Below are 144,179 nucleotides of genomic sequence, written 5' to 3'. Positions count from 1 at the left end.
TCATATATACCTATATATATAGTAATTACATACATACACTTAAATATCCATTATGTATTGTGTTTCATATAAGTATAAATATAGTAATTACACACGTAAAAATTGAAGCAGAAGCACTTCTTTATGTTGTTGTTTTTGATATTTTAATTATAGTTTTCATATTTTTACAAGTTATGAATTATTTCTCAGTACTCAGTATTGTGCTTATTGACGAAACATATTCATATAGATTAGTAATTCCTAACATGATTTTTGTACTGTAGTTACTAAAGTGGTTATTATATCATAATGACAATGTTATACAAATATTGTAGTGTATTTATTAAATTGGTATTATTATCATTACGAACAATGTTATATAAATACACTACTATAGTTATTAAAGTGATATTATTATCATTAGGAACAATGTTATATAAATACACTACTATAGTTATTAAAGTGATATTATTATCATTAGGAACAATGTTATATAAATACACTACTATAGTTATTAAAGTGATATTATTATCATTAGGAACAATGTTATATGAATACAGTACTATAGTTATTAAAGTGATATTATTATCATTAGGAACAATGTTATATGAATACAGTACTATAGTTATTAAAGTGATATTATTATCATTAGGAACAATGTTATATGAATACACTACTATAGTTATTAAAGTGATATTATTATCATTAGGAACAATGTTATATGAATACAGTACTATAGTTATTAAAGTGATATTATTATCATTAGGAACAATGTTATATGAATACAGTACTATAGTTATTAAAGTGATATTATTATCATTAGGAACAATGTTATATGAATACACTACTATAGTTATTAAAGTGATATTATTATCATTAGGAACAATGTTATATGAATACAGTACTATAGTTATTAAAGTGATATTATTATCATTAGGAACAATGTTATATGAATACAGTACTATAGTTATTAAAGTGGTATAGTTTCATGTTGTAGAAATATTGAACAAAGCGATTTAAATACGTAAAATGAATATTAGTTACATACGTATTCGTAAATCAATCAATACTTTTACTAAAAATTATATTAATTGCACATAGACGATAAAAAAATCTAAAATTTTTCTAGAATGAATATAAAAGAAAACCGAAATTTTGACATTTGGATTTAAGTTACTGAAAATAATTTACTGTTAGGTTTTGAGTGTTTAAACCCACAATATACATGTGTTATTTCTTGTTACCGTTTATATTCAGGAATTTCCACAACCCAAGAAAACTTTCACATTCAAGAGTAAAAAGATAGATAATCATTGTTAAAAGTGTTACATCGGATTTGTTTCTTTTCTGAAGTACGAACCTTTTTGTCAGAATGTTGAGAAAAAAAAACAGATAATTTAATTTCGTGTTATTCAATGAAAATGTCTGCACCAGTGTAGACAACGTTTGATGTAAGAGTCAGACTAACATTGTCTTGTTCTTGTTGAATCACGTGAGCTTCACCTCACGTGTTGTATACACATAACTACGTTCGAAATAACTTCACATACAGTTTGTATTGATCAAGTATATGTGTAATACTGGTTGTGGTATTTAAAACTCCTTCAATAATTAAACCAAAACTAAAGAACTTCATGTCTAAGTTTTTGAAAAGCATTGATTTCGTCGTCAATAAGGGTTAACATTTTTAGTAAGCCTAGAAGAGTTAGACATTACGTTTATCTGGTGTTGCAAGATTAGCACTGATGCATTCAGAACTCAGCTTTTTGTTCAACATATAACTTAACGTTGAGACCCTGGTCATCCTGACCTTTTCTGTACAAGTTTTAACTTTATTTCTATTTATCCTCTGGACATATTAGAATATTTAAAATAAAACTGGTAAATTTTGTAAATGTTGAATATCTGGTGTCTTCATTAAATAACGTCTATAATTACTGTCATACAGATTCCAAATATTTCTTTATTTAAATGTCTGAATTTGAGAGTAACCATCTTTCCTCTACAAAGAATTTCAGTCGAGAGAAAATAATTATCCATTACTTCTTAGAGGGACAATGTGATGGTCTGGTTTTCTTATAGGTAAAACTTAGGATTCGACAAATAAAATATACAAATTTACGTTAAAAATATTAGTATAAAAATTACACAGTATATTCAACGGTGTACTCACAGTAATAACTACTTCACGCTTAGAACCGACATATCTACCACAGTCTCCTTCCTATATATCTGACACAACCTCCATGGAAAACCTCATTGACGTCATAACAACAGGCTATGTCATGGCCTGTGAGAAAATATGCTAGAGCCATATTGTGCCTCTTTATAGCGTTCTATCTTTCCCGCTCTCCGAGGTTTAGTTACTTATGGCACACTGAGCACTCCAGACATATTTAGCTATTATAAAAATGAATCTATAAATCTAACAGGTAACTAATATGTTGATCATCTGACTACATAGTACATTTGCTGCTTTCAGCTCTGGGCTAGAAAATATTGCTCATTTTAACATTTATCAGTATCTCTATATACTCAAAAGAGACTGAGAAAATATGGCTCATTGTAACATTTATCAGTATCTCTGTGTATTCAAAAGAGACTGAGAAACTATGGCTCATTGTAACATTTATTAGTATCTCTGTGTACTCAAAAGAGACTGAGAAAATATGGCTCATTGTAACATTTATCAGTACCTCTGTGTACTCAAAAGAGACTGAAAAAATATGGCTCATTTTAACATTTATCAGTATCTCTGTGTACTCAAAAGAGACTGAGAAAATATGGCTCATTGTAACATCTATCAGTACCTCTGTGTACTCAAAAGAGACTGAAAAAATATGGCTCATTTTAACATTTATCAGTATCTCTGTGTACTCAAAAGAGACTGAGAAAATATGGCTCATTGTAACATTTATCAGTATCTCTGTGTACTCAAAAGTGACTGAGAAAATATGGCTCATTTTAACATTTATCAGTATCTCTGTGTACTCAAAAGAGACTGAGAAAATATGGCTCATTTTAACATTTATCAGTATCTCTGTGTACTCAAAAGAGACTGAGAAAATATGGCTCATTTTAACATTTATCAGTACCTCTGTGTACTCAAAAGAGACTGAAAAAATATGGCTCATTTTAACATTTATCAGTATCTCTGTGTACTCAAAAGAGACTGAGAAAATATGGCTCATTGTAACATTTATTAGTATCTCTGTGTACTCAAAAGAGACTAAGAAAATATTGCTCATTTTAACATTTATCAGTATCTCTATATACTCAAAAGAGACTGAGAAAATATGGCTCATGGTAACATTTATCAGTATCTCTGTGTATTCAAAAGAGACTGAGAAACTATGGCTCATTGTAACATTTATTAGTATCTCTGTGTACTCAAAAGAGACTGAGAAAATATGGCTCATTGTAACATTTATCAGTACCTCTGTGTACTCAAAAGAGACTGAAAAAATATGGCTCATTTTAACATTTATCAGTATCTCTGTGTACTCAAAAGAGACTGAGAAAATATGGCTCATTGTAACATCTATCAGTACCTCTGTGTACTCAAAAGAGACTGAAAAAATATGGCTCATTTTAACATTTATCAGTATCTCTGTGTACTCAAAAGAGACTGAGAAAATATGGCTCATTGTAACATTTATCAGTATCTCTGTGTACTCAAAAGTGACTGAGAAAATATGGCTCATTTTAACATTTATCAGTATCTCTGTGTACTCAAAAGAGACTGAGAAAATATGGCTCATTTTAACGTTTATCAGTATCTCTGTGTACTCAAAAGAGACTGAGAAAATATGGCTCATTTTAACATTTATCAGTACCTCTGTGTACTCAAAAAGAGACTGAAAAAATATGGCTCATTTTAACATTTATCAGTATCTCTGTGTACTCAAAAGAGACTGAGAAAATATGGCTCATTGTAACATTTATTAGTATCTCTGTGTACTCAAAAGAGACTAAGAAAATATTGCTCATTTTAACATTTATCAGTACCTCTGTGTACTCAAAAGAGACTGAGAAAATATGGCTCATTTTAACATTTATCAGTACCTCTGTGTACTCAAAAGAGACTGAGAAAATATGGCTCATTTTATCATTTATCAGTATCTCTGTGTACTCAAAAGAGATTGAGAAAATATGGCTCATTTTAACATTTATCAGTACCTCTGTGTACTCAAAAGAGACTGAGAAAATATGGCTCATTTTAACATTTATCAGTATCTCTGTATACTCAAAAGAGACTGAGAAAATATGGCTCATTGTAACATTTATCAGTATCTCTGTGTACTCAAAAGAGACTGAGAAAATATTGCTCATTTTAACATTTATTAGTATCTCTGTGTACTCAAAAGAGACTAAGAAAATATTGCTCATTTTAACATTTATCAGTATCTCTATATACTCAAAAGAGACTGAGAAAATATGGCTCATGGTAACATTTATCAGTATCTCTGTGTATTCAAAAGAGACTGAGAAACTATGGCTCATTGTAACATTTATTAGTATCTCTGTGTACTCAAAAGAGACTGAGAAAATATGGCTCATTGTAACATTTATCAGTACCTCTGTGTACTCAAAAGAGACTGAAAAAATATGGCTCATTTTAACATTTATCAGTATCTCTGTGTACTCAAAAGAGACTGAGAAAATATGGCTCATTGTAACATCTATCAGTACCTCTGTGTACTCAAAAGAGACTGAAAAAATATGGCTCATTTTAACATTTATCAGTATCTCTGTGTACTCAAAAGAGACTGAGAAAATATGGCTCATTGTAACATTTATCAGTATCTCTGTGTACTCAAAAGTGACTGAGAAAATATGGCTCATTTTAACATTTATCAGTATCTCTGTGTACTCAAAAGAGACTGAGAAAATATGGCTCATTTTAACGTTTATCAGTATCTCTGTGTACTCAAAAGAGACTGAGAAAATATGGCTCATTTTAACATTTATCAGTACCTCTGTGTACTCAAAAGAGACTGAAAAAATATGGCTCATTTTAACATTTATCAGTATCTCTGTGTACTCAAAAGAGACTGAGAAAATATGGCTCATTGTAACATTTATTAGTATCTCTGTGTACTCAAAAGAGACTAAGAAAATATTGCTCATTTTAACATTTATCAGTACCTCTGTGTACTCAAAAGAGACTGAGAAAATATGGCTCATTTTAACATTTATCAGTACCTCTGTGTACTCAAAAGAGACTGAGAAAATATGGCTCATTTTATCATTTATCAGTATCTCTGTGTACTCAAAAGAGATTGAGAAAATATGGCTCATTTTAACATTTATCAGTACCTCTGTGTACTCAAAAGAGACTGAGAAAATATGGCTCATTTTAACATTTATCAGTATCTCTGTATACTCAAAAGAGACTGAGAAAATATGGCTCATTGTAACATTTATCAGTATCTCTGTGTACTCAAAAGAGACTGAGAAAATATTGCTCATTTTAACATTTATCAGTACCTCTGTGTACTCAAAAGAGACTGAGAAAATATGGCTCATTTTAACATTTATCAGTACCTCTGTGTACTCAAAAGAGACTGACTCATGACAGATACAAGAAAAACAATTATCATATAACGTTACACTAAAAGGCTACAGTATTTATTCTGATATGATAATAATGTTTAACATATATATATGTATTTATAAATTTTCTAATGAAGATTAATGTGTTCTTATGTTGTAACTAAAACAATATTAGAAGTAGATTTTGAGTTCTTGTGTTAACAGCAACACAGTAGTGTAAGTACATTTTGAGTTCTTGTGTTAACAGCAACACAGTAGTGTAAGTACATTTTGTATTATTGTGTTGTCATTGAAAACAGTAGTGTGAGTACATTTTGTGTTCTTATGTTGTCACTAAAACAATATCGTAAGTGCATTTTTTGTTCTTATGTTGTCACTAAAACAATATCGTAAGTGCATTTTGTGTTCTTGTGTTATTAGTAACACAGTTGTTTAAGCACATTCTTTTTTTTGTGTTGTTATTAACACAGTAGTGTAAGTACATTTTGTGTTCCTGTGTTCTAACTAAGGACAATATTGTAAGTACATTTTGTGTTCTAATGTTCTAACTAAAACAACATTGTAAGTATATTTTGTGTTATTATGTTGTTACTAAAAATAGTTATGTAAAAATAGTTAGTGTTCTTGTGTCGCCAATAAAAACAGTTGTGTGAGAGAATTTGTGTTCTTATGTACAAGATTTATCTACTGTCATTTCAAAAAAATGTTTACATAGTAGAAGGCTAGTGTTTATCATGTCCCATAGAATGTTATTAAAAAACATAAACATTGCAATCTATGCTATTTACCTTTTGCTTAGTTTCTGTAAACGAACATTTCTAACGTCTGTTTCAGGGCTTAGGTTTTGTCATTTATTTAGAAAATCAACATGAATCCATAACAGTAATGCCACTCTCTTCAGTTGGAGCAAATGTCCATGCAGTTTGGTTTGTTTCGAATTTCGCGCAATGCTACCAGAGGGCTATCTGCGCTAGCCGTCCCTAATTTAGCAGTGTAAGATTAAAGGGGAGGCAGCTAATCATCACCACTCACCGCCAATTCCTGGGCTGCTCTTTTACCAACGAATAATGGGATTGATCGTTACATTATAACGCCCTCACGGCTGAAAGGGCAAACGTGTTCAGTAGGACGGGGATTCGAACCCGCGACTTTCGGATTACGAGTCGAGTGCCTTAACCACCTGGCCATGCCGGCCAGTCCATAAAGAATTTGGTAATTTGTGGATAAAAGCAAACCTACGTACGCAATTATAAATTGAAGTGTTTATTTATTTGTTCATTTGGAAATGAAATTATCTCGATTTTGAATACTGTAACCTACAGTTAAACCATAAAGTTAAATTGTACTGCAATTAGTTAATGTGATTTATATAGTATTTATATAGAGCTAAAACTTATAAAGTGACAAGAAATAATTTCTTTACGGACGACGTAACTTAAATTAATTTTTATGGATATGAATATGATGAGATATATAACTGAAAGTTAAATGTTTCATGTGAAAAAGGAGAAATCTAAATCAGTACTAGATTATCAGTTCAACAATATATGTGTAACCCTTTGAAGTGTAATGTACCATTAATCATTATATTTGTTTGTTTGTTTTTGAATTTCGCACAAAGCTACTCGAGAGCTATCTGTGCTAGCCTTCCCTAATTTAGCAGTGTAAGACTAGAGGGAAGGCAGCTAGTCATCACCACCCACCGCCAACTCTTGGGATACTCTTTTACCAACGAATAGTGGGATTGACCGTCACATTATAACGCCCCCACGGCTGAAAGGGCGAGCATATTTAGCGCGACGGGGATTCGAAACTCGCGACCCTCAGATTACGAATCGCACGCCTTAACACGCTTGGCCATGCCGGGCCTAATCATTGTGAAACACCATCATTTTACAACTTTAAACACTCTTTGTTATTACAAATTGATTTCACAATCGCTCGGTATTTTCAGTGGGAATTACAACTTTAGTTAACACTTTTGCGTTACACTTATTTAGAGTTTAATTGTGTCAGGTTAAAATGAAAAACGTGCCGATGAGATATTTCAGATAATACCAAATCTCGTCAGACCGGTTGGGATACGATACTATATATATATATATAATCAGTTTTCATGGCCAGTTGTTGAGGGCACTCTAATCGCAATCTGCAGGTGGCGGGTTGAAATCCCTGTCAACCAAATATGTTCGCCCCTTTTAATTGAAACTGTTTATAGAAACTCATGATTTTTATAGTTTTCCATCAGCAAATGGCCCGGCATGGTCAGGTGGTTAAGGCACTCGACTCGTAATCCGAAGGTCGAGGATTCGAATCCGCGTCACATCAAACATGCTCGCCCTTTCAGCCATGGGAGCGTTATAATGTGACGGTCAATCCCACTATTCGTTGGTAAAAAGAGTAGACCAAGACTTGGCGATAGGTGATGATGACTAGCTGTCTTCCCTCTAGACTCACACTACTAAGTTAGGGACGACTAGCGCAGACAGCCTTCGCACGATGTTATTACACACTATCCGTACAGTAAGTACGTTTTCATCAGTAAGATGTTATTACACACTATCCGTACAGTAAGTACGTTTTCATCAGTACGATGTTATTACACACTATCCGTACAGTAAGTACGTTTTCATCAGTACTATGTTATTACACACTATCCGTACAGTAAGTACATTTTCATCAGTACGATGTTATTACGCACTATCCGTACAGTAAGTACATTTTCATCAGTACGATGCTATTACACACTATCCGTACAGTAAGTACGTTTTCATCAGTACGATGTTATTACACACTATCCGTACAGTAAGTACGTTTTCATCAGTACGATGTTATTACACACTATCCGTACAGTAAGTACGTTTTCATCAGTACGATGTTATTACACATGTTGTTTTCATTTACTATCTTTCTATCCTTGCATTAATTTTGTTTTACTGAATATATGTATGAAAGTTGTATATTTATCGATTTTAATGAATTAATTAATCAAATGATTAATCAGTGAATTGTAAAACACATATTTTAAAGTGTTGTCATGTAGCAACAAACTGACCCACAATAATAAAAGTCCGAGGCTTTGGGTTTGTGTGTGACCCACCATAACTACAAGAGAAAAGAACCTAGAAACTTAAAACTTTGCACACATACTACATGAGGGTATTATTACTTATCCACGTGTGTGCACATCTTTTTAATGAGAAATATAGTGAGAAACTACAAAGTAAAGAAGAGTAACCTCCATAACACCAAGAAAAGAGAACCTAAACACCGAGAAGTCGCACCCACACTGAAGGTGTGCACCGAAGTATTACTTATCCACGTAGGTGTGCAAATGTGTGAGAAAATATAATTATTATGCAAATTAGCGAAAAACCACATAGAAAAGAAATGTCAGCGTCATAGTTAATCAACAGTATTATAAAACTGTTTATAGTAAATGGCATTATTTAGTATTGAACTTAGGCTTAACGTTGATCTAAAATTACAAGAACTTTTTTCCAAGACTAAAATATGTTTTTATTAATAAAATGTCATATATAGAATCATTTTAATCAAGAGATGGCACTAAGGTAGCAGTTCGGATAAAAATACACAGAGAAGCAGTATTGTAATTTATCGAGATTTAAATAAGTAAGAGATTATGTAAATTTAAAATGTGATGTAATCAAACAAAATAAACCTACGAAAGAAATTCACATTTAGGAAAGTTTGTTTGGTGCGACGGGTTTCGAACCCGCTAACGTCAGATTACGAATCGCACACTTCACTTGTTTTGGTGTTACATGCTTGTAATTGCTGTCTTTACAATGTATGTTCATGTAATACTTTTTAATGGTCAAGTTGATTTGTATTTTGCGATTAAAATTTCGTAAAGTACATAGTTTGTCGAAATGTTTATCTTACCATAATGTCTCCAACATTTATAATTTAGGTTAAAGTTTTTTCTTTGTTATATTCTAAAAGTGTTGTGTTCATTCAGCCTGCCAGAGTGGGTCATCTAATTTTCGTTTCATGAATCGTGAGAAATATACAGTGTCAATAGTAGAGTATTAGCGATTAAATTACATTAGAAAGAGAATATAAACTATGTTACTAATATCCAGTAAACGTATTTCTGTTTTCTTTCGTTTTGATGTGGGAAATGTGCCTTCAAGTTGCCAGTCTGCTTTTAAAACTTAATAAGATAATAATTATTTAATGTGAATGTGTAAGTATTGGAGCTCTCTGTTTTCAAATTTCGAACAGTTTCTATCATGATAAGTATACGTTTGGGTTTTACAAAATAAAATTACTGCTTAAACGTACAGTAAAGTAGATAATTATTAAACGTTTGTACGAATGTATAGTTTGTGAAATCTAAAAAACAAAACGTAATATGAAATTTAGTGCCTGAATGTTTTCATTATAATTTATTCTATTAGTTTTCTGAGATGCAGTGTTATTTCATTTACGCTATTTTTAATTAGAAGGTAGAAGCTATGCTGTAGAGGTTAAGAACGTCATATTCGGAATTCATATATTTAAATATATCGTCTAATCAAATGCGAAAGGTGTTGTCGACTATTACACTTTCATTGCGCCTGTCACATATAATCTAAACAGCTGTGAGTAAAGATTTTTCAGTGATAAGTAATATACTAACTGTTCCAAATTAGCAAACAAAAGAACACATAAAGACAAAACTTTGTCCTAATTATCAAATAAAAGAAGAATTCATAAATACAGAACTTATACAGAAATAGGTACATGGTTTTTCTACCTATTAAACCACGAGGAATTTTTTTTTACTAACTCAGGAAATATGGAACATTTTTTTCCAATGTCCTAATTAACGAAAAAAAGAAGAACTCATAAAACAGGATTTTTACCTTAACGAAAAAATGAAGAAATCCTAAAGACAAAACTTTTGTCCTAATTAACAAACAAAAGAAGAACTCATAAATACAGAACCTTTGTCCTAATTAACAAACAAAAGAAGAACTCATAAATACAGAACTTTTGTCCTAATAAACAAACAAAAGAAGAACTCATAAATACAGAACTTTGTCCTAATAAACAAACAAAAGAAGAACTCATAAATACAAAACTTTTGTCCTAATAAACAAACAAAAGAAGAACTCATAAATACAGAACTTTTGTCCTCATTAACAACCAAAAGAAGAACTCATAAATACAGAACTTTTGTCCTAATTAACAAACAAAAGAAGAACTCATAAATACAGAACTTTGTCCTAATAAACAAACAAAAGAAGAACTCATAAATACAAAACTTTGTCCTAATAAACAAACAAAAGAAGAACTCATAAATACAGAACTTTTGTCCTCATTAACAACCTAAAGAAGAACTCATAAATACAGAACTTTTGTCCTAATAAACAAACAAAAGAAGAACTCATAAATAGAGAACTTTTGTCCTAATTAACAAACAAAAGAAGAACTCATAAATACAGAACCTTTGTCCTAATAAACAAACAAAAGAAGAACTCATAAATACAGAACTTTTGTCCTAATAAACAAACAAAAGAAGAACTCATAAATACAAAACTTTTGTCCTAATAAACAAACAAAAGAAGAACTCATAAATACAGAACTTTTGTCCTCATTAACAACCAAAAGAAGAACTCATAAATACAGAACTTTTGTCCTAATTAACAAACAAAAGAAGAACTCATAAATACAGAACTTTTGTCCTAATAAACAAACAAAAGAAGAACTCATAAATACAGAACTTTTGTTCTAATAAACAAACAAAAGAAAAACTCATAAATACAAAACTTTTGTCCTAATAAACAAACAAAAGAAGAACTCATAAATACAGAACTTTTGTCCTCATTAACAACCTAAAGAAGAACTCATAAATACAGAACTTTTGTCCTAATAAACAAACAAAAGTAGAACTCATAAATAGAGAACTTTTGTCCTAATTAACAAACAAAAGAAGAACTAATAAATACAGAACCTTTGTCCTAATAAACAAACAAAAGAAGAACTCATAAATACAGAACTTTTGTCCTCATTAACAAACAAAAGAAGAACTCATAAATACAGAACTTTTGTCCTCATTAACAAACAAAAGAAGAACTCATAAATACAGAACTTTTGTCCTAATAAACAAACAAAAGAAGAACTCATAAATACAGAACTTTTGTCCTAATTAACAACCTAAAGAAGAACTCATAAATACAGAACTTTTGTCCTAATAAACAAACAAAAGAAGAACTCATAAATAGAGAACTTTTGTCCTAATTAACAAACAAAAGAAGAACTAATAAATACAGAACCTTTGTCCTAATAAACAAACAAAAGAAGAACTCATAAATACAGAACTTTTGTCCTCATTAACAAACAAAAGAAGAACTCATAAATACAGAACTTTTGTCCTCATTAACAAACAAAAGAAGAACTCATAAATACAGAACTTTTGTCCTAATAAACAAACAAAAGAAGAACTCATAAATACAGAACTTTTGTCCTAATAAACAAACAAAAGAAGAACTCATAAATACAAAACTTTTGTCCTAATAAACAAACAAAAGAAGAACTAATAAATACAGAACTTTTGTCCTCATTAACAAACAAAAGAAGAACTCACAAATACAGAACTTTTGTCCTCATTAACAAACAAAAGAAGAACTCATAAATACAGAACTTTTGTCCTCATTAACAAACAAAAGAAGAACTCATAAATACAGAACTTTTGTCCTAATAAACAAACAAAAGAAGAACTCATAAATACAGAACTTTTGTCCTAATTAACAAACAAAAGAAGAACTCATAAATACAGAACTTTTGTCCTAATAAACAAACAAAAGAAGAACTCATAAATACAGAACTTTTGTCCTAATTAACAAACAAAAGAAAAACTCATAAATACAGAACGTTTGTCCTAATTAACGAGCAAGAGAAGAACTCATAAATACAGAACTTTTGTCCTAATTAACAAACAAAAGAAGAACTCATAAATACAGAACTTTTGTCCTAATAAACAAACAAAAGAAGAACTCATAAATACAGAACTTTTGTCCTCATTAACAAACAAAAGAAAAACTCATAAATACAGAACGTTTGTCCTAATTAACGAGCAAAAGAAGAACTCATAAATACAGAACTTTTGTCCTAATTAACAAACAAAAGAAGAACTCATAAATACTGAACTTTTGTCCTAATAAACAAACAAAAGTAGAACTCATAAATACAGAACTTTTGTCCTAATTAACAAAGAAAAGAAGAACTCATAAATACAGAACTTTTGTCCTAATAAACAAACAAAAGAAGAACTCATAAATACAGAACTTTTGTCCTCATTAACAAACAAAAGAAAAACTCATAAATACAGAACGTTTGTCCTAATTAACGAGCAAAAGAAGAACTCATAAATACAGAACTTTTGTCCTAATTAACAAACAAAAGAAAAACTCATAAATACAGAACTTTTGTCCTCATTAACAAACAAAAGAAGAACTCATAAATACAGAACTTTTGTCCTAATAAACAAACAAAAGAAGAACTCATAAATACAGAACTTTTGTCCTAATAAACAAACAAAAAAAAGAACTCATAAATACAAAACTTTTGTCCTAATAAACAAACAAAAGAAGAACTCATAAATACAGAACTTTTGTCCTCATTAACAAACAAAAGAAGAACTCATAAATACAGAACTTTTGTTCTCATTAACAAACAAAAGAAGAACTCATAAATACAGAACTTTTGTCCTAATAAACAAACAAAAGAAGAACTCATAAATACAGAACTTTTGTCCTAATTAACAAACAAAAGAAGAACTCATAAATACAGAACCTTTGTCCTAATTAACAAACAAAAGAAGAACTCATAAATACAGAACTTTGTCCTAATAAACAAACAAAAAGAAGAACTCATAAATACAGAACTTTGTCCTAATAAACAAACAAAAGAAGAACTCATAAATACAAACTTTGTCCTAATAAAAACAAACAAAAGAAGAACTCATAAATACAGAACTTTTGTCCTCATTAACAACCAAAAGAAGAACTCATAAATACAGAACTTTTGTCCTAATTAACAAACAAAAGAAGAACTCATAAATACAGAACTTTTGTCCTAATAAACAAACAAAAGAAGAACTCATAAATACAGAACTTTTGTCCTAATAAACAAACAAAAGAAGAACTCATAAATACAAAACTTTTGTCCTAATAAACAAACAAAAGAAGAACTCATAAATACAGAACTTTGTCCTCATTAACAACCTAAAGAAGAACTCATAAATACAGAACTTTTGTCCTAATAAACAAACAAAAGAAGAACTCATAAATAGAGAACTTTTGTCCTAATTAACAAACAAAAGAAGAACTCATAAATACAGAACCTTTGTCCTAATAAACAAACAAAAGAAGAACTCATAAATACAGAACTTTTGTCCTAATAAACAAACAAAAGAAGAACTCATAAATACAAAACTTTGTCCTAATAAACAAACAAAAGAAGAACTCATAAATACAGAACTTTTCTCCTCATTAACAACCAAAAGAAGAACTCATAAATACAGAACTTTTGTCCTAATTAACAAACAAAAGAAGAACTCATAAATACAGAACTTTTGTCCTAATAAACAAACAAAAGAAGAACTCATAAATACAGAACTTTGTTCTAATAAACAAACAAAAGAAGAACTCATAAATACAAAACTTTTGTCCTAATAAACAAACAAAAGAAAAACTCATAAATACAGAACTTTTGTCCTCATTAACAACCTAAAGAAGAACTCATAAATACAGAACTTTTGTCCTAATAAACAAACAAAAGAAGAACTCATAAATAGAGAACTTTTGTCCTAATTAACAAACAAAAGAAGAACTAATAAATACAGAACCTTTGTCCTAATAAACAAACAAAAGAAGAACTCACAAATACAGAACTTTGTCCTCATTAACAAACAAAAGAAGAACTCATAAATACAGAACTTTTGTCCTCATTAACAAACAAAAGAAGAACTCATAAATACAGAACTTTTGTCCTAATAAACAAACAAAAGAAGAACTCATAAATACAGAACTTTTGTCCTAATAAACAAACAAAAGAAGAACTCATAAATACAAAACTTTGTCCTAATAAACAAACAAAAGAAGAACTCATAAATACAGAACTTTTGTCCTCATTAACAAACAAAAGAAGAACTCATAAATACAGAACTTTTGTCCTCATTAACAAACAAAAGAAGAACTCATAAATACAGAACTTTTGTCCTCATTAACAAACAAAAGAAGAACTCATAAATACAGAACTTTTGTCCTAATAAACAAACAAAAGAAGAACTCATAAATACAGAACTTTTGTCCTAATTAACAAACAAAAGAAGAACTCATAAATACAGAACTTTTGTCCTAATAAACAAACAAAAGAAGAACTCATAAATACAGAACTTTTGTCCTAATTAACAAACAAAAGAAAAACTCATAAATACAGAACGTTTGTCCTAATTAACGAGCAAAAGAAGAACTCATAAATACAGAACTTTTGTCCTAATTAACAAACAAAAGAAGAACTCATAAATACAGAACTTTTGTCCTAATAAACAAACAAAAGAAGAACTCATAAATACAGAACTTTTGTCCTCATTAACAAACAAAAGAAAAACTCATAAATACAGAACGTTTGTCCTAATTAACGAGCAAAAGAAGAACTCATAAATACAGAACTTTTGTCCTAATTAACAAACAAAAAGAAGAACTCATAAATACTGAACTTTTGTCCTAATAAACAAACAAAAGAAGAACTCATAAATACAGAACTTTTGTCCTAATTAACAAACAAAAGAAGAACTCATAAATACAGAACTTTTGTCCTAATAAACAAACAAAAGAAGAACTCATAAATACAGAACTTTTGTCCTCATTAACAAACAAAAGAAAAACTCATAAATACAGAACGTTTGTCCTAATTAACGAGCAAAAGAAGAACTCATAAATACAGAACTTTGTCCTAATTAACAAACAAAAGAAAAACTCATAAATACAGAACTTTTGTCCTCATTAACAAACAAAAGAAGAACTCATAAATACAGAACTTTGTCCTAATAAACAAACAAAAGAAGAACTCATAAATACAGAACTTTTGTCCTAATAAACAAACAAAAAAAAGAACTCATAAATACAAAACTTTTGTCCTAATAAACAAACAAAAGAAGAACTCATAAATACAGAACTTTTGTCCTCATTAACAAACAAAAGAAGAACTCATAAATACAGAACTTTTGTTCTCATTAACAAACAAAAGAAGAACTCATAAATACAGAACTTTTGTCCTAATAAACAAACAAAAGAAGAACTCATAAATACAGAACTTTTGTCCTAATTAACAAACAAAAGAAGAACTCATAAATACAGAACTTTTGTCCTAATAAACAAACAAAAGAAGAACTCATAAATACAGAACTTTTGTCCTAATTAACAAACAAAAGAAGAACTCATAAATACAGAACTTTTGTCCTAATAAACAAACAAAAGAAAAACTCATAAATACAGAACGTTTGTCCTAATTAACGAGCAAAAGAAGAACTCATAAATACAGAACTTTTGTCCTAATTAACAAACAAAAGAAGAACTCATAAATACAGAACTTTTGTCCTAATAAACAAACAAAAGAAGAACTCATAAATACAGAACTTTTGTCCTCATTAACAAACAAAAGAAAAACTCATAAATACAGAACGTTTGTCCTAATTAACGAGCAAAAGAAGAACTCATAAATACAAAACTTTTGTCCTAATTAACAAACAAAAGAAGAACTCATAAATACAGAACTTTTGTCCTCATTAACAACCAAAAGAAGAACTCATAAATACAGAACTTTTGTCCTAATTAACAAACAAAAGAAGAACTCATAAATACAGAACTTTTGTCCTAATAAACAAACAAAAGAAGAACTCATAAATACAGAACTTTTGTCCTAATAAACAAACAAAAGAAGAACTCATAAATACAAAACTTTTGTCCTAATAAACAAACAAAAGAAGAACTCATAAATACAGAACTTTTGTCCTCATTAACAACCTAAAGAAGAACTCATAAATACAGAACTTTTGTCCTAATAAACAAACAAAAGAAGAACTCATAAATACAGAACTTTTGTCCTCATTAACAAACAAAAGAAGAACTCATAAATACAGAACTTTTGTTCTCATTAACAAACAAAAGAAGAACTCATAAATACAGAACTTTTGTCCTCATTAACCAACAAAAGAAGAACTCATAAATACAGAACTTTTGTCCTCATTAACAAACAAAAGAAGAACTCATAAATACAGAACTTTTGTCCTAATAAACAAACAAAAGAAGAACTCATAAATACAGAACTTTTGTCCTAATTAACAAACAAAAGAAGAACTCATAAATACAGAACTTTTGTCCTAATAAACAAACAAAAGAAGAACTCATAAATACAGAACTTTTGTCCTAATTAACAAACAAAAGAAAAACTCATAAATACAGAACGTTTGTCCTAATTAACGAGCAAAAGAAGAACTCATAAATACAGAACTTTTGTCCTAATTAACAAACAAAAGAAGAACTCATAAATACAGAACTTTTGTCCTAATAAACAAACAAAAGAAGAACTCATAAATACAGAACTTTTGTCCTCATTAACAAACAAAAGAAAAACTCATAAATACAGAACGTTTGTCCTAATTAACGAGCAAAAGAAGAACTCATAAATACAGAACTTTTGTCCTAATTAACAAACAAAAGAAGAACTCATAAATACTGAACTTTTGTCATAATAAACAAACAAAAGAAGAACTCATAAATACAGAACTTTTGTCCTAATTAACAAACAAAAGAAGAACTCATAAATACAGAACTTTTGTCCTAATAAACAAACAAAAGAAGAACTCATAAATACAGAACTTTTGTCCTCATTAACAAACAAAAGAAAAACTCATAAATACAGAACTTTTGTCCTAATAAACAAACAAAAGAAGAACTCATAAATACAGAACTTTTGTCCTCATTAACAACCTAAAGAAGAACTCATAAATACAGAACTTTTGTCCTAATTAACAAACAAAAGAAGAACTCATAAATACAGAACCTTTGTCCTAATTAACAAACAAAAGAAGAACTCATAAATACAGAACTTTTGTCCTAATAAACAAACAAAAGAAGAACTCATAAATACAGAACTTTTGTCCTAATAAACAAACAAAAGAAGAACTCATAAATACAAAACTTTTGTCCTAATAAACAAACAAAAGAAGAACTCATAAATACAGAACTTTTGTCCTCATTAACAACCAAAAGAAGAACTCATAAATACAGAACTTTTGTCCTAATTAACAAACAAAAGAAGAACTCATAAATACAGAACTTTTGTCCTAATAAACAAACAAAAGAAGAACTCATAAATACAGAACTTTTGTCCTAATAAACAAACAAAAGAAGAACTCATAAATACAAAACTTTTGTCCTAATAAACAAACAAAAGAAGAACTCATAAATACAGAACTTTTGTCCTCATTAACAACCTAAAGAAGAACTCATAAATACAGAACTTTTGTCCTAATAAACAAACAAAAGAAGAACTCATAAATAGAGAACTTTGTCCTAATTAACAAACAAAAGAAGAACTCATAAATACAGAACCTTTGTCCTAATAAACAAACAAAAGAAGAACTCATAAATACAGAACTTTTGTCCTAATAAACAAACAAAAGAAGAACTCATAAATACAAAACTTTTGTCCTAATAAACAAACAAAAGAAGAACTCATAAATACAGAACTTTTCTCCTCATTAACAACCAAAAGAAGAACTCATAAATACAGAACTTTTGTCCTAATTAACAAACAAAAGAAGAACTCATAAATACAGAACTTTTGTCCTAATAAACAAACAAAAGAAGAACTCATAAATACAGAACTTTTGTTCTAATAAACAAACAAAAGAAGAACTCATAAATACAAAACTTTTGTCCTAATAAACAAACAAAAGAAGAACTCATAAATACAGAACTTTTGTCCTCATTAACAACCTAAAGAAGAACTCATAAATACAGAACTTTTGTCCTAATAAACAAACAAAAGAAGAACTCATAAATAGAGAACTTTTGTCCTAATTAACAAACAAAAGAAGAACTAATAAATACAGAACCTTTGTCCTAATAAACAAACAAAAGAAGAACTCACAAATACAGAACTTTTGTCCTCATTAACAAACAAAAGAAGAACTCATAAATACAGAACTTTTGTCCTCATTAACAAACAAAAGAAGAACTCATAAATACAGAACTTTTGTCCTAATAAACAAACAAAAGAAGAACTCATAAATACAGAACTTTTGTCCTAATAAACAAACAAAAGAAGAACTCATAAATACAAAACTTTTGTCCTAATAAACAAACAAAAGAAGAACTCATAAATACAGAACTTTTGTCCTCATTAACAAACAAAAGAAGAACTCATAAATACAGAACTTTTGTCCTCATTAACAAACAAAAGAAGAACTCATAAATACAGAACTTTTGTCCTCATTAACAAACAAAAGAAGAACTCATAAATACAGAACTTTTGTCCTAATAAACAAACAAAAGAAGAACTCATAAATACAGAACTTTTGTCCTAACTAACAAACAAAAGAAGAACTCATAAATACAGAACTTTTGTCCTAATAAACAAACAAAAGAAGAACTCATAAATACAGAACTTTTGTCCTAACTAACAAACAAAAGAAAAACTCATAAATACAGAACGTTTGTCCTAATTAACGAGCAAAAGAAGAACTCATAAATACAGAACTTTTGTCCTAATTAACAAACAAAAGAAGAACTCATAAATACAGAACTTTTGTCCTAATAAACAAACAAAAGAAGAACTCATAAATACAGAACTTTTGTCCTCATTAACAAACAAAAGAAAAACTCATAAATACAGAACGTTTGTCCTAATTAACGAGCAAAAGAAGAACTCATAAATACAGAACTTTTGTCCTAATTAACAAACAAAAGAAGAACTCATAAATACTGAACTTTTGTCCTAATAAACAAACAAAAGAAGAACTCATAAATACAGAACTTTTGTCCTAATTAACAAACAAAAGAAGAACTCATAAATACAGAACTTTTGTCCTAATAAACAAACAAAAGAAGAACTCATAAATACAGAACTTTTGTCCTCATTAACAAACAAAAGAAAAACTCATAAATACAGAACGTTTGTCCTAATTAACGAGCAAAAAGAAGAACTCATAAATACAGAACTTTTGTCCTAATTAACAAACAAAAGAAAAACTCATAAATACAGAACTTTTGTCCTCATTAACAAACAAAAGAAGAACTCATAAATACAGAACTTTTGTCCTAATAAACAAACAAAAGAAGAACTCATAAATACAGAACTTTTGTCCTAATAAACAAACAAAAAAAAGAACTCATAAATACAAAACTTTTGTCCTAATAAACAAACAAAAGAAGAACTCATAAATACAGAACTTTTGTCCTCATTAACAAACAAAAGAAGAACTCATAAATACAGAACTTTTGTTCTCATTAACAAACAAAAGAAGAACTCATAAATACAGAACTTTTGTCCTAATAAACAAACAAAAGAAGAACTCATAAATACAGAACTTTTGTCCTAATTAACAAACAAAAGAAGAACTCATAAATACAGAACTTTTGTCCTAATAAACAAACAAAAGAAGAACTCATAAATACAGAACGTTTGTCCTAATTAACGAGCAAAAGAAGAACTCATAAATACAGAACTTTTGTCCTAATTAACAAACAAAAGAAGAACTCATAAATACAGAACTTTTGTCCTAATAAACAAACAAAAGAAGAACTCATAAATACAGAACTTTTGTCCTCATTAACAAACAAAAGAAAAACTCATAAATACAGAACGTTTGTCCTAATTAACGAGCAAAAGAAGAACTCATAAATACAAAACTTTTGTCCTAATTAACAAACAAAAGAAGAACTCATAAATACAGAACTTTTGTCCTCATTAACAACCAAAAGAAGAACTCATAAATACAGAACTTTTGTCCTAATTAACAAACAAAAGAAGAACTCATAAATACAGAACTTTTGTCCTAATAAACAAACAAAAGAAGAACTCATAAATACAGAACTTTTGTCCTAATAAACAAACAAAAGAAGAACTCATAAATACAAAACTTTTGTCCTAATAAACAAACAAAAGAAGAACTCATAAATACAGAACTTTTGTCCTCATTAACAACCTAAAGAAGAACTCATAAATACAGAACTTTTGTCCTAATAAACAAACAAAAGAAGAACTCATAAATACAGAACTTTTGTCCTAATTAACAAACAAAAGAAGAACTCATAAATACAGAACCTTTGTCCTAATAAACAAACAAAAGAAGAACTCATAAATACAGAACTTTTGTCCTAATAAACAAACAAAAGAAGAACTCATAAATACAAAACTTTTGTCCTAATAAACAAACAAAAGAAGAACTCATAAATACAGAACTTTTGTCCTCATTAACAACCAAAAGAAGAACTCATAAATACAGAACTTTTGTCCTCATTAACAAACAAAAGAAGAACTCATAAATACAGAACTTTTGTCCTAATAAACAAACAAAAGAAGAACTCATAAATACAGAACTTTTGTCCTAATAAACAAACAAAAGAAGAACTCATAAATACAAAACTTTTGTCCTAATAAACAAACAAAAGAAGAACTCATAAATACAGAACTTTGTCCTCATTAACAACCTAAAGAAGAACTCATAAATACAGAACTTTTGTCCTAATAAACAAACAAAAGAAGAACTCATAAATAGAGAACTTTTGTCCTAATTAACAAACAAAAGAAGAACTCATAAATACAGAACCTTTGTTCTAATAAACAAACAAAAGAAGAACTCACAAATACAGAACTTTTGTCCTCATTAACAAACAAAAGAAGAACTCATCAATACAGAACTTTTGTCCTCATTAACAAACAAAAGAAGAACTCATAAATACAGAACTTTTGTCCTAATAAACAAACAAAAGAAGAACTCATAAATACAGAACTTTTGTCCTAATAAACAAACAAAAGAAGAACTCATAAATACAAAACTTTTGTCCTAATAAACAAACAAAAGAAGAACTCATAAATACAGAACTTTTGTCCTCATTAACAAACAAAAGAAGAACTCATAAATACAGAACTTTTGTTCTCATTAACAAACAAAAGAAGAACTCATAAATACAGAACTTTTGTCCTCATTAACCAACAAAAGAAGAACTCATAAATACAGAACTTTTGTCCTCATTAACAAACAAAAGAAGAACTCATAAATACAGAACTTTTGTCCTAATAAACAAACAAAAGAAGAACTCATAAATACAGAACTTTTGTCCTAATTAACAAACAAAAGAAGAACTCATAAATACAGAACTTTTGTCCTAATAAACAAACAAAAGAAGAACTCATAAATACAGAACTTTTGTCCTAATTAACAAACAAAAGAAAAACTCATAAATACAGAACGTTTGTCCTAATTAACGAGCAAAAGAAGAACTCATAAATACAGAACTTTTGTCCTAATTAACAAACAAAAGAAGAACTCATAAATACAGAACTTTTGTCCTAATAAACAAACAAAAGAAGAACTCATAAATACAGAACTTTTGTCCTCATTAACAAACAAAAGAAAAACTCATAAATACAGAACGTTTGTCCTAATTAACGAGCAAAAGAAGAACTCATAAATACAGAACTTTTGTCCTAATTAACAAACAAAAGAAGAACTCATAAATACTGAACTTTTGTCATAATAAACAAACAAAAGAAGAACTCATAAATACAGAACTTTTGTCCTAATTAACAAACAAAAGAAGAACTCATAAATACAGAACTTTTGTCCTAATAAACAAACAAAAGAAGAACTCATAAATACAGAACTTTTGTCCTCATTAACAAACAAAAGAAAAACTCATAAATACAGAACGTTTGTCCTAATTAACGAGCAAAAGAAGAACTCATAAATACAGAACTTTTGTCCTAATTAACAAACAAAAGAAAAACTCATAAATACAGAACTTTTGTCCTCATTAACAAACAAAAGAAGAACTCATAAATACAGAACTTTTGTCCTAATAAACAAACAAAAGAAGAACTCATAAATACAGAACTTTTGTCCTAATAAACAAACAAAAGAAGAACTCATAAATACAAAACTTTTGTCCTAATAAACAAACAAAAGAAGAACTCATAAATACAGAACTTTTGTCCTCATTAACAAACAAAAGAAGAACTCATAAATACAGAACTTTTGTTCTCATTAACAAACAAAAGAAGAACTCATAAATACAGAACTTTTGTCCTAATAAACAAACAAAAGAAGAACTCATAAATACAGAACTTTTGTCCTAATTAACAAACAAAAGAAGAACTCATAAATACAGAACTTTTGTCCTAATAAACAAACAAAAGAAGAACTCATAAATACAGAACTTTTGTCCTAATTAACAAACAAAAGAAGAACTCATAAATACAGAACTTTTGTCCTAATAAACAAACAAAAGAAAAACTCATAAATACAGAACGTTTGTCCTAATTAACGAGCAAAAGAAGAACTTATAAATACAGAACTTTTGTCCTAATTAACAAACAAAAGAAGAACTCATAAATACAGAACTTTGTCCTAATAAACAAACAAAAGAAGAACTCATAAATACAGAACTTTTGTCCTCATTAACAAACAAAAGAAAAACTCATAAATACAGAACGTTTGTCCTAATTAACGAGCAAAAGAAGAACTCATAAATACAGAACTTTTGTCCTAATTAACAAACAAAAGAAGAACTCATAAATACTGAACTTTTGTCCTAATAAACAAACAAAAGAAGAACTCATAAATACAGAACTTTTGTCCTAATTAACAAACAAAAGAAGAACTCATAAATACAGAACTTTTGTCCTAATAAACAAACAAAAGAAGAACTCATAAATACAGAACTTTTGTCCTCATTAACAAACAAAAGAAAAACTCATAAATACAGAACGTTTGTCCTAATTAACGAGCAAAAGAAGAACTCATAAATACAGAACTTTTGTCCTAATTAACAAACAAAAGAAAAACTCAAAATATACAGAACTTTTGTCCTAATAAACAAACAAAAGAAGAACTCATAAATACAGAACTTTTGTCCTCATTAACAAACAAAAGAAAAACTCATAAATACAGAACGTTTGTCCTAATTAACGAGCAAAAGAAGAACTCATAAATACAGAACTTTTGTCCTAATTAACAAACAAAAGAAAAACTCATAAATACTGAACTTTTGTCCTAATAAACAAACAAAAGAAGAACTCATAAATACAGAACTTTTGTCCTCATTAACAAACAAAAGAAGAACTCATAAATACAGAACTTTTGTCCTCATTAACAAACAAAAGAAGAACTCATAAATACAGAACTTTTGTCCTAATAAACAAACAAAAGAATAACTCATAAATACAGAACTTTTGTCCTAATTAACAAACAAAAGAAGAACTCATAAATACAGAACTTTTGTCCTCATTAACAAACAAAAGAAGAACTCCTAATACAGAACGTTTGTCCTAATTAACAAACAAAAGAAGAACTCATAAATACAGAACTTTTGTCCTCATTAACAAACAAAAGAAAAACTCATAAATAAAGAACTTTTGTCCTAATTAACAAAAAAAGAAAAACTTATAAATACAGAATTTTTGCCCTAGTTAACAAACAAAAGAAGAGCTCTTAAATACAGAACTTTTGTCCAAAACAACAAAGAAAAGAAGAACTCCTAATACAGAACTTTTGTCCTAATTAACAAACAAAAGAAGAACTCGTAAAGACATAACTTTTGTCTTCACCGTTCCTCTTTTAAATATATCCCAAGTGAGTAGTCTTCTTTTTTTTCCAATGGGTTGGTACCGCATCTACTGTCGTAAAATTTTTGTACCAATTAAACTATGAGGAATTTTTTTTTACTAATCCGGAAATATAGAACATTTTTAGCCAACGAAGTACCGTTTTAAACTGAAATATATTTAAGAAAAAACAAAATCATTCCTTTTATCGTCATAGTTTGTAAACAAGTTCACATAACAAGAAATCTCACTTTTTTGTATCATTATGAACGTATACGGTAAAAGTTGGTTAGATATATATAGTTGTGTTGTCTTTTCTATTATATTTTTGCTTAGTTAGCTACAGTTACGTTTATTTAATTACAATGTAAAAATTACTATAATCTCATCACACAGCAGTGAACTAAATATAAAAATGTTCGTAATTAGCATTTCCATCCGGACTTTGTATATGATTTAAAAACGACCAAATCAAAACATTCATGTAATTAACTTTTACAACTCATAGTTTTTAAAGCTTGTGATTCTTTTTCTTCCAATATCACAGCCCCCCGCTAGTACAGCGGTATGTCTCCGGATTTACAACGCTAAAATCAGGGGTTCGATTCCCCTCGGTGGGCTGAGCAGATAGCCCTATATGGCTTTGCTATTAGAAAAACACACAAACACACACTTGTTTGGAAAATAATTATGGCCTGGCATGGCCAAGCATATTAAGGCGTCCGACTCGTAATCTGAGGGTCACGGGTTTGCATCCCGGTCGCGCCAAATATGCTCGCCCTTTCTGCCGTGGGGGCGTTATAATGTGACGGTCAATCCCACTATTCGCTGGTAAAAAAGTAGCCCAAGAGTTAGCGGTGGGTGGTGATGACTAGCTGCTTTCCCTCTAGTCTTACACTGCTAAACTAGGGACGGCTAGCACAGATAGCCCTCGAGTAGCTTTGTGCAAAATTCAAAAACAAACAAACAAAGTGAACCAATATCACACGGAAGGAGAATGCGTGTATCTTAAAATGTCGCTTGCTGTATTTGAGATTCATCAGCATAACAGATGGGGAAACCACCACCTGTGGATAAATATTAATGTTCTTAATGTTCTGAGTGACTGTCTCTACCTCAAACACTGGGGTTGTCGTTGATATGCGACTTCGTCAGACAGTTAGTGCTATATTTTTTTAATCAAACGCTATTAAGAGAAATCGTAGGGTGAACAAAGGCGAGCAAGTTGAAAAAAAAATAGATTTCAAATGGACAGTATTTGATTAATATCCTACCATAGACTAGTTCTGACACCAGAAACAAAGCTTACTGTACCGGTTTAAACGAAGAAACCAAGCATATATTTTACGTGATGGAAATCGAGATTGGTTATGTAACTTTCTTATTTTAAAATTAATCAATTCAATCTTCTGATATCCTACAATTACATTGCATCTGCCCCGATACGGAAATCTCTGGTTTATCTGAGCTACTTTTAAATCTTTCGGCTTAATTTCAGTCAGAATCAGAAGACACGTGACGGTTCGAAGCCATTGTGATATTTACTGGTGTACTTGGACTGTGAATCCGAAAATTTATGGTTCGAGGAACATTGTGGAAAAAGCATTATTTATGTTTTGGGTATGTGAACTCACTATAAGAGTGATGGTGTGACAGTCATATCCCACTGCTCAATCAGATAAGAGTTTACACTTCGATCTGTTATATGAACAATTTAATTCAATATTTAAATTTTTCTAACTGTTTTCTTTACACGTGATTCATTTACAGTTGATCGTGTTCTAATTCTCCTGTAAGGCTGCAAAAGGGCTATCCACGATGTTAGAAAAACACATAGGTTCAAGAAGTCTTGATAGAAATGAATTAAAAACCCTATAACCCGAACGCTTTCCAAAGGTGCACCTTCCTTCTCCAAGGGCATTTCTCAGTTTGCCCCTGAAGAATAAGAAACGTCTATCTTCCAAAGCGCTCAGGTTGAAGGACTATCCATGTCAGTCGTCTCTAATTTGTAACTAGAGGAAATGCACCTATTCAAAAGAACCCATTTTTAACTTTTGTACCATTCTTCTCTAAATAAATATTCGAATATCACTGCTACTTCCACACGACGATGTGGAATGTGTGTACGACGATTTCTTTTTCTTTGGTCGAAATATACGGATTTGTAAATACACAGCCCGTATGTTGACTACTATACACTTTGGTCTAAACAATAACAAGACATTAATTTTTTAAGGTCGTATGACACTCACTAAAGTTAATTTGTATCAAAGGAAGAGACATTTAGTGTTAGAAGAAGGCGAGATAGGTAAATATTTTTTTGTATAAACTAAAATATGTATATATATATATATATAAGACTGTGTTTCCTTTACTTTCAACTCAAAAGCTACAAATACCGTTAAACACGTTTTATATCAATATGTAGGACAACACAGAAATATTATTGTCGTCTGTAGCCGGTACCACTAGAGTTAAGCCTTTAGAAAGTCAAATTTATAACGCATGTTTAATTCATTAAAAAGTAAAACATGAAAAATAATTTACTCCGTATGTTTTATTTAATATTACTTTGATACATAAAAATGTGCAAAGTAAACACAGTTAGATGCATGCAGTTATCGATTAAACCTCTTGTACGTGTTTCGAAAACTTTTCTACCCAGACTTTTATAAATATCTCAAAATTAAAGAGATCCATATGAAGAATGAAAGAAAACTATAGGAAAATTGTTTACAGTAACGCTGAATTATGAGATAATACAAAGTGACGACTCGTCTTCTCTGACTATGTTCTTATAATTCTAAGTTTTTAACAAAATATATATTTCTCATGCACTCGCTCTTGTGCATGAAGGAAATAAAACGATTTTAAAGCAACATGTTTTTCAACATTAATAAGAATTTGTTATGTTTCATGTTTTACTTCTAATGTTTCACCAATTAAATCAGCTGCTACCATATGTTTACATATAACAACCAATAAAAATGGGTAAAACCATTTAAAACTCTTGATTATGGTGTGTATATGAAACATTGTTTAATGTTATGTACTCAGCTGTTTGAATCTCAGAGTAAGTGACAAGAAACCTCGTTCAACTTGTTCAAGAATGAGCGTAATTATTGAAGGTTTATATCAGTTCATGTATGTGGCTCTGTTTGTAATGGTATTTTATGTTGTGTTCGGATATCATGTTATGTTGGTATGTTATGTTCCGTTGGTATGTTTGTGGGTTTATTTACTCTGAATATTCTTTAGTAGAAATAATAGAAAGGAAGAAATGGTGTGACTAAATACATTGGATTTCCATGAGAACATTTTGACTTGAAAAATAGAATATAGGTGCTTTTTACACTCACATCACGATAACGTTACAAACAACAAACCTGTGCTAACAGTGTTTCAGCTACCATAAGTGAAATGTAAAAGCTTCGTTTTTAAGAACGTTGCATGGATTGTAGACAGAAGCTTTAAAACGAACACTCTCAATAACCAAAATAGAAAATGTCATAAACAGTTACCATTAATTCAGATATTCATTATTCGGAAAATATAGCGTAACTTTATTTGCAGAGCAATTCAGAATTTTCGTAAAATTTATGGTTGCACGTTATATCGATTATCAGTAAACAAAACCTAAATGATTTCATTCGTCTTACTGGAACCAGGTGGAAGTCATTAAACCAACTTCCGTTTTGGGAAATCACCAAAAAACAGTGAAAGACCCTATACAATAATATATGGCATATACAGCACATTTATATATTTTTTTTGTTCCATATATCTGGACATAATAGCTTGTAAAACCTTAAACGGATAAAACGAATGAATATTTGTCTAGTATTTATCGTCACGACTATTTCTCACCTAAAATGAATTTAAACGTCAGTAAGTTAAATCACATAATTACTCAACGAAAGTGAACGTAAAACTTACTTTTTTTTACCATACTTTCACTTTCAAACGTAATCTAAAAACTTTACTTATAAACAATGTACAGGAATTCGTCTGTGGTTCTTTCATGTTTGATACCATTATTAATTATTTCGCATTCAATTTCCAAAGGAACGATTTGCACTGACTGTCTATTCATAACAAATCGTTACTCACAGCGAATGTTTCTAGAAATAGAAGTGAGAAAACGTACATAAAAATAATGTACATTGTGTAATGTCTGTGTCACTAATAACTTAACGAATTGTTCGACTTGGCCCGAAAATAAAAGAGAACCTAACAATAAAATATTGACATGAATTACTCTAGAAAGACGTAAACTGTGGGTGATATATTCTGTAATAACCGTAGAAGAATATTAAATATTTCGTGTGTGTAAACTTGGTGAAGTCATGATAAAGAAATCATGATCATTCCACGAAATCCATTTGGCAAGAGAATAGTACACGATCCCATTGTCACACAATTCATATTACTTTTTATCAACGTAGTCTTTTTGAAGACTTAGCTGATCTCAGATATTTTGTTTAATCAAAACTTCTACGTAAGTAATTACTCAATGAGACTTTTCGACAATTTTTCAAAAGCAAATAATGAATGTAACAAAGTGTGAACATAAACGGTCTCGAATCCCCGTCGCACCAAACATGCTCGCTCTTTCAGCCGTGGGAGCGTTATAAAGTTCGGTCAATCCCCCTATTCGTTGGTAAAAGAGTAGCCCAAGAGTTGGAGGTGGGCGGTGATGACTAGCTGCCTTCCCTCTATCATTACACTACTCAATTAGGGACGGCTAGCGCAGATAGTCCTCGTGTAGCTCTGCGCAAAATTCAAAACAAACCAGAAACGGTCGAAGTGGGTGTTTTTTAAGCTATCTGCTAAGTCCACTAAAGACAATCGAACCCTGATTTTAGCTTTGTAAATCCGAGGTTGTACCTCTGTCACACCGGGGACAACGGTTGAAGAAAGTCTATCATAAGCACGTTGTCCATATAAAGCATTGTAATATTTTGACTGTTACCTTTCTGTTAGTTATGTATTATTTTTAATGAAATAAGTACAAAGCAAAGTAATAATCCACTATTTGGTTGTTTGTACAATTGCACTTTTGGTGTCTTTTAATACGAAAGATTGCTTTATCAGATAAACTAAAGTAGTTTTCTTTCCAACACACATTCTAATAAGGCATGTTCTTCTTTTTAAAAAGAAGACTGGTCCTTAGCCTAATCATAAGGCTGCGTGACAGCTTTTGTGTGTGTGTGATATTTTTAGTTTTTGCTTTACTTACGTATAAGATTTAAATCCCAAATCTACCCTACTACAAATGAGTCTACCAACTGCACGAGGGAAGTACAATTTTAAAGTCACAGCCGCAAAGACGAGAAAGATATTTTATATTTTAGACATTAAAGATATTCCGTTGGAATGATTTATTATAGTTTTATTTGTTTTCCTGTCCGTTATGTGTCAAATACTTTATTTACTTTAACAACTCAGATTACCTCACTTGCCATGAACCTTACGAAACCTGTAAAACTGTCAGTGTGCTTCTCTGTTTCTTTGCACTTGAATTAGCAGCGCCATCTATCTACTTAGCAGATTGAGAATCAGTTTGGAGTCACTGCTGGCACTGCGTATCTCATTATGTTTCGTTACATCTTAATCCCTCAAGACATACAGTGAAAAATAATTCGTTTCTTTCTGGAATCGTCTGATAACTCATCTTCTTTTGGATCCGCTCATGAGAATTAATTAGTGAGAGTATTGTTGCTTCTATCAGGAACTTCTCAGTTTTTCAAAATAGAAACATGAAACTTCTTCCTCAGAAACAAATTTATTTTCTATATCTGAAACTAATACATCGCGTAATATTAAGGGCAACAGAAACGTTGGTGTTAACAATTTTGTAGCTAATAATTAAGTTTATTTTTATACTTTCCAGGCATACCTTGTATACCATATCTATTGTCTATTATATGTTTATTATAAATTTAAATAAACAAGCTTATTGTTTTTATTTAAATCGTGCTGTAGTTGAATTTTATGTTATAGATAGTAAGGGGTAGGCTCTTGAATACAAACGCAATATATTTTTAAAACGTGAATCACTGCAAATTGTTTTTGCGAACATATCTTTCTGAGACTCATTGGCTCTTAATAAATGTTCCACGAATCGTAAAAATATTCATCCAAAGTTTAGATACGACATTTATACTAACTGTACTTATTAAAATGCTTAGTTGTAAATGCAATCATAATAATAAAAGCATTTATGATTATAAAACAAAAATCACAAGCCCTTATTACATTTTCTTTTATATCCCAATAGATGGCAGCAGATAACAGAACCATATAAATTGTTCTCGCGATTGAAATCAACCGTGTGTGTGTCTTTTCGTACAGCAAAGCCACATTGGGCTATCTGCTGAGTCCACCGAGGGGAATCGAGCCCCTGATTTTAGTATTGTAAATCAGTGGACTTAATGCTGTACCAGCGGGGAACCGAAATCAACTGACTAGTAAGACCGACTATATCACCACAGCTTATTAAAGTGCATGTTGACCAGTATATGAAAGACAAAGTTGATTAGTATTTTAACACGGCTCATAACTCTACACGTTACCCTAATTAAATTAACAATATATGTGACTTTTCCCATTAAATATGTATATATATATATATATAACATATATATCACAATTGCTCAAAGGATTATTGCTCACTAAAATAATTTTGGTTTTAACATTACAAAAATGGCCCTACTGTGCAGTGTAAATGTGTAAATAGAGATAGTTTCATCATATGGTCGGATCTCTTTTATAAGCTCGGAAGTATGTTTGACCCGAGCATAACTTACTACTTAGAGGCTGGAGAACCAAGAGTATCAGGATATGTCTCGCATTTTAACTTATGTAAACGTTATAACAGTTAGAGCCAATTTCGCCATTCATATAAGAGTGGTCGCTTAAGACAGTAAGTGTATTCAGCTTGTTATCCTATCATTTGATTTCCAATTTAAAATTAAAATTAAACCCATTACAGGAATTTAACCTTTTTCTTTAGCCTAGTGTAGGTTTAAGGTGTAATTCAGGTGAAATGTAAAACCTTCTCTTGATTGTAATCTGGTATCGAATTAGTAACTATAATAATGGTTGTATTGACTTACAGATCTATGTTTGTAAGAAGCGTTGCGATGAAGTCGTGAACAAACATCTGGTTTTGGCTCTTATACACGATATAACTTTATTATTAGCCACTACTTTGTGGTAATCTTTAAACTGTTGATTTATATACCGTTCACTCGCTGTCAGAAGCAACCACGAATAACGTCAAAATGTGCGACCTTACATTGTTCCTCTTACGTATTGCGTCACAATGTGCGATCTTACATTGTTCCTTTTACGACATTCACCGCAGGAAACCTGAAAAAAATCAAGCAAAACAGGTGTGTGAAATTATTTATTTTCTTTGTAAGATAATTTCCAACAAAGGAATTGAGGGTCACACTGACAATAATTTTATTTAATTTGTTTCTGTTGCTCGATCATTATTAGAGGCTCTGTAATCAACAAATTCGTGTCCTCACAACTAATTTAACATATAAAAGAAATAGTCTGATAAGATTTGTTCTGTGTTTTTAACAAAACAGTAGCAGTGATTATAAACATGCTATTACTGTGCTGTTCCTTGTGATACATTTCTTCATATGGCCTATAAATAATGTACTGAAAATACAACAAGAGAACTCTTCATTTTTGCGTTTGTTTTGTTTTAAGTATTGATGTATTCGTTATTAAATACAATTCATGCTTAGCTTACATCTCTGGTACATACAGATAAAACTAAAACAACTTTAGAATAAAGTTTGTAGATCAGTAGAAGATTTAGTAGGATGTTATAAAATAATTCTAAGAAAGAATGATTTTTATTGATTCAGAAACAAATGTTTAGCCTGTTGACTGCAAAGTATTTCAGCTGCTACGGTAACTCCGAACCAAGTTCAAAATACGACTCTAATGCTTCTTCATTTTGTAGCTTTTTCCGTGACGCCATTTTGGATCGAAAGTGAAACAGTCTGTAAGTAGGTAAAATGCATGTATGGTGCTGACATCTAGCTTGAAGTTAGGTATTATTGAGAACGAATTAACTCGTTCACAGCACTGCGTTACCGATCGGCTTGAACGAATTATCTCGTCTATGGCACTGAACAGGTTAAAGTGTTTACTGTTCGAGAATGTTTAACAGACTATTTAAATCTTACGTTCTGTACTTTGCTGAAAACATTGTACTTATGAAGAGTGATTAGTGCAACCTACGTGTTCACCATTCTTGTTAACTGTTTTACTATTGACGGACACTGCTGTTGTAGCTCCAATTCCAAGGAGAAAGGAGGTCAAACATTACCTCCTGGCTGTTATATAAACAGCAGGAAAACAATGATATCGAGACTTCATAAACAGTTCCTGCCCATATGAGCTGGTTGAAGTTAAGAGAAACCAACCCTTACTTTTTCACCATTAGAATGAGTCAACTGTTAAAATATTTTCTAGTTAAATGTTTAAGCTAGCTTTCGCATAATTTAAAAAAAGTTTGACAGTGCACATATTCCTTTCTACCTGCACATAATAAACCAAAAGCCCGCATTTTCATGTATTTTTTACTGCAGCTTGTTGAAAGAGCGTTAATGATATGTTTTTAAAAGATCTGTGCTTTACTAAATATTTCAATCTCATTCTATCATAACCACAAACTATTTTATCTCAGACGTTGTGTGCGCGTCCCCTTTCATGAAAATTCACTTCCTGCTAAAGTTTTCACTGTTAAAATTCCAACATTCTCTCACCAGTATTAATGAAAACAAGGTACTATATCTTCAAAATATACCACATAGGCCACTAATCATAGTCAATGTTATACAGTACATATCAGATCATTTATTTTTGTTCATATGTAACTTATCCGTATGTGTTGTTTAGTATTGACGAGTAGTTTTCTACTATAGTTATTTATATAGAAATACCAATTATTTTCCTTCCATGTTGTCACACACACTAGCAGGTTACTAGTAATGTCATCTGACCTGTCAGTATTCAAAGTCAACACGTACTTTTCATGCAATAATTACCATAATAATTCTGCTGTACTAAGATTTTCAGTTACAGTTCTCCTAAATGAGGATTAATATTCATATTGTTATTATGGTATATACAATACATGCTACTAAACACAATTTTATCACTACCTATGAAGAGCCCCCCCCAGTGGCTCAGCGGTATGTCTGCGGACTTACAAAGCTAAAATCCGGGTTTCGATACCCGTGGTGGGCAGAGCACAGATAGCCCTTTGTGTAGCTTTGTGCTTAATTCACAACAACAATGCCTCTGAAGATATAATTTAACACGCCTAACTACTACTGTGCAAAAACTGCTGATGAGTTCTCACCACTGAGATAAACAAGTGATTCTTGTGAAAAGTCTCTAACGCTTACCCTTGATAAAACTCTTCAACATACTGTTAATAGTTTAGTTATTACAACTACTAGCACCAGCAATCCTAAGTTGCATTAATTGGGCAGTTATCATACGATACCTTCTGATATCTCTTTAAGGAAAATTTTGCTCGTTACCTCAAAAAATAAGGGATGCGGAACCCTTTCAGTCACATTCATCTTCCAATCAAGGAGCTGCTTTGGTAACCATGCAACGCACAGCACACACTGTTTATCTTACACAACCACAAAGAAAGCAGTAGTCCTAAAGTCCTATCACCTGATTTGTTGGTATCTGTGCTGAAGCGCTATTTATTATGTTTACTGGCGCCACCTACCATCATTAAACCTAAAATCATTAAACTATTTTCTGATAAATACAATAGTGTATTACGTAAATATTAAAAGCAAGACGGTTAACTCCCACATGTTGTCGTGAGATACGAAGGCTGAAAATCAACCGTGTAAGCTACTCAAACACCAAGTAATTTTGAATCAATGTTAAATGTACTGAAAGATATATCATTACTATTTACGAAACACCAATTTGTGTGAACATTTTGGAAATCGTGTATAGATGACAGGTGTACTTTAATCGTGCTGTTTGTCACTTCAGAAACGTTATATTCATATCTATATTATTTAGAAAATTTTGTTCTTTATTAGAGTGATTCTGTTAAAATATTCTTTCATATACTTTAAGTTGTAGGCATGCATTTCTTGTTTATCAAATGCACATCAGAGAGTCAGCTTAATTATTTTCCTTGGAAGAACTGTTCAAATTTTGAGATGATGTTGAGGCTTGTAAGATGTAAACAAGGTCTTGGGTGTTGCTGGAGCATATACCAAGGTCTCAAGTAGGTTTATTGTGCCTTTTCAGTTTTACATAGCAGCATAGTAAACATCCTAATCATCGGTAGAGCATAATGTACGATAGAGTGGATAAGAATTTGATCGGACATATATCTAAATCTGTATGCTATCTTCTTCTGTTTTATTTATACTATTTTACTACTGTTTAGCAACAATTTTAATTCAACTTTCTGTATATTTACTTTCAAGACATCTCACTAGATGGCAGGAAGAAAGCAATCATCTTCGTGGTTTTGGGGGGGGGGATTTCGCGTAAATCTACACGAGGGCTATCTGCGCTAGTCGTCCCTAATTTTGCAGTGTAATATTAGAGAGAAGGCGCCAAGTCATCACCACCCACCACCAACTACTTCACCAACGAATATTGTGATTGACCATCACATTATAACGTCTCCACAGCTGAAAGAACGAGCATGTTTGGTGCAACAAAGATATCAGATGTATATAAATCTTATTCCAATATTTTATTTTTAATTGCTTCTTTCTCTGCATTTTTAAGTAACATTAAGCAAAGCTAGAAAAAATTTTTAGTTTCAGTTCACCAAATTATCCAAGCGAATACCACTCTCAACGAGGCATAATTATCTTGAACAGATAGAACCAACTGGACCAAACATAATTGTATCAGAGGGATAAAACCAACTTCACCAGGCATAATTATCTCAGAGGGATAACACCAACTAGATCAGCCATAACTATCTTGAAGAGATAAAACCAACCGGACCAGACATACTTATCTCGAAGGGATAGAACCAACTGGATCAGGCATAATTATCTCAGAGGGATAAAACCAACTTGACCAGTTATAATTATATCAGAGGGATAAAACCAACTGGACCAAGCTTTAATTATCTCAGGGGGATGAAACCAACTGGACCAAGCATAATTATCTCAGGGGGATGAAACCAACTGGACCAAGCATAATTATCTCAGAGGGATGAAACCAACTGGACCAAGCATAATTATCTCAGGGGGATGAAACCAACTGGACCAAGCATAATTATCTCAGAGGGATAAAACCAACTGGACCAAGCATAATTATCTCAGAAGGATGAAACCAACTGGACCAAGCATAATTATCTCAGGGGGATGAAACCAACTGGACCAAGCATAATTATCTCAGAGGGATAAAACCAACTGGACCAAGCATAATTATCTCAGGGGGAATAAACCAACTGGACCAGTCATAATTGCCTAGGAATGATGACAACTAATCGCCATCGCCCCCGTCCAAAAAAGAAGCTGCTTTTACTTAAAATAGAGAATCTGACTGCGATTTTTATAACGCTCTCCAATACGCTAACTAATGGACCACATCCAAATCCAAAGAAAGAACTGTTTTTAAAGTAAAGTATATAAAGTTTGGTACATATAGTGAAGTACAATAAAGTGAGATACCATAAAGTATGGCACATGTCGTAAAGTACGATACGATAAACATTTGTTTATGATCTGGTAAATCATAATTTAAGAAATATATCATAACTATATTTTCTAAATTAAGATCAATATTATTTCTTATGGAGAGTGGAAAAAAATTTAATGCAAGCTTACTAAATGTTTGTTTTCATCACAAGGCTTCACAAAAATTTAGACTTTGAACTAAATATTCGACTTATGTGTTATTTGAAAATATTAAATATTTATCTTAATTATGACAAGAAGGAAAAATAATATGACCAAAATATTTTTATTTAAATTAAGACTTTGCAACATAAATATTTATTACAAAACGACACAGATAACTGATGAGTTACATAGTACAGAAGAGAACCATTTCAAAACAACTTAGTGACTAATTATACGAAACCGCATTTCGTTAATGTTAACCAGAAAAAATGAAATAGATATTTGTCATAATTAATATAGCACGTAATAAGAAGTTTTCAGTAACCGAATGTTTGAAATCAGTTGTAAGTTTTCTTTCTTACTGAAATGTTATGACTTACAATTTGTGAACGTTCAAATAATGTTTTAGTTTGTTAATTTTTCTGTAATATGCAGAGCGTATTTCTACAAAGATCATTCAATTTGATTTTGATGTCTAAAAATGGATAAACTACTGAAATGACCAAAACAGAAAAACATTCATTTTCACTTCATCGTTTTGAGTTTCGTTTTAGATACCACAGTATAATTCTCCTTACAATAACAGTTTCTTTTAGATACCACAGTACAGCTAACCAAACAATAAGAGTTTATTTTAGGTACCATAGTATAACTCACCTTATAATAACACTTCGTATTAAATACCACAGTATAACTCATCTAATAATACGAAATGTTATTATAAGATGTCCAGTTTAGTTCGCCATACAATCCTTAGGTTAAGGGTAAACCTGACCATTGTTGAACCTCCATAATAAAGCTACATCTAACAATTGTTGTGTTTCTATAATACAGCTAGATTTGACCATTGTTGAGTTGTATAATACAGTTATATCTGACCGTTGTTGAGTTGTATAATACAGATATATCTGACTATTGTTGAACTGTATAATGCAGTTTTGTCTGAATAATACTGAGTTATACAATATACCTAGATCTAACTATTATTGGCTTGTATAATATATTTATATCTGACCATTATTGAGTTGATTAACACATTTATATCTCACCATTGTTGAGCTGTAAAATAGAGCTAAAACTAATTATTGTTGAGCTGTATAATACAGATAGGTATGACCATTGTTGAGTTGTACAATACAGCAAGATCTCACCAATATTAAGTTGTGTCATACAGCTAGATCTAACCACAACTGAGTTGTATAATACAGCTAAATCTGACCATAGTTGAGCTGTATAATCGGGCTAAATCTGACGTTTATTAAGTTGTGTAACACAGCTAGATCTCACCAATGATGAGTTGTGTAACATAGCTGGATCTAATCAATGTTGAGTTGTATAATACAGTTAGATCAGCGTTTTCGAGTTGTAAAGCTACATCTAACTGTTATTGAGTCTCTATAATACAGATGGATCTGACCATTAATAAGTAAGTCTTCATAATAAAGCTACATCTGACCATTGTTAACTTGTATACTACAGATAGATCTTCTGACCATTATTGAATTGTACAATAAGCTAAATCTGACCATTATTTAGTTGAAGCATACAGTTATATCTTACCATTCTTGAGTTGTATCAGCTTCATTGTTAATAATACAACTAGATCTAACCATTGTTGAGTCTATGATACAGCTGCAACATGACCATTGTTGAATTTTATAATACAACTAGATCTGACCATTGTTGAGTTACAATTACATTTGACTTTTATTGAGTTGTAAAATACAGCTAGGTCTAACCACTACTGAGTTATACAATACAGCTAGATCTGCTCATTACTAAGTTATATAATACAGTAATATCTGACTGTTGTTGATTTGTACAATACAGCAAGATCTGATTACTATTGCATGGTATAATACAGCTAGATCTGACCATTGTTGAGTATCAGTATCACTAATATAGCTATATGTAACCATTGTTGAGTCTCAATCTCAATAGCAAAACTACTCATAAAATTTGTTGAGTATCTACAATAAAGCTGGATCTGATCAATACTGAGTTGTACAATACAACTAGATCTTACCATTGTTGAGTTGTATAATACAGTTAGATCAGCATTGTTTTGTTATATAATAGAGCTACATCTAACATTTGTTGAGTTGTATAATACAGTTATATCCGACCATTGTTGAATTGTATGATACAGTATTCTCAAGACGGCTGTTACGGGTATTAAAACTGTAATTAAAATAAAGTACAGAACTCTCTTTGTTAATCTAAAGATAGCCTAAAAAGGTCAAAACGTTTTCTGTACTTTATTTTATTTAAAGTTTGAACACCCATACCAGCCACCTTGATAATACATTTTTACTTCAAGTAGATTTCTCGTCATCTTGTATAATACAGTTATATTTGATCATTGTTAACTCTCAATAAGAAATCAACATCTAACCATTGTTGAGTCTCTATAATGAAGCTAGGTCTGAACACTCTTGAGTTATACAATACAGCTAGACCTGAAAATTGTTTAGTTGTATCTATGTTGAGTCTCTATAATAAAGCTTGGTCTGACCATTGTTGAGTTTTATAATACAGTTAGACCTGACCATTGTTGAATATATTTAATACACCTACATCTGACCGTTGTATAATGCATTTATATTTGACCATTGTTGTGTTGTACAATACAGCTAGATTTGACTTTTATTGAGATGTATATTATAGCTATATCTGACCACTACTGAGTTGTATAATACAGTTATATCTGACCATTGTTTAGTCTCTATAATAAAGCTATATCTTACTATTGTTGAGTTGTATAATACAGCTATATCTAACGATTTTTGAGTTGTATAATGTGATATCTAATCTTTTTTGGGTCTCTATAATATATCTAGATCCATAACAGACGAACTCATCTAACCTAACTAAGTTTTTCTTTTTGTCGATAATTCATTATTTCAAAGTACTATTTACTATTATGTAAATATGCATTAAAATATACTTATATTAACTATACAGCTCTCTATATTTTATCTAATTACCTCTTAAGTTATCAAAAGAATCTTTGTCATTTAGGTTTTTAACACATTTTTCTGAACCATTCATGGACCAAACTTTTTGATATCCACTAACATATACATTACCTTGTAACTAATGGAATATACTGCCTATATTACATCCAATGCCATCAGTAATTAAGGAGATATATTTCAAAAGCAACTTTATAATCAAAGGGAAATTGTCAGTACTAACAATACATTTTAACACGAAATAACGATACCTTCTTTATATATTCAAATATCAGAGTAAATATCGCTTAATTTTGTTCATGACATTTAAGATAATTTCGACTTTTCAGAATATTTGTATACTACTCTGAGCCCTCTATCTCTGACGTCAACGTTTCAATATGTTTTCGATCTTTAAAACTGACTAATCTTTTTACATCTATGTAGAACAGTTACTTCAACTTCCAAGGTTTCTGAACTCACTTCTTATGGAAGTTGTTAATCAGGTTATGTCATATAATTTGTACATGTGAAATAGGTTATTTACAACTAGGTGAATGCAAAGTAAAAACAAAAGCTTATATATTACAAGAAGATTGGATCCATTTGACTTGTGTTGTTTTGTAACATATGTATATATTATTATCACTTTTGTTACTTTTCAACATATATGTATATAGTATTATCAATTCTGTGTTCTTTTATAACATATACATATATATATATTATTATCCATTTTCTGTTATTTTGTAATATTTATATATCTATATATTATTATCCATTTTGTGTTCTTTTGTAATATTTATATATCTATATATTGTTACCAGTTTTGTGCTATTTTGTAACATATACACATGTATATATTGTTACCAGTTTTGTGTTATTTTGTAACATATACATATGTATATATTGTAACCACTTTATTTTGTAACATATATATATATGGATAGATCAGTTTTGTTATTTTCTAACATACATATATGTATATATTGTTATCAGTTTTATATTTTTGTAACATATATATACATATATATTTGTGTATTGTTATCAGTTTTCATATTTTGTGACATATATATATGTGTATATTTTCATCACTTTTGTGTTTCTTTGTAATATATATACATGTACATATTATTATCACATTTCTTATTTTCTAACATATATACTCTTCAAAACAAGAAACGCAAAAGGGATATTTTTGTTATTTTAAAGAGAAATATATGTAATAACGTTACAAGCTCAGAGTATGTGATGTTACACGTGTTAAGGCACTGATTGTCAGACCAAAATGACAATAAAAGTAGTGCACTTTGAAAACGGAGGAAAACATCGGATTTTTCGCCAAAACGCATGCGTGTCCAATAAATTTGTTTGAGATATCTGCATGTTCTGCAAGTGCAACATATGCAAAATCCCTATAAAAGTGACGAGTTCTCGGTTTCCATAGCTCAGTGTTAAGCCACCGACACGCAATACAGTTACGCCAAGACTGACTGAAGCACAACGCAACAACACCATTGGTCGCTTAGAAGCAGGCAAATCTCAATCAGATGTTGCCAGAGCTGTGAATGTCCACCCAAGCACCATCACAAGGCTATGGAATCGTCACCAACAACATTGATCAATGTTGTTGGTGACAAGATCGCTACATCCGGTTATGTCACCTTCATAATAGGACCACCACTACGACGTTTACTGCCTCAACCATACCAGGACTGCGTAGGATTTCCGATCAGACCGTACGCAACCGTCGAAGAGATTCTTAGGCCCCATGTGCAACCCATCATGGTGAACGTCAATGACGTTTTTCAACATGACAACGCTCGTCCTCACACAGCCCGACTCACCACTGTCTTCTTGAGACACCACCTCATCAACGTTCTTCCCTAGTCCTCCAGATCACCATATTTAAACCCCATCAAACATCTTTGGGACGAGTTGGACCGACGTCTGCGACGGCGTCAACCTCAACCGCAGACTCTACCTCAGCTTGCAGCAGCTTTGCAGGCTGAATGGACAGCCATTCCACAGGATGTGATTCGTCATCTCATCGCTTCCATGGGCAGGAGATGCCAAGCAGTTATTAATGCTCACGGGGGGCATACTCGTTATTGACGTTGAGTGACGTTAAACTTCATCTAGTAAGCGTGGACTTCGTCTTTGCAGAATTTGATGTTCAGCAGTGAATGTGCAAAGTTTCACACATGTCATACAGAACTACCCGGAATAAACTTGTTAACAATTTGTCTCATATTTTGCCTTTTGCGTTTTTTTTTTTTGAAGAGTATATATATATATATATATCGAAATTATTTTTGTTTTTCTAGCATGAAAATGTATACATTGTTATCAGTTTTGTGTTATTTTCTAACATATATATGTGTATATTTTTATAAGTTTTGTTATTTTCAACCTATATATACATGTATATGTTGTTATCAGTTTTCATATTTTGTATGATATACACGTGTATATTTTTATCAGTTTTGTGTTCTTTTATAACATATATGTGTATGTATTGTTATCATTTTGTAATTTTGTTTTATATGTATATCTGTATATTGTTATAAGTTTTGTGTTGTTTTATAATATATAAGCACACATAGTCGTCAATTTTGTTATTTTATAAATATATATATGTAATTATTGTTATCAGTTTTGTGTTGCTCCATAATATATATATATACATATATATATTTTTATCAGTTTTGTTACTTTCTAACATATATATGTGTACATATTATTTTCAGTTTTGTTGTTTTGTAACCCATGCATATATCATTATCACTTATGTTATTTTGCAACATACATATATGTATATATTGTTATCAATTTTGTGTTGTTTTATAATATATATAATGTACATATTGTTATCATTTTTGTTATTTTATAAGATATATATCTTTATACTGTTATCAGTTTTGTGTTATTTTGTAATGTACATAATGTATATATATTGTTGTTGGTTTTGTATTGTTTTGTAAAATATATACATGTATGCATTGTTATTTTGTAACATATATATACCATATATTATTATCAGTTTTTTTGTAATATATACAACTATACAATGTTATCAGTTTTGTGTTTCTTTGTATTATATATATGTGTGTGTGTAAATATTTATGAGTTTTATGTTGCTTTCTAATATATATATATACATGTATAAATTTTATCAGTTTTGTTCTTTTGTAACATGTTTATATATATTGTTGTCAGTTTTGTTTTGTATCATGTCTATTTGTATATGTTGATATCAGTTTTGTGTTTTTGTAACATATACATATGTATATATTGAAACAAATTTTGTTATTTTGTAATATATATATATGTCTGTGTGTATATTATTATCATTTTGTTATTTTGTAACATACGTTCATCTCTATATTGTTATCACTTTTCTTATTTTGTAACATATTTATGTGTACACTGCTGGCCAAAATCTTTAGGCCAATGAACATATAGAAAAAATATGCATTTTGCGTTGTTAGACTCAACCATTTATTTGAGTAGAGCTTTGAAAGATGAAAATAAGAAAAGGGAAAATAAAAACATTTTAGCATTTTATAGGAACATGTGAACACTATGAAATTAGTCTAAATACTAGCTGGTCAAAAGTTTAAGACCATACTGAAACGAAGCGTTAATCGGTAAACACGTAACGAAATTTGGTCATTTGTGTTCAAGCATTAGCGTTGTCAACATCTCCCACTGACATCTCTTGTGTTACATTGGGTAAAAACATGGCAAAGGCTAAAGTTAACAGAGTTTGAACGTGGCAGAATTGTTAAGCTGCAAAAGCAAGGTATCTCTCAATGTGTCATCACTGGTGAGATTTGGCGAAGTAAAACTGATGTTGTAAATTTTTTAAAAGAACCTGAGGGATATGAAACGAGAATTTCAAGTGGTTGGTCCAAGAAAATTTCGCCGATTTTAAGCAAGAGGATTCGACGGGTTGTGTGGCAAGACATCAACCGATCTTCGAACCAATTTAAAACCCTCACGGACGCAGAATGCAGCTCAAGAACAATAAGACGTCATCTACGAGAGAAAGGCTTTAAAAACCGTAAAAGTCTTCAAAGGCCACGCATCCTTCCACTCCACAAAACAGCTCGGTTAAACTTTGCTGAGAAGCACTAAACATGAGACGTAGAAAAGTGGGCGAAGGTTTTATTCTTTGATGAAAAAATATTTAACCTGGATGGTCCAGATGGCTCCCAACGCTACTGGCACGATAAGGATATCCCACTGGAGACATTTTTTACACGACACAGTGGAGGAGATTCCATCATGATCTGGGGTGCTTTCTCCTTCCATGGTATAATGGAGCTCCAGGTTATACAGGGGCGTCAAACAGTAGTTGGCTACATTGGCATTTTGGAGAAAGCTTCCTTATTGACTGAAGACCCTCGCTTGTGTAGAAATAACTGGATCTTTCAGCAGGACAACGCTACAATCCACAATGCCCGCAAGACAAAGGACTTTTTCATGGCAAATAACGTGACTTTTTGGACCATCCAGCATGTTCGCTCGAACTGAGCCCCATTGAAAATGTTTGGGGGTAGATGGCAAGGGTAGTCTATAGAAATGAACGTCAATTCCAAACAGTGCATGATCTTTGTGAAGCCAAGGGGATGCAGTAACAATATAACACAACAAAGAAAGAAGTGATTGTTTGACCCACTCTGGTAACAAAGACATTTCCTTGTTCATTCGTCATTCCCTTAATTAATTCAAAATATGTAACTAAATATTCGGGGTTAAGAATTTTAAATGTCATAAATTATATTTTGTTATTAATTCTTATCCTAAAAATAAGATATTTAAATTAATCTGATGATGATTACAATTCACTTATTTCATCTTAACAGTCGTTATTCACTAAAACGCATCATGTTTGTTTGTTTTTTTTTTTATTTCACTCAAAGTTACAAGAGGGCTATCTGCGCTAGCCATCCATAACTGAGCAGTGTAAGACTAGGAAGAAGGCAGCTAGTTATCGCCACCCACCGTCAACTCTTGGACTGTTTTGTTTCTAAGAAATAGTGGGATTGACTGAAACTTTATAACGCCCCCAGGGCTGAAAAAGCGAACACGATTATATGATGGGGATTCGAACCCACAACCCTCAGATTACAAACAGAACGCTCTAAATACCTGACCATGCAAAGCCTCGGACTGTAAGAAGAAACACAACAAAGCTTTAGTGTCAGCAAGAAACTATTCGATGTTCATTAGGAAGGTTTATTCCTTTTAACAAACAAAGGTACAGCATCATCTTCCACTTTACATTCGCATATACATAATCACTTCACTTTACTTTGGGCTGTTCTGCAAATCTTAAACAGATATAATTCCTGTTTACATTTTCTATAACAAAAACTGGTTCTTATTTGTTTGTTTGTTTTTAAAGTTCAAAGCTACTTAATGGGCTATCTTTACTGTGTCCAAAATTGGCGTCGAAATCCCCTTTTAGATTTATAAGCATTCAGACTGAGGCACTGGAGAAGACGACCTCGTCCTTTTAAATTTTTGTTTAAATAACACAGGACAATAAAACATTTACTACTTCGAAATACCGAAGTAATTCGGGATAATTTAATGGTACTGATTCGAAAAAATATAGTCATAATTTATGTGTTACCTCTAGGTTTTTAGTTACTGCAATGTCTCAATATTTTAATAGCACTGTAAGAAATATCATCGAATCAACTCCGTACGAAAGATTTATGCTCTGAAATTAAGCTTACTTGGACAGTTTAATAGATAAAAGGCGTGCAATTTCGATAACTTCAAACAATGACTATTTTGTATTGGTGTTAGATTCCAAATATGTTGCTCATATAATTGTAACAAATTACGCCATTTTTGTTTCATTCCAACACTCACCTGCTCCGCCCGGAAATAACGGACCCTCAAATGCTCAGTTTGCTAGACTATTCGACAAAGTCCTCTAATGAGCATAAAATAGGTGGAGTCAAACGCCTTTTTTTTAGTTGCCTCTCACTCACTCAGTTGATCACTTCGCTTCGCGCATACTCGTAATATACCAGCGATATAATAAATCTTGACAAAACTTTGGTTTTTAAAATCTTTTAATCTTTACTTTTTTAACATAAATTATTTTATACTTTTTTAGAAAATCATTTCAAAAGTTGGCTGCTTTCAGTTCAAGTAATGTACAAAAGATCATGGGTGTTTTGGGTGTTTTTCTTATAGCAAAGCCACAAAGGGATATCTGCTCAGCCCACCGAGGGGAATCGAAACCCTGATTTTAGCGTTGTAAATCCGGAGACATACCGCTGTACTAGCGGGGGGCACAAAAGATCAAAAATCACCCAAATAGTTTCTGCTACTTTGTGGAAAATAAGTTAAAAGTTCATGAATTAAAATAGCATCCACAATTATTGGTAACTTACTACCACTGTATTGATTGTAAAATTAGTAACCAAGAAAAACTTTAAGCTCCACATGGAAGACTTCAATATAACAAAAGTTTGGAAACAAATACGCATCTCGGAAAGATATAAAGTCTGTATTTACTGCTAACTTATTTGGTGACATCAGACAGACAATTCATCAAGATAGAAAACACCTGGAAGTCCTATTTTCACTTGACTTCGTGGAGTGTTTTCTGTTGTTAATATTCTAGGTTAAAATTACAACAAACCAGATTTCAGAACAACTTTACTTACGTCACTAAATCGTTTTATCGATTTTTCCCAAATATTGTTTCACTTACTTCAGCTTTGTATGTTTGTTTGTCATCTTTGTATTTAAGGGCTACAAAGGTGCACGAATACATATTAAATAAAGATATTTTTTTGGTCGTGCGCGAGTACTTTTGGAGATGACACCAGACTCAGTTAATGTTGAGTGTTCTGATTTTTAGAAACCCTTGAGAGCTCCCGATAAACGTATTTAGTGCATAGTGTCTCAGCTTGCGTTTTGCCTTCAGTAACTGAAACAAATATTGGGTATGGTCACGACTTATAAAGTTCTTGAAGACAGTAAATTTGGCAATAAATTCCAAACATCTCGAGTATTCGGATCTAGAAATATTTTTTTTCTTCAAATGTATATCGTACGACTTTAAATCACATATAATGGTTAATCAATACCTTAGTTTGATGAATTTTTAAGCATAAAACTACACTATGCTTGCTATAAGACCACAACATAGACTAAGTACTATTATCCCATACTCTAGGCTGATGTAAGAAAACGATTTAAAAATACAAATAGAATTAAGTCTTTAAAAAAAACAACCTAATATGTTATACGGGTTGCATAAAAGTTTCTCTCCGTTTCAACAGAAATACGTCCGTAAATAAATAATTGAACTGAAAACAAACCACATGTAAACATATTCTGCTTCTTTCTCTTTTTTTCGTTAGAAATCATAAGAAAACCAGTAAATCAGAGAAGAGCGAACTTATTGACAGATAACAGCAGCTAATTATAGGTTTAGTAAAGAGACAAAGACTTATTAAAATAGATAATAATATACTTAGTAAAGAGACAAGGACTTATTAAAATAGATAATAAGATACTTAGTAAAGAGACAAGGACTTATTAAAATAGATAATAATATACTTAGTAAAGAGACAAGGACTTATTAAAATAGATAATAAGATACTTAGAAAAGAGACAAGGACTTATTAAAATAGATAATAAGATACTTAGTAAAGAGACAAGGACTTATTAAAATAGATAATAAGATACTTAGAAAAGAGACAAGGACTTATTAAAATAGATAATAAGATACTTAGTAAAGAGACAAGGACTTATTAAAATAGATAATAAGATACTTAGAAAAGAGACAAGGACTTATTAAAATAGATAATAAGATACTTAGAAAAGAGACAAGGACTTATTAAAATAGATAATAAGATACTTAGAAAAGAGACAAGGACTTATTAAAATAGATAATAAGATACTTAGTAAAGAGACAAGGACTTATTAAAATAGATAATAAGATACTTAGTAAAGAGACAAAGACTTATTAAAATAGATAATAATATACTTAGTAAAGAGACAAGGACTTATTAAAATAGATAATAAGATACTTAGTAAAGAGACAAAGACTTATTAAAATAGATAATAAGATACTTAGAAAAGAGACAAGGACTTATTAAAATAGATAATAAGATACTTAGAAAAGAGACAAGGACTTATTAAAATAGATAATAAGATACTTAGTAAAGAGACAAGGACTTATTAAAATAGATAATAAGATACTTAGTAAAGAGACAAGGACTTATTAAAATAGATAATAAGATACTTAGTAAAGAGACAAGGACTTATTAAAATAGATAATAAGATACTTAGTAAAGAGACAAGGACTGATAAAATAGATAATAAGATACTTAGTAAAGAGACAAGGACTTATTAAAATAGATAATAAGATACTTAGTAAAGAGACAAGGACTTATTAAAATAGATAATAAGATACTTAGTAAAGAGACAAAGACTTATTAAAATAGATAATAAGATACTTAGTAAAGAGACAAGGACTTATTAAAATAGATAATAAGATACTTAGTAAAGAGACAAGGACTTATTAAAATAGATAATAAGATACTTAGTAAAGAGACAAGGACTTATTAAAATAGATAATAAGATACTTAGTAAAGAGACAAAGACTTATTAAAATAGATAATAAGATACTTAGTAAAAAGAGACAAGGACTTATTAAAATAGATAATAAGATACTTAGTAAAGAGACAAGGACTTATTAAAATAGATAATAAGATACTTAGTAAAGAGACAAAGACTTATTAAAATAGATAATAAGATACTTAGTAAAGAGACAAGGACTTATTAAAATAGATAATAAGATACTTAGTAAAGAGACAAAGACTTATTAAAATAGATAATAAGATACTTAGTAAAAAGAGACAAGGACTTATTAAAATAGATAATAAGATACTTAGTAAAGAGACAAGGACTTATTAAAATAGATAATAAGATACTTAGTAAAGAGACAAGGACTTATTAAAATAGATAATAAGATACTTAGTAAAGAGACAAGGACTTATTAAAATAGATAATAAGATACTTAGTAAAGAGACAAGGACTTATTAAAATAGATAATAAGATACTTAGTAAAGAGACAAGGACTTATTAAAATAGATAATAAGATACTTAGTAAAGAGACAAAGACTTATTAAAATAGATAATAAGATACTTAGTAAAGAGACAAGGACTTATTAAAATAGATAATAAGATACTTAGTAAAGAGACAAGGACTTATTAAAATAGATAATAAGATACTTAGTAAAGAGACAAGGACTTATTAAAATAGATAATAAGATACTTAGTAAAGAGACAAGGACTTATTAAAATAGATAATAAGATACTTAGTAAAGAGACAAAGACTTATTAAAATAGATAATAAGATACTTAGTAAAAAGAGACAAGGACTTATTAAAATAGATAATAAGATACTTAGTAAAGAGACAAGGACTTATTAAAATAGATAATAAGATACTTAAGATACTTAGTAAAGAGACAAGGACTTATTAAAATAGACTTATAATAAGATACTTAGTAAAGAGACAAGATACTTAGTAAAGAGACAAGACTTATTAAAATAGATAATAAGATACTTAGTAAAGAGACAAGATACTTAGTAAAAGAGACAAGGACTTATTAAAATAGATAATAAGATACTTAGTAAAGAGACAAGGACTTATTAAAATAGATAATAAGATACTTTATTAAAATTATTAAAATAGATAATAAGATACTTAGATACTTAAAAGAGACAAGGACTTATTAAAATAGATAATAAGATACTTAGTAAAGAGACAAGGACTTATTAAAATAGATAATAAGATACTTAGTAAAGAGACAAGGACTTATTAAAATAGATAATAAGATACTTAGTAAAGAGACAAAGACTTATTAAAATAGATAATAAGATACTTAGAAAAGAGACAAGGACTGATAAAATAGCTATCTATGTGCTTAGATGGGAGACCAGGATTCTTAAAATTAGCTAATAAGATACTTAGGAATGACAGAAATAGCTAATGACTTACTTATATAGGAGATTTTGACTTCTAAAAATAGTTAATTATATGCTTAGATTGGAGACTAATACCATAAAAGTATATAAATACATACTTAGATAGGAGGCTAAGACCGTGATTTCTCGAGGCTATACGAAGCACGGGCGCAGTATAAATGAATGAGTGTCTGGAAAAGTCAAGATTTAAAACAAACTAGTTAATCGACTAATGAAGGATAACTCAGTTGGTTCATCAGTTAAATTCATACATAATTCGAATAACTGATGAAGTATTTGGACTTATCCTTGAAGAAGTTGATTCATGGATTAAACAGGGAATGCGTGGAATGAATTAAACAAGTATTCAAACGGATAGACGAGTACGATTGTCAGTGGAAAACGTTTGTATTTGTATAAGGTTGTATATGCTTATTAAAGGGAAAGCTGTTTGCGTAGGTGAGCTAATGAACCAGTAAATGAATTGAAGGTAGAATAATTACTAATTTACGAATACAGTTACATCAAAACAAAGTTGGAATAAGGTTTGTTTTGTTTTGAATTTCGAACAAAGCTACTCAAGGTATATCTGCGCTAGTCGTCCCTAATTTAACAGTGTAAGACTAGAAGGAAGGCAGCTAGTCATCACACCCCCCGCCAACTCTTGGGCTACTGTTTTACCAATGAATAGTGGGACTGACCTTCACATTATAACGCCCCCACCTTAACCCACCTGCCGGTTTAAGGAAGTCTTTTGTGGATTTAAAATATTGTCAATGTTTTTATATAAAACATGGTTAAATATGTTAATTAAGTAATCTTTAAATGGACTAATTGTCGAATAGTTTGTATGCGAATGATTAATATGCGTGATTTAAAAAAATTGTATATTTTTTGAATGAAAAGAAAAGTGGGTGAACCGAGTTAAGCAACCAATGAATGTATTAAATGTATATTTGTTAAATATGTAACACAGGGTAATGAGTGAATAACAGGTGAACTATTCAAGCAGTAAATGCAGTAAAATAAAAATGTTTAGGTTTTTAAATATACAGGTGAATGAAGAAGACAGACGTCTGAAATTTTAATGCTTTGTAATGGTTGTTGAACAACAAGCAAGTTAAGTTGAAATATGAATAATTATAGATAATAATTTGGAAATAAACAGTTAAAAGAGCTTATGTTGAAATATGCTAATTTAGATATGATTTTCAGAACACTAAATGTGAAAACATTTATAATACAAAGTTAATTATGTTTTATATGACGTAAGAGGGCCCGGCATGGCCAAGCGTGTTAAGGCGTGCCACTCGTAATCTGAGGGTCGCGGGTTCGCATCCCGGTCGCGCCAAACATGCTCGCCCTTTCAGCTGTGGGGGCGATATAATGTGACGGTCAATCCCACTATTCGTTGGTAAAAGAGTAGCCCAAGAGTTGGCGGTGGGTGGTGATGACTAGCTGCCTTCCCTCTAGTCTTACACTGCTAAATTAGGGACGGCTAGCACAGATAGCCCTCGAGTAGCTTTGTGCAAAATTCAAAAAAAAAAAAAAAATGACGTAAGAGTAATTAAATAAGCACGTGACATTACTGACGTTTTGGTGCGTCAGAATTTGTCGCAACCTATCAGCGCTGTACGTGCGTTCATAATTATAAAACCTGACGCTCTCACGTTCTCGGATACGTGTGCTTGCTTTATTTATATTTGTATACTGACTCGTATTTCCAGTACTTTTACGGGGCTAATACACATTGCATTATGGTAGATGTAAATCTAAACAAATTTCTAAATATTTTTTTTTCGAGCACTATAGATCAGAATAACGAACTTGTTTCTTGTTAACATGTTTATACAGAAAGATTTATTTGTTTGTTTGTCTTGACGAGAAGCTATGCAATGGAGAGCATACATATGATGATGACCGAAGAAGGATGAAACGTTGTTCGCTCCTCTACGTAGTGCTTTCTCTACCCATACCAGCCGTTTTTACATATATATTTTTCCCTACAAGTGAGTTTTCTCGTCATCACTTGGGAACATAGTTGTGTCCTCCGGAGTTTACTGAGTAGCATACAGAAAAGTGTGAAGCTATGATTTGTTTGTTTGTTTTTAATTTCGTGCAAAGCTAGACGAGGGCTATCTGCACTAGCCGTCCTTAATTTAGCAATGTAAGACAAAAGGGAATGCAGCTAGTCATCACCACCCGCCACCAACTCTTCAACCACTCTTTTACCAATGAATAGTGTGATTGACCGTAACATTATAATGACTCCACGGATGAAAGGGCGAGTATATTTGGTCAGACGGGGATTCGATCCCGTGACCCTCATATTGCGAGTCGAGCACCTTCAACACCTGGCCGTGTCGGTCCGTGAATATTCGAATGTATAGGTGTAATATTTTGTTGCAATATTATAGTATATTTATATATTTTTCTATTTCCTATTTAGTTATTACTGTATTATGCTAAGTGCATAACGACACTATTATTCTTCAGACTATTTTCACTTTGAGTCTGACTGGTACTCTCAATTTACCACTCAACAACACTGAACAGAACTTTCGTTTTTTATTTCAATCAATGTGTGTAAACTTTGAACTAAGTCTAGTAATTCGTTTAGCCTTTACACAGAAAAACTTTAATAAAAATAAGAACAACAATATAATACAATCGGTGTCTCATTATTTCTAAAAACTAAAATTAAAAATTCTATTTTTGCATGTGTTAAAAACACATGCAAGGGTCAATCGACAATGACCTTTCTTATAATAATTTTTTCGTTAACCGCAGAGGCGAAAATATATCGATTTTGTTTGTTTGGAAATTTCGCACAAAGATACTCGAGGGCTATCTGCGCTAGCCGTCCCTAATTTAGCAGTGTAAGACTAGAGGGAAGGCAGCTAGTCATCACCACCCACCGCCAACTCTTGGGCTACTCTTTACCAACGAATAGTGGGATTGACCGTCACATTATATCGCCCCCACGGCTGAAAGGGCGAGCATGTTTGGCGCGACCGGGATGCAAACCCGCGACCCTCGGATTACGAGTCGCACGCCTTACGCGCTAGGACATGCTGGGCCGAAAATATATCGAAATAAAAGAATATCTTAATGAATCGTGATGATTTGTATGATACGAAAACTCTTAACTGTTGTAAATATACAAATGCACTTAATACAAACAAAGAGTTCTTATTTAACACGAAACTCAACCACTTTACATTACACTCGTATGAAACGTTTGTTTTTCGAATTTCTCGCAAAGCTACACAAGGAAAGATAGAAGTATCTGACCGATAGCTGACCACACGTTTCAAGATGGTTGTGTTATTGAGTGTAGGAATGTAGAGGGCGTGCTTAAATGCTGAATATATATATTAATATAGGTATAAAGGTGTTCCTTTGTATTAGCTTATTTTGGGCTCGAGTTGTTGTATAAGTAAGGCTTCTTTAATTTTGCTTTTGTTTATGTTTGTTTCTGTATTTAAAACCAAAATTAAACCAATATAAAGGAGCACCTTTAAACCTATACTAATTAATAACCTAACATCTAATTGCAACGCCCCCTACAATCTTGTACTCGTTTATACTCTCGTCCGTAAGACACGTGTCCGGCAACGGTCAACTGCAAGCTTTCTCTTTGTTAACCTGAAGATGACCTAGGAAGGTAGAAACATTGTTTTCTGCTGTGTTAGTAAAAGTGTTAATACCCGCACCAGCCGTTCTGAGATCCTTTTTTGTTTTGAATTTCGCGCAAAGCTACACGAGGGCTATCTGCGCTAGCCGTCCCTAATTTAGCAGTGTAAGACTAAAGGGAAGGCAACTAACTAGTCATCACCATCCACCGCCAACTCTTGGGCAACTCTTTTACCAACGAAGAGTGGGATTGACCGTCACATTATAACGCCCACACGGCTGAAAGGGCGAGCGTGTTTGGTGCGACCGGGATTCGAACCCGCGACCCTTGGATTACGAGTCGAACGCCTTAACACGCTTGGCCATGCCGGGCCCTTCAAGGAAGGAGGAAGAAGTTAACGAAACCTGGCCATCCTGGGTAAAAAAAACATCAATACCCAAATATCCATACAGAGAGAGTCTTGGCGGGCCCGTTTTGAGATACAGAGTTGACCAAGGTTCTGCAATATAAAAGGCTATTTTAAATTATCATTCTTCGAATAAATTTAGGTGTACGAATATTGTTTTGCTAGTAGTGGCTTTTGCAAATAGTATGGAAACTGCCAAACCAATTAACTGAAGCTAAATTTCGTAGAGCCATCACGCTGCTATAGAAGCGCTTCACACCGACTGAGGTATCACAGGTCATGAGGGCGTCTGTGGTCAGTTAGTTGTGGCGCAGGTGCCAGACTACTGCAGAATACAGCAAGAGCTACAAATGCACCAGACGGCCGATATCTGTCACTAAAAGCCGCTAAGGTCGCAGGATGAGTTATTGAAAGCAGCTCCATGAAAATGGGTTCGAATCCAGGATACCAGGTAGAACTCCTAATACCCCAAATATGTCACTTGGACGCTTTAGCAGTGAGCTCCTGTGATGTTCACAGTTTGGTCCGAAATGTACAGAAGTCTTATATGGTGGATTCCTGACAGAGAGATCCTCTTTACCTATGACCCGCCCTTTTACTGGTTCTGTCGGAAATAAGTTCAAGTGTCAGAAGAACAATGTTTATCCTCACCTCACCAGCAATGTTTTTCAGAAGGAATGACTGAACTAACCTGCTAAGTTACCGAGCCTGAGTTTGATTGAGCAATCGTGGATTTTGATGGCGAGAACAGGTGGAAACAGACAAACTGACTCTATACTGACCAGGTGTTGAGAGGTGCTCAAGCAAGTCATTCGAAATGTCGTCATCACTATGCGAGAAGGGGAAGAGAGCTGTCAAATAATAGAGAAAAACCTAACCCTTGTTTTCAATATGTTCATCGTAATAAATTATTTTTACTTTGATGTTTGTGCAGCCATATGTTAGCACTTCACATTACTTGTCACGTTACATCCCATGTGGTCTGGTGGCTAGGATACCTGGCATAGGAAGTTCTCATTGGGCCCGGCATGGCCAAGCGTGTTAAGACGTTCGATTCGTAAGCCGAGGGTCGCGGGTTCGAATCCCGATCGCACCAAACATGCTCGCAATTTCAGCCCTGGGAACGTTATAATGTTACAGTCAATCCCACTATTCGTTGGTAATAAGAGTAGCCCAAGAGTTGGCGGTGGGTAATGATGACTATCTGCCTTCCTTCTAGTCTTACACTGCTAAATTATGGACGGCTAGCGCAGATAGCCCCCCGAGTAGATTTGCGCAAAATTCAAAACAAACAAACTTATTACGACGAGAAACCCGCTTAAAGTTCTGTACTTTGTTTTAAAACCCATATCAGTCCTCTTTAGAATACGTGACGTTATTATTGCTTCTTTATTATTTGTAAATAAAATTTTCGATTTGTTTGATTACCTGTGATATTTGTAATAAATAAGTTTCGTCGATATTAAATAATTCTGTTGTTGCTTTTTCACGTTTTGAAACAATATATCAAAGCCTAATAACCGTTTCATTTTTACTTACCTAAACATGCAATCCATCTATTATTTAAACTGTATTACTAATTTTACAATTTATATCAACAAATTATTTGCTCTTTGATTTCTTTTATTAGTAGTAATTTAATAAACTCTAGCGAATGTTCATTTAGTTTTGTATATTTACTGAGCTACAGTCGTTCAAGGCTGTTTTTTTTTTAAAATTAAACCTTTTAAGTCTATGAAAATGTAAGCAACAGAATATATCAATTATTTTACGATAGCGATACATCGCATATACATACTATTGATAAAATACTAAAATAAAACTGAAAACTCTTCTTGCCTTTAGCGAGTACTATTTCCAAAAGGTAGCTATTGATCTACCTTGATGACGCAAGTGAGTAAAATAAAAACATATTCTAAATCCAATAAATATATTTAAATATCATTCAATGTATTGATTACGGATAATTTAAAGCAGCAACAAATATTCAAATGACTGAAAAAGTACAATAAACGATTAACTGGATAATGTTTTGTTCGAAACTGTCTAAATAACCCGCAAATGTAATATTTTATATATTTAACCCTTTCTATAGTCCGCGCTATTAATTATTCTGTTCTTAAAAAATATTTTCTTCTTCACCATTCTAATGACGTTAAACAAAATTGCTTTGTGTGTTTGTTTGTTTGTTTTAATTTCGCGCAAAGCTACACGAATACTATCTGCGCTAGCTGTACCTAATTTTGCAGTGTAAGACGAGAGGGAAGGGCAGCTGGTCACCAACCACCAACGAATAATTGGATTGACAGTCACAGTATAACGTACCCACAGCTGAAAGGGCGAGGATGTTTGGTGTGACGGGGATTCGAACCTGTGACCCCTCAGATTACGAGTCGAGCTCCCTAACCAACTTGCCATGAAAACTGGAATATTAAAAAATAATTGTATTTGAATATCGTTCTGAGAGAGAAAACAAAAATTAACCGTTTTCCCAGAAAATGACTATTAATAAAAATCACATGCAGCGCTCAACCAATCCATTTTAAAGTATTTTTCACTTGGAAAGCAAGTGAATCGTCTTTTGCTAAATATTATGACATTTAGTATCTTGCAAAATTAATACATTCAACTTCAACCATGTAAATATTTTGTATTTTATTTGTAGTTGATTTCCATCAGACATCTCAAAATAAAGTAACTGATTTGACTATTTTTCTTGATAAACAGATTCAATGTCTTAAACTGGAAGCTATTAAGTCTAGTTTAGTTCAGTAAAAATGTTATATTGAGGTGTGGCACACCACAGCAAATTTATTTCATCTGAACCAATCCATGTAAATTGAAATGATAACTTTTTAGCAAAACCTGTTTTATTCAGTTTTATAAAATTATGTTCCATACAATGAACACACTTATTGCCTCAAACATAAACCACTGTATTCCATATGATTTTGTACAATACTTACTAGAAGCCTATTTACATATACCAGTTTCCATCTGATGGTATCTTCCAAATTTTGCTTCCACATTCAGAATTATTAACATTTAGTTTACTTATAGTTAAATAAACATGCTAGTTTTTATTTATTTACAACTTGAGAGATGGGGAATTATATTTTTACGATGACAAATATTCTCAAACACTAAACTGTATGTCTTAAAATATATCAAAGGCCTTATGTGGCAGCTTTATCAAAGGTTTGGTGAGAGCATTACGTAGCCATTTGTTTCACCATTGTTTAGGTTTCATCGTTTTCAAGTCGTGTGATTAACCCAGAATTTTATTTGTGTAATTCAATCTACTCTATAATATCCACTAGTAATTCTACTCTTATGCATATTTTAAGTACGTGACTGTTTATTTTTACCTATTGACCTAAGTTGTATTTGTTTTAGAAACCAAATCTAATTAGTTTACTACCAAGAGTTGTATAACTTTGTGTCCTGCTTGTATTTCCTCTTCATGAAACTTAAAGGACTGATCATCAAAATGTCGAAGAGCGTATGAGTACAAAATAGTTACAAGGCTCAAATGACCTTATAATTAAAGAAGGTTACTGGTCATTTTACATGTTAACTTACTGGTCAATTTATTAAGACACCTGGCCCGGCATGGCCAGGTGGTTAAGGAAGTCGACTCGTAATCGGAGGGTCGAGGGTTCGAATCCCCGTCACACCAAACACGCTCATCCTTTCAGCCGTGGGGACGTTATAATCTGACGGTCAATCCCACTATTCGTGTTGGTAGAAGAGTGGCCCAAGAGTTGGCGGTGGGTGGTAATGACTAGCTGCCTTCTCTCTAGTCTTGCACTGCTAAATTAGGGACGGCTAGCGCAGATAGCCCTCGTGTAGCTTTGCGCGAAATTCAAAACCAAACCAAACGATATTAAGGCACACCCTATACTACATTGGTGATGAAACACACTATTAAGTTATACATTCGAAACATTTCTCACAATTCTACAACAATAGCATCCAAAACAAATAAACACCGTAACATTGACTAGCCAAAAGCTACTTACAATAAACATGAAAACAACAACAATAAACTGGCGAAAACACTATATATTAATTCAAGTTCCGGTAGAGACAAAATAAAATTATATTTACTCGAAATTTGTTGATCTGACTGTTAAACCTCTTTCAAATTGTTGCACCTAAACATTGTTGCAGATAATTTCACAATTATATTCCAATAGAAAAGACCTCTTCTAAGACAACAATGCAGCAGTTCCTCTAACCAGCATTGCTGTACAGTATTTCGAAAAATTCGTGACAATGGTTTTAGTTATCATTCACGGTCAGGAAAATTTTCATTATTATTGGAATGAACATGTTTCTGCCACCATAACTCACTGTCAATACCTGTTGATAAATGGCAAATATTAACCCTCCTGAATCTGTACCACACTGAAGCAAGGCTGTTATCGAGGCTAAAGATGGTCCAACACACCCGATGGTGATAGTTGTTAGAAATATAACTAAGAATCTTTATAAACATGTTCAACTTACTTTAGTTATTACCGTATTTTCGTGAGGTTTCATTTATATTGTTGCACCAGTAATTTTGTTTATAGGATATTCATAAACTCTATACTTCGTACTCACAAAAACTGAAGATATTCTTGCTTATTCTATGCCAAAAATGTTAAATTAGATAACTAGTTAAAAATGTCACAATTATGTTACTTCTGTAGAAAAATGTATTTCCAATTTGCAATATTGCAAATAGTATTTGTTTCATTAAATCATCTTCATCTGGACTTGAGTTGGGTAAATTAATATATATATATATATATTATAATGATCGAAGTACTGTTGTTAATGACAGACATAATATAAACTTTGGCTGTTTTGGAGGGCCAGGCATGGCCAAGCGTATTAAGGCGTGCGACTCGTAATCTGAGGGTCGCGGGTTCGCGTCCCCGTCGCGCCAAACATGCTCGCTCTTTCAGCCGTGGGGGCGTTATAATGTGACGGTCAATCCCACTAGTCGTTGGTAAAAGAGTGGCCCAAGAGTTGACGGTTGGTGGCGATGACTAGCTACCTTCCCTCTCGTCTTACACTGCTAAATTAGGGACGGCTAGCATAGATAGCCCTCGAGCAGCTTTGTGCTAAATTCAAAAACAAACCAGCTGTTTTGAAATATTGAATACGAGCATTTAGACTAAAATTTGCCCGAAAACAACAAACAAAAAAAAACATTTACTTTCATCAATATCCAAAGAGCTCATATAATGAGTTTATATGTTCTTCATAGACTAAGGAAAAGAAGAAAGGATATTCGCACCCAATAAATGGAATAATTTTATTTCCTTGGTGTTAAAAAACAAAGACAAGTGTATTATATTGGGAGATGGTTGGAATGAAATATATGTATGACAAACGATGTACATTTGAAATAAACTGTCTCCAAATTATATTTGTTTAAAGTGGGCTTCTCTTTATCAAACAATTACATCATGTTGATTAAGGAAGCAAAATTTAGGTTTACTTAATTTGTAATAAGCATTATAAAAGTCCAGTGACACAAAAGCAACTTTTGTACCATACAGGAACCTAATTTGGAGAGGAGTGGTAATGTTAGCACAATAAAAATCCAGTAAACAAAAGCAATGTTTGTACCATACAGGAATCTAATTTGGAGAGGAGTGGTGATGTTAGCACAATAAAAATCCAGTAAACAAAAGCAATGTTTGTACCATACAGGAATCTAATTTGGAGAGGAGTGGTGATGTTAGCACAATAAAAATCCAGTAAACAAAAGCAATGTTTGTACCACATGGGAACGTAAGTTGGAGAGGACGAAATTACACCATCAAGGTCCGATAGGGCCTCGAGAGATAGTTCTGCGAAACAATTATAGTCAGCCGCCTGACACATGTATGAAAATCATGCCATACCATAGTACCCGCTAGAGGTCAGCCTTCTTTTCTCCCAGCCTTGTGTAAAATGACTCTTTGTATCATTCTTGTAAGTTAAGTAATTATATCAGAGTTTGAAGATTGAATAAGAATTAAACATTTAAAACTTGTCCTTACAATTAACTCAATTAACTTAAACCCAAAATAAACCAATATAAAGGAACGCCTTTATACCTATATTAAATATAATAAAATAATATTATTATTATTTATTTTAATATTTTTAATATAGGTATAAAGGTGTTCCTTTGTATTGGTTTATAATAATAAAATAAATAATATAACATTATATATTCAAACATCTAACACCGCCCTCTACATTTCGACACGTAGTTACACAACCCCTTCCAAACATGTGGTCAGCTTCCGGTCAGTTACCTCTTTCTTTGTGAACCTGACGATGACCGAAGAAGGTCGAAACGTTGTTCGCTCTTCTATGTAAAATATTTTCTCAACCCAAACGAGCAGTTTTTGCATATATATTTCTCTTACAATTAACTGTTATTGGTTGGGAAAGGTTTGTTTGTTGGTGGGTTTGAAGATTCATGGCTTATGCCTTTTTGCTGCAAAAATAAAATAAAAATATCTTTCATCGCTGAAGAACTGTAGATTCTTGTAATGGTTAAAAACAAATCTTACTCTAAGATTACAGTAACAATGAGTGCTGTTGAACAAACATCAGCTCAAAATTAGGGACGCAAAGTAAAGATACCTTTGTAGGAATATTCGAAATAAATTTTCTTGTGCATTTTGTTTGACCAGGAAGTTCAATAATACTGCTACTTATGTAGTAGAATACACTTGAAAGTTGTTGCTGAATTGGACAAAGTGACCAGTGAAATGGGTTTCAGTAACTTGAAGTCAAACATGTTAACGAGGTAGTAGCGAAGATGCGAAACAGCATAAAACTCTGATTATCATGGCCTGGCATGGCCAAGCGCGTAAGGCGTGCGACTCGTAATCCAAGGGTCGCGGGTTCGCGCCCGCGTCGCGCTAAACATGCTCGCCCTCCCAGCCGTTGGGGCGTTATAAAGTAACGGTCAATCCCACTATTCGTTGGTAAAAGAGTAGCCCAAGAGTTGGCGGTGGGTGGTGATGACTAGCTGCCTTCCCTCTAGTCTTACACTGCTAAATTAGGGACGGCTAGCGCAGATAGCCCTCGAGTAGCTTTGCGCGAAATTCCAAAAACAACAACAACAACTGATTATCATCTAGTATATTAACTGTATAAGATGTTATAATATACATGGTGACGTTTCGTTCAGACAACAATCAGTTGACAGGAAAAAAAATCACTGGCTTTGAAACTAAATTGGCCACTAAGGGCAGGATATACCTAATTCGTCTACTTACAGAACATTTTCTCATTATATATGTAAAAACTGCTCGTTTGGGTTGAGAAAATTTTTTACGTAGAGGAGTGAACAACGTTTCGGCCGTCTTCGGTCATCGTCAGGTTCTCCCATTGTTGGAATTATTTTGCGCAGGCTTTCAAATAGAAACTTATTTTTCTTTAAAACTGTAGCTAAAATACAATTTTAACGTTTACCTTGGCAACATGGTACCTTGCCCAGTCGATGACCAGTTACACAAAAATGCATATATATGGGTCTGAAACTCAGATATTCCGAAACTCAGAGCAGGTAGTAGTTTAACTGACAACGAAGGCAGGAATTAAAGCCGTGAATCACATACACTGGGAGTTAACCGTTTCAGTACGGTTAAACAATACGTAAGAGCTCAATTACTTAAACGTTATGCGTAATATATAAAACTATGGTCACTTTTCCGTTTCGTTATCTATGTTGTTGTTGTTTTCTGATTTGCGGCAGTCAAGAAATTTCATATTAAGATTAATCAAAACTATGTTTACAGAACATTAAAAAAGTTTTATTCACAAGTAGGGTTACAATAAATCATAAGTTTCTGATCACCTCTGGCCCTAACTCTAGGTGTCTACAGCGACCATGGAATTTTGTCGTATAAACACTTTTACACCCAATAGTTCTTAAGTAGTCTCTGCTATCATCTTTATGTTTCTATTCACATGTCATATTTGAAATTGTTAAATTCACTTATCCCCTGAGTTAAGGCATTCGAATCGTAATCTGAGGGTCGCGAGTTCGAATCGCCATCGCACCAAATATGCTCGCTCTTTCAGCCATGGATGAGTTATAATGTGACGTTTCGTTGGTAAGAGTAGCCAAAGAGTCGGCGGTGGGTGGTGATGACTAGGTGCCTTCTTTCTAATATTACACTGCAAAATTAGGGACGGCTAGCGCAGATAGCCCTCGTGTAGCTTTGCGCGAAATTCAAAAACAAACACTTATCCCCCTGGTGAACGATGATCCTGCACAGAAAGTTGCTCAGTCATGTTTTCTTTCACCGGTTCACATGAACACTGGTGTAAAACTGTTGAAACAGTTTAACTTTCTCATTCACAGCGGTGAAAGGTCCGTAAGAACTTGGTAGTGTAGGTAGCAAATTATGTCGGTTACTTTAATACCAGGCCTATCGTTGTTGATTCCTAAGGGTAAAGTTAAACAATATACTTTTTTTTTCTCTCTCTCTCTCTATGTCCACCACGAAGAATCGAACCTGGGTTTTAACGTATAAGTCTATAAACTTACCTCTGACCCACAGGAAAGGGGTCGACACCCAGTAGTTGAAAACAAAAGTGTTACGTCATTCTTCTTGGTCATACGTGCAATAAGACACATCGAATAGACATGAACAACGTTTTGTAATACTTTACAATAAATATAACACAGACGTGAATAGTTTTTGTTTTAGTTTATAAAAAACACATTAAATAGACTTTAAAACTCTCTGTTATAGTTTGTAATAAAGACGTCAGACAGACGTAAGGAAACGTTTCATTATAATTAAAAACTAATTTGTATACCTTAAAATAAGGACATGATAAATGTTTTATTATAGCTTATAATAAACATGTACAAACTTTTTGTATAGTTTACTGTAAACACCTGAAATATACATGAAAAATATTTTGTTATAGTTTGCAACAAGCGCATGAAAAACCTTTTGTTATAGTTCAATTTACTTTGGCTTAGAATTGAATATATTTTTGTTCTACTTTGTTTTTAAGAATTACTGTTGCTGAATTATTAGTATATGGTACTACCTTACAATATAAAATTGTCATTTGAAATACATCCACCCACTTCAAACTATATGTTCTATCAACTCATTTTGAGAGTGCAAGTGATCACGTAACCAGGTTATGTATTTACTTTAACACTGGCAACTGTAATAAAATGAACTTATTTTAAGAAATACCCCGAACATTCCAATATTAAATTTAGCACTTGAACAAGGTGTACGTGTCGGTTAATATGCCTACTTGTTTTGTTTAATTCAGAATACAATGTTGTTTTAACGCCAAGTTATTGAAACAGAACGTGTGCGAGCACTTCTTGCCAAACGCAGACCCCACTCCTTAGGCTATCCTGCCTGTTCCCCTCACAACACAAACAGCATAAGTGCTGACGTCATCTTTGAGCAAGACTGTAGGAATATAAGTCGATAATGCACGGACTGATGACGTTAGTGCATTACGTCATACCTCGTTCGAGAGAGCACGTGGAAATGAGCTGAGGGGGAGAGAAACCTTCATCCCGACCCTGTAGGAAACACTGCCGTGAATTCAGCATTGCTGCACGTGGCAAGACCAAGGATACGTTATCGGTGGTTTGAGGGTGGAGCTATGGGGATGGCGGAGAAACCCAAAGCCCCGATCCGAGTGGGATTTTATGACATCGAGCGTACAATAGGGAAAGGGAACTTTGCTGTAGTAAAACTTGCACGCCATCGAATTACTAAAACAGAGGTAAGAAGTGTGAGGAAGGAACGTAAAGCAGAAAATTCCTTTTTAACACATTTTCAATTACAATATTCTTTCTCTAAAGCTGTTTTGTGAACGTTTCATGTTATTATGAGCATCTTTTTTTTTAGTTGAATAATTTAATCGACCTACTGTGTCTTTTTAAAGTTGTAAGACAATTTCAAACTTTTTGTGCTTTTCAGAACTATTACAAATTAGTTCACAAACGACTTGGATCTTCTGTTGATTGTTGTTTGACAGATCTATTGTCTGCCAGTTCTACTAACTTTAGCTTGAATACTGTATGATTAATTCCTCTGTTCTCTCTGTATTATCTGAGATACTTAGATTATTGTGACCTAAAGTATTAAATGACAGATTCGATCAGCTCTTTTTATTGGTAGTTCTTAACGTTTTCCCGCCACATTTCAACTCGTTATCAATTTTAAAAGTGTTGTTGGATATCTTGAGAATTGTACCCGTACATACGTTAACTTACTTTCTGTAACATTCAGTTTAGATGAACAATAAACTATTGAGTTCTATTTGAAACTGAACACTACACTTTGTTTTTAAGTGTTTATTTTTCAATTCTGCTGTGGTTGCTAAAACAAATATTTGCCTCTGATTATTTAAAGCAAATTCGAGGTTATTTTCTACAACATGTGTTTTATGCCTTAGCAACTGTTAAAAGTATTATAAATAAAGACATTAGTAAATAATAATAATAATTATTATACCTTTTGTTACATAGACATCTGAAGTCCTGTAATTTACAATTATGTATCAAGCTCATTTGCAAGTTTATTATCGCTTACCAAACTTTACAAAAATTGAATGTTTTAAACGCAATATAATCGTTTTAGGTAAAAAGAAAATAGAGCTTAACACATGCCAGTTGGGTTTAAGCCTTGTTGTTTTCTTTTTTTAAACTGATAGCAAATACCGTGCTAAACAAACAGCTGCACTTTAAAATCACGCAAAAAATGACGTCTATTTGGTTCTTCAACTATGCAACAGGCCTATTTTTCTCGGTAACTTAATCAGCTGTATGGACGGAAGTTGGGGTCACGTGATTTCCTTCTCAAAGTGAATGAATCGCGGTGTCCCTCTTAGTCCTGCTGGTATTCCCGTGCTGTTCGTGAAGTTGGCGGGGTTTTGAGCTAATTGTAGCAAACTTCTCATGTATCGCAAGGCTACACAAGCTATAAAATTAGAAGTCAATCCATAAACTGAATAACGTGTCGTGTTTAGAACAGTATAGCATGGTGTTGAATGGAGTTATATATATTATAGCACATAACAATAAGACATTATTTTTGATGATGAGAAACCCACTTGAGGTAAAAATGTATTTCAGAACCGTATGGGTGTTAACACTTTTGCTAATAAAGCAGAGAACTACGTTTCGACTTTTATTAGTTAAAGAGTTAATACCCGTACCAGCCGTTCTGACATTCAACAAGACATTACACTTTTTATCACTTGATCCCAGCATTACTGGATTAATTAAGCTTTTTAAGCCCAACACTTAGGATGCAGAGTGGAGATGTAATTGGCGCTTTCCTAAACCTAACCAGAGTCAATGCTATTTGATTCAAAACACAAAATGAACAAATTCTTTTTACCCTATGAACATAGACTCCTTTTAGTTAAATGTTTGAAAAATAACTTATATTAACAAGCTGTTGAAATAAAATAATGTTTTGAAGATATTTTTCCAATCTTAACAATGTTAGTGTTAATACAAAACGATATGCAAGATACTGGACCCTTTTAAGGCCCAGTTAAAACAAGTTCTGCTACAAAAGTCAGTTCGTAATTCAATACACGGTATTATAAAAACGATTTTTTGTTATAATTTACCGAACTAATTACTACCAAAATATCGCATCGTATAGATGTGTGATCCATGTATAATATTAATAAAATACTATAAGCAACTCCTGATATATCAAGATGTCACATCATATAGATGTGTGATGAACTATCTGCATATAATTTTAATAATGTACAATAAGCAATGCCTGATTCACCTGATATATCAAGATGTCACATCATATAGATGTGTGATGAACTATCTGCATATAATTTTAATAATGTACAATAAGCAATGCCTGATTCACCTGTTATATCAAGATGTCACATCATATAGGTGTGTGATGAACTATCTACATATAATGTTAATAATATACTATAAGCAACTCCTGATTCACCTAACTGATGTACCAAGATGCCACATCATCTTGAAATGTGATGAACTATTTGTATATCATGCAGATTTTTATTTGTGACCTAATCTTTAGTAATTCATTTTATAACCTAATTTATCGGAAGTCTGTGGACACTGTCTGACAAGAGCTGTGCGTGTTATGTCAAATTTATATCTCAAGAACTTTGTGATTAGCTTAATACATGATTCAAAAACTAATAAACTGCTATAGAAAGGGAGAACGGAATTTATGTAATCCATACGCCATAGTTTAGCGCGCGATTTATGTTAATATAAATTACTAATTTCATACCAACTGAAAAATGTACCAAATTCTAAACAGTTGATGTCAAACAGAAGTAAAAGTAACATTTGATAATACACGTGTACACGTATTCAGGATACTTGTAGAAACTCCCCTAGAATTTAGGCCAGAACCCTTGTAACGCACGAGGTTTGTCTGTCCCTATCTGTTACAGATATGCAACGCGATAAGGGTATTAATGACACTAGTCAGATCCGACTTGTAACTCGCTGAGAAGAGGTTAAATTAATTTATAAATTATATCGAATCTGTTTTATTAGTGAAGAAACGTTTTTGTTTGATATGTTTTATTCATACTTCGAAACAGCTGGCTAGAAAATGTTTAACCACATTTTAGTTCCTAAGGTTTCTACGACCAATTGTTAAATAGTTTAGTTTCTGTAGATCCACATCTTAAAATGTAACCTCCCTTGAAAATTACTGTAGGAGTTCGTAATTTATTCCACTATGAAAGTTGGGTATTTTGTTTCAAACTTTCCAGGGTGTACCAGTTTCAAGTGTAATAGTCGGATATTAAAACGTTTTTATTTTTGTTATTCATTCAGTATCTGAAAATAGATCTGGCATAGGTTGTTTAAATATAAACATAGTAGTAAGAACGTTAGTGGTATGTGTTCTTTAATTAATAATGTGTATACAACTTTAATAGCCTGTAAGTTTTCCGAGCGAAATAAACTACAGATTTACTGAAGTGAGAAAACACGACTTTTTGTTGCTTTTCAACGTTATTCAATGTTTAAATACATAGGTTTTATTACAATATGTAAATATGCTTACTGGCATAGTTAATCAGATATCAGTTAACTATTAAGGAATATTATAAGTAAGAACAGCTCGAGTTTTCAACTTGATTAGTTAAGACTGTTGTGGAGTCAAACATAGAATCGAATCTGTTTGTTTATAACTGTGTCAATTGCCTTCAAAATTATGAACGTTATGTGTCTAAGGTTCAGCCTTCGCACTAAAGTAAACTTTAACGCGGTTTCCATACATTAATTTTACAAATAGCATATTTTGTTTTTCTTACCCTGTCTTAATAGTGAAATACGGAAACAAATAACTTCACAATGCAATACGTAATGTATCATTTCCTTCAACACGTGTCTTTTGTAAGCAAACGTCTTATAAATGGGTCTGAAGAGGTAAAACAAACAAACGTGTTAGCCGAGTACCTTTTGGAAATTTTCTTTCTGATATATGTTCTAAGTATGAGCGAGCTTAGCATTGAAATCGTACACAAGTTATCCAGTCATCGCCACCACCTTCATTAAACACAGTCCTATGGAGAAACCAGTCAATCCAATAATCGCCGCCACCATAATAATAGTGGCTTAAACATTAAAATAAATATATCTAAGTTGTTCTAATGCTTCTAATTTTCCTATTGTTTTGTTTCATAATTATTCAGTTGAACTAAACTGTTTTCTAAACAGTAAGAATTCTGTCAATTCGATATACTTTGAACCATATACTGTTGAACTAGTTTCTGATATAGGTCACTAGTTTTAGAGGTAAATATGGGTTAAATAAGATTATGTTTAGCATCTGGTTGAGGTTGACCTAAATATGCCAATACGAAGCTTGTATGACATATCACGAGGAGCAATATATGTGATGTCCATCAGATCTTCTTAACAGGTCCCATGATACAACGAAATATAGTTCTTTAATCGTGTTCACGTAAAAAGCTATGGTAGTTTTTTTTTATATAGAGCTATGTGCCTTCAACAGTATTTAAATTGTGTTTACAAACTATCAACAAAGTAATTATATTTCAGACGTCATCTGTTTATCTTTTCAGTTGACTTAAAAACGGATGTTTTGTGCTTTAAGAGATGTGACTTCAAAATAACTCTGGAAACTAGACGAAATGTATGTGTTATTAAACTGGAAGTTTATCTCTAGCCACAAACAAGCTTGCAGAGGACTCAGCCGTTTCTCAGTGTTGAGATGTTTTTATGGTACAAGGATTCATCAAATAAAATGCTTCAATAAACAGGATAAAATAAGCTTGAAATGGATAAATCTCAAGACAAGAACCCGATAGCCCAAGTGCTGTTGAATATATTACTGTGCCTGATGACCCAAAAATAAACATTTCGAATGCAGTCGGAGTTCATTTATACAATTTTTGCCTGGAGTTAAAGAAACAGAACCAATAATCACTATCTAAATTCAAAAACGTGAATATGAATAATAGTTTTACCGTAATGGTTTAATTGTAGCACCTAATATGTTTGACATAGTTGAAAAGCCAATGATTTCTTAAGAGAGACTTCCTTCTACCACAATCAGAACAGATTTTTTTTTCAAAATTGCAAGACTCGAATTTTTATTTATTGTGAGAATAAATAACGGATCGGTTAAAACCGTTAAAAACACGAGATCGGTTTCGTGTACTTTATTCTATTTTGTTTGTTACTCCCATAGTTTATTTAATGGTGAGGTGAAGAAGACATTGGTTAATAAATAGGATTCAGGTGGAAATATAAATGATACATTCTTATCACAACCAGGGAGTTTTTGGTTTTCGTTGTATCTCTTCCGATTATGGGGATTATATCTTCGAAAGAAACCCACATAATGGAATTTTCTGGTTGAATGGAAGCTCATACGTTTATGGTTTACGTTTTTTTATATATATGTTATGATGTTTTTAGGGAGAGGTTTTCTGTTTCTGTTACGTATAGCATTCTATAAAGAATACCAAAGTAACGTGTAGCAGTTACTTTTATTTGGATAGATTGGGTTTTGAACCCGAATAATGTGCGATTTGCCAAAATAAAGTTTTATTTTTTTCAGTTTAAAAATAAAACAATTATTTTATAAAATTAATTGCATGTATATATGTGTGTGTGTGTTGTTTTATAGCACCACATTTGGTTATCTGATGATTCCATCGAGGGGGATCGAATCCCCTGATTTTAGCGTTGTAAATGCATAGACTTACCTCTGTACCAGCGGCGGACACGCATAAAAAGCATAGAAAGTGAAATAAGAAGGAAACAGACTGTGTACAGAATTTACAGCCAGCTTTGTTCTTCGCTTATGTTAATGTCAACAATGGCAGTAAATGTAACCAAAATTCGCATAAAATTTGGTTACTGTTTCAGTACAAACTTAGCGGCTGGTCCACGCTCAGTCCACAAAACCAGGAGTTGCAACGGCAGCTTATTCAGTAGGGAACATATACAAGTTACTCTGATCTTTCAGCTATGGATATTTTCAAGTTGAATAGTATTTTACATACACACGGGCTAAACGATTTAAGATTCTAGTAATAGTCGCTAATTTTGACCTACTGACCTGAAAGACAACCAATCAGCACACGTGCCACCACAAGAGCATTTTAAAGTTTGTTTTGAACGAGATTGGCTTTATGTTAGTAATGCAACTACAGCTGGAAATTCGAAACGTATGCAGTGGCTTCGAGGTTCGAACTTTGAACAGTCCAGTCGCCTGTCCGAAACGCTAATTTCTAATGAATTCACAACCCCGTCAAACGTTCTGAAAAAAATAGTTCGTACTAAACAATAAGGATTTCATACTCGCGGAGAGGTGTTTCAAACGCCCCCTGGGGAGTTTAAGTGATTCTGAATTCTCTAACATTAAACATGTATTGTAAGTAAAGTCTGTTTTAGACTTGCATAATTAGATACTTTAGGAAATTATTTATAAATATGTATCTACGCAATATACCAATTATACTTTATATCGTAAGCCTACAAGTAACCTTGAATCATATATAGTGAAAGAAAATTAATTTCATTATTTTAATACCCAAGAAACCATTTTAAAAGTACAGGTGACAATAGTATGGTAACACTGACAGTGGAAGGAAATTCGTGCATGAAAACTAGGCGGTCACGTCCACGAGCTGGTGATTGTCACGTGGTCCAATGATATCCTGATAGAAAGCGTTTCCTTATGAATATTATCCACACTTCTTTGTAGTTTCAAAATGGTTGACGCTACAATAGTAGTTTTGAGTCCACAATTTGGGGTGTGAAGTCTGTTTTTCATACGATACTAAAATAACATTAGATACTCGTGTGTGAATTTTACCATAATGGACAAACGTTTTTATATAATTGTCTTTAGGTTCGTGCTGTGGTAATGATTACTTATGTTTTTCCTGATATAAATCTGTAATTACTCTGAAACCCACCCCAATGGGTTTTAAACAAATTTTTCGAAACTATTTTTGCACTGAATTGTTTGTAAGTAGATGAGTTAGTCACGGAGACAAACACACAAATAAATAATTAACCCTTTTAGTAATTGTTGTCTATTATTTAAAGGAGCCTGGCATGGCCCAGCGCGTCAAGGCGTGCGCTTCGTAATCTGAGGGTCGCGGGTTCGCATCCCCGTCGCGCCAAACATGCTCGCCCTCCCAGCCGTGGGGGCGTTATAATTTACGATCAATCCCACTATTCGTTGGTAAAAGAGTAGCCCAAGAGTTGGCGGTGGGTGGTGATGACTAGCTGCCTTCCCTCTAGTCTTACACTGCTAAATTAGGGACGGCTAGCACAGATAGCCCTCGAGTTGCTTTGTGCGAAATTCCAAAACAAACAAACAAATTATTATTTAAAAATGAAATATTACATCTTTATTGGCAGAAAATAAAATTGTTCAGTTGGTTGACAATGTGGACTACATCAATAAGTCGGTAATTTGTAGGTTAATAAGATATTGATATATAATTAAAGATATAATTATAAAACTTTAAAGACAACAAATAATAAATTGTTTAAATAATATCACCTGTGTCCAAATATTGCAGCTTTCTACATGAAAAATTTGTTTTTACTTGTTTCGATTATCGTTGTAAAATCCAAGCAATGACTCCATATAAATACAGTTTGTTAAGAATAAATAGTTCATTCAGTTTATTAAACGTTAGTGTTTACATATAAGGAAGCATTTACAACTGCAAACACTTGATTGTGAGATTTACTTAAAACTGAGAGGAATAAGTTAACACAACTAGTACAACGTTCAATACAGTTGTAGTTTCGTATTTATCTATAATAGTATGATCTTTCATTAAACGCTTATTGTTTTTTTACCTTAATTTATTTTAAAATTACCTTCTTACGAATGTGGTGATCGAATATGAGGGATATTGTTGAAGGTCCAATACTTTTATTCCTGTAACGTAAGTTGCGTCAGACATTACATTAGTAAACACTTTCACAACTTTATGTCAAAACTGTTTAATGGAAACATGTCAGCAGACAATGTAGCACTATTCATAAATGTAATACAACAAACTTTTAGTGTTAGTAAAAGCTAATGTCATAAGAAACTTCAAAGCATTGGTTCTTTAAGAAATCATCTATCTCACATTGAAACTAGTTTACGTTTCTGGATGATTCTATATTTGGCTTAGTGGATCATTGGTTTGCTCAAAATAATTAGTATAAATATAACAAGACAGCAAGGGACATTTCTGGATTTCTAAATATTTTTCTTCAAGTAACCTAGGTCAAACAAATGTTTAGTATGACTTAGAGATATTCATTAGATTCTTTAAAACTTATAATCAGTGTCTTCCTTTCTAAATCTAATGCATATTTACTAGCGTTGTAAGATTCCGATGCTAAATGGAGTGACTCTTGAATGTTATGTAAAAAGAAGTGAATTAATACGGCTGAATACGTAATATGCAAGACGTATTCTGATACAGAACTCATTACGGAAATGTCTTTCCATACCAGTAATATAGCATAAGGAATATATAAATAGTACTTTTTGTTTTTAATCCAAGTGTTTGTTTAGTCTGTGTGCAATTTTACTATCAACATCCGCTGTTTTTACTTAAAGCTCACGATAAATTGGTTTGGACAGTTCTGTGCAACTACTAGTGGTTAACATTAGTTAATTTGATTCTAACTGACACACGTTTACACAGTTTTCAGCTATTTGGTTATAAACGTCTGCTGTTTAATTTAAATTGTTAAAACTAAACTTGTCACTCGACAGAAATGTTATGAATGAGATACAATAGAGTGCACGTGCCAGTATCGTGAATGTACATCATGCAGCTCCACGTGAAAGATTGAACAAACTGTATTAAACAAGTTACACCTTTCAGAACTAAGTATTAATGTATTCGTACCCTTGTTTCTCGGTTGTTAGATGTCCAGTAAAACAAAACCTCTCTGTCTTGCTTGGAATACTAAACAAATAAGTTCCTGAACTGTTCTCTGGAGGTAAGACTTCAATAGAATCAGGGGTTATATTCCCTTCAGTGGACACAGTAGATAGCCTAGTATAACCTTCCTATACATTCTTCCCGATTTTTTTATAAACACCTACTTTAGGGTATTTTCCCCTCTCTATATGTTGTAATTTATATGTTTCAAGTTATTCGAACCTTTTAACTATTTTAGAAGGCTGGAAGAAAATAAATGTCTTAGTTTCTTCATCAAGATGACGTTTCTTGTGATTTCTAGGAACAAGAATTATTCATCCTATTTTGGAGTTCATCTAGAGCTGCCAACCAGAGGCTCAGCGGCATGTCTACGGACTTACAACGCTAAAAACCGGGTTTCGATACCCGTGGTAGGCAGAGCACCGATAGTCCGTTGTGTAGCTTTGAGCTGAATTCAAAACAACGTCTAGAGTTACAAGTTAAACAAGATTTGTCTCATAAAGCTTTACCAGAACATAAAATGTTCTTATATTATTCACCTTATTATTGGTAATGTCATGCTACTGAAAAGTTATTGCTTTAAGAAGATTGTAATAGCCAAGAAAAAACTAAAATCAAATTTATTTCTGTAACACCTCTACACGGAATAATCTCTATTGTTTCTACTTTTTTAATTAGCCTGGTATGGTCAGGTGGTTAAGGCACTCGACTCGAAATCCGAGGGTTGCAGGTTCGAATCCCCGTCAAACCAAACATGCACGCCCTTTTAGCCGTGGGGGCGTTATAATGTGACGGTCAATCCCACTATTCGTTGGTAAAAAGAGTAGCCCAAGAGTTGGCGGTGGGTGGTGATGACTAGCTGCCTTCCCTCTAGTCTTGCACAGCAGAATTAGGAACGGCTGGTGCAAATAGCTCTCGTGTAGCTTTGCGCGAAATTCGAAACAAAAAAGACACTTTTTTAATTTTACTACAAATAATATTTTATTATTTAAAAAAATAGAGTTCTATATTGGAATTAATTTATAACCGAATAAAAATACATCTATTATAATAATAAATAGCTGTATACATCAAATTATGTCTCTATTCAGTTACCTTATGCGATGAAAAAAATATTCATACATTCAAGCAATATTTGATGACGAGAAACCCACTTGAAGTTAAAAATGTGTCTCAAATCTCCTGGGACTCGGCATGGCCAAGCGTGTTAAGTCGTTCGACTCGTAATCTGAGGGTCGCGGGTTCGAATCCCGGTCGCACCAAACATGTTTGCCCTTTCAGCCGTGGGGACTTTATAATGTGACAGTCAATGTCACTATTCGTTGGTAAAAGAGTAGCCCATGAATTGGCGGTGAGTGATGATGACTAGCTGTCTTTCCTCTAGTCTTACACTACAGAATTAGGGACAGCTAGTACAGATAGCCCTCGAGTAACAAAAAAAAACGGACAATAACGTACGACTATCAGGTAAAACATGACCAAATCAAGGGACATGCAGTATATAATGTGCCACCATTAGCTACAACATGATCAGATCTAGAAACATGCATTATAATGTATAACCATCAGATATAACATGACCAGACCTAGCGAAATGAACTACAATGCCTTCATTCCTGACAACCGTGTTTGACTCGTGAGGTGTAGTTTATTCAGTCTGAAAGTTAAAGTAAATTTGAAGTTAAATAATAAATCATAACTGATTTATAACTGAAACTCAACTCAGTTGTCTTTCTTTTTCAGGTAGCCATCAAGATAATTGACAAAGCCCACTTGGATAAAGTAAACTTGGAAAAGGTTTACCGAGAAGTACAAATAATGAAGCTTCTACATCACCCTCATATCGTCAAACTTTATCAGGTGAGGTTCACCATCTATACTTTATCAAACTTTATCAGGTGAGGTTCACCATCTATACTTTGTCAAACTTTATCAGGTGAGGTTCACCATCTATACTTTATCAAACCTTTATCAGGTGAGGTTCACTATTCACATAAACATCGTCAAACTTTACAAGGTAAGTAATTGGTACAAACCAGAAGATACTTATACTTCATTGGTCGGTGTCCAAATTTTCCACCTTTATAGAACCATAACTTCTGTTTCTTCATTCCTCTGCATAAAACCATGGGGATGAATACTTTTATCATCAGCAACTAGAATCGAAATATTTTCACATTTGTTTAACAAATAGTAATATTAAAGCACTCGGAAGAAGGTTTTTTTTTTCATTAGTCTCTGAGACTATTTATAACCGGTATAACCCTCACTTTATTACTGTCAATGAATTTTAAAAAGTGCGACTTTAAAGTCGGTAGTTATTTGAATCTTAGATATTATTTATTTTTTGGGTCTTTAAAAACCAGTGACAATGCAGGTAAGAATTTTGATGGTGTTTTATATTTTATCGATTTTCATTGTTTTGTATACAGCGAATGGTAGATTTAAATATGAAGCTAAATGCTCGTATCACCTGTTTACTGGTTTACTTTGGTTGTCTGAAATATTTTTATAAATTTCTTTCAAGGCGCTGCTCTCTTTTTGCCCAGTATACCTAATACTTACATCTATATGGCACGACTGTTACTTGGTTCTTTAGCGAAGCATTTTCTAATTAGCACCATGTGCTTAAGTGAAATGCCACCAAAGTAATTTAAAATATGATATATATGGTAACTTCTGTGCTATCGCTTACATTATAGCTCTACGGATAACTTTCTAGAAGTGAAAACACCAAATACACGATGTAAGTTCATTCACATTCAAACAGAAAATATACCAATACTGCTAAGTTGTTCACAGATATAAACTTAGTTGTTATAATTTTATTTTATTTAAACTAATGTAAGATTCAGAAAGCGAACTTTGACCCCATCAGGTTATGTTTATCTCTCCATCTATGTTATTTTCGCTACAGATTTGAGAGAGTAGAAATTACTTTAAGACAACGGTGGTACGTTGGCGAAGATTAATGTCCTTTAATAGATGGTTTGTAGTTAAAGCTAATATTATTACTTTTGTCAAAATTAATTATCCTAATTTCATTTTTACTCTCAAAGCATTGAGTGTTCGTTATATTTCAGTCTCTCTATTGCCCAATCAACATAGTAATATAGTTATAAGATCAAAGCTAGCAATATTGATTGGCCTTTGAACTGAGAGAGAACATATTGTTTAAAGAAAATCACCGGTTTCATCGATTCTTTCTGGGAAAGGAACGGGGCTGTTCTGAATGGGCTGCAAGCACTATTCTCGTGCGTCATGTCGAAAATCTCTGCTGACGTCAATTCTACTCGTATTTTTCGTTTTCTTCCTTTTTCCACGCTATAGATTTGCTTTGTTCGCTCTAGATGTCACATTACTTTATCCATTTTTTTTTCATCTGTACCTGGTCCTATTTTACTTTTCATTCTAATATATTACTGAACTATTTTGTGAACATCGAAATAATGAACCATGTTAATCGTTACAAAATTAACATACCAATTTTCCAATATTTCATAAAATTTTAACTCCATTAGATAGTTTTGTAAGAAAAAAACATTTTTGCGATACAATAGCATAGCCCGAATGCCTTACCTGATAGGTATAGGCTAAAAGCACTTAAATAATCACCCTTAAAGACACGCGTCTCGTATGTTAGTGTGTCACATGTAAGTCTTATAGAACATCGACCGTTTCCGAAGGTTAAAATAAAAGTTCACTGGGGAATCCCTTGTAACACAAATCCATTTTTAATTTTTTTTAGCTTTTTGCTTGAAAGTTATACCGACAACCCTAATTTCTCATATGATTCGCTGTCATAGAAGTTTATCGGTGTATGTAACGCTAGAAACGTTAGATTGTAGTATTATTTGTGTGTGTGATCGTAAGTAGAATAAAATCCCTGAATTCTAATATCTTTTAACATTTTAATTGTTTATGATTCTTTTTCTCCTCTGTTAGAAGCTAGCTCCCCCTAGGGTGTTTTGTTACTTCTTCTGCACATGCTCAGTAACTTTAATTTATGTCATCTTTAAATTTACGGACTTAAAACGTTAATATCCCGAACTAGATTCCCGCGGTGAACAGAACACAGACTGTGTACTACAATTTGGTGGAGATAAAATATTTCGTTAGGTTTAGGTTCGAAAATGAAACCTTTTCAGTGAAAATCTTTCAAGTACCGTAAATAAATCTCTGATAGATTGTAAACTAACGTATTTTCACATATTTCATAATAAATTTAGATGCACGTTTTATGTTCCTTGTGAATATTCTATATATACATATTAAACATTTTGTGTTAACAGCCTAGTTTTAGTTTTTGATGTCAAGTATGGGTATTAAAATTTTAATTAAAAATAAAGTACAGAACAACGTTTCGCCCTTCTTCGGTTATCTTCAGATCGAAACGTTGTTTTCTACTTTATTTTAATTAAAGTTCTAATACCCATACCAGCCGTCTTGAGATACAGCCTACTTTTAGGTTGATATAAGATTATTTTTAGAACGCAATAAGTCATCAGGACTTCTTGAAACTGTTTACTAATGCACAAATAACATTTGTTGAACTAGCTGCAGAGGTCATCCAACTCGTCGTGACGTCATGGTGATGTTATCTTTTTATACCTTTTGTGAATGTGTTTGAGACAAAAGGTCAAGGGTCGGGAGTACAAACAATGATTTGATTGTTAACAGAAGAACGAGAGGCTTTGGATCATGCTTATGGAATAGAATGACATCGTGTAACGAGGGTACATATATAGGTACAAACACACGCAATATATATATATATATATATAAACGCGCACACGTTACAACAACCTTCAGACACAAATAAAAAAAGCACATGGTTGTTCATAATTTAGAAGTAATAGAATGTACTAAAACTAAAGTCACCAACTTTTGAGCTACTCTTTGCCAACAAACTGTAGGATTAACCGTCTCACTATAACACTTCTATCGTTGAAAAGGTGATCATGCTTGGTAGCAGGATTCGAACCAGCAACCCTCGGATTAAGAGTCGAGCGCTCTAACTACCTGGCCATGCCGCGCTTGCGAAGAAGCGAGTTTATAAATAAATATTGGCTGCAGACGGTGATATATCCTCTGTTTACTGTTTTACTTTGGTTGCTGGAAATATTTTTATAAATGTCATTCGAGGTGAAGAGGTGCTATCTCTCTCCGATAGATGCTAAACTAAAATATAGTGCCCAGTTTACCTACCTTAATAATTAAATCTCTAGGACATCACTGTTACTTGGTTCTATTAGGTTGAGGAATAATTCGTGAGCGTTTTTAAATAATTTCATTCAAGCATTACATGCAAGACTATACAATACTTCAATGCATGAACACATTACACCCAAAACATTTATTATGATACTTTATTTCATGTAATACCTAGGTATATAGTATGCATTGTTTTAAACGAAATTGCAAGAAATTAAATGCGAAAAGCAGATGGTGTCGAAAATGCTCTATTTTGTCCACTTGACATTCCATTTAATGAGCTGAAAATGAAAGAAAAAATTAAAGACATATGAAAATCAAACACACCATCTATTAGAGCAAAAAATTATCTACCAAATGACATGAAATATTTTGCGAAAGCGTTTCATTCATGAATATATTTTGTTAACTTGAAAAAAACGCTCACGAATTATTCCTCAACCCAATATTTATATTGTTGACGTCACTTGTTGAAGTCGTGCACAAAAGAAACGATTTATCAAAAGCGACCTTTAATATTTCACGTGGTAACATCTAGAATAATCATTTCGCCTACAACAAGATATACAAGAAATGTAATTAGTTTCGTTTATTTACGTATATTTGCTTTGTAGTTTTTCCACGGCCTGTAATTTTTCTCATGAAGAACCGTAGTTCCGATGAAAAATCCTTATGTTAACTTAATACAGTCTTAAAGCAAAACATGAACCTTGTTTTTTTCAAGTGTAAACTTTTTAGCTTATGGCTTCGTCACTTCTTGACTAATTTGAGATCTAATTACAATTTTAGACTTACGAGGTTAAACCCTTTATATTTGTTATTTGACCACGCTCAGGGTCGAAACCCATTTTCGATACCAGTGGTGAGCAGAACACTTTGAGTTTACTTTCAAACAAACAAGTCAATTGACCTTTGTTTTCAGTGTACAACATCCTACCTACTTGTTCAGATGACCAAATCCGGCATCCAGACATCGCTTGTGTTAACAGATTTCCGCTGTTGGACGTCCTTGATGTGTCACTGGTGTTCCTGTGCAATGTCTAGAAATGCTGCACAATTCCTGACTAGGATTTCCACCTGACCGGTGTTTGTTTCTTTTTTTTTTTTTTTGGCGGTTGCCAGAAAAATAACTTAATACGACGTTCATTTTTTTTGAAGGCCTAAAAATATTATCCTGTTATCATATGAGGTAAAGGGGGGGGTGTGGGGTAGCTTCGGAATTGCTTTGTGGTAGATCCTTTTATAGTTTGTTTGTTTGTTTTTGAATTTCGCACAAAGCTACTCGAGAGCTATCTGTGCTAGCCGTCCCTAATTTAGCAGTGTAAGACTAAAGAGAAGGCAGCTAGTCATCACCACCCACCGCCGACTCTTGGGCTACTCTTTTACCAACGAATAGTGGGATTGACCGTCACATTATAACGCCCCCACAACTGAAAGGGCGAGCATGTTTGGCGCGAGGGGGATGCGAACCCGCGACCCTCAGATTACGAGTCGCAAGCCTTAACACGCTTGGCCATGCCTCCTCTTATAGAAGATATGGGACGAATTGTGTTGCGTTTCGAAAGTAGTAACCCTATCCGCAACTTTCAACATTCTAACAATACGCCCCCTTGTAGGAGTTCACATCCTCTGATGTCACATCCCTTGTTAGTAAAGACAGGGCTTATCTTGTTAAATAGTGAAAAAAAATAAAAAACAAAAAATATATTTTTTTCCAATATACAAACCGATAAACAAAGTTAACCAAATTTATAAGTTAAAAATAAAATAAATTTAATAGAAAAAAAATTGGTTATACAAAAATATCATGTGAATGTGAGGAAAATGTTTGGACAAACAAGAAGAAACTTCAAATTCAGAATGAATGAACACAAGAGAAATGTTTAAAACAATAATATTACAATTTCAGCTTCAACAGAACGTACACATTCAATTGTCAAAACTGTTATCTTAACACAACCTGGAAATTTAATTAGTTTGCATATACGTGAATCTAGTAAGATAATTAAGTATAAAAAGAAAATTTAAATTATTAAATAAGGATGATGGACCTGATGGAAATATTGTCACTAGATGGCGTGAAATTCTTTACTATATAAATAGAGGATTTAGTAATTGTATAAATAAGAGTTATATTCTACAAAACATCACACTTCTGAAGATGACACATTGATATACGTCGAAACATATAGAGTGTATAAGAATATTTTCCTGTCTTATCGGATTTACTGATTTTAACCCTGTATAAGAAGTTATTGGTGTTTTGATCTTGTATAGTGAGTTATTGATGTCTTATTGTACTTTTGAGACTGGAAACTCTCTTAAAATAGTGCATAAAATAAACTTATTTTGAGCTGACACTTTTTAAAAATGAGCACTAGACAAATGACAAGGAACTTTTAAAAACCCTTAGGAGTATTTTAACTTCATCAAGTTGAGTTACAGCCAAGGGGGATTATACCCAATTCATAATGATTTTTTCACCCGAAAGGTTTGAAACCTGGTGAGTCGAATAGTGTACTTTTACATATCCTTCAACTAGAAAAACAGGTTACTTTAAACCTTGTATCCGACCTGTATTCTAAACTTTATCCGATATTTTTACTGTCAGCGGTTTGAATATCTTGTTATATCTGTCATGGTGGCACAGACCAACTGGTCTCGTGGTCTGTGGCAATTAAACCACACCACGTAAACTACACTTGTTCTAGATCACGTCCAAACTAGGGTAGAAAGAAGTAGAAAAAATAACATTTTTTTATATCCCGAAGACAAGAAGAAGGTGACAATTCTAAAACTGGGAATTGAAGTCAAGTACTTCCATACCAAAAACAGATTCATTTTCTAACCTTATCAATGTTTTTTTTATCCTTCATAGACAAGCAGACAATTAGATCCGAATTTACTTAATCACATCGTTACACGAACAGGAACCAAATCCAGAGGCCCTGTCTTGTAAGACCATCACTTGACCTTCTTATGTAACCTCTGACATTTTATTTGTAATGTGTTTAACGAAGATGTAATTTTGAGTCCTTATGGAATCAAAACTATCCCAATCCTTCACACATTAAAGATACAACTCTTACTTTAAAACTATCTCTGAATAACGTCTTCTTACAGTTCCACTTTCATATATTCTCTTATTCATTGAAAATGAACTGATTGAATTACGTTTCCAAACTTCTATCAAAAACTACAAACTCATTTTTTTATTATCCATCCCAACGTTTGACCTTTATACTCACCGGCTTGACATTGGATGCACATCTTTCGGCTCGACATGGCCAGGTGGTTGGGGATCTCGACTTGTAATCTGAGGGTTGATGGTTCGCCCTTTCAAATGTGGGGCGTAAAATTTGACGATCAATTCCACTATTCGTTGATGAAAGACTAGCCCAAGAGTTGGCGGTGGGTGTTGATGGCTAGCTGCCTTCCCTCTAGTTTTACACTGCTAAATTTGGAACGACTAGCGTAGATATCCCTTGTATAGCTTTGCGCAAAATTCAAAAAAGAAAATCAAACAGCTATCTCTCCTATTGGAACACTACTTCAGACTGCCACATCGGCAAAATTTCTAGGTCTAACCTATGACTCAAAATTGACATGAATTAACCATGTAAATGAAATTAAAAGTAAATTATGTCGAAGAACCAACTATGCTAGGAGTCTAACTGGCAAGCACAGTAGAGCATCAACAGATAATATACTAAATATTTACAAAACCTACATCAGACCAATAATTGACTATGCAGCTCCAGCTTGAATTACTGCGACAAAACAATTAAAATCAAGCTATAAACAATACAAAACACTTCTCACAACAGCATACAGAGTTCCCAGAACCACATCATCTCAATTCATACACAAATATTCAAACATACCAACCGTACCAGATAGACTCCTGCATAGTACAATAACGTATTTTGATAAAAATTGAATTATTATGCGAGCTAGACAGGTATGATGAAGATAGTCCTAAACACCTCTCCCTGATCCACATATATTTTAAACATAAAAATAAATAAATGGGAAAAAATAAATGAATAATAAATATATGTAGAGAGGGGTGAAAGGTCACCATCAAACTAGATTTCCTACTGATAGGGCAAAATAATATCTATGAATATATGAAACCAGTACGTGGACATTGCCCTGAAAAGGTTCGGAGAAATTCAGCCCACTCTGACCCTAAAGCAGTAACCATACCAACCAACACTGCATGACCATATAAGTAAAGGAAGGAGGAAGAGGTCAAAGAGCACCTGACCCTCCAGGGTACATATGATTACCCAAATTCCGAGAGAGAGATCTCTCCGTGACTTGCTGCTACCCCACACTCTGATCTTTCACTGTGTTACCTGGAGATCAAATACTTCTAACAAAGTACCGGCTTTTCCGTATTTCGTAAATAGTTCATAATTAGTTGACTCTGTGGGTCTTTCCATGTTTTACTCCAAACAATCTCTTGCTGACACGTTGTATGCAGACTCTGGACTCTTTGTAGATCCAGATATCGCTTAATCTCTGTTCTTTTGATATTTAAAAACGAGTGGTTCGTTTGACGTCATATTTTTGTGGATTTTTGACTATGTCGGTATTCAAAGAAATGAGCTTACCAACACTCTGTCCAAATCGAACTCTAGTCATCAGAGAAAAACTTCGAGCCATTTAGCAAGCCATTAGATATGAACAAAGTCTGAACAAACTTTAATAGGTCAAACCTCTAGTCACTGATCTGTCATCTAGTTTGTGTGACACTCGAGTCACCATTATCCACATCTTATTGTCATGCTTCACTATGACAATGACATTATTTTAAATATATTTTAACTGTGATATTATTACTAACACTATACATATCCGTGTTTTCATTCAAGGCCTTTTTAAAATTCTATCTTATATCTTAACCCCATCAAAACAAATGTTTTGTGTGGTCATTCTTCTCATAAAAGTTTATTTTAATAAACTTTCTTTGACGATTGTTTTATAAAAGTTTACTATCGCAGTATCTTTCTCTAAAATCCAGAAAGAACAGGTGAATACGAAACTGCATAAATTGAGATAATTCAGCTTTTTATCAACTTTATTTGAGGACCTGTTTCATTCAAATGACACACATTGGACTAAACTGTGCCCTCTGTAGTGCCAGTATAGACTTGACTAATTTTATTTCGTGTAAATGACAAACGGAAGGCAAAGATGTGACAGCATCTGTCTCTTTAATAAACTTTAAACTAAATAATGGGATATACTGTTACATTTATAACGCACCTATAGCTGAAAGAATTAAACGTGTTTGATAACGCCACTTGTCGAACCGAAGAATCTTGGATCCTCGGTCCCATGTGCTAACCATTAGATTACACTCGCGCACTACGTGAAAGAAATACAAATTAACACATTTTACTTTGTTTTATGCTATTTAATGTGTTGTTATATTACTTTTGTGCCAGCTTTCTGATTTCTCAATAGAAAATCTGTTGTTATCACGACTTCATTGGTATTTTGTACCAATTATTGTACTCTCAATAATAATTATTATTTTACAGTTTGAGAGTGTAATAACATGATTAATATATTTCTGTATCGATTGTCGCATAAATAAACTGGTTTTGAAACATGAAATTATTCAGTATTACGTACAAAGTAATCATGTACAACTTGTGAAGTCACATCATTACCTTACCATCAAGTATACACAAAAGTTATAACAAAACTAAATAATGTGTGGTACTTTGACCTCCAGTTTGTATTAAGGTGATCTATGGGCTAAATTTGAAATGCTCAACTTCAGGCATCTTACAGAGTAAAACCGTTTTACAAAACGGCTTTTGAATATATTGGATGAAAGGTTAGGTTTATATCAAAAGTAATACACATAAAAGTGTGTGCTTGGGCTTAGTAATTGTGTTCAATTTTTGTGTATTTTACATAATATCAAGAACTGTAACCATCTTCTTTTTCTGTGTGCATAAAAACTTTCTAAGAAATAAACCATAATAATAAAATTATTCAGAATAAAAAAACATTTACCGAAGATAACAAAACATTTTCACGCAAGGGAAAATTAATGTTTCGTTTAATGAGTTTTGAAGAACATTCAGATGAATCTCTGTTTGTTTGTTTTTTGTTAGGTTATGGAAACCAAAAGTATGCTTTATTTGGTGTTTGAATATGCAAGCAAAGGCGAAATATTTGGTAAGTAGTTCTGCCGTTTGTATGTGAATATTTTACTCTTCTGAAATGTTTGAGATTTGTGTATTACGATACTTATTATTATTTCAAACTTATGAATAACCGGTTTTGTTGTTTCTCAAAACAGAATTTGGTATTCACAAAGTTTAATAAATGTTTCAAAATGCATAGTTTTACATATTACCGTTTCGTGACAAATCAGTTGGAGTACAGAACTTAAAGGCTTTCCATTGTTTCGAAACTATAAACAACAAGAATGATTTAGTTTTCTTCACCAATAAATAAACTTACACTGGCTACTAACATTTATATTAAACAAACTTATAACTGATATTCATTTGTATTCACGACTATTAAACTCTTAAACTTACGTTAGATACTAACATTTGTTTTCGGTTATTATTAAAACTTACATTAGGTACTTTCATTTGTATTCGTGATTGTTAAACTAACGTTGCGCACTTTCATTTGCATTCGTGATTACTAAACAAACTTACGTTGCGTACTTTCATTTGTATTCGTGATTACTAAATATGAATGTAATAGTCAACAAGGAACATGTGTGTAATATTTTTGTCATAAACAGACATTCAGGTTAAAACTTTGTTCTTTCTTGTACTCTGCCTAAAATTTTAATATAAATCATATAATTAGCACTTGGTACGTAAATCTGTATTTTTCTCTAAGTTATTTGAGAGAGCTCTATCGTCAGCAGCAGGGTGTCACAGGATTGATTAGTTTATAGTTCACATGTTTGTTCGATTCTGGGTCTGGTTCTTTTGAGTTCTTTTAATGTCAAACGAGTACTTTGACTACTGGAGATATTACATCAAGAATTGCCCTTTACTACCGAGATCCTCATGCCGTGCACTCATGGAAATGTCAAAGTTCTTTTGCATCACACTAATGACCAAAGTGTCACCATAACACCATTGACCTTTACATGTTGTCACGAAAGCAGTTTCAATTTGTTATTCCATTCGACCCCATAGATCGAAATATCTAGTTACTGAAAACTACTAAGTTTTAAAATAATTTTATAATTTTTTCCTTCAAATAATAGTAATAATTTAGTACAATAATAATAATAATTCGGTACAGAAAATTCAGTTAATTTTAAAAAGAATTATAAACAGGGAAAGCAGAATACTATTTTATCAAATAAGTACATATAATGTTGTAAAAAAAACAATAAAAACTCTCAGACCTTGTTCAATAAATACCTCTGCTTTACTTACGCATTATTCATACCTATGAAATCTGCACTTTTATGGACTTTTATTTGAATAAATTAAGCTCTATATCAAATTTGCAAAAAATTATGAATATGAACTCCCAAAAATCCACTGTATTTTGTACATACTTTCCTCATTAACTCTTGATAGATTAATAATATCATTGACACATAAACCTTTAATGTTATTTTGGCAACTTTCAAAAATCAAACTTCAATCGATTATTTCATATGAGATACTCAACCATTTCACCATATCAATGATATAAAACTATCTGACAATATACCTTTTTAATATTAAACATTTCAAATACTGAACAAAGTTATTTTACACAAGAAGTGTAAGACATCATCATTGTTCTTATTTTACACAAGAAGTGTAGGACATCATCATTGTTCTTATTTTACACAAGAAGTGTAGGACATCATCATTGTTCTTATTTTACACAAGAAGTGTAGGACGTCATCATTGTTCTTATTTTACACAAGAAGTGTAGGACATCATCATTGTTCTTATTTTACACAAGAAGTGTAGGACGTCATCATTGTTCTTATTTTACACAAGAAGTGTAGGACGTCATCATTGTTCTTATTTTACACAAGAAGTGTAGGACATCATCATTGTTCTTATTTTACACAAGAAGTGTAGGACATCATCATTGTTCTTATTTTACACAAGAAGTGTAGGACATCATCATTGTTCTTATTTTACACAAGAAGTGTAAGACATCATCATTGTTCTTATTTTACACAAGAAGTTTAGGGCATCATCATTGTTCTTATTTTACACAAGAAGTGTAGGGCATCATCATTGTTCTTATTTTACACAAGAAGTGTAGGGCATCATCATTGTTCTTATTTTACACAAGAAGTGTAGGACATCATCATTGTTCTTATTTTACACAAGAAGTGTAGGACATCATCATTGTTCTTATTTTACACAATAAGTGTAGGACATCATCATTGTTCTTATTTTACACAATAAGTGTAGGACATCATCATTGTTCTTATTTTACACAAGAAGTGTAGGACATCATCATTGTTCTTATTTTACACAATAAGTGTAGGACATCATCATTGTTCTTATTTTACACAATAAGTGTAGGGCATCATCATTGTTCTTATTTTACACAATAAGTGTAGGGCATCATCATTGTTCTTATTTTACACAAGAAGTGTAGGACATCATCATTGTTCTTATTTTACACAAGAAGTGTAGGACATCATCATTGTTCTTATTTTACACAAGAAGTGTAGGACATCATCATTGTTCTTATTTTACACAAGAAGTGTAGGGCATCATCATTGTTCTTATTTTACACAAGAAGTGTAGGGCATCATCATTGTTCTTATTTTACACAAGAAGTGTAGGGCATCATCATTGTTCTTATTTTACACAAGAAGTGTAGGGCATCATCATTGTTCTTATTTTACACAATAAGTGTAGGGCATCATCATTGTTCTTATTTTACACAAGAAGTGTAGGACGTCATCATTGTTCTTATTTTACACAAAAAGTGTAGGACGTCATCATTGTTCTTATTTTACACAAGAAGTGTAGGACGTCATCATTGTTCTTATTTTACACAATAAGTGTAGGACGTCATCATTGTTCTTATTTTACACAAGAAGTGTAGGACGTCATCATTGTTCTTATTTTACACAAGAAGTGTAGGACGTCATCATTGTTCTTATTTTACACAAGAAGTGTAGGACGTCATCATTGTTCTTATTTTACACAAGAAGTGTAGGGCGTCATCATTGTTCTTATTTTACACAAGAAGTGTAGGACGTCATCATTGTTCTTATTTTACACAAGAAGTGTAGGACGTCATCATTGTTCTTATTTTACACAAGAAGTGTAGGACATCATCATTGTAATAGTTCTCATTTCATAAAGGAATCTGGTTTAGATATCAACTTCTTCCTTTTTAATGTTGGCCAAAGGTTTACAGATCTTAAAGTACACAGGTCTTATTGTTCTATTTTCTTTTTGAAACAAACGTTTATGAAATATTCTATGACAAATTTGGATACAGGTACCAATTAACCATAAATGGGTTTTGGTAACATAACATTCGGGGAAAACAAGAGACCTGTAGGCCCATCTCAGCTGTCCCATCCTCTTAGCCAAACTGAAACTACTAAATAAAACAGAATAAAAACCAGCCCTTATCATTCATACAGTTACCAAGCTTGTTTAAAACTTGCTCAAATTTAGTGCTTCCACAATATCTGAAGACAACCCATTCATAGGCCAACTACATTTTATGAAAAATAAAATAATAAAAAATAAAAAAAAGGTAGAAGATTGCTTCTACCTTGCCTGAATCCATATACGTGTTCCCTAGTTTTATGATTCCCGCTGTTGAGTATGAAAAATATTTATACATCAGCATTATGAATTCCTTTTACAATCTTAAATACTTCAATCAGTTCCCCTCTAACCTTCAACAGAAAACAAATTTAAGTATTTTAATCTCTCCTCATATACCAATCCTTCCATCCCAGGTACCATTTTAGTAACCATACCAACAATTAAGTCTTTCTTAAGGTCAAGAGCCCAAGACTAAACACAATTTTTCAAATATATTAGTTTTGAATATTGGATTTTTTTTTTTAGTTTTCCACATTTAATCAGTGTCTCCAAATAACTCAGCTGTCCAATTGACAACAGGTAATTCTTGTTGTATCCCTTCAGAATTTGCTATTTTAAAAAACTGTTATCAAAATATCATTATTCCCAATTTACATATGCAGCAAAACATTAAACCTAATACAGTAATGATCACTTGTACCTAGCTGTTCCAAAATTTCCATCCTCTCAACCATATTTGTATTAGAAGTTAACAATAAATTTAAAATAGCATTATTCCTAGTTGGTTCTTTGACTAATTGGTGAACAAATCCACCTCGAACAGTTTACAAAACCTTTCTCCTTCGTGGTTTAACTTTAGCATTTTTCATTCAATATTTGTGAAATTAAAATTGCCCTTAATTATGACTTCATTAACTGCTGTAATCTTAAAGTCATTGTTAAGTTTCTCACTAATTCCATCAGTTTCATCTAGTGGTTTGTAACAAATTCCTACTAAGAGCTATTTTCCTAAATATCCACTAACATAAACCAACACGGATTCAGTCTCCTTGCTATCATATTTAACATTCTAAACTTCAACAGGATGTAAGTCACACTATACACTGAAAGTCACTTCTCCCCTTCTATTTACTGCTATCATATTTAACATTCTAAACTTCAACAGGATGTAAGTCACACTATACACTGGAAGTCACTTCTCCCCTTCTATTTACTGCTATCATATTTAACATTGTCAAGTTCAACAGGATGTAAGTCGCACTATACACTGAAAGTCACTTCTCCCCTTCTATTTACTGCTATCATATTTAACATTGTCAAGTTCAACAGGATGTAAGTCACACTATACATTGAAAGTCACTTCTCCCTTCTATTTACTACTCTGTCCCTATTAAATAACCTATAATCATGTATTTCAAAGAAAGTTCCGCCATTAAAATCATCTACATTTAACCATGTTTCAGTTATTATCTTAATGTTAAATTCTTCTATTTCTGCCAGTGCACTAAATTCATTTCTTGTACTTCTGGTATTACAACAGTAACAATTAAGCCTATTCTTATAACTACTTTTATACTTATTTCCTATATACCTCAATGTGGTTTCATTTAGTTTATGTTTGCCCTCACTAATACCTAGTCCTATGTATCTCAGAATGGCTGGTATGGGTATTAACACTTTTATTGATAAGGAGAGAAAACCATCCACCATTCCAAAACGTTCCTTCCTCCCACTGAACTAATCCCACAAGTCCAACCAGCTTTTGTTTGTTTGTTTGGAAATTTCGCACAAAGCTACTCGAGGGCTATCTGTGCTAGCCGTCCCTAATTTAGCAGTGTAAGACTAGAGGGAAGGCAGCTAGTCATCACCACCCACCGCCAACTCTTGGGCTACTCTTTTACCAACGAATAGTGGGATTGACCGTCACATTATACACCCCCACGGCTGGGAGGGCGAGCATGTTTAGCGCGATGCGGGCGCGAACCCGCGACCCTCGGATTACGAGTCGCACGCCTTACGCGCTAGGCCATGCCGGGCCGCTCCAACCAGCTAATCTGCTCATCTTTACATATTAACTTTAGCCTAGTATTTAGCTCTAATGACCTACTTAAAATTTCATCTCCACAATTATTTCTTGGCAGTATCCCTGACACAATTAATTTATGGCCTTTAAATGCTGTTATCAACCACTTGTACTGATTAATTTACTCCTCTGACTTATGTTTCCCTATGTTATTAGTCCGTATGTGCACAACATAAACTGCATCATTGTCAGTCCCCCTAGTTATATCTCTTGCTTTGTCAGTTATGTCTTCCACCTATTCTGCCCTCATGTCATGTTAAGGAATCACCAATAACATATTAAGTTTATAATCTATATCCTTCTCTATTCCTTTTGCTTTCCCTTCCTCCAATAGTTTCTAGTCTACATAAGCCAAGGGTTGAAATCTATTGCTCAACAGATTAGGGTCTTTACAATTAAGTCCACTACTTTTAACCCTAGTATTACCCTTTCCGACTTCCTCAGTATCGTTGTTAATCTTAGCTAACGCTTCCCTTACCTTTAAAAACTTAAGCTCCTATTGAGGACCTGCTGTCATTTCTCACAATTTGTACTTATTTATTTTCTCAACTTTGGTTAGGATAGGCTCCAACTTTTCCTCCAATCTGTAAACTCTACATATTAATCCTCACTACTGTATAGTAGTCCAGAATTTCCAAATAAAACCCATTCGTTGCATCTATCGCTCCTAACAAACTGGGAATGGTTAACTCTCGAACTAGTATTAATCTTTTATTATTTGCAGAATTCAAATAAACACTCGATACTATGATTCAACAGCAGTAGCCTGTTGTTAACACCGTTAAGCCTAAGTGTGATAATTAACTAATTTTTAAACTGCATTTATTAAATAAAACTGTGTTTAATTTGTGTTGCGATCTCGCTGCAAGTTAAAATATAACTAAGCCTAAGGAACAGTTACACGTACTAAACATAATCTAACGTTATACTGTACGTTACACTACTAAAATCTAAATTAAAAGCTTATACCCTATTTTGTCTCCAATTTTACTAAATCTAGTTATTCTTTTATTATTCAACTTTAATTTCTAAAGATAAAAAAATAAAAACAATTGACATTCAAAAATATACAATATTATCAGATGTTCCCTAACATCTTCTCTTTTTAAATATTTACTGCAGGTAAATCTGAAGGTTAAGGAGGAACTTTTAAATCTTATTGTTACAGTTGAATAAATTTAATTTAAATTTAACTTTTATTCACCTATTTCTTTTGCTTTTTGTCTATGTTGAGCTCAACATGCATCTAAATGTTTGTAAACTAAAATTCGGGTTTCAATGTATGTGGTTAGTGAAGTGATTTAACAACATACGAGCTCTGGCATATTGGCACTTCAAAATTAGCCTAAGCTGTGCTCCTCAGTTTATTTTGATGAGAGAAGGATGGGTGTTCAGTTATTACCTAACTGTTTAGGTAAGTTTACAGTTCTTCCTCCTTTGTATAGAAATTAAGGGCGATTGTTAACAATAAAAGTTTTGTTAAGATGTTGCTTTTAAAACCTTAAACCTCTTTGGGTTTGTTACTAAGACCACAGTTGGTGTTAAACGGTGAAAAATAGTAGATGGTGGAATGCTGTGGCCTGAAGCACATAACACCCAACTGATCTGCCATGATACTTGTATTCTTACTCATTTGAGTTTTTTAGGGTTATGACATGAAGACTGACTATACTAGACATTTTCCTTTAAAACTATTCCTTTCACACTTTGTTGAGAAATGGGGTAATTTTTGTTTCTCAGGACTGCTGGTATGGGTATTAACACTTTTACTAATAAAGCAGAGAACAACATTTCGACCTTCTTATGTCTTCTTCAGATTAACAAAGAGAGTGTTAAACGTTGTTCTCTGCTTTATTAGTAAGAGTTTTTGCACCCATACCAGCCCTTCTCGGATATATTTTTATTTCAAGTGGGTTTCTCGTCATCACGAATTATTTCACCATGGCATAATTTTTTATTATTTTAATTTAATAGTAATTTATGAAAATTATAAAGTGAAATTTGCCAAGAGTTATAGTTCATTTGCATTAGTTTATATGTACTTGTACAGAAACCATCAACATGAATAGATAAAACAGAGAGCAATAACGAATGTGGAGCTACCTGAGTTATAATGATGAAAAGTAGTTGCTGCCAGTAGTAACAGTGCCAAAAACATTCTAGCTCGTTCGTATTTATTGAATAGAAAGGTTAGTAGGCATACCAGAGAAGAATGAACACAATCTTTCACTCACTTTGCACCGTGTTAATAATATACCATATTTTACAATAACATAACTTGGGAAAACGGGTATCTGTCTGTCGGTTGGATATAACTGAGCCAGTTTTAGCTAACTCTAAATAGTAAAAATATTGAAAACTTTCTTCACAAGGAAGTTTTGTACACAATTTGCTCATTATGAATTCGACCATGGCTTGAAATGTCACTACTCCATATAATTTGTCAAATTTCAACATAGTATAACTAGTAGAGTAATATCAATGAACTAAACGGATATTTGTCAGCCCTTCGCATAAAAGAAAGGAAATATGTAAAAATTATTTATATGTATACCTAGGTGTAAGGCCTACCAAGAACGACTCTTGTTAACATATTTTAAATTCTCTGTGTATATGTTGTTAATATATAACGATTTTGTTTTCAATTTCGCGTAAGACTAGAAGGAAGGCAGCTAGTCATCACCACCCACCGCCAACTCTTGGGCTACTCTTTTACCAACGAATAGTGGGATTGACCGTCACATTATAACGCCCCCACGGCTGGGAGGGCGAGCATGTTTGGCGCGACGCGGGCGCGAACCTCGGATTACGAGTCGCACGTCTTGCGCGCTTGGCCATGCCAGGCCTTTGTAAATGATAGACTTTTTAAAATTACTATTCTAGTTAATTAAATAAAAAATAAAAATTATGTTCTAATGTTTTAATAAAAGTTTATTGAATGAAACAAAGAGCAGCAACACCTTAAGAATTTATTTTGTTGAAGATCATTTTGAGTGTTCTTCAACAAGTTCAGAGCATTCCTTCCTGTCCATAAGTTTGGTATTTTTTTTACTATGTCACTCATGATTGCCCCTGTTCCAGAACGTTCCTGTCCATGAGTTAAGTATTTGTTGATTACTAGGTCACACATGACTACCTCTATTGTTCAGGTTGATTTACAAACATCATCTTAAGCCTAATAACTGGTCCTTTGTAATACTGCTGAAAATTAATTTATGTCTAAAGAAGCTATTTCTCCAGTCCGTATCAAGTAAGCGAAATTAACTAAGAGTTTATACACACGAGGTCATGGGGAACGCATTTCTGAAGTTTCTTCATTTCACCACTTGGGGTACCTGTTAAGCTATGTGACTTAACGTAAGAATTTTTTTTTCTGCAATATTTGTGTGACTGTAACAAGAAAAAGTGGAATTACTAAAACCAATTTTTTTAAACAAACCAACTTTAGGATTTTGTTAAATGGTTTAACATGCTGTTCCATTCTCAATAATAGCTTCCACACTGGGTAACACAGGAGGCGTGTAACTGATTCCTGTGGTAAAAATGAAGACTAAATTGGTGTTACTTCAGAACTAAGTAACATTTGGTGCGTGGAACTAGTTCCTATGGTAACAACAATACAAAGTATCTAATAGGTGTTACTTCCAGATTAAGTAACAGGTGATACGTATAAATGATTTACGTGGTAACAACGAAGACTGGATGGGTGTTACTTCCAGTCTAGATAACATAAGGTATATGCAACTGGTTCCTATAATAACAGTGAAGGCTGAATACAATTCGTAAGCTGAAAGATCGCCTCTCAACGCTTCACCAGTGTTACGTGGTTAATAATCCACAGGTGTGAGATCTGATGATTGTGTTGAGATGTGGTGGTGCGCCATCTTGCATGAACACTGTGTCCTTCCATTATGTATTGATAACTCGCACCAATAACCTTGTAAACCATGACTCGTGTATTCTTTAAAACCCTTTGGTCCTATGACTATACACAGCCGCCATAAAGGGGCCTTCTAACATATAAATATAAAATAATCTCCCCCTAGGTAATACAGTTTTGGGTATTTACTTGTTCTTGTCAGGTAAAAGTGGCCATACAGGTGCAACTGGATATCGGGTACACATCTTATTTACTGAATGTTATGGATAAAGTTAATGCTGTTTTACCATTACATTCATTGTCATAGAAACATTTAACAAGTGATACACGATCTTGGAGAGAAATTCCATGGTAAACGTATCGGCTGTGAAATTCCCACATTTGCCAACTAAGTGAGCTCAGATACACGGTAAATGAATTCGGGGCTGACGTGAGACAGCCTTCACGTGTGGTTGCTCAACTCTGTGTTACGATTTGGGAGTTATTAGCAAAGGAATTTGTGAAGCAACTTTATCGTTATCTTGAATATTTTAGCCGCCAGGGGTTTGTGAACGTCTGCGTTACTAACTTAACTCTTTATAGTCATTAGCTATTTGTCATGCTGTAAAATATTGTTTATAAAATGAATAAATAGAAAATATTTCTTATCGAACGTTTTCTTAATTCTGCTTTTCAAATGATTCATTTAAAATTGAAAAAAACAACAACTGTTGACCAACTTCGTCTTATTCATGAAACGACAGTTGTTCTTCAGAGAATATAGTAACTTAAATAATATCTCAACTATTACGTCGTGGCCCGGCATGGCCAAGCGTGTTGAGGCGTGCGACTCGTAATCTGAGGGTCGCGGGTTCGCATCCCGGTCGCGCCAAACATGCTCGCCCTTCCAGCCGTGGGGGCGTTATAATATGATGGTCAATCCCACTATTCGTTGGTAAAAGAGTAGCCCAAGAGTTGGCGGTGGGTGTTGATGGCTAGCTGCCTTCCCTCTAGTCTTACACTGCTAAATTAGGGACGGCTAGCGCAGATAGCCCTCGAGTAACTTTGTGCGAAATTCAAAAACAAAACATTACTTCGTATCGCTGATAAAACTTGGTCAGCACTGGTTGATTTATTGTTCTTTCTTATCTTTTTGTTTCGCTCAAACGTTCTTTGAATTTTATTAGAATACTTACATTTTACAAGATTTTTCATTTACACCTAATTATAATACATCTTTCGTGCTACACGGCGAGTGAAAATTCTTAAACAAAAAAGCCATTCGCAAGAGATAAGAGTAGTTATTACTTTAAATAGCTTTTAGAAACATTCAGTTATTGTAATCCTAAACCATATTTGCAAATGAATTTGAATTAATAACCAATTGAATTATTCAAAATTAGCGGTTAATCGATTCTATTAATAACATTTCATCTTAAAAATAAAAATGGCTACCTTATCTGGCCTTTTTGCCTAAGAAACATATTTTTAATTCTCAGTCGATGATGATTATAACTCTTATTACATTTTTGTTGTTATTATTAAACCCAAATCTACACAAAGCGCTGTCCCCCCTTGGTACAGCGGTAAGTCTACGGATGCACAATGCTAAAATCAGGGGTTCGATTCTCCTCGATGGACTCAGCAGATAGCCTGATGGCGCTTTGCTATAAGAAGACACACACACACAAAGGGCTATGTCTGCTCTGCCTACCACGAATATCGAAACCCTCTTCCTAGCGGTCCGCAGATATACCGCTGTGCCACTGGTTTGGGGGGGTTGGCTACAATATTGTTACTTCTTCGCTTTTGTTTCGTTACACCCATCTTTGCCCTTGGGAGTAACTAAGTCAGTTGTAATAGGTTATTTTTCTATGATTCTCCAGTATTTTAGTGACTAAGACAGGCCGTTCATACTTTACACAAAATTCAGAATGCTGTTGGGTTAGCGAAGCCTTTCTCGAAGTAGTTTTATCTACCAAAAGAGTTAACAATAGATACGAAACGGAAACCGATATATATATATATATAAAAAACAACATGCCAGGAATATTTTATTACTACAGATAATTTGACATTACTTCAAGTTAAGTAACACTATGTATTGTTTTAATATAATAGTTAAAATAGTCTCTATAGTACAAGTGTATTCAAAATACCATGGTTATATTTTGTACCTTCCATCTACAATATAGTTTATTGTAAATATTATTTATTTTCGACTATCCCTTACCCATGTATGGCATAGGTTATGATGAATGTCCCTAAAGCTTTATTCAATGAAGTTTTATCAAGTCTTCAGTTTCTCTATTCGTCAAAAACACTAAAGAATCCTAGTCCGAGTGTGACCCGAGCACGTAAGATAAAACCAAAGATTAGATAATATCGCCTATATCTCTCATCCAACGTACATGGCCAGTGCTAATGACGTCATCTGCTCAAGCTTGGCGATAATAAATCAATGCCAAATCTATTTTTATGACGGGGTTGCACGTGGTGGAGCAGTTCCAAGGTCAAGTTTAAAATATTTCAACGACAACTTAGAGTATCTTGAAACTAATGTATGTGCGTGTGCCGGGATTAGTTCTCCAAAACTTTATCGTAGTTGGATCACGTGATCATATCACGTTGTAGGTTTAAAAATTGCAACAGAATATTAGAATGTTCCAGAAATAAAGCGATATAATGAAAGAAAAAAAAACGGCTTTTACTATTCGTATCGCAAATGCGTTTTCCTTTTACTCTCAGTTGAAAATCGTGCTGGTCAGTCATGAAAAACAAACAGATTTCTTCAAGTTTCGAATAATTAAGAATATGTTAGTTAAACTGGTTTGTTACTTTTGATATTCGTACGAAGGTACAGAATAGCTGTTTATGTCAGTTGTTCCCAATATTGATCTGGTAGAGTAGATGGAAGATAACGAGGTAACTTTTGGACAACCGTAATCAATGTGACATTCTTACGAATGTACAGAAGAGCTGTTTATGTCAGTTGTTCCCAATATTGATCCGGTAGAGTAGATGGAAGATAACGAGGTAACTTTTGGACAACCGTAATCAAATGTGACATTCTTACGAATGTACAGGAGAGCTGTTTATGTCAGTTGTTCCTAATATTGATCCGGTAGAGTAGATGGAAGATAACGAGGTAACTTTTGGACAACCGTAATCAAATGTGACATTCTTACGAATGTACAGAAGAGCTGTTTATGTCAGTTGTTCCCAATATTGATCTGGTAGAGTAGATGGAACCTAACGAGGTAACTTTTGGACAACCGTAATCAAATTATGAGATTTGACAGTTACTATTGTAATGCACAGTCCGTAAAGGCATATACACCCTCGGGTCACAGATCAACAGTCAGCAAGCTAACCACAGGCCACATGTGACCGATGTGTAAGTTAAATACTATACTAAAAGTTCTAACTGAACCTGCAACAGAAATCTTAAAACGTTGACTTCGAAAACATGTAGTAAAACGCGGTTATAATAGACGTTAAGGAATTGCAATGACAGCTGTGTGTTTGTCTTCTAAAGTTGAGTTTCAACAAGGACACCTTAAAAACCGCGTGGGTTTTAAAGATAGAAACTATAGTAGATTAAAAATAGTTATTTAAATAAGGAATTGAAAATGTTAGAATAAAACAATAAGTTATGAGATGTCGTTCAGGGAGCTTTATCGTTTCGTTTTTGGTTCTATCGATTTGTTTATTAATTAAACAATATTTGCTAGTTAAAATTAGAGACTTTTTCCAGTAATCAAGACGAGAGCTGATTGTAAAAGTAAACAATCAGTATATACTGCTATGGTTTAATTATAAGTTTAAAATATTTCAATGGCAAATTAATGTGTTTTGATTTGTACCCAAAACTTCATGTCATTGGAGCACATTATCTTATTGAGTTACATGCTTAAAAACGCAATTAAATAATAAAATATTCCACAAATATACCGAATATTAAATATATACTCCAGTCTTTCACAGCAGACTCCAGGAAAGTTCGTTTGTTATGGTTTGATTACTGTAACTTTATACATAAAGTTAATAAATACTATTCGTCGATCTAGTTCAGACAGTGGTGAAAATAATCTAATATTGCAACTCTACCATGCTTCGAGATTAAATAATTTCACAAGATTCTTTAGTAGAAACTTAAATAAGTACAGACGCTACAAATGCTTTATTTGTTACTAAACACAAAATTACCTAATTGGCTGGCTGCTTATGCTGTGTCCATCACATATATCGAAACCCAGCTTTAGGGTTATAAGCCTTCGGACTTACCACTTCTGCCACTAGGGGGAAGACATTCCAGAATCGAGTTTTTGTTATATATTTTAAAACGCTCAGAGTAAGATTTTACAATAGAAATAGGTGTGTAAAAAATGTTTCATTATGAAAAGTATTTTCGCTACAAAATGTTGTCACGATGCTAGGAAGTGTTATATGTGTGTACGTGTTTTCTTTTAGCAAAGCCACATCAGGCTATCTGCTGAGGAAGTGTTATATTGTACTATTCTATTTGTGTGGGTTTATAATTCGCCATTCAGTAGTTTCGCTCAGCATTTTTCATACAACTAATATATTACTACTTAGTATAATGAAGTAAGAATCTTATTTTTCGCTAACTGAAGCGTTACATCACTTGCTGTGTTTTAAGACAATTAAAACACATTTTATGCATCTAGTTTCAACTTCTAAGGCTAAACAGTTTGATGAAAAAAAAACCTGACTTGATTAACATAGTTTGTACCCATCCACACAACTTTTGTCAGTTGACAGCTTAGTAGCCACCTTACGGGCTTTATGGATTTCACGTTGCAAGTCAAATAACAAGTAATCGGTCAAAAACGGCTAACAGCTATAACTTTTAAAGACGTTATTTTCTTATGTTTTTATTTTGTTACAACATTTTGTGTTGTTTCTGAAACAGCAAATACTTACCACTGACGAATTAACCCAAACACACCCTTGCTTTGTACTGGTAAGGTTACAATATATTGCTTTTTAACGTTTTTTTCTAATAAGAATTTATTGTTTTTATATTACGTGGAAAGTTCGTGTTACAAAAGAATGGTTTTATCCACTTATTTATCTGGTAGTTTCGTATTTGCTTTCAAGACAGTATTTCTATTATGAAGAATTATTTTTATAACATAAGGTAAGTTTTACGGAAGTAATTTTAGTAACAACACCAAATCGTGTACACTTATCTAGTTTTAATGTTATAAAACTTTCACTTCGTGTCTCTAAATAGGAAATCGCTTAATGGAGTTTCCCATTATGGCTATATTGTGTGATACTTCATATAAAAAAGTTTATTTAATTCAAAGATAAAAACATATTTGTTTTACACCATTATTACATCTATATCATACCGTTGTTTTTCTACAATTATATGTATTTGGTGAAGTTTGGAGCAAACTAAAAATTATATTATCTTATACAGATTAGAATATTATCTTATATAGATTAGAATATTATCATGTATAGGTTAGAATATTTCCATACAATGGTTTTATTGGTTATCTTGAGGCTCGGCATGATCAAGCGTGTGAAGGCGTGCAACTCGTAATCTGAGGGTCGCGGGTTCGCGCCCGAGTCACGCCAAACATACTCGCCCTCCCAGCCGTGGGGGCGTTATAATGTGACGGTCAATCGCACTATTCGTTGGTAAAAGAGTAGCCCAAGAGTTGGCGGTGGGTGGTGATGACTAGCTGCCATCTTACACTGACTTACACCCTCTAGTCTTACACTGCTAAATTAGGGACGGCTAGCACAGATAGCCCTGGAGTAGCTTTGTGCGAAATTCCAAAAAACAAACATACAAACAATGGTTTTATTGGTTATCTTGAGGCTCGGCATGACCAAGCGTGTTAAGGCGTGCAACTCGTAATCTGAGGGTCGCGGGTTCGCATCCCGGTCGCGCCAAACATGCTCGCCCTTTCAGCCGTGAAGGCGTTATAATGTTACGGTCAATCCCACTATTCGTTGGTAAAAGAGTAGCCCAACAGTTGGCGGTGAGTGGTGATGACTAGCTGCCTTCCCTCTAGTCTTACACTGCTAAATTAGGGACGGCTAGCACAGATAGCCCTCGAGTAGCTTTGTGCGAAATTCAAAAACAAACAAACAAATCCTTCTCGGTACTCTTTGCTAGGCACACTAATACCAAACCTTGTCATGACTTGTCGTCTTAGTTTATCTCTCCAAACTAGTACCACTATAGGATTTTTGTGTGTTGTTAACAATTATCTTCAGGAATGGAAAATTCGTCAAATCGCACCTTTAAATATATATGTGTGTTTATACATGTATATAAATTTATTATTAAGTTTAACACTTCTGTTAGTTAACCCTTTGTTGTTGTCGTCCATCTTGAAATTTTCACAGCGATTTGAGAATATCATATACTGTTTAGAATATATTGGTCTTTCTGTATGACGTCACTAATGACGTGAAACATTAAACATCCAAGGAAATTAATTCACCTAAAATAACAGTTTCTGTGAATCAGTATCCCACCCTGTCATCTCTTAAACCCATTCAAGACTAACATGGCACGAAATGACGGAAGAAAATTGAAGCCACGAAAAAAAAAAGTAACAAACCCAATAACGGTCATTGGCTGAAACATTTTCAGGATGGAAAGATGGTAACCTCGAGGGATTTTTTTTCTTAGTATTTATTCTTTAAAACCACTGAAGTGTCTATCAGACGTTGTCGGTTTTCACCTTCTTTTGTGGATTACCGTTCCGACTGAATCGACACAAGGTTTCTTTCTATCCCTCTTTGACGTCATCACGATTTTCTTTGACGTCTGATAGGAAATACAGTAGGACGTCAGGTGAAACAACCAATCATAGCCCTAGCTTGTGTGGTATCTACTTCTATGCTTTTCATTATGGAGGAACTTTGAAAATAATAAATACAGTATTGTCAGAGCGATCCGAAGTTAGAAACCCGTGTGTCGATTAACTTCGAGTTTGTTTTGCTGTCTCAATTGATAAAATCTAATAGAGTGTCAACAATATTTTAAAATAAAGTAAACATAATAAAAAATGTGTTTTACCGGAGCTATTGTTATCGAATACACGTTTTCAATAATATTTAAATTTTGTTATAACAACTGATTCCCGTTTAGTGTTTGTTCAACTAATTTAAAACTAGCATTTGCTATAAGCACAAACACAGGAAGCCAAACATATGATATATATTTTATCACATTTACAACGTCTCAACAGTACTGAAGAATAAAACATATTTAAAAACTTGTATAAAACTGTTTATTTTTATTCAGTATTTGTTTTGTAATAGAATTTGGGTGCAATAAACATTAATCCTGTGCCAAAATTTCATTTTCCGAATAAACGTAAACTTCAATTTATCCAAAAATAATATATACTTATGGGGGATAATTGCGAAAGACATTTTTGCGAAATTCTAAAAAAAAAAAAAAATGTTTATTATTCAGAAACGACTAATGTAGTCGCAATTATATATATCATTGGATATTAATATTTTGATGTAATATTTGAAGTTTCATTCTAAAATTCACGTAACTTTGTTTTGGTAGAATTAGCGTGTACATTTATTTTCTGTTGTGATTTCTGAAACTGGTCTATGTTTCGAAAGAAATACTAATTTTGGACACTACTTCTAATAAGAAAATGTTTATACTAAATTAAATCGCCTTTACTAAAACACGCACATATAATGTATGTAAAATATGTTTGGTTAGAACCCGTAGATTAATAGTTTTTGAATATATAGAAAAAGTGAAAACTCCATGATTTGTACCAGATAAAAACGAAAGGTTACTTAAACTTAACGTACATATAGACTTATTTTGTGTGTGTGTATATGTATATATTAGTGTTGTCATGTTCTTTGGTAAAAAAAAAAGTCGAAATCGATCAAATCTTATATTCTGATAAATCAAATATATAGATAAAAATTTGTCTATCCACATCTAGATAACATCTTTTGTGCGTTTGATAACTGACAGATCGATTGTGCCAAACTTCGCAATTATAAAATACTTTGAGTAACTGCATGACGAAATATACGTTCTGTAAATCACAAGTAAGTAGATAAAGGTATGGCTTATGGGTTTTAAATATATCTTTAGCAACAGATGGCGCTACGTTAGAAATTCACGCGATTGTACAATACGATTCCTTGAGACACGTTGATACATTAAATGCTTACATAGAATTTCCGTTTTTCTATCTACAATATTTCTCTTTTTTTTTAGTCTATTATAATATAAAATTTTAATTTAAACGGTTATATTTTAGACTATACCTAATAAACATCTTAGTAAGTTCCTTCCAAAAAAAAAAATCTCACTTGAGACGTTTTAAACATTTCTAGGAAAGCGACGTAGTGTAGAACGAATTTAAAACAAACGAACTAATCATTAAGAAAAGTGGTTCAGCGGTAATACTGCGGACTTACAACGCTAAATATCGGGTTTCGATACCCGTGGTGGGCAGAGCACAGATAGCCCATTGAGTAGCTTTGTGCTTAATTCATAACAACAACATTACGAAAATTATGGTATTCTTTGTTATACACATAAATTATCATGATCTTTCATAATTTTTATTTACAGGTAAATACGTGTGGGTGTGTGTGTATAAATTTTTATACAAAATAATGTAAATATATAGTTGTCTCTGGCGTTTGTTTTTGAATTTCGCGCGAAGCTACACGAGGGCTATCTGCGCCAGCCGTCCCTAATTTAGCAGTATAAGACTAGAGGAAAAGCAGCTGGTCATCACCACCCCCTCCAATTCTTCGGCTACTCTTTTACCAACGAATAGTGGGAATGACCGTCACATTATAACGCCATCGTGGCCGAAAGGACAAGCAGGTTTGATGCGACGGGTATTCGAACCCGCGCCCCTCAGATTATGAGTCGAATGCCTTAACCCACCTGGCCATACTGGACCGCGCTGTGGTGAAATCTGTTGTAAAGTAAGATATTCGTGGTGCCAAATATTATAAATGATAACACGTGTCTTCACCATGGTGAACCACTATAAATTTATCTGATCATTTTAAAATATTTTGATAGATTAAAACTACGTTTAAAGTTACATCGCTCAAAAGATGTATATTTATATATGTATGTGGTAATATGATTATGATGGAATCACGAAGATCTTAAGTTTCATCTTCTTTGTTTTTTTTGTAAGACTGACTATTGTAAAGAATACCAGTTATCTATCGGATGTGGAACGTCATATTCAAATCACTTTACTGAAAACTTTCTTATAACGTTTTGATGTTCCTTCCTTTTAAGGCTGAAGGGTCTGTTTGAAGATGATACAGTTGTACTAATTTGTGGATAGAAACACTTCCATTTGGTAATCGTTTGCTAGCTCAAGCTATGTATTTGTAGAATATCCTAATAGTTTGTTGATATCCTTAATCTATTATTTACTGTATAGGTAGATAAACAGACGCACGGCTTTCCGAATGATCCACTTCTGGTTTCTATCACTACATCTTTGGTAAATATATTAGTAGCTTGTATCTCGCAGACGAGTCATCGGACTTTAATATGAGGTGATATTTCACCGTAACGTACAGTTCTGTTATCTTCTCTGTCGGTTTTGTCATTACACTACCACGGTTAAGATGTGGCATCATTGTAGCAAGACTTGCTTCTGCAACTCCAATTCGCTAAGAAGCTAGAGTACGTGATTAATTATACTGTGCTTTAGAAGTTCGTTGCTATAGCAACAAGTAAGTATTTTTTAGGCATTGACGTAAATGCTCGTGTGAGCCAGACCCAGTCTTTAAAGTTATATCTATCATATACTTTTATCTTATGACACCTATACTCGGCACTAGACGCATAAAGGTCGAGGTTCATAATCTACAGTAGTTGTTTAAATGCTTACCTGAAGTACAACGTAAAATCTTTAATGCTAATTTAATAAAATAAATAATTATACAGTAAAGATTACAAAGTGTACATTGGACGATTTCTTAAGTTCTGGTATTTTCATTAATTATCAGACATTAAAAATGAAGTTTTTTGTTTTTTTCGTTTTAAAGGTTTGTTTCAATAAGAGGACATTTTCAAGAAATAGAAAGAAGTGTGATTTTACGTTGTTGGACTTGGTTTTATTTCTGTAGGTAATGTTTGTTTCAGAAGTTGGTTTTATTTCTGTAGGTAATGTTTGTTTTAGAAGTTCGCGTAAACCTACACGAAGACTATCAGCGCTAGCCGTCTCTAATTTTCCGGTGTAAGACTAGAGGAAAGGCAGCTAGTCATCACCACCCACCGCCAACTCTTGGGCTGCTCTAATAGTGGGATTGACCGTCACATTATCAGGCCCCCACGACTGAAAGGTCGATCATGTTTGGTGTAACGGGGATTCGAACCCGCGACCCGCATATTACGAGTCGAACGTTTTAACACGCCTGGACAGGTATTGTTAACAGAAAGACAAACTTGTAATAAGGTTCTCTGTGTCAAGAACATTTTCTGCACATTTTTTTATGTTTATTCGATTTTATCAAGAGAACAATGTTTACTGCAGAATAACATTCTTTGAGCTATTGTCGCTGCAGGGGTCCAACCCATAATTTATTTTATCGTTATAAGTCCTTAGTCTTACCAGTAGGCCACCAGAGGGAATAATATCTAAACAATCAGTTCGTTCTGTTGCATCTTTATTTATTTTTATTACAAGTGAAGTAGCTACTGTGTGATTTTATTACAAGTGAAGTAGCTACTGTGTGATTTTATTACAAGTGAAGTAGCTACTGTGTGATTTTATTACAAGTGAAGTAGCTACTGTGTGATTTTATTACAAGTGAAGTAGCTACAGTATGATTTTATTACAAGTGAAGTAGCTACTGTGTGATTTTATTACAAGTGAAGTAGCTACTGTGTGATTTTATTACAAGTGAAGTAGCTACTGTGCGATTTTATTACAAGTGAAGTAGCTACTGTGCGATTTTATTACAAGTGAAGTAGCTACTGTGCGATTTTATTACAAGTGAAGTAGCTACTGTGCGATTTTATTACAAGTGAAGTAGCTACTGTGCGATTTTATTACAAGTGAAGTAGCTACTGTGCGATTTTATTACAAGTGAAGTAGCTACTGTGCGATTTTATTACAAGTGAAGTAGCTACAGTATGATTTTATTACAAGTGAAGTAGCTACAGTATGATTTTATTACAAGTGAAGTAGCTACAGTATGATTTTATTACAAGTGAAGTAGCTACAGTATGATTTTATTACAAGTGAAGTAGCTACAGTACGATTTTATTACAAGTGAAGTAGCTACAGTATGATTTTATTGCAAGTGAAGTAGCTACAGTGGGATTTTATTACAAGTGAAGTAGCTACAGTGGGATTTTATTACAAGTGAAGTAGCTACAGTGGGATTTTATTACAAGTGAAGTAGCTACAGTGGGATTTTATTACAAGTGAAGTAGCTACAGTGGGATTTTATTACAAGTGAAGTAGCTACAGTATGATTTTATTACAAGTGAAGTAGCTACAGTGGGATTTTATCACAAGTGAAGTAGCTACAGTGGGATTTTATTACAAGTGAAGTAGCTACAGTGGGATTTTATTACAAGTGAAGTAGCTACAGTGGGATTTTATTACAAGTGAAGTAGCTACAGTATGATTTTATTACAAGTGAAGTAGCTACAGTATGATTTTGTTACAAGTGAAGTAGCTACTGTGCGATTTTATTACAAGTGAAGTAGCTATTGTGCGATTTTATTACAAGTGAAGTAGCTACTGTGCGATTTTATTACAAGTGAAGTAGCTACTGTGCGATTTTATTACAAGTGAAGTAGCTACTGTGCGATTTTATTACAAGTGAAGTAGCTACAGTATGATTTTATTACAGGTGAAGTAGTTACAGTATGATTTTGTTGCAAGTGAAGTAGCTACAGTATGATTTTATTACAAGTGAAGTAGCTACAGTGGGATTTTATTACAAGTGAAGTAGCTACAGTATGATTTTATTACAAGTGAAGTAGCTACAGTGGGATTTTATTACAAGTGAAGTAGCTACAGTATGATTTTATTACAAGTGAAGTAGCTACAGTATGATTTTATTACAAGTGAAGTAGCTACAGTATGATTTTATTACAAGTGAAGTAGTACAGTATGATTTTATTACAAGTGAAGTAGTTACAGTATGATTTTGTTGCAAGTGAAGTAGCTACAGTATGATTTTATTACAAGTGAAGTAGCTACAGTGGGATTTTATTACAAGTGAAGTAGCTACAGTATGATTTTATTACAAGTGAAGTAGCTACAGTATGATTTTATTACAAGTGAAGTAGCTACAGTATGATTTTATTACAAATGAAGTAGCTACAGTATGATTTTATTACAAGTGAAGTAGCTACAGTATGATTTTATTACAAGTGAAGTAGCTACAGTATGATTTTATTACAGGTGAAGTAGTTACAGTATGATTTTGTTGCAAGTGAAGTAGCTACAGTATGATTTTATTGCAAGTGAAGTAGCTACAGTATGATTTTATTACAAGTGAAGTAGCTACAGTGGGATTTTATTACAAGTGAAGTAGCTACAGTATGATTTTATTACAAGCGAAGTAGCTACAGTATGATTTTATTACAGGTGAAGTAGCTACAGTATGATTTTATTACAAGTGAAGTAGCTACAGTAAGATTTTATTACAAGTGAAGTAGCTACTGTGGATTTTATTACAAGTGAAGTAGCTACAGTATGATTTTATTACAAGTGAAGTAGCTACAGTATGATTTTATTACAAGTGAAGTAGCTACAGTGGGATTTTATTACAAGTGAAGTAGCTACAGTATGATTTTATTACAAGTGAAGTAGTACAGTATGATTTTATTACAAGTGAAGTAGCTACAGTATGATTTTGTTTCAAATGAAGTAGCTACCGCCTGTTATTTTTGTAACAAATGAAGTAGCTACCGCCTGTCATTTTTGTAACAAATGAAGTAGCTACTGCCTGTTAGTTTTGTAACAAATGAAGTAGCCACTCTCTGTTATTTTATTATAAAAGTTGTCGCGTGAAACATTTTACATGTAAATAAACAGTAAGTTATTTTATGGCAGTGAAGGACTGCTTAAACCTGTACAGTAATAGCATATACGTCACAAATTAATTTAATATCATGAACAAGTTCCTAGCATGTTATTTTTACCATCGTTCGACGTCAACATTTTGAAACAATCAGTTTATCAACACAGCTCGTCAGCCTGTTATAGAACATCTCTCGAGTTACCGTTGTATTATCACTTCAGAACGTCCATCATAAACTCGTTGCTTCACGAACGGACGACAAGTTTTGGAATAAATCACGTCGTCCAGTATGGTACTTTCTTAACTGTTCTAAACACTGACAGTTTCACCGAACTTATATAATAAACTTGGAGATAAAAATAGTTTTGTACCAGGAGAGACAGCCCAGTGCTGTTCGGTTAAGCTGATGACGAAACAGTTCATTAAATCAGAATGTAACAACATTGTTTAAATATTACCACAGACCGTGTATGAACATAGTGATGTTCAATTTATATTTGCCATATTTTGAAGATTTCTTACAGCACATCAAATACATCGATAATCTCGACAGCAATGATTGGATAGTCATGACCTTGAAATTTCTTTGCTATGCGTGTTTTGAATCTGTGACTCTCACACGGTAACTCAGAGGCAAGTACCTAGGCTTACGTTCGAAAGCAGGTTTTGTTCTTCGTAATGGGCATAGCTCAGAGTCCATTTTGAAGCCTTGTGCTTCACAATAAATGATATATTCTATAAGTTAAGTTGTTTGGGGGGGGGGGCATATATCAGTGTGTGAAACCTAGGCATTCCTTGATGAAACACCGTAACAGCTTGAATTACATAGTAGTTAAGTTTGAAATATTTAAAATAGAGTTCTGCGTTGTGGAAATATTTGACTGTTTGTAAGCGGTAAGACTGCCTTAATATTCACGTAGCCAGAACAAACGCACGGTACGGATCTTTTATATTTATATTTTTAATTTTCAATAAAACTTTACATATTGAGTGTCTAATGTACCTTTTAACCTTCTAGACTTTATAGCGCAACACGGAAGGATGTCGGAATCAATGGCGCGAACAGTGTTCCTCCAGATCTTATCAGCTGTGGAATACTGTCATAACCTGCACGTCGTACACCGAGATCTGAAGGTGAGACATTCGTTAATCAACGGTTTTATTATGTGTGTGTGTGGTATTGGTATTATGTTTGTTTGTTTCTGAATTCTGCCCAAATCTATACGAGGGCTATCTGCGCTAGCCGTCTCTAAGTTAGCAATATAAAACTAGAGGGAAGGCAGCTAGTCATCATCACCCACCGTCAACTCTTGGGCTACTTTTTTTTAACAACGAATGGTGGGATTGACCATAAAATTATAACGCCCCCACGGTTAAAAGGGGCGAGCATGTTCGATGTGACAGGGATTCGAACCCGCGACCCTCAGGTTTCGACTCGCGCGCCATAACGATCTGGCCATGCTGGGCTTACGTATGTACACAAGTTAAATGCTTTCTGTATACGATTGTTGTAGTTTGGAATTAAGCACAAAGCTACACAATGGGTTATCTGTGCTCTGCGATATGAGTCCACAGACATGCCGCTGTGTCACTAAGGGGGGTATTATAAGAGTATTGCATTTTAAATTATGGAATATAACTCGATGTTTTTAAAACTCTAGCGTCACATTTATCTGCACGTGGATCGAATGGTCTCGTGAAGAACCTCTGGTATAAAGGTACAGGTTCTCTCATTTTTAGGAACTGACATAAAGGAAGGCAAACAGACAGCAGCACCCGCCGCCACAAGAACTTTATTCAGCTCTCTAAACCGGTAAAGCAATATTTTGCTACTGTTATAAAGCACTCATATTTCATAATGCGGAGAACGTCATTAAGTGGCGTAACATCTCGAACCGTGGACCCTTCCGTTCGAAGCCTGACATACTGACCATAAATCCACACTCAGTCCTGAGATCTAGGGAGTAACAACATAAGATGAATATTTTTGTATTCCAGCTTTAAAATCTTTTCCTTCTCATTGTTATGTCACTGTTCAGTTGTTATTGTAAAGTGTGTGATTTTCTGTAAAAACCGATGCTACATATACAGTGATTAAACTTTCAATATTAATTGGTAAGTCACTATTGTATAAACACGGGTTGATCTTACTGAGTACCTTTTATTTTACTTTTGAAGGTATTGGAACATCTACAGTTTCGTTTTATTAATTATATTAATCAAAATACTTAATAAGATATTACAGTAGTAACTGAAATACCCATCCATTGGACCGAAGTTATGTAAATTAGGACATGAAAAGTTCCTTCCCTCATATCTAATTGTAAGAACAAACAAAAGACACCCATAAAACTGCAGAACATACACTGTGAAACAATAAATTTGTATGTATCTCTCCATAGACATAACAAGCCTCTATACCAAATTTAATGAAGATCTATCCACACCCTGTGAAGTAGTTACAAGAACAGACAACAGGCAGTGTTGTTATATTTATATAGATACGTAATTACATGGACAGACAACAGACGGTGTTGTTATATTTATATAGATAAGTATTTACATGGACAGACAACAGACGGTGTTGTTATATTTATATAGATAAGTAGTTACATGGACAGACAGTGTTGTTATATTTATATAGATAAGTAGTTACATGGACAGACAGTGTTGTTATATTTATATAGATAAGTAGTTACATGGACAGACAGTGATGTTATATTTATATAGATAAGTAGTTACATGGACAGACAGTGTTGTTATATTTATATAGATAAGTAGTTACATGGACAGACAACAGACGGTGTTGTTATATTTATATAGATAAGTAGTTACATGGACAGACAACAGACAGTATTATTTTATATACATATATATGTAAAGTATTTACGTCATTCTTATATAATATCTTGTGTTTGTTTTGGCAGAATTAATCCAAATACCAATTTAGTTATTTAACTCTTTAAACAATAGCGTCAGGCATGTATTGTTCTATGGCGTGCTCAAGGTACACATTTTCTTTTAGTTATTCATTGTCCTTATTACATATTCAAATATATTTGTAGAATCCTTTCACGGTGGCGTTGTTTAACTAAGAGTTGTAGATGGAATGTTACGAAGTGCAGCAGTGTGGAAGGAGATAGTATATTATCCTATCTTTTAAACAAATAACGAACTTCTGGTTAGATAATAATAATAAAATCAAACAATCTGCACATGAGATATACTTCACCCGTGGACGTTTATTACTTCCGAGGAACGAACCAGCATTCATACTAGATTTTATCAGCTACCGCGGGTACACACTTACCTACCTTTATTTTCAAGACAGTTGCTAACATTATAACTGCATCTTATCAGTTACCACGAACAATAACTGGTTACCTTTATTTCTCTGATAAAAATAAAAGGTAAATGAATAATTATAGTTCTCGATAAAAGATATAATCTATAGGTTGCTGAAATAATTTATGAGAAAATGAAAAGTTGGTCGAATAATTAGCGTGTCTGAACTTTCAATCCGAGGATTCTAGGTGCGCCATCCTTTACCGCATAGACGCGCTCCGTGCTTTGGGGCCGTGAGTATACAACGAAGATAAAACTTGACTCTTATGTTTGCTGACACAAGAGTGGCCTAAGAATTGGCAGTGAATGGTGTTCACAAGCTTACTTCCTTCTCGGGGGCCCCGGCATGGCCAGGCGTGTTAAGGCATGCGACTCGTAATCTGAGGGTCGTGGGTTTGCATCCTCGTCGCGCCAAACATGCTCGCCATTTCAGCCGTGGGGGCGTTATAATGTGACGGTCAATCCCACTATTTGTTGGTAAAAGAGTAGCCCAAGAGTTGGCGGTGGGTGGTGATGACTAGCTGCCTTCCCTCTAGTCTTACACTGCAAAATTAGGGACGGTTAGCACAGATAGCCCTCGAGTAGCTTTGTGCGAAATTCAAAAAACAAACAAACAAATCCTTCTCGGTACTCTTTCCTCAGGGACACATCTAAATGGTTTTACCATTGAAACCGGGGTTTTAATACCTGTTGACAAGTTAGTCCCTTCTCTGTACATATTTTTCACGGGCAGTTCTGAATGGTTTTACCGTTGAAACCGGGATTTTAATACCTGTTGACAAGTTAGCCCCTTCTCTGTACTTATTTCTTAGGGGCAGGTCTAAATGGTTTTACCATTGAAACCGGGGTTTTAATACCTGTTGACAAGTTAGTCCCTTCTCTGTACGTATTTTTCAGGGGCAGTTCTGAATGGGTTTGCCGTTAAAACCGGGGTTTTAATACCTGTTGACAAGTTAGTCCCTTCTCTGTACGTATTTTTCAGGGGCAGTTCTGAATGGGTTTGCCGTTAAAACCGGGGTTTTAATACGTGTTGACAAGTTAGTCCCTTCTCTGTACGTATATTTCAGGGGCAGTTCTGAATGGGTTTACCGTTAAAACCGGGGTTTTAATACGTGTTGACAAGTTAGTCCCTTCTCTGTACTTATTTCTTAGGGGCTGGTCTAAATGGTTTTACCATTGAAACCGGGGTTTTAATACGTGTTGACAAGTTAGTCCCTTCTCTGTACTTGTTTCTCAGGGGCAGGTCTGAATGGTTTTACCGTTAAAACCCGGTTTCAATGGTAAAACCATTTAGATGTGTCCCTGAGGAAAGAGTACCGAGAAGGATTTGTTTGTTTGTTTTTGAATTTCGCACAAAGCTACTCGAGGGCTATCTGTGCTAGCCGTCCCTAATTTAGCAGTGTAAGACTAGAGGGAAGGCAGCTAGTCATCACCACCCACCGCCAACTCTTGGGCTACTCTTTTACCAACGAAAAGTGGGATTGAGCGTCACATTATAACGCCCCCACGGCTGAAAAGGCGAGCATATTTGGCGCGACCGGGATACGAACCCGCGACCCTCAGATTACGAGTCGTACGCCTTAACACGCTTGGCCATGCCGAGCCGACAGTTAAAGAAACAGAAGTACAAATCACGGAATAATAGGTGGATTAAAAAATTAAAGGTATGGTCTATCACTGAGGTGTCATGAATGAACTTAATTAGATTTCTTTTGAGGTTGTTTGACCTTGACATAAGAGTTCACCGTAATTACGCTCAAGATGTCTCCATGATAAAAGCAAGAACTGAAACATACATCACAACATTGTTGTGTTTATAATACGTGTAACGTATTATGCACAATCCGAGCTCATTGACCTGAAAAAAAAATCACTGCTCTTTCACAAATCTGAGATGTTCAGTACGCGAAGTGTACTCCAGTTGATGAACCACAATTTCACTAAGTTTTGTTTTGTAATTTCGCGCAAATCTACACGAGGGCTATCTGCGCTTTAACGAATCTCGGTTTTTTCCAGCTTACTTTGTCAGTACATTATCGAATATTCACAGCTTACTTTGTCAGAACATTATCGAATATTCACAGCTTACTTTGTAAGTACGCTAGTATATCCTTAGTTTACTTTCTCAGAATATATTAGTCAATTAGTATATCTACGTTTTTATTGACGGTACGAGTAATTGATTTTATCACTTATTATCAATGTCTATATCAGTTATTTAATTTTTCTTTACCTCGTATAGAAATGTTTCAAGTGAACATTTACAGCTTTGTTTGTCAGACATTTTTATGTAAATAAGTGTAGACCAACATTTACGTCAGAAGTATACTGTTTGTACAACGACACTGAAATTGACAAACTAAACGTATTTTATTGTTTGGTGTGTCCTTTAAATGGAAGTGTTGATCCAAAAGTTTTTATTTGTATTTGGTTTCTGAAACACACTTCCTTCATTTTCCAACTTTCTACGTTGTTCTGATCATTTAAGACGTAATCACATGTGATGAGACGTCAAACTTTACAATTCGCTCGCCAAAGAGCATAAAACTTCCACGAACTGTCTGAAAGAGAAATAAATATCAAATTAAAAATACACAGCAAACGTTATGCATCACCTTGTTCTAAACAGCCGTTCGAAAATTCCAAAGTGTAACTAAGAAAAATAGAAATGTCAAGAGATAAATGAGTGAAATATTGTAACAGTGGCTATATAGTGATTCGTCACAAAGCAATGTTGTTGTTTTTTAAACAGTTTCCAAGTGCGACAGTTTATACTGAAAACATTAATAATTCATTGGTGAACTTAGCCTGTCGTTGTTTAAATATTTCTAAGATGAAAACGTCGTTTTTGTTACTTCTCTAATCTAGTAATTTTATTTTAAGTTTCGGTGGACTGCTTTATTCACAAGTTACAAATGTGTAAATATAATATATTCAGAATAATTAATAAACAATGAGTGATTTTAACCACATTATCAGATTCACAACTAAAGGTAGTTTATCCACTTTATGTTGCATATTGATGGTAGTTTATCCTCCTTGTGTTGTATAAGTGATGGTAGTTTGTCCTTGTGTTGTATTAGTGATGGTAGTTTATCCACTTTATGTTGCATATTGATGGTAGTTTATGCACTTTATGTTGCATATTGATGGTAGTTTATGCACTTTATGTTGCATATTGATGGTATTTGTAATAGTGATGGTAGTTTATCTTCCTTGTGTTGTAATAGTGATGATAGTTTATCTTCCTTGTCTTGCATTTGTGATGGTAGTTTATCCTCCTTGTCTTGCATTTGTGATGGTAGTTTATCCTCCTTGTGTTGTATCAGTGATGGTAGTTTATCTTCCTAGTGTTGTATTAGAGATGGTATTTGTCCTTCTTGTGTTGTATTAGTGATGGTAGTTTATCCTTCTTGTGTTGTATTAGTGATGGTAGTTTGTCCTTCTTGTGTTGTATTAGTGATGGTAGTTTGTCCTCCTTGTGTTATAATAGTGATGGTAGTTTATCCTCCTTGTGTTGTGCCCCTCGGTGTGGATTCCTGTACGTGGTGAGGGGACCTCCCAGGGAAGGTTCTGTTCTTTCAATTTACCTCCTCTGGGATCTAAACATCCACCCACGTGTTTGGCGTGAAGGGGAGGAGAGGATCCTAGTGGTTGAGGGTTCCAACCCTAACACACCACTTTGGCCTTGAATTCCTGTAGACGGGCGGCCTTTGGGTGGCCCCCCTTGGGTCAATCGGCTGGTCCATTTGGGCTACAGTCAACCAAGTAGCAGTGTTGGAAAATCTCAACGGGTGTTGTGGGCATTGTGTCTGATGCTAGTGTTTGGGTATAGTGCTCACGAAACCCTTGCGTTGCTGCATTGTCCTTGCATGACATTGTAGTGCGTCCCCTCGTAGGGCTCCATGGTGGGTGGGGCAGTGGGTACCGAAATTTTCCTTTTTCCTATGGATCCTCCTTCAAAAAATTTAAATAAAATAGTGAAAAAAACAGTCAATGGGTAAACGACCTCGTCTTGAAGACTCTGAGCAGCAATCTTCAACATCTGTAACACACGTACCTCATTTTCTTATATTACATTCTCTTTCAGAAAAACCTTTAGGGCAAATGTCCCCCTTTTTTATTCAGAAGGGACTAGAGGGCCTTGCTGGCTCTTCAAAGTCCGTAAAGAAGCTTCGATCTGGAGACATATTGGTTGAAACATCCACAACCCAACACAGTGAACTCCTTGAATTCAAAGGCAATTGGGGATATACGTATTGAGGTTACACCACATGCTACCTTAAATTCATCACGAGGAGTTATTGTTGAGAAAAATTTGAAGAACGTCCCCGAGTCAGAGATTCTCGCTGGTCTCTCCGCTCAAGGAGTTTCTGCAGTGAGGCGCATCGCCACTCGCAATGATAGAGTTACATTGCCGACAAATATCCTAGTTTTGACATTTACATCACCACGTGCACCTGCCACCATCAAGGCAGGTTATCTAATTTGCAGGGTACGGCCGTACATTCCAAACCTTCTCTGATGTTTCCAATGTCGGAGGTTCGGCCACTCTAAGACGTCATGTCGTGGTTCCCTGACATGTGCTCGTTGTGACACACATACCCACATTGTGTCAACTGCAATGGTTCTCACCCTTTCAACTTTCGTTCTTGCCCAAAATGGTTGGAGGAAAAAGAGGTGCAGCGTTTGAAAACGACCCATAACATTAGTTATCCTGAGGCTCGAAAATTGCTGTCCGCCACTCCATCTCGGACATATGCTGCTGCATTTTGTTCCACAACTACAGTGGGAGTACAGACAGATCTCTTTGTGCCTCCAAGAGAATCGTTTTCAAAACAAATGAAAAGCCTTTTGACCTCAATGGTTATAAAGGTCGATGAATCGACTTCCACACCCATCTCTGTTCCTCCCGTACATTCCAACAAACCTCAAGATCTACATCCTTCAGTTTCAAATACAGGCATTTTTTCTGATACATCTTTTTCTTCCGCCCCATGATGTAAAACAATCATTCGTTCGCGTCCTCAGTCAATAGAATCCCCTTCCAATAACAAAGACCTGCCCAATCGACCCAGGGCAGGATCCATGGAGATCGATATACCTCCTCCGACTAAGGACAGTAAGGAAGAAAGACATGGTCGTAAACAGAATGGTTCTCCAGCCACTTCGCCTACCCGTCCTTAAAATTGGCCACATTGATACAATGGAACTGTCGAGGTTTACGTTCTAATCTGGATGATGTTAAAACATTGATTGCTTCCTATCATCCTGTATGTCTTTTCTCACAAGAAACATTTCTAAAACCTGCTGATACACTCACCATTCGGCAGTTTTCTCTGTACAGAAATGACAGGCTGTGTGATGGACGAGTACATGGAGGGGTGGCACTATTGGTGGTTGATCAGCATGTGCCCACCCTGTCTTTGTCACTCAACATACCCTTGTAGGCTGTAGCCATCCGTATTTCCTTGGGTCATACCATCACTGTTTGTTCTCTCTACCTGTCCCCTAGTGAGACATTTGATCAATCAGATCTTGATGCTCTCCTTGAACAGTTGCCGTCTCCATTTCTACTCCTGGGGGACTTTAATGGACATCATCCCCTCTGGGGAAGTGCTGTTATTGATGGGAGGGGTCGCTCTGTAGAGCGTATGCTCTCTGATCACAATCTTTCTCTTTTCAATACTGGTTCTTCTTCTTATTTTCACGCACCTACTCAGTCCTTTACCACTATTGATCTCTTGGTTTGTTCCCCTTCATTATTCTCCCAGTTTTCATGGAGGATTGATAATAATCCACCAGGCAGTGATCATTTTCCTATACGTTTGAGAGAGACTGGCCGTGGTCGATACTATCCTACCTGCGTGCCCCGGTGGAAGCTTGATCAGGCAGACTGATCCACTTTCATTGCACTCCCAGAACTTGATCCTGCCATCGTGAATCAGCCATCAATAGACAACTGTGTGGCAGCGGTAACTGAGTGTATTACACATGCAGCTGCTCAGTGTATTCCTAAAACCTCGACACGTTTTCCACGATATCCTCGTCCGTGGTGGAATCCTGCTTGCCACTTGGCACGGAGGGCTCAAAAAAAGGCCTGGGATACTTTCCGTAGATATCCCACACTTTCAAACCACATCGCTTTCCAACGGGCCCGTGCACATGCTAGGTGGGTAAGACGTCAAAGCCAGAAGGAATCTTGGATTAAGTTTACAACTAGCATATCTTCTACCACCAGTTCCAATATCATATGGGACAGGATTCGAAAGGTCAGTGGGCACTACAATTATGTCCCCCTCTCCATCTTACTCTCTGATGGCCAAGAGGTAGCTGATGCCCGGAGCATCGCCGATACTCTAGGTGAAAACTTTTGTCGGGTATCTAGCACTTCTGCTTGTTACTCCACTTTCATGGCCATCAAGATTCGGGCAGAGCGTTCACCTCTTTCCTTTCGAACTGACTGTCTCTTTGACTATAATCGTCCCTTTACACTCGAATCAAACAACCTCCTCTCGCCCACCCAGTATTGGTTCCGACGACAGCACTCTACCACGGACCACCTAATTCGATTTGAAACATCAATCAGAGAAGCCTTTCTCAAACGCCAACATCTTGTATCAATATTCTTTGACATTGAGAAGGCTTATGACACAACGTGGAGGTATGGCATTTTGCGAGACCTCCATATATATGGGTTACGTGACCATTTACCCATGTTTATTAAAAAAATTTTTAATGGACAGGAGATTCCAAGTTCGTGTGGGTTCGACACTTTCCCGTTCTTTTGTATAGGAACTTGGAGTCCCTCAGGGCTGTGTTTTGAGTGTCACACTTTTCAGTATAAAGATAAATGCCATCACTGAACAACTCCCTCTCACTGTTGCGAATAGGCTGCATGTCGACGACTTTCACATCTCATGTCGGTCGTCGAACATGAGATGTATTGAGCGGCAACTACAAACTGCCCTCTATCGTAGACTACGGCAAACGGCTTTAATTTTTCTCTCTCTAAAACCGTTTGCATACACTTTTGCCGCCAACGGGGTATTCACCGGGGTAGTTTATCCTCCTTGTGTTGTATTAGTGATGGTAGTTCATCTTCCTTGCGTTGTATTAGTGATGGTAGTTTATCCTCGTTGCGTTGTATTAGTGATGGTAGTTTATCTTCGTTGCGTTGTATTAGTGATGGTAGTTTATCCTCGTTGCGTTGTATTAGTGATGGTAGTTTATCCTCGTTGCGTTGTATTAGTGATGGTAGTTTATCCTCGTTGCGTTGTATTAGTGATGGTAGTTCATCTTCCTTGCGTTGTATTAGTGATGGTAGTTCATCTTCCTTGCGTTGTATTAGTGATGGTAGTTTATCCTCGTTGCGTTGTATCAGTGATGGTAGTTCATCTTCCTTGCGTTGTATTAGTGATGGTAGTTTGTCCTTCTTGTGTTGTATTAGTGATGGTAGTTTGTCCTTTTTGTGTTGTATTAGTGATGATACTTTGTCCTCCTTGTGTTGTAATAGTGATGGTAGTTTGTCCTTCTTGTGTTGTAATAGTGATGGTAGTTTGTCCTTCTTGTGTTGTATTAGTGATGGTAGTTTGTCCTTCTTGTGTTGTAATAGTGATGGTAGTTTGTCCTTCTTGTGTTGTATTAGTGATGGTAGTTTGTCCTTCTTGTGTTGTATTAGTGATGGTAGTTTGTCCTTCTTGTGTTGTATTAGTGATGGTAGTTTGTCCTTCTTGTGTTGTATTAGTGATGGTAGTTTGTCCTTCTTGTGTTGTATTAGTGATGGTAGTTTGTCCTTCTTGTGTTGTATTAGTGATGGTAGTTTGTCCTTCTTGTGTTGTATTAGTGATGGTAGTTTGTCCTTCTTGTGTTGTATTAGTGATGATAGTTTGTCCTTCTTGTGTTGTATTAGTGATGGTAGTTTGTCCTCCTTGTGTTGTAATAGTGATGGTAGTTTGACCTCCTTGTGTTGTAATAGTGATGGTAGTTTGACCTCCTTGTGTTGTAATAGTGATGGTAGTTTGTCCTCCTTGTGTTGTAATAGTGATGGTAGTTTGTCCTCCTTGTGTTGTAATAGTGATGGTAGTTTGTCCTTCTTGTGTTGTATTAGTGATGGTAGTTTGTCCTTCTTGTGTTGTATTAGTGATGGTAGTTTGTCCTTCTTGTGTTGTATTAGTGATGGTAGTTTGTCCTCCTTGTGTTGTAATAGTGATGGTAGTTTGTCCTCCTTGTGTTGTAATAGTGATGATACTTTGTCCTCCTTGTGTTCTAATAGTGATGATACTTTGTCCTCCTTGTGTTGTAATAGTGATGGTAGTTTGTCCTCCTTGTGTTGTAATAGTGATGGTAGTTTGTCCTCCTTGTGTTGTAATAGTGATGGTAGTTTGTCCTCCTTGTGTTGTAATAGTGATGGTAGTTTGACCTTTTTGTGTTGTAATAGTGATGGTAGTTTGTCCTCCTTGTGTTGTAATAGTGATGGTAGTTTATCCTCATTGTGTTGTAATAGTGATGGTAGTTTGTCCTCCTTGTGTTGTAATAGTGATGGTAGTTTGTCCTTCTTGTGTTGTAATAGTGATGGTAGTTTGTCCTTCTTGTGTTGTATTAGTGATGGTAGTTTGTCCTCCTTGTGTTGTAATAGTGATGGTAGTTTGTCCTTCTTGTGTTGTATTAGTGATGATACTTTGTCCTCCTTGTGTTGTAATAGTGATGGTAGTTTGTCCTCCTTGTGTTGTAATAGTGATGGTAGTTTGTCCTTCTTGTGTTGTATTAGTGATGATACTTTGTCCTCCTTGTGTTGTAATAGTGATTGTAGTTTGTCCTCCTTGTGTTGTAATAGTGATGGTAATTTGTCCTCATTGTGTTGTAATAGTGATGGTAGTTTGTCCTCATTGTGTTGTAATAGTGATGGTAGTTTGTCCTCCTTGTGTTGTGATAGTGATGGTAGTTTGTCCTCCTTGTGTTGTAATAGTGATGGTAGTTTGTCCTCCTTGTGTTGTAATAGTGATGGCAGTTTGTCCTCCTTGTGTTGTAATAGTGATGGTAGTTTGTCCTTCTTGTGTTGTATTAGTGATGGTAGTTTGTCCTCCTTGTGTTGTAATAGTGATGGTAGTTTGTCCTCCTTGTGTTGTAATAGTGATGGTTGTTTGTCCTCCTTGTGTTGTAATAGTGATGGTAGTTTGTTCTCCTTGTGTTGTAATGGTGATGGTAGTTTGTCCTTCTTGTGTTGTATTAGTGATGGTAGTTTGTCCTTCTTGTGTTGTATTAGTGATGGTAGTTTGTCCTTCTTGTGTTGTATTAGTGATGATAGTTTGTCCTTCTTGTGTTGTATTAGTGATGGTAGTTTATCCTCGTTGCGTTGTATTAGTGATGGTAGTTTATCCTCGTTGCGTTGTATTAGTGATGGTAGTTTATCCTCGTTGCGTTGTATTAGTGATGGTAGTTCATCCTCGTTGCGTTGTATTAGTGATGGTAGTTCATCTTCCTTGCGTTGTGTCAGTGATGGTAGTTTATCCTCGTTGCGTTGTATCAGTGATGGTAGTTCATCTTCCTTGCGTTGTATTAGTGATGGTAGTTTGTCCTTCTTGTGTTGTATTAGTGATGGTAGTTTGTCCTTTTTGTGTTGTATTAATGATGATACTTTGTCCTCCTTGTGTTGTAATAGTGATGGTAGTTTGTCCTTCTTGTGTTGTAATAGTGATGGTAGTTTGTCCTTCTTGTGTTGTATTAGTGATGGTAGTTTGTCCTTGTTGTGTTGTATTAGTGATGGTAGTTTGTCCTTGTTGTGTTGTATTAGTGATGGTAGTTTGTCCTTCTTGTGTTGTATTAGTGATGGTAGTTTGTCCTTCTTGTGTTGTATTAGTGATGGTAGTTTGTCCTCCTTGTGTTGTAATAGTGATGGTAGTTTGTCCTCCTTGTGTTGTAATAGTGATGGTAGTTTGTCCTCCTTGTGTTGTAATAGTGATGGTAGTTTGTCCTTCTTGTGTTGTATTAGTGATGGTAGTTTGTCCTCCTTGTGTTGTAATAGTGATGGTAGTTTGTCCTTCTTGTGTTGTATTAGTGATGGTAGTTTGTCCTTCTTGTGTTGTATTAGTGATGGTAGTTTGTCCTCCTTGTGTTGTAATAGTGATGGTAGTTTGTCCTCCTTGTGTTGTAATAGTGATGATACTTTGTCCTCCTTGTGTTGTAATAGTGATGATACTTTGTCCTCCTTGTGTTCTAATAGTGATGATACTTTGTCCTCCTTGTGTTGTAATAGTGATGGTAGTTTGTCCTCCTTGTGTTGTAATAGTGATGGTAGTTTGTCCTCCTTGTGTTGTAATAGTGATGGTAGTTTGTCCTCCTTGTGTTGTAATAGTGATGGTAGTTTGACCTTTTTGTGTTGTAATAGTGATGGTAGTTTGTCCTCATTGTGTTGTAATAGTGATGGTAGTTTGTCCTCCTTGTGTTGTAATAGTGATGGTAGTTTGTCCTTCTTGTGTTGTATTAGTGATGGTAGTTTGTCCTTCTTGTGTTGTATTAGTGATGATACTTTGTCCTCCTTGTGTTGTAATAGTGATGGTAGTTTGTCCTCCTTGTGTTGTAATAGTGATGGTAGTTTGTCCTCCCTTGTGTTGTAATAGTGATGGTAGTTTGTCCTCATTGTGTTGTAATAGTGATGGTAGTTTGTCCTCCTTGTGTTGTAATAGTGATGGTAGTTTGTCCTCCTTGTGTTGTGATAGTGATGGTAGTTTGTCCTCCTTGTGTTGTAATAGTGATGGTAGTTTGTCCTCCTTGTGTTGTAATAGTGATGGCAGTTTGTCCTCCTTGTGTTGTAATAGTGATGGCAGTTTGTCCTCCTTGTGTTGTAATAGTGATGGTAGTTTGTCCTTCTTGTGTTGTAATAGTGATGGTAGTTTGTCCTTCTTGTGTTGTATTAGTGATGGTAGTTTGTCCTCCTTGTGTTGTAATAGTGATGGTAGTTTGTCCTCCTTGTGTTGTAATAGTGATGGTAGTTTGTCCTCCTTGTGTTGTAATAGTGATGGTTGTTTGTCCTCCTTGTGTTGTAATAGTGATGGTAGTTTGTTCTCCTTGTGTTGTAATGGTGATGGTAGTTTGTCCTTCTTGTGTTGTATTTGTGACGGTAAGGATTTCTCCTCATGTACTCTTGTGTGTTCATACATGTATGATTACGTATTACATACGTAATAAATACATGTATGGTATAATTGCCTTCGTCACTCAGATTCGTTCTTTCATTGGAATTGTCTTTAATAATTAATGTTTCATCTTAAAGAAACAGTAGAGCCTTTTAACTTGTACAAAAACAGTGCTAGATTAGGATAATATATTATAAAGCAAATTGTGTTCCAAGTTATAACATTTCGAAGTTGTTGTGCAAGTGGAAATCTAATGTAAATGAAACAGGTGTGAATTTATATTTAAAACCCATAGTTTTCGATAATTTATTTTAGTATTTAAAGTTAACTTCTGACTATTTATAACAACATCCATTCATTAATTAAAGGCTAGATTCCTTCTTTAAAAGCCTTGTAATAATTCACTCAAGAAATACCATTTCGTACAAACACTTAAAAAGTTATTCATTGTTTTGAGTACAATTAATGTTCGTGATTGCTATTTCACAAGTTATTTACGACTTTTATCATTTCTGTTCTTGTTGAATCTAAGGATTTAATAGTAAGTCATTTATCAGTTTCGAACACCCAACACCAATAGACTCGGTTGTTACCTTTATTTCTAGAACAAATCTGAAACAAACACCAGAGAAATGCTTCTACGTAAATCTATTTTGAAAAGCTAAAAAATTCTATTCTTTTTTTTTCTGTTTGGCAGATCAACGTACTTGCTGTTTAATCGTTTTTTTATTATTATTTTAAACAAGACGTAAGAAAATATCTCTTTCATTTCGTGTAGCACGTGATTTATTCCATAGAGGTCCACGAAGTTTGACGACATTAGTTACGTCATACACTCCAGGAGGTCTCGTGCTCCGAAATAAGCAGCGCTCTTCGTCCTCTCTTGTCACTCATGTAAGTAATGATGACCCGAGAACGACCCTTGTCGTTGTGGCGAAGAAGAACTATTACGGGAGAGCCCTTCACCATGCAGAAACAAACGTGCACGTGCGGTATAATATAAACTGATACTTAAAATGATTTACCACTGTAGACATTCCCTGTTGGATCGAACTCGTAATTTTTATCGACACAACTGAAAGAAGTATCCGATCTACCTTCGTGAATACGAATATAAACAGTGAACTTATAAAAACAACAAAACTGCATGTATTCATATTAATAAGTAAAACAAAATCTGTCACATGTTGTCACATGACCTCAATCAAGAATAACTTAGAAGCACGAACGGGCTGAACGTACTCAACACTACAGTAAAAGACAACAATGACGATAATTGGGTAGCATGTTTAATAGTGCGTTACCAAACTGGTTTAAGTTCCTTTATACAATATTCTTTGAAAGACAAATGAGTTACTTAAAATAGAGATAAATTATGGAAATTTTCTCAGTATTTACTAACGATCTCAGTTTCTGTGTAAGGTGTATCAGTTAATATTGGTTGTTTCTAGAAGACAATTATTACCTTATTTTACCTTCATTACGGGCTCTCAAGTTGTAATTTGTAATTTATTTTAATTAGGGTTACGTATTAAGGTTAGCGTGCTCAATTGAGAATATTTAAAAAAACAACAACTCATGGTTTGGAACCCGTCTGCGTTATAAGAATGACTGTTCTCTCTGACAAGGGTTCCCTGCCAGTTGACAGAAGATGGTGTTCACTTATTACTTTTCACATAGGTTTAACGCTTCAAAATTACTTAGGGCCGTCGGAGATCTCGAGTATTTTTGCGCGAATTTTGACACACACACAAATTTCAACGTCAGTTTCACTATATAAAATAGTATGCTGTTATAGGTTCGAAGAACACACGATGCTTTATTAAGTTTCGTTCAATGCAGGTTTGCCCTGTATCAACTGTAAAAAATGGTTTATCCTCTGTTTGTGGATATGTACCCAGGTTTCTTAATAAATACAGTAGACTCGATGTGTAGATAAGTATCCAGCTTAATCAATAATACAGTAGACTGGATGTGTGAATATGTATCTAGGTTAATCAGTAACACAGTAGACTGGATGTGTAGATATGTATCCAGCTTGATCAATAACACAGTAGACTGGATGTGTGAATATGTATCCAGGTTAATCAGTAACACAGTAGACTGGATGTGTGAATATGTATCCAGGTTAATCAGTAACACAGAAGACTGGATATGTGAATATGTATCTAGGTTAATCAGTAACACAGAAGACTGGATGTGTGAATATGTATCTAGGTGAATCAGTAACACAGAAGACTGGATGTGTGAATATGTATCTAGGTTAATCAGTAACATAGTTGAACTGGATGTGTAGATATGTATCCAGGTTAATCAGTAACATAGTAGACTGGATGTGTGAATATGTATCCAGCTTAATCAGTAACACAGTAGACTGGATGTGTGAATATGTATCCAGGTTAATCAGTAACACAGTAGACTGGATGTGTAGATATGTATCCAGGTTAATCAGTAACACAGTAGACTGGATGTGTGAATATGTATCCAGCTTAATCAGTAACACAGTAGACTGGATGTGTGAATATGTATCCAGCTTAATCAGTAACACAGTAGACTGGATGTGTGAATATGTATGCAGGTTAATCAGTAACACAGTAGACTGGATGTGTAGATATGTATCCAGGTTAATCAGTAACACAGTAGACTGGATGTGTGAATATGTATCCAGCTTAATCAGTAACACAGTAGACTGGATGTGTGAATATGTATCCAGCTTAATCAATAATACAGTAGACTGGATGTGTGAATATGTATCCAGGTTAATCAGTAACACAGTAGACTGGGTGTGTGAATATGTATCCAGCTTACTCAGTAACACAGTAGAACTGGGTGTGTGAATATGTATCCAGCTTAATCAATAATACAGTAGACTGGATGTGTAGATATGTATCCAGGTTAATCAGTAACACAGTAGACTGGATGTGTAGATATGTATCCAGGTTAATCAGTAACACAGAAGACTGGATGTGTGAATATGTATCCAGGTTAATCAGTAATACAGTAGACTGGATGTGTAGATATCTATCCAGGTTAATCAGTAACACAGTAGAACTGGATGTGTGAATATGTATCCAGGTTAATCAGTAACACAGTAGACTGGGTGTGTGAATATGTATCCAGCTTACTCAGTAACGCAGTAGAACTGGATGTGTGAATATGTATCCAGCTTAATCAATAATACAGTAGACTGGATGTGTAGATATGTATGCAGGTTAATCAGTAACACAGTAGACTGGATGTGTAGATATGTATCCAGGTTAATCAGTAACACAGAAGACTGGATGTGTGAATATGTATCCAGCTTAATCAGTAACACAGTAGAACTGGATGTGCGGATATGTATTCAGCTTAATCAGTAACACAGTAGAACTGGATGTGCAGATATGTATTCAGATTAATCAGTAACACAGTAGACTGGATGTGTGAATATGTATCCAAGTTAATCAGTAACACAGTAGACTGGGTGTGTGAATATGTATCCAGCTTACTCAGTAACACAGTAGAACTGGATGTGTAGATATGTATTCAGCTTAATCAGTAACACAGTAGACTGGATGTGTGAATATGTATCCAAGTTAATCAGTAACACAGTAGACTGGGTGTGTGAATATGTATCCAGCTTACTCAGTAACACAGTAGAACTGGATGTGTAGATATGTATCCAGCTTACTCAGTAACACAGTAGAACTGGATGTGTGAATATGTATCCAGCTTACTCAGTAACACAGTAGAACTGGATGTGTGGATGTGATAGGCATATAGTAAAGTTCTGAATTTAGTAGCTAGCAAGGCCCACGCTGAGCAGTGCTATAGAATAGAATATTCTCTACAGATCATTATAATAGTAACAGTCAACTCATTACTATGGATGGTGAGTGGTAGTGTGTAGAGGACTGGTTACCTTTCAGTGGGGGACTGAAAAGTCTGAATGATTGTATCGCTAGAATTAAGTTTTCGATATCCCTGGAGGACAGAGCACAGTGAGCTTATTCTGTAGCTGTGCATACAAAACGAATATAAAAGGCTAACACTACAGTGTTAATACATGCGTTGGATAAGTATTTCAGAGAGATAAATATTTTAAACACCACTTAGGGTGTTTACTCTTTGTGAGGAAGGAAAGATTTCTTTAAGAATCTCTTCCTGGAATGAGACATTTTGAAATAAATAATTTTGGTTGTACTTTATGGGACTAAAATATATTGATGTGTAATATTTATTATTATGGTTTTCTCTTTTCTTTCAGGCCGAGAACTTGTTGTTGGATGATAATTTGAACATCAAAATTGCAGGTACTTCATAAGTATTAATATTTCTTTTAATAATTTTGTTACAATTGAGACGACAAAATTCATAGAATTATAGCACAGTTTCGTATGTCTCTGTCAGCAAGTCATTTTAATGTATTGATTAGTAGAGACTGATTAGTATTTAACGTATTTTAGCCAATCGGCTTGATTACTCCATGTCTCACGTGCGATATGTTTCATTGTGCTGTCTTAAGCATAATCATTTTAATTACCCTATTTCTGACTTTCAACCAAGTTTATCTCGTGTATTTTTTACATTTGGTTTATTTGTATCAGAACAGCTGGTATGGGTATTAACACTTTTATTGATAAAGAGAGAACAATGTTTTGACCTTCCTAGGTCATCGTCATCTTACTTTATTTATTATTTGCTTTATGTATAATATTTTTTTGTCAAACGAAACTTTCATCATCTGAAGACTTAGAAAATCTATCTGATTACATTGGGTTATATATTGATAATCCTATCTAAATATATCAGGTTACCTATTGATTTTCAATTATTTCGTAATTTTTTTTAACCTCGCTCAAAAAAAAATCTAACAGAAGTGAATTTAAAATTGATAAGAAGTTTTAATGTTTATTTATATGTTTTATATAGTTGAAACTTGTATCAATAAATTTTATGACTTGTGCTAACTAATTGTTTCCATTTTTCAGACTTTGGGTTCAGCAATTTTTATTCAGTCTCTGACAAACTGACCACGTGGTGTGGAAGTCCACCTTATGCAGCTCCAGAGGTTTTCGAAGGAAAAAAATATGTTGGTCCGGAAATTGATATCTGGGTAAGTGTTGAACTTTGAACCAAAGTTTACCTTACATGTTTATTGTGGGTAAGTACTGGAACTTTGAACCGAAGTTTACCTTCCATGTTTATTGTGGGTAAGTACTGGAACTTTGAACCAAAGTTTACCTTCCATGTTTATTGTGGGTAAGTACTGGAACTTTGAACCAAAGTTTACCTTCCATGTTTATTGCATGTAAGTACTGGAAATTTATCATATATTTTCAATGTTTTGCCATTTGAACAATATAACAATATAACTGCTGAAAGTAATTTAAGAATTAATAGAAATAATGAATCAGATGCTATTTAAGGTTTCAAAGGAAGTTATCGTTCATGGTATTTGTCTGTAGCTTTTTATGCCGAGTAAGCTTTTAAGTATAATATATGAACAAACTTTAAATATAGTTATTACAATAGTGCTCTATGACTTTCATTATACATTCAACAAAAACGAAATGTGCCTTAGGTTTCAGTTTTGTTTTTTTCATCGTGAAACGTATGCTCATGATTATTATAACCGCATTGCTGATATTTAAAGTAAAATAGCGTTGGAACAGTTTGTGTTTATATATAGAAACGTAACGCAGTTAATCAATTTCCTTAGACCGTAGTTTTAGTTCTCTACTCGTATATCATGAACTGGCAAGGTGAATATGTACATGACGTCAACAGATGGCGTGACTACGACTGGTACAGGATTCCTTTCAAAGGCTGTAACACGTATATTTCGCAAAATATACTTAAAATGTTATGTTCACACAGTATACAAAACTATATTTTCTCCAAGTGATAGGATAGACGTTTATTATTGTGATTTCCAAATTATTTTGTAGTTGGTTGGTGGAATTACATCACAATAAATTATAAACACTTGTTAAGCTAGAACGTCATCTTGCACAAGTTTAACAAATCAAATGTCTATCATACAAAATTAATTAGATGTTTGTTTTTGTTGTTCTAATACACATTATTGCTTTACCTGCTGCTCAAAATAAATTGTAATTTTTTTAACATTTATAAGTTATGTTTTTATCCTGGTAACGTTATCCAACTATCAACATGTTATATACTGTAATAAAACTAGTTACTGGTCATCTCACTGTCAGCTTGTTGTATACTGGAATAATACCAGATATTGGTTACCTTATTATCAACTTGTTATACACTGTAATAAGGCCCTATACTGGTTATCTTACTATCAACTTGTTATATACCTTAATAAGGCCCTATACTGGTTATCTTACTATCAACTTGTTATATACCTTAATAAGGCCCTATACTGGTTATCTTACTATCAACTTGTTATATACCTTAATAAGACTAGATACTAGTTATCGTACTATCAACTTGATACATACTATAATAACACTAGATACCCTTTATCTTATTATCAACTTGTGATATAATAGAATGACACAAGATAGTTGTTATCTCACCATTACCATGATGTATTTTAGAATAAGACAATCTAGTCATTATCTTAAGACCAACATTCTACATTTAGATACTCTGGAAAAAGCTCACCATACTAAAACAAAAATGATTTAACATAAAAATTGTTCAATGAAAACAATTAGTTTTGTTTATCGTAGTTGTTCATTGTACAGAAACTAGAAGTTTGACTGAACTTTCACTGATGTTATATTTTGATGAATAATATAAGATAGAAATATTTAACGCCAAGTGAATTCTGATACCTTTTCAAAGATTTTCTGTGTTAAAAAGCATGTAGATATATTACAATAACACTTTCTCTCTGGAGCTTTGGAAACTAGAAATTTACCTGTTCAAAAGTCATACATAAAAATTGGAGAGGCGAAAAAGACAGCATTTCGAAATTGTTTCGTGTAATCGTCTTGGATTTCTCTTTTACACTTTCAATTTGTTTAATTCAAAGCAACTTGGTGTAGCATACATGAAACAATAATAAACAACGGAAATTCATAAAGAGTGAGAAATGTTTTCAAATTAAGTTCATTGCACAGAACTTTTAGACGGATTAATAATGGTTATCAATAGGTTATAACACAATAAAACTAAAACACTTTGTGGTTTTTGTCACATTAACAGCGGTTTATTCGTTATTCTTACATAAAAATTCGAATAGTCTTATTCCTTGTATTACTAAGACATCCTATAAGCCAGGAAGTATTCCAGTTTAGTACAGAGGGCGCTACCTAAAACTGCTATAAACACGATGTTTGATTACTCAGTATTAATGTCGAGAATTATGTATTTTTCCAGAGTCTTGGCGTGGTTCTTTATGTCCTTGTTTGTGGATCTCTTCCGTTTGATGGCACCAATCTGCAGGTGCTCCGTGATAGAGTTCTGTCTGGCCGGTTTCGTATTCCATACTTTATGTCTTCAGGTAAGCTGGTGTGGTTTCACTGTTGCTGTAGATATTCAAGTTTTAGATATGAGTTTCTTCTATTGGATTAACTTAAATATGTGTTTATTGTGTAGTCCACACCTATACATTTAGCTCAGTTTTGATTCATTTTTGTTTTATGTCGGATTCCTGGCCCGGCATGGCCAAGAGTGTTAAGGCGTTCGACTCGTAATCCGAGGGTCGCGGGTTCAAATCCCGATCGCACCAAACATGCTCACTCTCCCAGCCGTGGGGGCGTTATAATGTGACGGTCAATCTCACTATTCGTTGGTAAAGGTATACACCAACAGTTGGCGGTGGGTGGTGATGACTAGCTGCCTTCCCTCTAGTCTTATACTGCAAAATTAGGGACGGCTAGCGCAGATAGCCCTCGAGTAGCTTTGCGCGAAATTCAAAAACAAACAAATAATTGGAATTCCTCGAACTCTAATGGGATATACTGTCACTCCTGTAACGAATGCATAGTCTCAACTTTTTGGGGGCAGCGGAATGTGAACCATAGAACCTCAAATCTGAACTCAGAGACGTTAGTCTGTGACCGTGCTCGTTAATAACTATTATCTGAGAATGACGCCTGTAAGTGTTAATAACTATTATCTGAGAATGATGGCTGTAAGTGTTAATAACTATTATCTGATAATGATGGCTGTAAGTGTTAATAACTATTATCTGAGAATGACGGCTGTAAGTATTAATAACTATTATCTGAGAATGACGGCTGTAAGTATTAATAACTATTATCTGAGAATGACGGCTGTAAGTATTAATAACTATTATCTGAGAATGACGGCTGTAAGTATTAATAACTATTATCCGAGAATGACGGCTGTAAGTATTAATAACTATTATCCGAGAATGACGGCTGTAAGTATTAATAACTATTATCTGAGAATGACGGCTGTGAGTGTTAATAACTATTATCTGAGAATGACGGCTGTAAGTGTTAATAACAATTATCTGAGAATGACGGCTGTAAGTATTAATAACTATTATCTGAGAATGACGGCTGTGAGTGTTAATAACTATTATCTGAGAATGACGGCTGTAAGTGTTAATAACTATTATCTGAGAATGACGGCTGTAAGTGTTAATAGATTAGAATCACTGTAAATGAACTAAAATCAAAGGTCAAAGGTTACGGATAAATTGATCCAGGGTCAAGACGTGATGCTGCTAAAGGAGCTAAGCATCATCAACCAGGAACGCTTATAAAGTCGCTGTTAATACCGCTCGCTGTAAGGTTTAAAAAAACCTGAGTGTTTGTGGCGATGAAACCGTTAACTAGTTATTTCCCTGTTTGTGGACGCTTGTATCTAATCCACAACTACATGCGCTGTTTTTGTTGAAGTTAAATTCTGATCCATCTTAAAACAAAAGCATGATTTAAAGAACTCGTAAAAAATCTGGCATTAAAGATCACCCCAAGTCGTGGAAGTGTTGATGTTTATTATTATAATGTAAGACACTTCAAAATCATACTGAAGGAGTTATTGGAACTAAAAACGTACCACAAATAGAAAATCTAGATTCGGTCTAAGTTATTCATGATAGCGGTTAACAAACAAGCGTCAAACACAGAACACTAAAACGTAATCTGAGGGTCGCGGGTTTAAACATGCTCGCCCCTTTAGCCGCATGGGCGTTATAATGTTATGGTCAATCTCACTATTCGTTGTTAAAGAGTAGCGTAAGCGATGGCGGTGGGTGGTGATGACTAGCTGTCCTTTCTCTAGTCTTACACCGCTAAATACAAATAGATACTGGTTTAGCGTAGATAGACCTCGTGTAGCTTTGCGCGAAATTCAAACCAACAAAACCAAATAAATCAACACTAAAATTCGAGAACCCATCTTTGTGGTTGGAGTAACACGGATAAGCCAACATATAGCGTTGAGTTTATAAAAATAATTTCAATTAGATCTACCATTGCTAATAATACTAAAAAACTATTTTGAAGAAACGTGGCCTTTTAAATGAATTAATTTTAAATAACTAGTCATCTGAATTTAACTTTGGTTGTTAACACCACACATTATTGTTAGCACTACAAAGCATTGTTAGCACTAAACATTATTGTTATTTTAAGACTGTTCTGTTAAGATGAGAAACTCATTACCTTACTACAATATTGTTACTGTAATAAGACTACGTACTGGTTATGTTACTATTAACATGTTATATACTATAATAAGACTACGTACTGGTTATGTCACTATTAATATGTTACATACTATAATAAGACTACGTACTGGTTATGTCACTATCAATATGTTGTATACAATAATAAGACTACGTACTGGTTATGTCACTATCAACATGTTGTATACAATAATAAGACTACGTACTGGTTATGTCACTATCAACATGTTGTATACAATAATAAGACTACGTACTGGTTATGTCACTATTAACATGTTACATACTATAATAAGACTACGTACTGGTTATGTCACTATCAACATGTTGTATACTATAATAAGACTACGTACTGGTTATGTCACTATCAACATGTATACAACAATAAGACTACGTACTGGTTATGTCACTATCAACATGTTGTATACAATAATAAGACTACGTACTGGTTATGTCACTATTAACATGTTACATACTATAATAAGACTACGTACTGGTTATGTCACTATTAACATGTTATATACTATAATAAGACTACGTACTGGTTGTGTCACTATCAACATGTTACATACTATAATAAGACTACGTACTGGTTATGTTACTATTAACATGTTACACACTATAATAAGACTACGTACTGGTTATGTCACTATCAACATGTTATATACAATAATAAGACTACGTACTGGTTATGTCACTATTAACATGTTACATACTATAAGACTACGTACTGGTTATGTCACTATCAACATGTTATATACTATAATAAGACTACGTACTGGTTATGTCACTATCCACATGTTATATACAATAATAAGACTACGTACTGGTTATGTCACTATCCACATTTTATATACAATAATAAGACTACGTACTGGTTATGTCACTATCCACATGTTATATACAATAATAAGACTACGTACTGGTTATGTCACTATTAACATGTTACATACTATAATAAGACTAGATACTGGTTGTGTCACTATTAACATGTTACATACTATAATAAGACTAGATACTGGTTGTGTCACTATTAACATGTTACATACAATAATAAGACTACGTACTGGTTATGTCACTATCAATATGTTACATACTATAATAAGACTACGTACTGGTTATGTTACTATTAACATGTTACATACTATAATAAGACTACGTACTGGTTATGTCACTATCAACATGTTATATACAATAATAAGACTACGTACTGGTTATGTCACTATTAACATGTTACATACTATAATAAGACTAGATACTGGTTGTGTCACTATTAACATGTTACATACTATAATAAGACTAGATACTGGTTGTGTCACTATTAACATGTTACATACAATAATAAGACTACGTACTGGTTATGTCACTATCAATATGTTACATACTATAATAAGACTACGTACTGGTTATGTCACTATCAACATGTTGTATACAATAATAAGACTACGTACTGGTTATGTCACTATCAACATGTTATGTACTATAATAAGACTACGTACTGGTTATGTCACTATTAACATGTTACATAATATAATAAGACTACTTACTGGTTATGTTACTATTAACATGTTATATACAATAATAAGACTACGTACTGGTTATGTCACTATTAACATGTTACATACTATAATAAGACTAGATACTGGTTATGTCACTATCAACATGTTATATACTATAATAAGACTAGATACTGGTTACCTTACTATCAGCTTGTTATATACTAGAATAAAACTGGTTACTGGTTATCTTACTGTCAGCTTGTTATATACTAGAATAAAACTGGTTATCTTACTGTCAGCTTGTTATATACTAGAATAAAAGTAGATACTGGTTATCTTACTATCAGCTAGTTGTATGCTAGAATAAAACTAGATACTGGTTATCTTACTGTCAGCTTGTTATATACTAGAATAAAACTAGATACTGGTTATCTTACTATCAGCTTGTTATATACTAGAATAAAACTAGATACTGGTTTTCTTACTATCAGCTTGTTATATACTAGAATAAAACTAGATACTGGTTATCTTACTGTCAGCTTGTTATATACTAGAATAAAACTAGATACTGGTTATCTTACTATCAGCTTGTTATATACTAGAATAAAACTAGATACTGGTTATCTTACTGTCAGCTTGTTATATACTAGAATAAAACTAGATACTGGTTATCTTACTATCAGCTTGTTATATACTAGAATAAAACTAGATACTGGTTATCTTACTATCAGCTTGTTATATACTAGAATAAAACTAGATACTGGTTATCTTACTATCAGCTTGTTATATACTAGAATAAAACTAGATACTGGTTATCTTACTATCAGCTTGTTATATACTAGAATAAAACTAGTTACTGGTTATCTTACTATCAGCTTGTTATATACTAGAATAAAACTAGATTCTGGTTATCTTACTATCAGCTTGTTATATACTAGAATAAAACTAGATACTGGTTATCTTACTATCAGCTTGTTATATACTAGAATAAAACTAGTTACTGGTTATCTTACTGTCAGCTTGTTATATACTAGAATAAAACTAGATACTGGTTATCTTACTGTCAGCTTGTTATACACTAGAATAAAACTAGATACTGGTTATCTTACTGTCAGCTTGTTATATACTAGAATAAAACTGGTTACTGGTTATCTTACTGTCAGCTTGTTATATACTAGAATAAAACTAGATCCTGGTTATCTTACTGTCAGCTTGTTATATACCAGAATAAAACTAGATACTGGTTATCTTACTGTCAGCTTGTTATACATTATTTTTCCCTTGAAGAATGTGAACACCTCATAAGAAGAATGCTAGTGTTAGATCCTGTAAAAAGATTCACCATAGAGCAGATCAAGCGTCATAAGTGGATGCAATCTGATGAAGCGACACCGATGCCCTCTGTACCTGCAGTTGTAGACAAACAAGGTCCTAGATCTGGAGAATTTAGTGAGCAGATCCTACGTTTGATGCAAAGCCTCGGAATTGATACCAGTAAAACTAAAGAGGTGTGCACCATTACGTGTTTTTACGTGTAATTGATACCAGTAAAACTAAAGAGGTGTGCACCATTACGTGTTTTTACGTGTAATTGATACCAGTAAAACTAAAGAGGTGTGCACAATTAGGTGTGATCTATCGATCACTTCCAGTTACATTTTATAAAATAGAGTAGAAAAATTCCATTATAAGGACAGTGTTGGAACTTAAAAGTTAAGTTAGTTTTACTATATTACAGTTTACTAAACATTGAAATAAGTTACAATACTGTTGGTTTTTCTCAGTCATTTTTCATTTTGTTTGTAATGACATATGCTCATGTATTACGTTTTCAACTGTTTGAAACGTGTTAATTTCCTCCCAGTCTCTAGCTAATGAAAAGTACGATCATCACGCCGCGATATATTTCCTTCTTCTTGATCGATTACGTCACCAACGTGCTTCCCCCATTCCTGTGACGTCAGTCAAGCAAGCGGTTGACACTCAGCAGCGTCGACCGAGCTCTATTGCAGAACAGGCGATGCGGAAAGTGGATTTACCGCCACCTGGTGCTATTCTTCCTACTCATCTGCAGGGATCACCAATCTCATTTTCTGGTTCGTCGAAAGGTGGCGTCGTAGACAAGGCCCTTCAGGTAACATTTATTGCAGAGTAAACGAAAATTTTTGCGTGGTGCAGAGTTTAAAAAGTATAGATTTTAATGGCAACATGTTTTAGAAATACATAAACTAATAATTAAATTTTTATTAATATTTTTAAAATAAGCTCTTGTCGATTGTTTTGTGAAGATATGTTAAAAATGTTCATCCATGTCTATTCTAGAACTGATTTGAAAGATATTGTGTATCAGATAGTTTTAGGAATAAATTTGTATGTGTTCTGAAGTGATGTACACAGTTTAAAGAAGTTAGGAAAACGCCATTTCCATTATCTGGTTATATTTATCTGGAGTGTAAAAGTCGTTTTCTCTTAAATTTTTATGAATAAGTGTTTCTTTTTTTCTGTATCAACATAGCCACTGCCTTAATTAATCGCACGTTTTGTTATTTTATTAAAATTAAATGACTTTTGTTGTTTGTCCACATATATTTTGCGTTGGTTGGTGACGTGGTATCTCTTAAGATTGCTGTGCATGAATATTTATTATTATTTGTTTATTGTACGTGACCTGTCTGTTTGCCTGGTTTCTGTCTAATTACTGCATGCTGTGAGGATGTAGTTTGTTCTTGTTTTTTTAGAAACAAAACAGCTATATGGGGACAGAACTTCAGGAACGAAGTTTAAAACAAGGTACTATGAGTTAAAACATACTTTGATTTAATCATATAATGGTTATACAATCCAGACAGGATTCAGATTTGGTGTTTAATCTTCTTAAAGGAAATTTTGGGTTAATTAACAATAATAATCAAAAACTGATAAGTTACGTCGTGTAATAGAAGACTTATTTTCTATATAAATACTATGAATTTCTCAAGATTGTGGAAACCATTGTTGGTAGTACATGATATTGTTAAGATGCGTATTGTGCCAAGTAAGCAATACAAATGTAATATAAGTGACAATATTACGTTTAACTCTCCAACTAACGATAATACAAATAACATAGAATAAAGTAACTTTATTCTATGTTAGCATATTTTATAAAACAATAGTATTGTGTTATAAAACAACAGTATTGTGTAAGGAGATTTTGTGATCTTGTATCCTTTTAAAGTTTATTTTAAAATACTGAAACCGAAACTAGTCAAAAGGGGTTACTTGTATATATATAAACTAGTCAAAAGGGGATTACTTGTATATATATAAACTAGTCAAAAGGGGATTACTTGTATATATATAAACTAGTCAAAAGGGGATTACTTGTATATATATAAACTAGTCAAAAGGGGATTACTTGTATATATATAAACTAGTCAAAAGGGGATTACTTGTATATATATAAACTAGTCAAAAGGGGATTACTTGTATATATATATAAACTAGTCAAAAGGGGATTACTTGTATATATATATAAACTAGTCAAAAGGGGATTACTTGTATATATATAAAATAGTTGCTGTGCTTGCAAGTATACTTTTGTTTTGCTCAAATTGTTTAATACTTTATCGATTAAAAACAAGTGAATTTTTAGAGCACTTTCTAAGAAAATCGTTAATTCTATTACGCAATTCGTTAGTTAATAAATAAACGTTTATCGTTGTAACAATACTATAATTATAAAAGAGTTACTAGTTGACCTTAGATTTTTTATTTCTGGTTTATTCTCCATTTATTAACGACTTTTAAAAGTCTTGTTTCCATGACACTTTTACGTTCCACTAGTCTGCTTTTCTTTATTTGTATTTCTGTCTAATATGCCCAGTATAGCAAGTAAAAACTAAAAATGTAAACACATACAGGAAGGTGGACACGCCTCTTCGTGACGTTGTTCTAGCTCAGCTTACCCCATTGGTAAGCAATAAGAAATTATAGTGCAAAGAATGTCTGTTATTTTCCTGATATGTATCTCTTTTGTTTATTGTAAATTCATATTTATTTATTCTTAACTGAAACTCTGAGTAATAACCACTTTATTTACCAGATTTCGTTTGCAGGTATTTCATAAATTATATTCTCATGTTATGTCTGTCTGTTTTTTTTCACAGGCGAGGCCTCAGATAAGCACCGTTCGACACCACGTGTTTAGTTTTACAACTGATGGGACAGTGCCATCTAGTGGCCGATATTTAGGACAAAACTATCGATTAGGAGAGGGGGATCCAACCCCTTTAGGAATTCCAGTACGCTTATGCGAGGGAATGACAGGCGGTCGTCCGCCAACACCTCAAGGCCAACACTTTTCTCGAGTCGCAACTTCCATTGACGAAGGTGTGGAAGTTGACGGAAGTAGGAGTTCACTAGAATTTCGAACGTGTTCTCCTGTGCAGCAGAAGGCAACATTTTATTCAGGAGAGCACGTTACTTGTTGTGGTACATTTTACCAATCTAGCGATAAACATAGAGAAAGCCCACCTTTGTGTAATCTAACTCAGCTGCTAAGTTTATCTGATGCTCCGTTAGAGGGCATCCAAACTACTTCTCAAAATTTGAATCAAAATTTTGAAAGCTTCGATTCACAAATAGAAACAGATTTTGGATCCAGCCTGACTTCCTGTTCCCAAGGGAATCCAAGTTTTTCTAGTTTCACCGAGAGCCGTGAAGAGTCTCTCTTTGTGGCTAGTCCTTCAGAGGTTCTATCTCAAACGCGCCTCCCTGTTCATCATTTCACATTTACAGGGCCTGATTACTCTCATCATAATATTGACAGTAATCTCACTGACAAACAGTCACCAAGGTGTTTTCGTGAGGGCAGAAGAGCTTCTGATGGGCTTGTTGCTGAAACTGTTCGTGCATTCTGTCAACAACTACGCACACAAGAAAAAACTCGAGGTATTGTAGACTTGAATGATATCAGTGTGGAACATCGAACGTTACAGTTGCTATTTAGAGACCAAACACGTCAAGAAGTGGTACGTCCACCTAAAAAACACTGTTTTGGTGAGTCAAGCGAGGATTACACAACAGAGAAAGAAAAGAACATGAAGTACCAGCATATTTCAAAACGTAGTAGTTTACCAGAAGCTCCAACAGTGTCTCCCCCACAGCCAAGGACGTTTACATTGTATCAAATTCAACCTCATCAAGAAGGATGTCGTCAAACGTCACCAGACACCTCAGTACCTTCGTCTTCTACACAACCAACAGAAGCGGGAGGGTTGTTACATGTACAGAATAAGGCTTTACAACAACATCTTTTTCACCAAAGACTTCAGCAAAAGCGTCAAGAAATGAAAAAGCAGACAACAATACATAGACGCCAAACCAGCCGGCAAAAGTCTCTCAAAGTAGCACAGCAATCGTCCTCAGTAGTACCACTATCCATGGAAGTACTTGCTTCATCAGCAGCTATCAAACCCAGAACTGAAGATTCTTCCTCTTTATCAAAATCGGAAGTTCCAGACTTGGAAATAAACCAGACTCAACATTTGTCCTTCCTCCCTAACCTTCAGCAGTCTCAAAAGTTATCTTTCCTCCAAGATCTTCAACAGAAACAGTCTCAGCAGTTATCTTTTTTTTCAGATATTCAACAAAGACAATCACAACAGTCATCCTTCACTTCTAGTCCTCAACAAGGAAAAATGCTACAGTTGTCATTTCTTTCTGATGTCCAGCATGGACAGTCTAAGCAGTTGTTGTTAACCTCTGATACCCAACAAGGACAGCCTCAGCAGTTGTCGTTAATATCTGATGTCCAGCAAGGACAACCTCAGCAATTGTCGTTTCTCTCTGATGTCCAACAAGGACAACCTCAGCAATTGTTTCTGTCTGATGTCCAACAAGGACAACCTCAGCAATTGCCGCTTTTCTCTGATGTCCGAAAAGGACAACCTCAGCAGTTATCATCAATCTCTGATACCCAACAAGGACAACCTCAGCAATTATCGTTTCTCTCTGACGTCCAGATAGGACAACCTCAGCAGTTGTCATTTTTTTGTGATGTCCAACAAGGACAATCTTTACTTGATGAAAAGCAAAAGAAAAATAACACGTGTATTGGACCTATTATAGAACCCAAAACAATCCCTTATGCAGTGACCACTTTACCACAAACAGCTTCCCAGTCTTGGTCTCCTGAACAGGAAATTGAAAGTACCAACAGTCAGTTGGTCGCTAACAGAAACTTGTTGGTTATACAACCAGAAAACTTAAGTACGACTTCTTTATCCGTTCAGCGTGTTCTGCCATTTCCTTTCTGGCATCCAGTAGCACCTGTGGAAGCTATGCAGTTAAACCAACCCCGAACAACATGCTTTCTTCCTCAAGAAGGGGAGTCGCGTGACCAAACTGTTACCATGGAAACCTATTGTTGCGAGTGGGATGACATCCATGCCGTCAGTTAGCGAAAATCCTGACCTTGAACAAGTAAGTCACATGGACACACAGTAAAACCTTTAGGAATTGTTCATTAATGTGACAGAGAAGAGAGTGAGAGGCCTACAATGCACCATTGAAACACCAATTTGAACATAATAATTATTTTGCTCATCAGGGGGATTCGACAACATTGAGCTGGAGTTTTATTAGCCTGTCGTAGTTACCAACGTTATTTCATTTCCACTAATCTATTAATATTCACAAAATCACTGACACGTGTAATAAATGTGTTAAAAGTAATTAAACGTTACAACAATGTATCATATTTAGTTCGATATGCTAAGATTAAATATTTTCTTTTGACTACACAAATATTTATTTATATAATAACCATATGCCATTATTTAATAACTGATATTTAATGATTTGAATGATATTTTTATCATATTAAATTACAAACCCCAAGGTTTAAAGAAAAAAAATATATAAGTGAATTCAAACTAAACTGTTTCTCAGTTGAATAGTCAAAGCTGATTCTATAAGTCATATTTCCACGCCACCTATATGCAGATAAAAAGATAACTCAAATGCCATGGCAACGTAAAATTTAGAAACAAAAATGCTATTGATTTCTACGAACTCGTAGAACCAATTGGAAATTTTGAACTTGCAATATATTGTAATCAATAGCTCTTAAATTTATTAAGTAAGTTGGGATGTTATCATAAAGAGATGGAGGCAGTAACATGTGGTGGATTCTACACGTATCATGCACTGTATTTGTGATGTTCTATGTTATTCCCAATCAGTGTGTATAATATATACACGCAGATGGCATGTGATTTTAATTACAAGTGCTTACACGCAAGTATCTTGAAGTAGATAATTCATATGTCATGCAGTTACTTACATCCATGTATTACGTTATAATGACATAATAGAAGTTTACAAGGTTTATAAAATTTAGTTTTAACAAGTCTTAAAATAAACTAGGTTTAAAATGCTGTGGAAGAGAAGCAGAATACCTCTGTCGGAAAGTTTCTTAAACAATATTAAAAAAAAATATATATATTTCTGGTCATTGGTGCACTTGTATTTGGTTGTTTATATTATTTCGGTGACGTACTTATTTTAACAAAATTGCAAATGTCATGAAAGTAAAATGAATATTACTCTGACCTATTTGCAAACTTTCTGTAAAAAATTGTGTGTGCGTGTTCGTGCCATATTTATATAAGACATAGTAAACATTAACAGACATGAACATTTCATTTAGCCAAAGATTTTTGCTGTTGTAACCATTTAAATATTGTAGATGTAATGCTGGTAGTGAATGTAAAATAACTTATTTTATTGTAAATGAGTATTTATTAGCGTGAAATGAAACATGAGATGTAATATACAATCCCATTATGTGTCGCAGGTACAACAATGTCCGTAGTATTTTCTCTCTCTTGGTGACGTGACCAAAATACGCAATGATAAGTCTACGGTATCTTTTATAACAGATCGGAAAACAGAATGTCTTCGGCATTTCTTTTAATGTAACCAGGAAAGTTTATCGTTTAGTGGAACAAATTTAAAATCACAATATCAATCATTTTAATTTGAATCAACACTTTTAATTAACACTTATTCAGTGAGTTAAGTCGGTATACAGAAGTAGTTATTGAAGTTTTTAATTAAGTCAGTGGCTGATAACATTCACATAATATTACTGGTCAGTGGCTGATAACATTCACACAATATTACTGGTCAGTGGCTGATAACATTCACACAATGTTACTGGTCAGTGGCTGATAACATTCACACAATGTTACTGGTCAGTGGCTGATAACATTCACACAATGTTACTGGTCTGTGGTTATTAATTTTTACACTGATAACATTCACACAATATTACTGGTCATAACACGCGTTACTGGAAGTTAATTTACTGTGGTTATTAATTTTTACACAATACGTGTTAGGAAGTTTCTATTGTTTAGCCACGTTTCTAAGGAGAACATGAAATTCAAATTACTGAATTTTTTCTTAATTTTTGAAGCTGTATTTTTGTTAGTTTGAATTATGCACCAATTAATATTATGACCATAACCCCACACTCACACACTCACCACTACAAAGAATAAAGGTTCCATTTTACCTATCAAGGTCCTCCATTATCCCCAATTAGTTTTATAGTTAACATAGAGGGCGTCCGCATCCGAGAAGTAAAACTGTTAGGACACTTACACGCGGTAATTGAGCTACGTGTGTCACTTGCATGTCAACTGGATCATGATCGCGATCCAGATGCTTTCCAGAATCTGGAGAATTCTCACAAGTACAAACGTAGTCACAAAAATGGCGCTCCCAAGAAGGCCTGGAGCACAAAATCCGAATTCAAGCTCAGCGATTGGGCAAACCTACCTACCAAACGTACGAGAACTACCTACTTTGATACCTACTTTAATACGAAACTTATTTACTCTGATACCAAATCCACTACTCTGATACGAAACCTATTCACTCTGATACCAAATCCACTACTCTGATACGAAACCTATTCACTCTTACATCAAACCCACCTAGTTTTATACCAAACTTACTTACTCTGATACCAAATCCACTACTCTGATACGAAACCTATTCACTCTTACATCAAACCCACCTAGTTTTATATCCCATCATGCCTGGGTGACGTTTTGGGCCCGTTTTAGCTACCACATATTTTCTGAGGAAATATATATTTAGAATAGCAATAGGACAACACTACTGCTCCTCCCAAAGCTGTATGCCTTACAACTCTAGAAATCGGGTTTCGATACCCGTGATTGGCAGCTCACTGAAGCAAACCAAAAAAGCTGTAGCTGATTTAACTTTGACACATATGATCAAAAATATTTATAAATCGATCTATCTCGTTCGTCTTTAAGAAATCACTCTTACGCCAACACGTGATCCCAGTACTTGAAACATGTATGCCTTACAACTCTAGAAATCGGGTTTCGATACCCGTGATTGGCAGCTCACTGAAGCAAACAAAAAAAGCTGTAGCTGATTTAACTTTGACACATATGATCAAAAATATTTATAAATCGATCTATCTCGTTCGTCTTTAAGAAATCACTCTTACGCCAACACGTGATCCCAGTACTTGAAACATGTAATCGTCTGAAACCAAAGCGTACGTCTAAAGTGACGCTTCTTATTATAACCATGTGCGTTTTTTGTGAAGCAAAAAAAAAACAATTGACAGGGACATGAAACGTGTCTCGAATACCAAAGTTAGGTGTGTTATTTATTTTTTCTAACATGTGTTTTGCTCTAAAATAGTGTGCAGTGCTTGTATGTTTGTATAACAATTTGCGTCTCGTTTTCTGGTGTTTTCTTTACGGCCAAATACGTTAATATAAGTAATTCACATGTAAAATAAAGGCAGCATCAAATGTATTTTAAACGGTATGGCAATGAAACTGTAGGTGAAGGCGTGTTTATATGATACATGTACCAGTATGTATGCTGTGAAATCGAATAACGGGCGTTGTGCATGTATCAGTATGTATGTTGTAAGATAGAATTAGAATAATAGGCGTTGTATATGTACCAGTATGTATGCTGTAAGATCGATAGTGGGCGTTTTATATGCACCAGTATGTATGCTGTAAGATCGATAGCGGGCGTTGTATATGTACCAGTATGTATGCTGTAAGATCGATAGCGGGCGTTGTATATATACCAGTATGTATGCTGTAAGATCGATAGCGGGCGTTGTATATGTACCAGTATGTATGCTGTAAGATCGATAGCGGGCGTTGTATATATACCAGTATGTATGCTGTAAGATCGATAGCGGGCGTTGTTCATGTGCCAGTATGTATGCTGTAAGATCGATAGCGGGCGTTGTTCATGTGCCAGTATGTATGTTGTAAGATCTATAACGGGCGTTGTGCGTGTACCAGTACATATGTTATAAGAACGTTAATTACCTTATGAATGAAAGTCTTGAAAACTGAAACCTAAAAACACGCTGTGTCTATACCTCTTTCTCGCTTACAATTCAAAGTAACTAGAACATGCCTCGCAGTAACTGATTTTATTGTTTTTATGTTGGTAAATAGCAATCTCAGTGTGACAATATGATGATCTCTAAAATATCTGTTTAATTAATAAATAAAAGTAGATGTTTTGGCGATTTTCCCCATTCATTTACGGTCAACATAGCCTGGTTAGAATTGCAAACTTGTCCAAACATATTATTTGTGAGCCAGTATAAAAAACAAAGGGTTTGTAACTCTTTTCACATTATTGTATGCATTACATGCCTTTCTTTCTTTTATGATGCAAATGAACTTTTCTAGAAATATTTAGCAATAATTTAAGCCTTTACATGTCACTTCGTTTTGTTCTAAATTGAACTTGATAAATGATTCACGGCTATGGTGCTGCCACCTATATTCTATTGGTGTGATTTAATTTCCTGCGTATAATCTTGTAAAACGTGCAGCAAATGGGTGGATTTTTGCCACTATCCAAAGCCCACGTATTTCTCCTCACTTCGTAAGAACAGGTATGAAACAATAACTGAGTATTTATTGCTTGAAATGAAACTGTTGTTAGATATATTTGGAAAATGTGGTACTTACGTATTCCATGATGACAAGAAAACCCACTTATATAGAAAAATATATGTGTGAAAACGACTGGTATGGGTAGATAAAGCTCTGTATAGAGGAGCGAACAACGTTTCGACCTTCCTCGGTCATCGTCAGGTTCATAAAGAAAGAAAGAGGTAACTGACCGATAGCTGACCATCGTGAACCTGACGATGACCGAGGAAGGTCGAAACGTTGTTCGCTCCTCTACACAGAGCTTTATCTACCCATACCAGGTGTTACGTATTGTTTGATCAGCGTTTGTTATTGGGTGTTATGAATTTAATATGTAAAGTGGAATAACCAATCCAAAATTGTTCAGTTACTGAAATAAAATATATCTTGAAATAGTTGCGGTCCTTCCACAATAAATGTAAGAACTAGTGTAATGTGTGAACAGTTCTATTGAAACAGATCATTGGAGGATATGAAATATTTAATGATTTACTATATAAGTTTTTAAATATGAAATGACAATTTATGCAAACTCTCTCATTTTGCCAATTTTTAGTAACTGTTTATGTGACGCTTATATATCCTTAGAAACTACTACGCTATCCAACAAAATAAAACTGAAGCAAATTCTCGATAGTTTAAAACTGTCATAAGTGCCATATTTATGCAAACTGATAAGAGTGGATGGAAAACAACATTTTACAAGGTAATTCATTGTGGCCCATGAAAAACAACAATATAACAGAGAGCATCAGAATGATTGTTTATTTTGCTTTTCTTGAAATAATTCCCATGTAAAGTGTTTAGTGAACCAGCTGAGCACTTTTTGTATTACTTCACTCTGAGATAAACTCTGGCACGAGTAATATTTTTTATCTAACTTGACGAAACTAAAGTCAATAATTTGAAGCAAATCTTATGACGCTTCGGTCAACATACTAACTTATTTACAAATAGCTCAATGTCCTTCGTTATACTCTATATGGGCTACTTTGTAGAACTTGGTAAAATGTTTACTAAGGTTATTTTATCCGAATTCAGATCGTGTGTAACTAATTTAGCTATGCAAAAACGGTTTTTCTTAACAGGTTATCTGTTAACTTTAGTCTCAAAATTAATGGTTTCTCATTTTAGCTTGTTCTCTTGTGGACAAATGTAGAATTTTGTTTTTGTATCTCTTAACTGTAAAACTGTCTACACTTTCACCAAGGTTTGTGATAATAACATATGGCAACGGCCATGTTTGAAATGAAAATATATTGACGTTTCTTCTCTTTTGTTTGTTATTTATATATATATATATATATAAAGCGTTCTAGTCATGCGAAACGTCTGAATTGCAATCTTTCAGAGTTGCTAAAGACATTTTGAATGCATTGTGTTTAATTAAGTTGAAATAAATAATTTTGTGATAAGTATTGTTTTTAAGGTTTGTGTTTTCTTGAATTTTAGTAAATTACAACAAGCATTTGGACATCACTAGAAAGACCGAACACTAGAATTTTGAGTCTCATCCTCGAGAGTAAGCGAGTTAGTATTTTCAAATATTCCTCTTCCAGAGTGAAATAATATCTGAACGGATAAAAAGGAACGTTTGTGCAACTTTTAATAGTGTCATGTTTTAATTGTCGTAAACCTCGAACCTCTTTAACTAATATCCTAAAATTTAAATTCTCGTTTTTGAAAAGGTGGCGTCGTAGTCGTTATCCATATGAAAACCTGTTAGGCCTTTTAATTTTCTTTCTAGTGATATGTAGATGCTTGCTTATATCGGAATAGATCATGGAGGGGTCGTAATAAAGTAGAAATGACGGAAAGTGTACTTTGTTAATAAAGAAAATTGTTAACAACTGCACGACTTTCTGTTGTCACTCTTTTCTTGTCGGTGTAACGTTTGTTTGTTTGTTTTTGGAATTTCGCACAAAGCTATTCGAGGGCTATCTGTGCTAGCCGTCCCTAATTTAGCAGTGTAAGACTAGAGGGAAGGCAGCTAGTCATCACCACCCACCGCCAACTCTTGGACTGCTCTTTTACCAACGAAAAGTAGGATTGACCGTAACATTATAACGCCCCCACGGCTGGCA

General features: G+C 33.6%; 1 protein-coding gene across 3 annotated transcripts; it reads left to right on the top strand.

Annotated features, from left to right (window-relative positions):
• Window positions 1-62,778: 62,778 nt before the first annotated feature.
• Window positions 62,779-137,823, top strand: LOC143231653 (serine/threonine-protein kinase SIK2-like). 3 transcript variants are annotated; one of them, XM_076466203.1, is made up of 10 exons: window positions 62,779-63,043; window positions 73,475-73,591; window positions 83,083-83,146; window positions 106,504-106,619; window positions 124,212-124,257; window positions 124,936-125,060; window positions 127,307-127,430; window positions 132,374-132,594; window positions 132,951-133,220; window positions 135,235-137,823. In XM_076466203.1, exons 1-10 carry the CDS (start codon window positions 62,921-62,923, stop codon window positions 137,527-137,529), a joined length of 3,501 nt encoding a protein of 1,166 aa, XP_076322318.1. In that variant the 5' UTR covers window positions 62,779-62,920; the 3' UTR covers window positions 137,530-137,823. The 3 variants fall into 3 exon arrangements, with proteins under 3 accessions (XP_076322318.1, XP_076322319.1, XP_076322320.1); XM_076466204.1 differs by lacking the exons at window positions 62,779-63,043; window positions 83,083-83,146 and having other exon boundaries at window positions 73,479-73,591; XM_076466205.1 differs by lacking the exons at window positions 62,779-63,043; window positions 73,475-73,591; window positions 83,083-83,146 and adding an exon at window positions 102,711-102,865.
• The last annotated feature ends 6,356 nt before the right edge of the window (window positions 137,824-144,179 follow it).

The sequence above is a fragment of the Tachypleus tridentatus genome, chromosome 11 (genome assembly GCF_004210375.1).
Source record: "Tachypleus tridentatus isolate NWPU-2018 chromosome 11, ASM421037v1, whole genome shotgun sequence".
In the NCBI taxonomy this organism is placed as follows: Eukaryota; Metazoa; Arthropoda; class Merostomata; order Xiphosura; family Limulidae; genus Tachypleus; species Tachypleus tridentatus.
Note: the sequence above shows the minus strand (reverse complement) of the source record. Positions and strands in the feature narration are given on the sequence as shown.

What these genes read in the sequence shown, in the direction of transcription:
- LOC143231653 (XM_076466203.1), top strand. Translation starts at nt 62,921, where the DNA reads ATGGGGATGGCGGAGAAACCCAAAGCCCCGATCCGAGTGGGATTTTAT. An exon ending in ATATCGTCAAACTTTATCAG is followed by an intron (nt 73,592 to 83,082) that starts GTGAGGTTCACC and finishes GTTTTTTGTTAG; the next exon opens with GTTATGGAAACCAAAAGTAT. An exon ending in TCGTACACCGAGATCTGAAG is followed by an intron (nt 106,620 to 124,211) that starts GTGAGACATTCG and finishes CTTTTCTTTCAG; the next exon opens with GCCGAGAACTTGTTGTTGGA.